Source organism: Pteronotus mesoamericanus, unplaced genomic scaffold (assembly GCF_021234165.1).
Source record: "Pteronotus mesoamericanus isolate MK-2021 breed Mesoamerican mustached bat unplaced genomic scaffold, CSHL_Meso_final scaffold_118, whole genome shotgun sequence".
Lineage (NCBI taxonomy): Eukaryota > Metazoa > Chordata > Mammalia > Chiroptera > Mormoopidae > Pteronotus > Pteronotus mesoamericanus.
In genome coordinates, this window is record NW_026555301.1 from 2,764,284 (window position 1) to 2,901,381 (window position 137,098).

A 137,098-nucleotide genomic window follows, 5' to 3' on the forward strand; every position below is an offset into this window, starting at 1 on the left:
ACAAAAAAAGATCCCTGGTATATACCTGAAAGATGTTTAAGGCTGACTCCTAAAGATACTGGACCCCTCAAAGGAGGGTTCTTTAGCTAAGACCAGTCTCTTCGGAATGGGAGGGCTATTCCCCTATTAGCCCCTGACGTTTCAATGGCATGTCAACTCATTGCCTAATTCAGAGCTCCCGGGCAAGCGGAAGGCGCAGCCCCTTCCTGGCTTTTTCCATGCGCAAAGGGGCGCAGGGCTGGCCTTTCTGCCGGCCGCTTCTCTCCCCTCCACTGGGTGGTGCCTTTCCGTCCCCCTCGGTGCACCCACGCCACCACCTTCCCAGGGTCAGTCCCTGACAAGACAGGCCCCAGGGCTGGCATAGGTGGCACGGGCGGCAAAAAGACCCCCCTCCCAGATGACTGGGCTTGCCCAGGCCCCAATTAGGAGTTGGGCGCGCGACCCTTCCGCAGCGTCTCAGAGCCCTCCTGGTCTTGCTGGGCCTCTGGTCTCGAGACTAGCACCCCTCTCAGAGCCTTCCTCCCAACTTCAGGGCCTGCGGATGCATCCACCAGAGTGGCGTGCCTTGCTGCGAGCGACTCAACTGACTCCTGGGGATGTGCACCCTTTTCTGGGGTCAATGGGCTGGCGCCTCCCAAGATTTGCCCGATCCTAAAAACCACCGGAGACGATTAACACGTACACTCCCAGACTCCGTTTTAAGGGAGAAGCGTGGGATTCTCTATTTTAACAAGGTGGCAGTTGGGTAGGGTTGGCAAAGCCTAGAGGGCTGGGATTCTTGGGTATTTTTAATAGTGTCCAGGACCTGCATTAGAGACTTTCCAGGAAGGTTCTCCACCTGAGGCATTGCTAATGTTTCCCTGGAGTGGGGCCTGAAGCTTTGGGGACTGCCTCCCCACCCCCTTAAATTCTGGTCAGGCCATCACAGTTCTGCAAAGCTGTCTCCTTGGGAATCTAAAATTCCATTCTGGGGTGAGAAACATGTGGTCCCTCTCGTCTCAGGCTAGGCTACATCTAAACCTGCTGGTCACCTCACAAGACTCCCTGCAGATTTTTAGATGTCCACAGTTCCAACAGAGGAGCCAATGGGTTAGAAATAGAGGCTGGCTGACCTGAAGGCATACTTCCAGGGTGATCTGGTGAAGTGAAAGTTGGTACATAGCTGACCTGCCTGGTGCAGAGCCAACTAACAGCTGGCTTCCAGAATGACCTTTTAACGGGTACCCCTGACCATTCCTGATGCTGCCTTCAAGGCCTGATCATACCACCACCAGAGGCACATTTCACAGGTAGAACTACCAGACCCCAAACCTCAGTGCTTTTCTTGTCCATGCTGCCTATACCAATCTGGAAAGCTTTCCCAATTTTGTCTGATGAAACAAAAAAGACAAAAGGATTTATTTTTATATGGCCCATAGTCCACAAACTTGTGGACTGGTGACCTAAAGAGCAGACTGGGGCAACCCATGAGGGAACGAATACCATGTTTGCTGTGGGGGTTCTCATACATGGCTTTTAATATGTTGAGGAAGTTTACTCCTATTACAATAGAACTTTTGAGTGTTTTTATCATGAATGTTGGATTTCTTTTTTATGATTGACATACAAATTGGTTTTTTTCCCCCCTTTGTTTTTTAAAACACACAAGCCAGGCAGGTAAGTTTTAAATGAGGTGGGTCTTCAATTACTGATCATTCCAGGGAATTCAGGAAAACTGTTGCATTTTCTTCCAGTTTTGTAAGAGCAGCTAGAAAACTGGATTTTTTAAACAATATTTTATGTATTTCTAGAGGGGAAGGGACGAGAGAGAAAGGCTGATTGGCTGCTGCTCATGCACACCCTGACCCGGAACTGAACCAGCAACCAAGGCATGTGCCCTTACAGGAATTGAACCAGCAACCTTTCGCCTTGTGGAATGACACCCAACCAATGGAGCCACACTGCTGCTGGGCAGAAGACTGAATTTTGTGTGGTATCTCCAAATTTAAGTATTGGTTGGATGTGTGTAGGGGAAGTGGGTCAAAAATGTGCTGGATTATAATACTGATGGTGGTGGAAAGGGTTAGAGGACATTTGAGATCTTTAATTTTTCTAAAGGCTACATCTTCTCTTACAACACAATGGGCCTTACACATAACTGTAGTTCAAAATACTTAGGGAAGTACTTTTATACCAGTTCAACCCTGGCTGCACATTAGAATCACCTGGAGCAGTTTTAAAACGCTACATGGGCCTCTACCAGTATTCAGTAAATTGAGTAGGGCCCAGACTCTCAGTTGATTCTAATACAGTCAAGGCTTGAGAGACAGGAACCTTCTCTCAATCAACTTTCAGCAATTAAGTTGTTTTCTCTTTACAGAGGGAAGTTTGTACCTTAACTTTTTGAAGAATTAAAACGAGCCAGGAAAGGAGGGGAAAAAAAGTTAAAAGTTAATGCCAGGCACGGGAGCTAATACGTAGACAGGATATGTTAAGGGCTGAACTGTGTCCCCTCCCAAATTCCTGCATTGAAGCCCTAGGCCCCCAGTACCTCAGAACTGGGACTGTTATTTGGAGATAGGCTCTTTAAAGGTATAATTTAGAATGAGGTCATATGGGTGGGCTTTAAACTGGACACCCTTCTCTGCAGGTGGCTAGTGCCACCAAGATCCTTCATAAGACTAGATTAGATACACCTGAAACTAGTATTTTACAACTGTAACTGAAAAATTAAAGTTATTTTTAAAAAGAGATTAGGGCTTATGTATGGAAGGAGGATTATGTTAAGACATGGAGAATATCCCCATCTACAAGATCAGGAAAGAGGTCCTCAGAAGGAACCAATTCTGCCAACATCTTGATCTCAGGCTTCTATCCTCCAAAACTGTGAGAAAAAAATTGTTTAAGTGACCCAGTCTGTGGTATTTGTAAGAGCAGTCCTGGCAACTAAGACAAGAGCCAATGAAAAGGAACAAGATGCGATCTAGAGGTGATAGTAGTTGGGAACGCCGGAAAATGCCTTTAGAAGGTCACATCATGGTCAGGTTCAAAGCTGGCTTCACAATCAAGTTCAAGGTGTGACAGTGGTCATCAGAATCATGATGATGGTAAAAGTGAGGGTAAATATCAGTCAGTGTTAAAGTCTATTTTAAGGATAAGATCATTATCGGAGTGGGTCAAAGTATAAATAAATGGTGGTCTGTGATCAAAGAATGGTAAAGATCAGGGTCAAGGCAAGGCTCAAAGTCAAAATGGGTCATTTTCGATACAAGAGCAGGATCAGTATGAATGTAAGGTTATATCAAGGTCAAGCTGAGAAAGGTCAGGGTAATTGTGTCAAGGTGAGGATGTAGAGCAGGGTAAAGGTCAGGTTCAAGATGAAAGTAACACATGATCATGTTCTGAATCAGTCAAATTCAAGAAAGAAATTCAAATTTACTTCAAAGTTAGGGTGGCTCAAGGTAAAGAAGATTGTTAGTATAAGAAAGAGGGTCATGGTGAGAATTAAGGCCAGGTTAAAAGTCAAGTCAAAACTTAGTAGAAGTTACACAGTCAGAGTGCTGCATAATGGTCATTCAAATGTCTGAACACAGCTAAGGATTAGAGCCAGATCGAAGTCATTTTATGTTCAGGGCAGCTCAAAGTCAGGTGTATCATCAGTGACAGAATGGCAGATTCAAGATCAAGGGTAATCTTAGGAATAGTATAGCGAGAACAATGATGAGATTGAGGTTAAAGATCATGGAAAATATCAGTGTCAATTGTTCAATATCACAGTCAAGGTCAGTTTCAAGAACAAGTTAAAAGTGAGGGCAAAATATGTGAAGCACATATTTTATGAAATGTTAGGGTAAGGATGAGGGTCAAAATTAGGGCTTAGTCCAGGGTCAGGGTGATTTTCAGTGTGCAAGGTTCAAAATCAATGAAATCATATTCAAAGTCAAGTTCAAGATAAGGTTAAAAAAAGGGTAGGCACAGAACATTAGTGGATCAAGGTCAGACTCCATGTTAATATCAAAGCTAATCCAAGATGTTATTTCAAGTGGGTAATGGTCAGGATAGCCCGTACCTGAAGGACAAGATTGGAGTCAAGAAGTTTAAGGTTAAATACTGGGAAGATGGAGTCAGAATAAAGATCAATTTTAAAGCTAACTTCAAGATAATCAAATCCAAGGGTAAGTTCAGCATTGACCTTGGTTAACATGCCAGCATTAGGTTAAAGGTGAACTTTAAGGTGAAGTCCAACTTTATTCCAAGGTTGTGATAAACATTAGTGTTACGTATATGGTCGAGTTCAGATCAAGCTCAAAATTAGGGCAATTCCCACCAGTAAATGAGTGGATAAAAAAAAAAAACACACCTGCGTTACATTTACACAATGGTACTATGCAGCCATAAAAAACAAGGAGCTCTTACCTTTTGTGACAGCATGGATGGACTTGGAAATTATTATGCTAACTGAAATAAGCCAGAGAAAGACAAATACCGTATGTTATCACTTATATGTGGAAACCAATGAACAAAATGAACTGACAAACACATTTGAAACAGGCATGGATACATGGAACAGACTGACAGCTGTCAGGGGACAGGGAGAAGGTGTGACTGGATGAAAGAAGGTGAAGGGATTAGCCAAAGAACCTATATGCACAACCCACAGACACAGACAACACTGTGGTGATGGCCAAAGGGAATGGAGACATCTGTAATAGTGTCAACAATAAAAATAAAGTTAAAAAAAGGGCAAGTCATGAGAAACATGATATTCACCACGAGAGGAGTGGATCAGAGTCAGGATCAAGGTCAATTTCATAAGATGAAGTTAAAGGTCATTTCGAAGCCATGGTAGGTCAAGACTGGGTTCATGGTAAATATTCAGTTTCAGGTAAAGTACAAGATCAACTTAAAAATAGCATGAACTCTGACCAGTATTGCTCAGTGGGTCATCCTGCAAAGTCAAGTCATCAGTTTGATTCCCAGTCACGGCACATGTCTGGGCACAGTCCTCAGTTGAGGGGCATATGGGAGGCTGCTAAGCGATGTTTCTTACATCAACGCTTCCCCTCACTCTCTTACACCCTCCCTTCCCCTCTCTAAAAATAAGATAAAATATTTAAAAATTAAAAAAAAAGCAACATGGTAATAATCAAAATGAGTGTGTTTCAAGGTCAAGTTCAAAGTCATACATGGTCAGAATGAGAATTTCAAGGTCATCTCAAGGTCAGGAAGTGTGAGTTCCAGGTTGGCCTTCATGATAATGAAAGAAAGAGGATGACCATCAAGGTCAAGTTCGATGTTCAGTGTTGGACTGGGGGCAAAAGTCATGGGTCTTCAGAGTGTATCTGGCTGAGCAACCGAGTATGGGTTTGGATTACTGGAACAATATGAACGTAAACTCAGTAATATACATTCACCTCAACAGCAAACTCTTAACTGAGGTTTAAGCCTACCTATTACCATGAGTATAATTAGTGGTAACGAAAAGAATCCATAGTAGTGTCAGCAGGCTCAATCTTAATCATTCAATTTATGTAACTTCTCAAAATGGACACAAACAGTGCTACATACATTCATCAGAATGAATTAGCATGAATTTAATTAGTGTTATTGGAAAGCATAATTACTAATGCAAAAAGGCTCAGCCTTAGACATTTACTTCTTATCCAGTGTTCGTGGATAGGAAGAATGACAATTCCTACTAAAACCAATGGCATATCTCACAGAACGAGAATATTCCAAAAATTTATAAGGGACCACAAAAAACTACAAATAGCCTCAGCGATCTTGAGAAAAAAAGAACAAATTTGGAGGTATCACACCACCTTGATTTTAAGCTATACTACGAGTATCTTCATGTAATCTTCATGATTACTGTGGCATTAAGTGATCTTTGGCATGAAGATTATATGGCATGAAGACATAGATCAATGGGAAAAAACCCCACTCCTTTATGGTCAATTACTATTTGACAAAGAAGACAAGAACATACAATAGGGTAAGACAATAAATGGCGTTGGGAAAACTGGACAAATGTGCAAAAATATGTATTTGGTTGGCCAAAAAGTCCATTTAGTTTTTTCCATAAAATAAAAGATACATTTTTCATTTTCACCAATAATTTTATTGGATATTTTGAACATGCTCTCTCCTGTGTGGTTGAATGTTGACTGTTCTCAATGTCTCGATTTGATTGCTATCAACTTCAACTGGTCTACCCAACCATGGAGCATCGTCCATCAGGAAATCTCCAGTATGAAACTTCGCAAACCACTTTTGACACATTTGATCAGTCACAGCACCTTCTCCATACACTGCACAAATCTTTTTTTTGCATTTCAGTTGCATTTTTACCTTTCTTGAAATATTAAAAGCATAATATGCCCAAAATGTTGCATATCTTCTTCCATCTTCAATATTAAAATGGCTGCACAAAAATTCACCAATTTGGTAAGTTTTTAGAAAATGCACGCTGATATGACAGCTGTCACAATACAATCTAATGAAACCGTTTCTGATGAAATTAAAGACAACTACTAGAGCCATCTTACAGAAAAAAACCAAACGAGTACTTTGGCCAACCCCAATAACTACACAACCAAATTACAACATACACAAGAAAAAACTCGAAATGGATTAAAAAATGTAAATCTTGAAACCATAAAAATCCTAGAAGAAATCAAAGGCAGTAAAATCTTGGATATTTTTCTGTTAAATTTTTAATTTTTTTAAATTTTATCTAGACAGACAGAGAACCATCAATTTGTACTTTCACTTATTTATGTTTTCATTAGTTAATTCTTGTATGTACCCTGACTGGGAACGGAACCTGCAACCTTGGAATATATGGATGATGCTCTAATGAACAGCTACCTGGCCAGGACTCAGATATTTATTGTAGCAGTATTTAATTTAATTTAATTTAATTCAATTCAATTTATTTATTTATCGATGTATCTCCTAAGGCAAAGGAAACAAAAGATTAAAAAATGGGACATCATCAAATTAAATAGTTTCTCCACAGCAAAGGAAACCATCAACAAAATGAAAACACAACCACTGAATGGGTGAACATATCTGCCAAAAGCACATAAAGGGGGTTAATATCCAAATTTACATAGAACTTACAAAACTCAACACCAAAAAAAAAAATCCAATTTAAAAAATGGGCAAAGAACCTGAATAGACTTCTCCAAAAAGGACATACAAAAGGCCAACATCTGACATAGGAAAATATGCTCCAGTCACTAATCGTCAGAGAAACTCAAAACCACAATGAGATATCACCTCACACCTACCAGAATGGCTATCATCAATATGACAACAGTTAAGTGTTGGTGAGAATGTGGAGAAAAGGAAACTCTTGTGCACTGTTGGTGACAATGAAGACTGGTATAGACACTAGAAATCGTATGGAGTTTTCTAAAAAAATTAAAAATGGAACTGCCTATGACCCAGCAATTCCTCTTGGGGGAACGTATCTGAAGAAACCCGAAACACTAATTTAAAACATTAGTACTACTATGTTCATTTCATTATTTACAATAGCCAAGTAGATGAGTGAATAAAAAAGCTGTGGTAAATTTACACAATGGAATACCCCCTCAGCCGTTAAAAAAAAAAAAAAAAAAAAAGGGAAAAGGAACTCTTACCTTTTGTGACATCATGTATGGCCCTAGAGATTATTATGCTAAGTGAAATAAGCCAGTCAGAGAAAGACAAATACCATATGATTTCCTTTATATGTGGAATCTATAAAATAAACTAACAAACAAAATAGAAACAGACTCATAGAGTATGGACTGACAACTGTTGGGGGCAAGAGGGTTAAGGGGCTGGGTGGAAAAGATGAAGGAATTAAGCAAAACAAAAAAAGAAGAAAAAAGAACTGACACAGACAACAGTATGATGATTGCCAGAGGGAAAGTGGAGGTGAGGGAAGTAGAAAACAGTAAAGGGGTGATAAATAGTGATAAGAGACTTGACTTTGGGTGGTGAATGCATGATGTAATATACAGATGATATGCTGTAGAGTGTACATTTGAAACCTGTATAATTTTATTAACCAATGTCACCCCAATAAGTTTTTTTTAAAAAGAACTTCAAAATGTTATAGTAATGCTTGTGTTAGGCAAAAATTCTAATAGCTCAAAGCCCCCTGCATAGTTTCATGTATTTGTATAATATCCACAAGGGTAGTAGCTAAATTATGAATTTCCATAACAGGGATAATGCAAAAAATATTAACTTTGGTAGTTTCTAAGCCTCTCATAATTATTTTTACGTAAAATAAATAGAAAAAAAAGAACTCTTCTTGTTAGTGTAAATGGAGATGAAGGTAAACACAGCAGTACTGTATTTCACATTCACACTGAGGCAGTGAGTTTGGATTAAACTAAGAATTACTATCGAAATGAGTTTGTATTAGTGCAACAAATTCATTTCCAGACATTCTTCTCAAAAGTAACTCATTGTCTGTCAGAGCAAATTGAGATGAATGTAAACATAGCCAACACACATTCGTCTCAATTCACACTGACTGGTTAGGCGGGGCATATTCAAATGAACCTTAAGAGCATTACTGAAAAGAAACCTTACTGCTTGGTGAAGCAAATGGACTTGTTTCTCTCTAAAGTACATGTTTATTGTGAACCTAAGTAGCAATATGGAAAAAGTTACTGTATTAGTATAGACTTTAGTCTCAGCCATTGCTTCTTATTGCAGATAAACCAAATTTTGATGAACATAGTGTGTATGTGTACCATTTAGGTATACACAATGAAATCAAGATCAGCCAGACATTGGGCTGATGGGATAGCTGACTGATGAGTCAAGAGGTTGGAGAGTAAGGTTGTCCACGTAGGATTCAATGTTAATTTCAAAGTCAAGATTATGATTAGGGTCAGTTTTAAGGTCATTTCAAGGGGGCCACATTTATAGGATGTCAGTGACAAGATGAGGTTGAAGATTAAAGTCAAGTTCAGTGTGAGATTAAAATTAGAGTTATTACTGGGATCAGGGCCACTTACAAAGTTACATTCAAGCTTACTTCAAGATAAAGCAGGTTGTTAGGATGATCATCAGCTCTAGGATGATGGTCAAGATCAGAAGTCAGGGTGCATTTCCATGTCACGTTCAAGGTTAGGACTGGAAGGACAGATCAGAGAGGTACAGTAGCCTTGTTGTGGAGGTGAGCATCAGGGAGGGTTCATAAACCATGGCCCAGTCACTAGACCCCAAGTTGGAGATGACTCTGCTTCTCTAGAACCCAAACATAACACCAATTAGGCCCAACTCACGGAGTGGGAAGATTTAAGATACACATTCCTAGGTGGGATTATAGTCATGAGCTTCTAAGAATGACATTTTGAATGCATGATGTATGAACCAAGAGCAGATACAGAGTAAGAAACCAACTGAGGAGCCTGAGAGGTGGAAATGTAGAAAGTAGAATCCAAGAGCTATGTCAGTTGAACACTTCTGCAAAACCTGTACCTACCCACTAACTGAAACTAGTATTTTAAAAATTGGTTCTCAGTGGCATCTATTGCAGTTGGTGCCTTATATATGTTGGAATACATGTCACCTGCTGCCAAATCTTCCTCTCCTGTGAGAAATCAGAAATCCAGAACTGTAATATCTAAGTACCAGCAACTATACCAATTAAAAAACAAAACACAAAGGCCACTCACAGGCTGTGCATGGTCGATAGGTCACCCGCAATTTGTGTTTGCTCCTCTAAAAGGACAATGTGCTCTCTATCAGGGTCCCCCCCCCCGCCCAATACTAAAATTAATTAAAAAGACATAAAACAAAAACAAACTAGGTCAGATACTGCAGGGCTGAATATGAGAAAGACTCTCTGCCTAAAAGTACCAGAAGTGCCCAGTTATGGAGGGCTCTTGGCTTAATAAAGCCCTGGTTATGATTAGCTAGGAACATTGTGTCTACTGAGCCAATGGCCTGGATAAAGGAAAAAAGACAAGGCAAAGGCAGATGATCTTTGCTCTTGTTACATTTTATTGGCATCACGGTTCATCTCTTTACAGAAGAACTTGGCCCACACCCTAGAATGTAGACCTTTGGAAAAGAGGAAAGTGCTTTGTTAAGCAAGCTACAATGCAGGGGCAGATCCTAGGGAGGGTGCAGAACTGCCAGGGTTTCATACCAAAGAAACCGGTTAATTAATAATGAGCAATACTGGGGAGTCAATAGGGAAAGGAGAAAAAGGTTTGCAAACCTAAGGATACCACAACCCTGAAAGGAGTGCCTTCTAGAACAAAGGTAAAAATCACTAGGACAGATCTGTTTCAGGAATTTCCTTTTCCTCTTATGTAAGTAGGATGCTGATCTAACGGGTAGTTTCTAAGTGTGAAACAGGGAAAAAAAAGGGGGGGGGGGTTTGATGAGAATTTTAAGAACAGTCATCTATCCACTGCACACACCACTATATTATGCAAATCAACCTTTTGGAAAATTTAGATGCAGAAGGGAACGTTCTCCCTCTGGAGAGATGAAAAGCTTTTTGGCTCTTAAGTCTTTGATAAAAGGCATACATAATTCTTGTGCCTACTGTACAGAATACTGCCTCTAGCTGGACTTCTGAATTCTGAGTTCCTAACACTGCAATCCAGACAGGGTTCAACCCTCCATCTTACACACCTGAATTACAGGACTTAAACACATAATCCAAGAATTTCTTACACTAATTTATACATTTTTAATTGGTTGCATATATTAACATGTACTATAAGATTCTTTTCTAAGAAGCATTACATAATAAATGGATACTGTAAAAAGATCTGATTAGTTAAAAGTAACAAGCATTAACAGATACATACAAAACTCAGCCTGATCAGACTGGGTATGAGCCTGTAACGAAGCATGGGGCACCAGCCTTCCCAAGTGATAGCCTTCACAAGAGGAGGGTAGGGATGGGGTAAAAAGATCACAAGACCCTTAAAAAATTCAGGTAACTAATTAGACACACATTATCTGTAAACAGTTGTGTCTCCCTGGTGGGCAAAGAAAATAAGCTTCTGATGCCGACTCTACACCAGAACAATTTCTACAGCTGGCCCATCCTACTGCCACACGAGGGCTCATATAGTAGGTAGGGAAACCCTGATGGAGCCATCACATTCCGGGGCTGCTGGAGTCTGTCTGCTTGTGTCAGATCTGTGTGTGGAGGGGTGAGTGTGTTTGGTGGGGTTTCTTTTGGCAGCTGGATTATGAAAGATCACTTTATGTTTTGTCTGAAAGAGGAGAGGGGGGTTGTGTTGGAAGGCGTAAGTGTGTTCTTGGTTTGTGAAGGGCTCTGTGCCCTGCTCTCGCTCTCATTGCCCATTCAGCAACTGCAGCTTTCTGCCGAGGCTTTGGCCCGGTCGTTCTTGTCCAGTTTGATGGGTTCAGGAAATTCATTGTACAGCTCCACCTCTGTTTCCTGGCAAGGAGAGAGACAAAAAGGTTTGTTACACAAGGCATGGGGAAATTCCCATGGCACACTTCCACTCAGGCTTAGTGGGTAGGGAGTGGGGACAGACCTAGCAGTAAAGGGAGGGCTCTGGCAGAATCAACTGTCAAGGGCTGAGCAAAAGGAAGAAAGGTGTTAACGATAGTTCCAGGACAATGTGAAGAGAAAATTCAGCAGGAAAAGCAGCAACTGACACTGAGCAGTAAGGACAGAAGCTGACTCATGCTCTTCATCAGATGGCAATCTGGTCGCTTGGAGACAACAGCCAACTCACAGATGCTTTCAGTATGGTCCACATAGTTGCCAACCCTTAAAAAAAGGAGCCAGATTTTACATGGCCTGGATTTTTGGCAACTCTTAGTCAGCATTTTCACAAGGCAACAGTGAGTTGAAGATGAGTGCTACTTGCCTCTCAGTCCCAAAATATTCTTCTGGTCCCCTATTTGCCACTCATTTTTCTGGACTTAGGGTCCATTTTTTTCTCTCCAAAGGTTTAGGAGAATTTTATTTCCAAATGCTGAATGCTTAAAAACCAGCTGTGGATCAATTTTATCACCATCTGTAGTAAGCAATTACAGGAGATGGGCTGTGGCAGTTTAGTGTGACTTTTGCTTAATTAACATTTTCCCAGTGAGGAGCAGATTTCTACTTCCTGGTGTAGGAAAATAATTTATCACTTAAATACTGAACACCTGTTGACAGGAACTGTTCTAGGATTTGCAGACTGAAGCACATATTTCTATTCATTAGAAGTTCTCTAGGAAGAATTATTCCATTCACAATAGCTATAAAAGTAAAATCCTCTAGGAATAAATATTTTTAAAAAGTAGCTACCCATCTTCGTATGACACGCCCAACCCATGCTAACCATTTATCTATTTTCTGTCTTAATAGAGTTGCCCTTTTTGGACATTTCATTGGATCAATTTTTATTTGGGCTATTTCCACTTTTTGGCTATTACAAATAGTACTATTATGAACATTTGTCTACAAGTGTTTGTGTAAACCTGTTTTCATGGGTATATACTTAGGAGTGGAATTGTTGGGTCATATGATTACTCTCCATTTAACTTTTTGTGGAATTGCTTGTTTTCCAAAGTGGCTGTACCATTTTACATTCCCACGAGCACCTAGCAATACATTTGATATGAAAGGCAAAGGATCTTAAAAATTATAAAATGTTACTGAAGAATGTAACACAAGACCTAAAGTAATAGCTATTATTGACTGAATGTTTGTTTCCTTCCAAAATTGATCTGTTGAAGTTCTAACCCCGCATTGTGCCTGTATTTGAATTAAGAAAGTAATTAAGGTTAAAATGAAATCATAAGGGTGGGGCACTGATCTGACAGGATTAATGTATCCTTAAAAGACACCAGAGAGTTAGCAGTGTTCTGTCTCGCCCTACTCTCCTCACCCTCTGCATGTCCACACAGAGGAAAGGCCATGTGGGGACACAGGGAGAAGGCAGCAGTCTGCAAGAGGTGAGGAGAAACAGAATTTGCTGGCACCTTGATTATGGAATTCTAGCCTCTAGAACTGAGAGAATATAAAATATAGTTGTTTAAGTCACCCAGTCTGTACTCTGTTACGGCTCCCAAAGGATGCTAATACAATAGCTATAATGCAATCCCAATCCCAATCTCAATTAGGTTTTACTTTGGAGGAGGGTAAGGAAAGAAAAAGGTAGAACTAAAAAAATTCTTCACTTTAAAATTCTTAAAAATACAGACAATAATCAACCAATCAGTAAATGGAAGAACAAACCAATATTTCTCTCTCACACAAAAAATTAATTAAAAAATTTTAAAATAAGACAGCAGAGTTAGAAATGCACTTGCAATACAGGTGAAGTTAATTTTAGTTCACAAAGTGTTCATGAGAACTGATAGGTGCCCAGGCAAATGCTATGTACCAGCTTTTTGCAACAGAGAAAAATGAAAGATTCGCAGCATCAGCAGAGTTACAGATGATGCCTACCACTTGCTTACAAGGAGGTAAGAGAAGGAAAACTTGCATTGCTGGTATGATATAAACTATTACTGCCCTTGGGGAAAGTAATCTCGTATCATCTCTTAAAAATACACATACTTTCCAATCTAACAATCTCACCCCTGAAAGCTAGCTTGTAGAAATAAAAGCACTATAATAAGGCTATTGGGACAGCAATATTTGAAGAGAGAAACTCTAAGGATGATGGCAGTCAACTCCCCACAGATACTTAGTTTTGCATCAATTAGGAAAAACACACTAGGTGTGAGGGTGAGTTAAAGGCAGAGGGAAAGAGGAAGGCAAAAAGGACTAAGTATGCATTCTGGTCAGTTCCTTCCCATTATATCAATATTTCTCACTGGCAGTCCTGGAATTTTGGGTGGACTAATTCTTTGAGTAGGGCTGTCCCTTTTCATTATGAAACACCTGGTGCAACCTTTTAGTTTACAGCACAATACTCCAGCCAACTGAGCCTAGTCCTTGAACAACCCATTCCATATACGTCCAGGCTACAGGTCCAGATGTCCTATCCTGCTGAGAACCACCAGCTTCTATACATTGTTTCCTGAAGCTAGCAGAACCCGCTTGGCCCTTTACAACCATTATGTGCTCCCTGAAATGTCCTTTGCATATCTGATGAGCACCTCGCTTCTGACACCCACCAACCCATACCTGACTACCACAGACAACTGACAATGCCTCACAACTTGCCTTAACTCACTGGCTCTAATAGAGCCGCTAAACCCAAAAAGCCTTCAAACTCACGCATGCCAACAAGTACCTTTTCGTCTGTGAACAGCTGAGTGAACAACACAAGAAAGAAAATACAGGAAAATTTTATTCAAGGAGTAACAATCCCTAGAGCTTCTCTGGTTAACTTTCTGATGACAAAAATAAGTCTATCTCACTTAATATGTACAACCACTGTGCAAAGCTGGTATTCTCATTTTACGGATGAGCAGATGAAAGCTCATATATGATTTAAAAAACAAAAACAAAAAACCAAAAACCCTAAAGCCAATGATGGGTAGCAGAGCTGAGATTAGAATTCAAGTTCATCCCCTCAATAAACAGAAGGAGTCATCCAACCAGGGACCTCCTAATGGCTTGATCTCTTTAGCATGCATATAAAATAAGAGCACGGCCAAACAAAGGCAGCCTCAGTTGAAGTCTTTACTGCCTTGCATCATTCAGTTCATTCACCAAGTGGAATTTCTAGAAGCTTTAGCAGAATGTGCCATTACCTTCCCAGATAAACATACATGTTTTTTGGTTACATGGAAAAGAAAGTCAACTAGGAAAGAAAATTAAGAAGAAGGAAGCCAAGCAGGGGCTGGGTTGATGGTCAATCACCACCGGAAGCCAGACAGCTGCCAGAGACCCACCTGTTTAAGTGCATTCCGTGCAATTGTCTGGAACGCCTGCTCCACGTTGATGGCCTCCTTGGCACTGGTCTCGAAGTAGGGAATGTTGTTTTTGCTGTAGCACCAGGCCTGTGCTCGTTTCGTGGCCACCTGGAAGAGGAAGCAGGATGCATATGTACTCATATTCGAAGCAGCTAGCCAGGCATGTAAACCAGCCAGACTGGTGTCAGCTCAGGACTGCCAAGGCACCAGAAGCAGCTACCAGGAGGGAGCACGATGTGCAGGGTAATGCTGGCTATGGGGATCCAGTGACAGTGTAAGAGGTACTAGCTTTTGACAAGTTTGCACCATGTGTGAATATAAGCTAGTCATTCCTAGCTCAGGAGAGGTTTGGAAAATGCACTGACAGCACAATTTGTTAAAGGAATTTTTGTTGAAAAATATAATTCTACGATAGCAGATTCTTGCAGAAAGCAAGTTGAAATAGTTGCCCAACAGTGCATATTCTTGAACTCTTGGATACTGCAGGAGGGGAACAATCTACAGCAATAAGGGATTTTTACATGAAAAATGGACAAGGCTTTATATTAGTTTATTTCATCACAGCACAGTCCACATGTAACGATTTACAAGATCTCAGAGAACAGATTCTTCAAGCTAAAGACACTGATGATGTTCCAATGATTCTGGCTGGTAATAAGTGTAACTTGGAAGATGGAAGAGTTGTAGGAAAGGAACAAGGTCAAAATCTAGCAAGACAACAGAACAACTGTGCATTCTTAGAATCCTCTGCGAAATAAAAAATAAATGTTAATGAGATCTTTTATGACCTAGTGCAGCAAATTACCAGAAAAACTCCAGTGCCTGGGAAGGCCCACAAAAAGTCATCATGTCAGCTGCTTTAATATACTAAATGCATTGTAGCTCTGAGCCAGGTTTGAAAAACTGTTGTCTAATTCAATAGTGCCAGTATTACAACTTCGTTAAACCTACCAACATCTTAAATGAATTTTCTGCGATAGTACCCTTTAAGAAGCAAGTGAAAGCTACTATATCAGTTTGCACATCCTAATCACTTTCCAGTATCACAAAAGAGATTTTTACTTACATAATAGTCCTAGAGTATGCAGCTGGTAAAACCAGAGGCAACAACCCAGTATTACTGCTAAGAGGCATTTTCACCCACCACTGTTGTACATGTTTGAAAATGGGATACTGTATACTTTAACATGCGCACCCCATACTTTGTATTGGAGAGCACAATAATGTAGATCCTAAAAGCATCATTATTTTAGCATAATAAAAAGGAAGTCCAAACAGCTCCTATAGAGACTACTCAGATAACTTTGTTTCTTTGATACTTGTAGCTTACTGTAACTTCTTAAAAATAAAAGCAAGGTCATTATCATTGGACTGCACAAATAAGTGCTTTGATTAACACAGCTGTATACTTTAAAAAAAAAAAAACCTGTGGAGCCATTGATGTTGTCTTTAAAATATTATAGTGCTTTCAGTATAATGTCTTAAAGACACTGCCTTTAATACCTGTTGGGAAGGAAATGTCCAGATTTTTCAAATCTCTTATCATGTTTCCTTTTTTGTTTACATAAGGAACAGTGTTTATAGTTATATGTACAGTGGGGGGGGTCTACCACAAGAAGTATTTTCAAACAATTTTTTAATGATTTAACGATTTTTGTAAATCATTTTCAGGCTTCTGCAGCTGTAGATTCTCACTGTGCATCCCTTGTTTGCTCATGCATAACTATTTGTAATACCAAATACACAGATTAAGTATTTTAGCCTATTGTTTCAAAGTGTAACATTTTGGTTGAGATGTTAAATGGTGGATGAGTACTGTGGATGTGAATGGGGGAAGTAATTTTAATCATGTGTAATTGGTCACAAGGTCTAAGTTGCAGTAACTATGGATGTTTTATTTAACAATCCAACAGGGAGCACAGTATTTAAATTGACCAACCTAAAGTTACAACTTACTTAGACGTGGCCAAATGTAAACTAAAAGCCCTAAAAAAGTGGTGCAATTTTATATAACTTACCATCAGTAATTCAGTAAATTTGGATTGTCATGCAAGGGCTTGCATTTATTAAAAAAAAAAAAAAAAAAAAAGGGCAGCAGCTAGCACTAACTCAATCCTCAATCCTTCTCAGGAAGAACTGTTGTCCCTGGGTAGCACAGGTGAGAAAAGAGACTTCAGGGATAAGGGTATGCAGCAGGAAAGGGGATAGAGAGAGAGACCTGTAGACCTGCCTGAGGTCACCCTGCTGGCTATGGAGAGTACAGCCAGGATTCAAACCCAAAGCTCATTCACTGCCTAGAACCCATAGCTTTTGACCCTCGGCTACATATAAAAGCAGCTAGTGAAGAGACTAAGAAGCCAATCCAGGAAGAAATGAATTGCCTCTCCTGGGACCTCAGAAGTCGCAGCACAGGAAATGCCCAATAGCTTGGTCTTAGGGTTTGCAGTCTCTTCCCCATTACTGCTGATGTTAGATTAACTGCACCACACATCAAAGTGCCAAAGAATCCTGCAGCTCTCAACATCCTCACATATCCTAATTCTTTCCCCTACCCCAGACCGTTTTCAGGTACAAGAGCAGGAATAAATCACTTAGGAAAGGTAGAAAAAGCTATAATTAAGGAGTAGTCTATGTTACCAAGAAAAATGCATATGAAAATAAAACAGTAATTTTACTCAAAGCAATCTCCTGCACCACCTAGGCAGCTCCTTTGAGGCATTGGGAGAACACTTGAAAATGACAAAATCTAACTCATTCTGCAGCAGAAAGGGGACTGAGGCTCAGAAAGCAAAGGCAAAAGCCCAATATCTGGGCCAGATGGGGACAGCTTAGGGATTTAAACCAGGTCTCCTGGACCCTGGTCCTTAACAGCTGCTGGCCTGAAGGTAATTCACATTCCCATGTGCACTTTCTAGAGCCATTCTGGGTTTAATACAGAACCCTTCAAATTCATGTGGTAACTTAGAAGTAGGTGTCTCTCATAGGAGAGGAAAATAACAATGGGACAACCAGAAAGCCACCATTTCCCAAGTTCCACCTGGATGCCACGGTTTTCATATGCACTGTTATCTGATCCCAGAGTGTTCTCATTATATGAGTGAAGATTCAGATTCTAAGAAATATTCCCAAATTAAGGGTGCATGACTTCCAGCCAAGATGAAGGCATAGGTAGATACACTTTGCCTCCTCATACAACCAAAACAAGGACAACAACAAATTAAAAACACATAAAAAAGAACTGCCAGAAAATCGAACTGTATGGAAGTTTGACAGCCAAGGAGTTAAAGAAGAAACATTCATCCAGACCAGTAGGAAGGGCAGAGAAGGGGAGCTGGGGGGAGAGGCACAGAAAGACAGCAACTAGATGACCAGGCAAGGCAGCGGCTAGTCCCACATTTGCATGCAGATAAACCAGGAGGTAACTCGGGAGCAAGACAGACTGCAAACCAGGATTCTAGCACAGAAAAAGAAAAGCCTCAAAACCTCTGGCTGTAAAATTCTGTGGGGGATGTGGCAGTGGGAGAAACTCCCAGCCTCACAGGAGAGTTCACTGGAGACCCACAGAGTCTTAGAATGTACACAAACCCACCCACCCAGGAATCAGCACCAGAAGGTCCCAATTTGCTTGTGGAAAATGAAGGAAGTAACAAAAAGCCAGCTGAGAGCTGAACAAGCTGCACTGTTCCCTCTCTGACCCCTCCCCCACAAACAGTGCCACAATACAGCATCATGGGTTGCCCCGCCCTGGCAAATACCTAAGGCTCCACCCCTTACAACCTAACAGGTGTGCAGAGACAAAAACAATATGGCCCAAATGAAAGAACAGATCAAAGTTCCAAAAACAGAACTAAGCTATGAACAAATACCCAACCTATCAGATGCACTGGTAATCAGGATGTTCACAGAAATGGTGGAGCATGGTCACAAAATAGAGGAAAAGGGAAGGCTCTGCAAAGTGAAATAAAGAAAAATATAAAGGGAGCCAACAGTGAAGGGAAGGAAAGTGGGACTCAAGTCAATGATTTGGAGCAGAAGGAAGAGACAAACATTCAACCAGAACAGAATGAAGAAACAAGAATTCAAAAAAATGAGGAGAGGCTTAGGAACCTCTGGGACAACTTTAAACAGTCCAACATCAGAATTATAGGGATGCCAGAAGGAGAGGAAGAGCAAGAAATTGAAAGCTTATTTGAAAAAATAATAAAGGAGAACTTCCCCTATCTGCCCAAGGAAATAGACTTCCAGGAGATCCAGGAAGCTCAGTGAGTATCCAAGAAATTGGACCCAAGGAAGCACACACCAAGGCATATCATAATCACATTACTCAAGATTAAAGCTAAGGGGGGAATAAAGATGGCGGAGGAGTGAGTGAAAGTCACGCTGACCTCCTCCCAGGACCAACCTGGAATTACAACTAAATTGGGGAGAAATCACCTGGAACAAACAACTGAACGAGAGCGAGAGAGGAGCCTTGTAACCTTGGAGACAGAAGAATTGGCTTTAGCGCAATCTAACTGGTAAGGAATGCGGTAGAGATCTGAGAAGGTGGGTGGGGCGCCCATAGGTGGCAGCACCAGAAGGATATTGAAACAGCCAGTTGGATCCCCTGAGGAGAGTGGGGTCTAAACCAAAAGCAGGGCTCTCTAGCCCACAGCATCAGAGCCCAAAAAGTGCACTGAAAAGAGCCAGCTGCGAAAAGCGGCAGGGTTGCTTTCTGCCAGAGACAGGCAGCTGGAGATGCAAAGAACTGTTTTAGAGGGCCAACGCATAAATTTTTTCCGCAGCCACTTACCCTGGTCTCCGGCAAGGTTGAGGGCAGAGTGGGCTAGAGACGCCTGAGGAGAGACTGGGGAAGGAGGCTTTGGGGAGAGAACTGAGAGAGTAGCCGGCGGGATCTCGGTGCTGACTCATCCCCCATGCGGCAGCAGCCATCTTGCTCAGGAAAAGACCACTCCCCCGGAGCGGTACCAGTGTCAAGGGACCCAATAGCCCCACCCGAGGTGTGATTCCACCCTGCCCTGTGCTGTCTAAGCTGCCTACTGAGTGCAGAGTGGCAGCCACAGACAGTAGATCCCTGGATAAAGGGGGCACAGAGAAGTCTGGCGACACTTGAGGAGAGACTGGGGATGGAGGCTTTGGGGAGAGAATGGAGAGAGTAGCCAGAGGGATCCCAGGGCGGACTCCTCCCCTATACTCACCAGCATGAGAGGACCCAATAACCTCTCCCCAGGAGAGACTCGGCCCTGCCCTGAGCTGTCTAAGACAGCCTGCTGAGTGCAGAGTGAATAGATTAACAGCTGAAGGAGATAGCCACAGACAGATTACCAGAAGTCTAGAACAGACTGCCTAACGTCACACAGGGTCAACATCTGACATTATCAGAGACAGATCCAGAAAGTAAAAAAAAAAGCAGTCTCCAACCATGAAGTTCACACGACAAAGTCAGGAAATCAAGACAGATCAACTTAAGAAGCAGAAACAAAACGGAAGAGTCTCACAAATAATGGGAAGACAAAGAAATACACCCCCACTCGAAGGGAAAGGAGGAATCCCCACAAAGAGAACTAAATGAAATAGAGGCAAGTAAACTATCACATATGGAGTTCCAAACAACAGTTCTAAGGAAGCTCAATGAGCTCAGTCAGCTCAGAGAGAATTACCAAAAACTACAGGGAAACTATGAGGAACTTACTGCAAACTATATCACCATGAAAGAGGACATAGAAACTATTAATAGAGACAAGAGGAAATGAAGAATACCATTTCTGATTTGAAGAACACAGTAGAAGGAATCAAAAGCAGGCTAAATGAAGCTGAGGACTGAATCAGTGAGCTGGAGGACAGGTAGAAAAAAGCTCCCAGAAAGAGCAAGAAAATGAAAAAAGACTCAAAAAGAATGAAGAGGCATTTAGGAAAATGCAGGACAACCTGAAACACAATAATATCCATACAATAGAGATACCAGAAGGAGAAGAGGATGAGGAAGGCATAGAAAACCTGTTTGAAAAAGTAATGATGGAAAACTTCCCTAATTGGAGGAGAGAAAAAAATCACACAAGTCCAGGAAGCACAGAGGGTCCCATTCAAGAGGAACCCAATGAGGCCCACTCCAAGACACATCATTAAAATGGCAAATATCAAAGACAGAGAATCCTAAAGCAAGCAAGAGAGAAAGAGGTAACAACATATAAGGGAGCCCCACTACGGCTAGCATCTGACTTCTCAACATAAACACTGCAAGCCAGAAGGGAATGCCAAGAAATACTCCAAGTATTGAAAAGCAAAGGTGTGCAACCAAGACTGCTTTACCCAGCAAGGCTCTCAAGTAAAATGGAAGGCGAAATAAGGAGTTTCCCAAACAAAAGAAGGCTGAAAGAATACACCTCCACCAAACCAGCACTGCAAAAATATGCTCAAGGGACTGCTTTAAGATGAAGAAAAAGAGTCTATGAATACCCAGTTCCTTTCAGAGTTGCCAATACTTGATATTACCAACATTTTTAAAACTCATTAATCTGTGACAATGATGTTATTTTAATTGTCCCTTTACTATTTGTTGAAACTAAATCTGTTTTAGTATATTTCTAGCCTATTTCTATTATTAAAAAAAAACAACAAACTTTAAATGACTTTTTGGTAGTCTTATCCATTTATTGATTAAAGGTTTGTAGAACTTTTTTCCAAAAAATAAAAAAAAACAAAAAACCTATTAACCATGTTTTAGATGTGTTGGAAATAATTTTCTATTATATCCCTTGTCATTTAATTTTTTTATACATATATTACTATATAGTTAAATGTTTAATATAGTCATATTGTTAATATTTACTTTATAGCTTCTGGGGTTGAATATTTTACTTCAGGTCATGAAAAATAGTAGTTCTATTTTCTTCTAAAACTCCTTAGATTCTACATATTGATTTTTAACTCATCTGAATATTTCTTGTATAATGTGTGTAATATGGCTCTATATTTGTTTTATTTCAAGTAAGAGTGGTCCATGCACATTATTTGTTGAAGAAGCCTTATTTACCCATTGATTTGAAATATCAACTTAATCATATATTGTTAGAGATACACGTTAATCTCTAGGATACTCATTTTATTTCATTGATGTACTTGATTATTTCCGTGCTGGTGTCATGTTGGTTTAATTGCTGAGACTTTATAATGGTTTTAAATTTTTAAAATAATTTATAATTAACTTTGACATTTAAAAAAATAAATAAAATCAATCTACATTTAAGAAAGAAAGAAAGAGAGAGAGAGATGGAACTCCTACCTTTTGTGACATGGATAGAACTGGATATTATGCTACATGAACTCTATTCAACAAAAGAAACTAATGAACAAAATAAACCACAGGCAAGGAAACATGGAGCAGACTGAAAGGGACCAGAGGGGATGGGGAAAGAGGACAATGGTGGAAAGAAGGGGAAGGAACTAGACAAAGAACATGTATGAATGACCCACATACATGGACAACACAGTGGGAATTGATTGCGGGGGTGGGGTGGGTAAAGGGGTAAAAACTGAGACAACTGTAATATTATAAACTTTAAAATTTATAAACAAAAATAAATAAGTTTTAAAAAAAATATTAAAGATAAGGAGAGAATCTTAAAAGCAGCAAGAGATAAGGAGACAGTTACCTACCAAGGAGTTCTCATAAGACTAATCAGCTGATTTCTCAAAAGAAATCTTGCAGGCAAGAAGGGGCTGGAAGAAGTATTCAAAGTCATGAAAGGCAAGGACCTATATCCAAGATTACTCTATCCAGCAAAGCAATCATTTAAATGGAAGGGCAGATAAAGTGCTTCTCAGATAAGGTCAAGTTAGAAGAGTTCATCATCACCAAGCCCTTCTTACACTGTTGAAGGGACTTATCTAAAAAAAAGATCAGAGGAAAAAGATGGCGGAGGAGTGAAAGGGAGTCACGCTGACCTCCTCCCAAAACCAAACTGGAATTGCAACTAAATAATGGAGTAATCACCTGGAAAGCAGTGGAGCGATAGTGGGAGAGGAGCCTTGGTGCCGCGGACAGCGGATTCGACTCTCACACATCCCAACGGGTGAGAATTGCGGTGGAGGCTCGAGAGGGTGGGCCGGGTGCGCACGGTCACTGGCACCAGAGGGACATTGAAACGGCCAGTTAGCGTCCCCCCGAGAAGAACGGGGTCTGAATCATAAACAGGAACCCCTAAACTACAGCCACTAAAGCCGAGAAAATACAGACAAAACACAACCCCAAAAAAGCTTAGGGGCACTCTCTGCCAGAGACAAGTGGCTGGGGATGCAAAAAGACATTTAAAGGGCAAACGCAAAAGTTGCAGCGGCAGCCACCCTCCTTGATCGCTGGGTACAGGCGGCAGCAGGGTGGGCTGGTGCCTGGGAAAAGACTGGTAAGGAAAACTTTGTGAAGAGAACTGACTCTGCGGCTGGTGGAGCCCGGGTGATAACGCACTTCCCACTCTGCAGCTACCATCTCGCTCAGGCATAAGGGAATCAATTAACCTGCCTTTTGTGCGTTCCGCACACAGCTTGTGCGCGTGTGAGCTGCGGGGCTGAGTGCAGACTGGCTGGGAGAGCCTTGAGGAGAGACTGGAGACAGTGGCGTTGGGGAAAGAACGGGAGGAGGAACCGGGGAGTCCCGACTCCCTCCCCGTTCGGTAGTCTCCATTGCGGGCTGGAAAGGCGCGACCCCAAAGAGGCAGAAGCGGGGCGCGCATGAACCAGACTGCCTGCGATTGAAACGCAGTCCGCACAGGGGTTGGATCCTCAGCCGAAGGGGTCACAGAACTGCCCAGAGGCCCCTGAGGGGAGACTAGAAACGGAGGCATTGGGGAAAGAACGGGAGGAGGAACCGGGGAGTCCTGACTCCTTCTCCTTGCCGAAGTCTCCATTGCGCGGGAAGAGGCCACACCCCCAAAGAGCCAAAAGCCGAAAAGCAAACATAGACACCCCCAAAACACCCAGAGCAGGCGCGCACACTTGCGCCGAGTGACTAGCGAGGGTTGGCGAGCGTGTGTGTGACCCACGCGGGCTGGCGAAGGCTTGCACCTGCCGGCAAGGCCTCACACAGACTGGCACCCATACGGCCTGCGAGGGATTGCACAGAGGGGCAAGGGCAGGCATAAATTGACCTACCCGCCGCGATTGCGGAGCAGCCCACAAAATAAGTAGAGCTGCCCAGAGTCTCTGGAGGAGAGACCAGAAACAGGATTAACCGGAGAGCTGATTTCCTCCCATTTCCGTAGTCCCCATTTCGCGAGGGCAAGCAACGCACCCAAAGAGCCAAAAGCGGGGAAAACACACAATAGAAGACCCTAAACTGACCAGTGCCGCGAAGCTCACGTGCCAGGGAGGTCAGATGAGCACGGGAGGTCGCGAATAAGCCCCCTGGTCTGGGGCAAACACATGCGAGCCCAGGCAGGTGGGAGACCCTGCCGCGCTGGGAACGCGCTCAAGGAGCTCTCGTGAGAGCGCAGAGAGATCCCAAAAAATAGCCCAGCCCTGACCGAAGGGGTCACAGAGCTGCTCCAAGCAGGAGTCACACACAGGCATTAGACTCCTGAAAGGCTCAAACAAACAACCCAAGGCCCTATAGGGTCAACAACTGACATCATCAGAGGCAAGCCCAGAAAGAAAAGTACAGGACGAAAATACTTAACAGACTCTCACAAAAATGGGAAGAAAAAGAAGTTCTCCCCAAATGAGTGGAAAAGGGGACTCCCCACAGAGAGAGCTCAATGAAATAGAGGCAAGGGAACTATCAGATATGGAATTTAGAACAATGGTTCTAAGGAAGCTCAATGAGCTCAGCCAGCTCAAAGATAACTATGAGAAACTGCAGAGAAACTATCAGGATCTTACAGCAAACTATATCAGCCTGGAAAAGGACATAGAAACTATCAAGAAGACACAAGAGGCTATGAAGAATACCATTTCTGAATTGAAGAACACAGTAGAAGGAATCGAAAGCAGGCTGGATGAAGCTGAGGATCGAATCAGTGAGATGGAGGACAAGGTAGAAAAAAGCTCCCAGAAAGAGCAAGAAATGGAAAAACGGCTCAAAAAGAATGAAGAAGCATTTAGGGAAATGCAGGACAACCTGAAACGCAATAATATCCGTATAATAGGGATACCAGAAGGAGAAGAAGAGGAGCAAGGAATAGAGAACCTCCTCGAAAAAGTAATGATGGAAAATTTCCCTAATTTGAGGAGAGAAAGGCTCTCCTGGATCCAGGAGGCACAGAGGACCCCACTCAAGAAGGACCCAAGGAGGTCCACTCCAAGACACATCATCATTAAAATGGCAAATGTCAAAGACAAAGAGAGAATCCTGAAGGCAGCAAGGGAGAAGGAGAAAGTAACATACAAGGGGGCCCCGATACGCCTAGGAGCTGACTTCTCAACAGAAACACTCCAAGCCAGAAGGGAATGGCAGCAAATATTCCAAGCCATGAAAAGCAAGGGCCTACAGCCAAGGCTGCTCTACCCAGCTAGGCTCTCCATTAAAATAGAAGGAGAAATACGGAGTTTCCCAGACAAAAGAAAGCTAAAAGAATACATCTCTACGAAACCAGCACTCCAAGATATGCTAAGGGGACTGGTTCAAGCAGATGAAGGAAAAGAATGAGACAGAGAGGAACACAAGTACAAAGAGAAAAGATGAGTAAGTTTCTATCAGTAATATCTCTCAATGTGAATGGACTAAATGCCCCAATCAAAAGACACAGGGGAGCTGAATGGATAAGAAAACATGACCCACACATAGGCTGCCTACAAGAGACCCACCTCAGAGCAAAAGACCTACACAGATTGAAAGTAAAGGGATGGAAAATAATATTCCAAGCAAATGGACATGAGAAAAAGGCTGGCGTTGCCATACTTGTATCAGACAAAGTCGATTTCAAAGCAAAGGCCATAAAGAGAGACCCAGAGGGGCACTTTATCATACTTAAAGGAAGAATCTATCAAGAAGACATCCACATTGTAAACTTATATGCTCCCAATATAGGAGCCCCCAAGTGTATAAGGAAATTGTTGGATGACTTCAAAAAAGATATAGATAGCAACACACTGATAGTAGGGGATTTCAACACCCCACTGTCCAAAATGGACAGATCTTCCAAACAAAACATTAATAAACATATTGTGGCGCTGAATGAAACACTGAATCAAAGAGACTTAACTGACATATATAGAATCTTACATCCCAAAGAAGAAAAATACACATTCTTTTCAAATGCTCATGGCAGTTTTTCAAAGATAGACCACATGATAGGACACAAAGCAAGCCTCAGTAAATTCAGGAAAATTGAAATAATACCAAACTTTTTCTCAGACCACAAGGCCTTGAAACTCGAAATCAAACTCAAAGAGAAACTTCAAAAACGTGGAAACTCATGGAGACTGAACAGTACACTATTAAACAATGAATGGGTCAATAATGAGATAAGAGAAGAAATAAAAAAATTTCTGGAAACAAATGAAAATGAACAGACAACTGTCCAAAACCTATGGGACACAGCAAAGGCGGTCCTGAGAGGGAAGTTCATAGCAATACAGGCTTACCTTAAAAAGAAACATTTCAAATAAAAGACCTAACACTACAACTTGAAGAACTGGAGAAACAACAACAAATAAATCCCAGAGCAAGTAGAAGGAAGGAAATAGTCAAGATTAGAGCAGAACTGAATGACATAGAGACAAAAAGAACAATTCAGAGGATCAACCAATCCAGAAGCTGGTTCTTTGAAAAGATTCATAAAGTGGACAAACCTTTAAGCAGACTCATCAAGAAAAAAAGGGAGAGGACCCAAATTAATAATATCAGAAATGAAAGAGGAGAAATAACAACTGATACCACAGAAATACAAATGATCATCAGAAACTATTATGAACAATTATATGCCAAGAAATTTGAAAATCTTGATGAAATGGACAAATTTTTAGAAAAGTATAATCTTCCAACACTGAAGGAGGAAGAAACAGAAAGCTTGAACAGACCGATAACATTTGGGGAAATTGAAGCAGTAATCAAGAAACTCCCAGCACACAAAAGTCCAGGGCCAGACGGTTTCCCAGGAGAATTTTACAAAACATTTAAGGAAGAGCTAACCCCTGTCCTTCTCAGACTATTCCAAAAAATCCAAGAGGAGGGAAGACTGCCAGACTCCTTCTATGAGGCCAGCATCACCCTGATCCCAAAACCAGATAAAGACCCTACAAAGAAAGAAAACTACAGGCCAATTTCGCTGATGAACATAGATGCTAAAATCCTCAACAAAATATTGGCAAACCGCATCCAGCAATACATTCAAAAGATTATCCATCACGATCAAGTGGGATTCATCCCAGGGATGCAGGGATGGTTCAATATACGCAAATCAGTAAACGTGATACACCACATAAATCAAAGAAAAGACAAAAACCACATGATCATCTCGATAGATGCAGAAAAAGCATTTGACAAGGTACAGCACCCATTTATGATCAAAACACTCAGCAAAATGGGAATCAATGGGGCATTCCTCAACGTAATAAAGGCCATATATGAAAAACCTACAGCCAATATCATACTCAATGGGCAAAAACTGAAAGCTTTCCCACTAAGATCGGGAACACGACAAGGATGTCCGCTCTCACCGCTTCTTTTCAACATCGTATTGGAAGTCCTAGCCACAGCGGTCAGACAAGAGAAAGAGATAAAAGGCATCCAAATAGGAAAGGAGGAAGTCAAACTATCATTGTTTGCAGATGACATGATAGTGTACATAGAGAACCCTGTAGACTCTACCAAAAAACTCCTCAACCTAATAAGTGAATTTGGCAAAACAGCAGGATACAAAGTCAACATTCAGAAATCAAAGGCGTTTTTGTACACCAGCAATGCAATAGAAGAAGAAGAAATCAGGAAAAATATACCATTCGATATAGCACGAAAAAAGATAAAGTACCTAGGGATAAATTTAACCAAAGACACAAAAGACCTGTATGCAGAAAACTATACAACATTGAAAAAAGAAATTAAGGAAGACACAAATAAATGGAAGCATATACCGTGCTCATGGATTGGAAGAATTAATATCCTTAAAATGTCCATACTACCAAAAGCAATTTATAGATTCAACGCAATCCCTATTAAGATACCAATGACGTATTTCACAGAAATAGAACAGACATTTCAAAAATTTATATGGAACCATAAACGACCTCGAATAGCTGCAGCAATTTTGAGAAAGAAACACAAAGTAGGAGGGATCACAATACCGGACATCAAACTCTACTACAAAGCCACTATACTCAAAACAATCTGGTACTGGCACAAGAACAGACCCATAGACCAGTGGAACAGAATAGAAAGCCCAGAAATAAGCCCAGGTCTCTATGGACATCTAATATTTGACAAAGGGGGCAGAAGCATAAAATGGAGCAATAACAGCCTCTTCAACAAATGGTGTTGGGAGAGCTGGATGGCTACATGCAAAAAATTGAAATTGGATCATCAGCTGACACCATACACAAAAATAAACTCAAGATGGATAAAAGACTTAAATAGAAGTCGCAACACCATCAAAGTCCTAGAGGAGAACATTGGCAGGAAACTCTCAGATATCCCACGCAGCAATTTTTTCACTGATATGTCTCCTAAAGCAAGGGACATAAAGGAAAGAATAAACAAGTGGGACCTCATCAAAATAAGAAGCTTCTGCACGGCAAAAGAAAACATCAGCAAAATGAAAAGGGAGCCAACCGTATGGGAAAATATATTTGCTAATGATACATCAGATAGAGGTTTGATCTCCAAGGTATACAAAGAACTCACTCGACTTGACTCCAAGAAGACAAACGATCCAATCAAAAAATGGGCAAAGGACCTGGGCAGATGCTTTTCTAAGGAGGAGATACAGAGGGCCCAGAGGCATTTGAAAGGATGCTCTGCATCACTAGCCATCAGAGAAATGCAGATCAAAACCACCATGAGGTACCACCTCACACCGGTCAGAATGGCCATCATAAACAGATCCACAAACAACAGGTGCTGGCGAGGCTGTGGAGAAAAGGGAACTCTAGTCCACTGTTGGTGGGAATGCAGACTGGTGCAGCCACTATGGAAAGCAGTGTGGAATTTCCTCAGAAAGCTGAAAATGGAACTGCCTTTTGATCCAGCGATTCCCCTGCTGGGACTATACCCTGAGAACACCAAAACGCCAATACAAAGGAACCTATGCACCCCAATGTTCATAGCAGCACAATTTACAATAGCCAAGTGTTGGAAGCAACCTAAATGCCCATCAGTAGATGATTGGATCAAAAAATTATGGTACATATACACAATGGAATACTACGCAGCAGAAAGAAAAAAAGAAGTACTAAACTTCGCAACAGCATGGATGGAACTGGAGAGCATCATGCTAAGCGAAATAAGCCAGGGGGCGAAAGACAAATACCATATGATCTCACCTATAAGCGGAACCTAACCAACAATGCAAAGAAGCAAGGCAAATATGACCAGCAACACTGAAAGGAAAAGAAATCAACAGAGACAAGAGGGAAGGGCGGGGCAGGGAAAGGGAAGGGAAGGGGAAAGTCAAGGAACATATAGCAAGGACTCATGGACAAAACCAAAGGGGAAGAGCTGAGGGAGGGAAGGTGGGAGGGGGCAAGGGAAAGAGGGGGGGGAAGGCAGAGACAAATGTATTTAAAAAGTAAATAAATTAATTAAAAAAAAAAAAAGACATGAAAAAAAAAAGAAGATCAAAACTATGAAGAGTAAAATGAAAACAAACTCACAACTATCAACAACTAAACCTAAAAATAAAAACAAACTAAGCAAACAACTAGAACAGGGGTAGAACTAGACTGGGGTAAAAGGTACAGGGAATAAGAAGCATAAATGAAAGGTACAAAATAGACAGGGGGAGGTTAAGAATAGTATAGAAAATGGAGAAGCCAAAGAGCTTATATATACGATCCATGGACATGAACTAAGGTGTGGAGGGAACACTGGTGGGAAGGGGGTGCAGGGCGAAGGGGAATAAAGGGGACAGAAAAATGGTACAACTCTTAATAGCATAATCAATACAATATCCTTAAAAAAAGAGTGCATGAGCCAGGCCTTACATTCAGTTCTGCCTTTAAACCTAAAAGACCAAAGTGCAAAATACCACAAGGCCTCAAGTCAAATTGTTTCCCTGGGACAGATCAAGAAGGGTGGCCAGTATAGGTAGCACCACAAGATAGACTTGCTGCTTTATTGGTATGACTTCAAAGGGAATACCACTGCAGGCATCACTGTCACTATTTTGCCATAAGGGAAGCCAAGATGGTATGCCTTTAACAAATTAGAGAGCAAGACCCCATTTCCAAAGGCTGAGCAGGTAACTCATTAGCTATTTATTCCCCTACCCTCAATATGGGGGCACACACAGACATACTGTATGGGTATTGGTCCTTGAGGCATGTGGTTTTATACCAATCAAAGCTAAAAACAGCACCTGTCATCCCAAACTTACCTGCCACTTTTAAAAGAAGGCCTTTTCCATGATTCAATAACAATAACCTGCATGAGGGTAGGTTTATAAACATCCACATTTATGATCCCCACCATCTTCAGCACTTACTTGTCTGTTTTCAAGATCAATCTTGTTTCCTAACACCACGAAAGGAAAGTTTTCAGGATCCCGAGGACTGGCCTGGATGAGAAACTCATCTCTCCAACTATCAAGGGTTTTAAATGTGTTGGGGGCAGTCACGTCAAACACCAGAACGCAGCAGTCTGCACCTCTGTAGAAGGCCACACCAAGAGACTGGAACCGTTCCTGTCCTGCTGTGTCCCAGATCTGTGAGAGACAAAACGTTTATTCCTTGGGGTCAGGGCATGCCAGAGGAAATGAGATGGATTATGGGGCCATCCAAAGATAAGTGACTCCAGAAATCAGGAAACAGAAGTCACCACAACAGTATCCAAAACAACCCTGGCAAATAGCACATGTGTGAGTGCATGTGTCTATGAGGGATGACAGTGAGTATGAACGCCACAGTGTTAAAAAAAATTTTTAATCTTGATCCATGTGGTGATCATGTGGTAGATAGTTATGTAAAATTCAGACTATAAACTTAACATGTATGTCCTCTGAGAACTTTCTGGGAAGGGGTGATGGAAATATGGGGAGGTGATTTCTCACTGGTGATTTCTAGACTGTATATATTTATCTATGTATTTTACTGTATATAGTTCACCCCCCAAAGTTAGTATGTTTTATTTATACCTCAATTAAAAAACAAAGCAAAGAAAAAACCCTGACATAGGGATAAAATAAAAGACAACAAGAACACATTCTAGGGTATACATGAAAGTCACCTTTTAATCAAAAGAACAGGTACTAGTGACCAGCTCAAAAGACTTGCCATCCAAGGTTCAACGGCAAGGCTGGGATTCCTCACTGCCCTAGATCGCTAACAGGGCCACACTGGTCAGTCTGGAAGGTTGGAAATGGCAGCATTAAAACCCCAGTTGGTTGGTTGGAGTGTCATCCCATAAACCAAAGGGCCGCAGGTTCGATTCCCAGTCAGGGCACATGCCCATGTTGCGGGTTTGGTCCCAGATGAGGCACGTGTGAAAGGCAAACGACTGACATTTCTCTCCTTCTCTTCCTCTCTCTAAAATCAATAAACATGTCCTCAGGTGAGGATTAAAAAACAAACAAACACCCTCAAAGATGATTCAATAAAGCAACATGACCCGGTAGGCTGAGCTTTCCTTCACAGAGGGCCAACAATAGCCCAGGCTAACTGTAGGTACCAGTGTTAGTGAAAGACAGAGAGCACATCTTAGCTTTATTATTTTAAAGATTTTATTTATTGTTAGAAGGGGGAAGGGAAGGAGAAAGAGAGGGAGAGAAACTTCAATGTGTGGTTGCATTTCGCGCATTCTCTACTGGGGACCTGGCCCGCAGCCCAGGCATGTGCACTACACTGGGAATCAAACTGGCGACCCTTTGTTTGCAGGCTGGCACTCAATCCACTGAGCCACACCAGCTAGGTGATCTGAATAATAATTCCCAGGAACCCAAAGGTTATACTCCTCTGAGGGAAGCTCTGATAAGCCCATCTCAGCCTTTTCCTCTGATGTACATGGCCCTCCATAATCAGTACATGACAATGTGGTCGATCATACTCTTGGCCACACCTCTGGTGGCAGGAGAAAGCCTGACTTTGGCAACCCATTCCATTCCCAAGCAACTCCAACCAATACACACACTACTCACTCTGGGAATAACCTTTCTAAAATAGGACATGTCCTAGCAGCCACAGGGATAGGCCCTGATTGCAGGAATGGAGTTAGGAGACTATCATATAAATGTTGGCAATGTGGCAAAGAGTTCAAACCACTGGGTAAAGAAGTAGCCACTCAAACAGAACCAGAAGGATGTGATGATGGCATACATATAAGGTTACAGGGCAATAAAGACAAATTCAAATCTAATTAGTCTGCAGGGGACCAAATGCTGCTTGTGCCCAATACCATAAGCAAAGTACATACAGAGGAGGCAAAAAAGGATCTCTACTGATAGTAGATAACCAGGAGAGGGACTGCTGGTTGTATGTGCCCTTGTGGTTTTCTGGTTTTTCAGCATTCTACATTGAACATCTATCTCTTAGAGTGGCAAAGTGAGCCTTTTCTCATAAAAGGGGACTGAGGTGGAAGGGAATACGGAAAGAAGAAAGAGACAACTACTGCTATAAAGAGCAAATATAGAAGAAAAATTTAAATGTAGGCTTGGACAAACAATAAAATATTTTTCATTAGAGATATAACATTGTTATTATGTAATTTGGATGAGCAAAGGAAAAAAAACTCAAACACTTGGCATCTACCTAGAGACCATCTTCACTAGCGAATGTCTTATTCTACGTACGCTGTAGGGTTTTATGTAGCTGAAACCATATACTACACATCACTCTATATGCTCTCTCATATTACTCTTTTGCCCTGCAAAACACAACAACTTTGGCCCCAGCAATAACTCACATCTTTACTGTTGCTCAACAAACTAGAAAAACAAACTCAGTGAACAACTTCATTCCTGTTTTGTTACAACAACATTGCTGCCAATTTTCCATAATTGTAAGTAACTCAATAAACATTAACATACAGAGCCTTTCTGTATTTCAGATTGCTTCTTCAGGATAGAGTACCAAGAGAACTATGTAAGAACTCTTGGGGGGTAGCAAAGGGTATTTGGAACTGAAATACACAGAGAAAGTAAAGTAAGGAATTTATTTAAAAAGCTGGAAAGTTGGGTGAGGGAAGGGGAGTGGTGGTTATTAGCACGTTTCCAAAATTAATCTGCCTCAAATTTAGAAAAGAAAAGTTCTATGGCTGACTCTGATCTTTTTAAATTTTTAATATTTTAATTGAACCACTTTATATTTTATATTCAAAATACACCTACTACTCTTAATGTAACAAACATTAACAATACCATTTTAATGTAAGTTTAAAAAAAATAAAGAAGTTAATTCTTCCTCATGCATTTCCTTTCCTTCCTCCACAGAAGCAAGCAGCTCTTGAAGGTTTGCCTTACATAAATACTATGATCCTGTACATCTTTTTGCAACTTCCTTTTTTTCTTTTCCAGCAGTTAACAACTATGTAGTATTCCACTGCCTTAATACACCACAGTTTATTCCCTAGTCATCCAAGTTATTCCCAAGGCTGCAAATTCTTACTACACTTCTCTTCTTCTGCCCACAGGTAAGTTTCTCTAGAATTGCTAGATTGTACACGCTTGACAATACAGAGCAAAATAGTAGTCTCTATATTAAAAATCTGCACTGATATACTACATTCACATCACCAGCTTGAGATAAAACCCTATAACCTAGCAAAAACTGATTTTGTCAGCCTTTCCCCCCCATAATTGTACATTTACACTTACATGCTTCAATAACTTTAGAGTAAAATGTAACAAGTTACTGTTGAAATACAATAAAGAGTACCTGTGTTGTACATTTCAGTAACTTTAGTGAGAGTCTGAATATTTTTGAACTCTGCTTCTAAAATGTCATGTGATATCCTTATAGTTCTGTTGATGATTATATAACATTTATTGACTAGGATCAACAATTTCAAATGATACTTTATACTGAAATGAGATACTTACAGAATTTTATTTTACTTTAAGTCTAATTTTAGTCCCAGAGAAAGTAATGCTGTCTTAAAGGTTTCGACCAGGTTTTCTTTTTCTCTTAGTCTAGAAGTTCACGTAACAAATAATGCAAAAACAATAATGCCTTTGTCTGTGATATTCCATATGAAATCATTTTCAACAATCATTTTTGTCAATTTTCAAGTTGCCTAAGTCTCTCCAAACAGTCATCCTTGATATATAATGATAACTTGCATAGCTTTATTTTTTCCAACTGGCTGTAGGCCTTCCAGGTGATTAAATCTAATGCTCATGATACAAGAACCAGTGGGATCAATCCCCCTGAATCTTGTATTTGTCCAGAGGGCTGATTATCGGTTGTTGTAGTCCTTCTGTCACCTGTCTGGGCCAGTGCAGTGCATCATGGTCCCACAGCACAGCAGGCACTTGGAACCTGTCCTGTTGGGGCTGACATCCCTGATGTATTCATAATCCATTTTATTAAACACTGTTCAATCAGACCCTCAGAGTATCTGGAGTCACAAGACCTAGGGAATTTCTTTAAGCCACACAACAGCAGGGAAATTTTTCCAACTGCAACCATTTGAAAGGGAGGGAGGGAGGGAGGGAGGGACCAAGGGAGGGACCGAGCAAGGGAGAAATGGAGGAAGCTTCCCCTGTGCCTAAGGCAGCACTAAGCTGCTCCATCAGCCTTTAAAATCTGCAACTGCCTGAGATCAAGCCACTGGACATTAAGGTTTCTTCTGAGAGTTGCCTGTTGACATCTGTCCATTGGATACTATTATGCATTATCAACATTTTCTCTTGGTCTATGGTTTATTTTTTTAATTTTGGGAATCTTGTTAATCGGATGTTTTATTTAATGAGGTCTCCTACCAATCTTTACGACTTGAGCTTTCTCTATTTTAAAAGCCTAGAGTAAAAAACCCCTGTATATTCATTTTTAAAGTTTTCATTTTGTATTTCTGCTATCCAGGTCTTGAAACCTCTGGCTACTCTCCACCTAAATGAAAAGCCACTGACCCAACATTGTTGACTGTCTAACTCCTCCTCCCTTCCCTAGCCACCTTCGAAGTCCACTCTATTCAGTGTCCAGCTAGGTGTGCCCTGTTTTTCTGCCCTCTGCTCCCTTGATCTGTATATCTATGACAATATCATACCATGTTAATTACTATGGGTTCATAGTAGGTTACCTTTAAATTTTTCATGATATTTGACTCTAGCTAATGTTTAATAGTGACTGATTTCTAGCTTCTTCCAGAACATAAGAAATATAAAAACCCACAACAGTCACTAATCTTCCCCTACACATTTAAATTACAGTTCCAATCCTAGTCCCTTTATACTAGTTTGGGAGTTACATGCTCTTAATATTAGGGTCACAATTCTAAAAATAGACACATGCATACTATTAAAGTTTATCTTAGTTTTATCTTATCTCAGACCTTCTCTACTGCCTAAAGTACGTCCTTTAGAATTTTCACTACTAGAAATTCATGGTGCATGCTTTCATTCTTGGAAGATACTTTCAGTAGGGACAGAATATTATGCCGACAGTTTCTTAGAGAATATATTCCATTAACTGTTGATTTCCATCATTACCGATGACAGTCAAAAGAAATGCTATGACATTCAAGGTCATTTTTTAACTCTGGCTGCTTTCAAGTGTGTTGTTTCTTTTTTTTTTTTGGTGCAATTTCATGATGATTTATGTAGACTTCTTTTTTATTTATCCTTTTTGGAACTTGGGCTTCCAAAATCTGTGGATTGGTGCCACTTATGTTCTGGGAAATTCTCAGCAAATACTATCTTTGATCTATTCTCTTTCTTTTGAGACTGATTAAAAGTAAGTTTGGCCCAGACCAGTGTGGCTAAGTTGGTTGGAGCACTGTCCAGTAAACTGAAAGGTGGCGGGTTCGATTCCCTGTCAGGGTACATGCCTAAGTTATAGATTCAGTCCCTGGTCGGGTGCGTACAAGAGGCAACCGATCGATGTTTCTCTCTCACATGGTATTTCTCTCCTTCTCTCTCTTCCTCCATTCCCTTTCTCTAAAATCAATAAATATACCCTCAGGTGAGGATTAAAAAAAAAAACTTTAAATTATTTTTTCTTTCAACAGGTCTGATCTACACACTGAATCCTTTTTTCACCTCTCATTCTTATTTCCCACCATTTTTCCTTTCAGCCTTCTTCTCATGTATTTTATCTGCTGCTAAAAATATTCTCTGAATTTCCAATTTTTTGGTTATTGTATTTCATTTTTAAAAGTTCTGTTAACCTATGTGACTTGATTAGTTTTTTTTCTCTGCAGATATATTAGATTGCCCTATTTCTTTAAATATTAAAAAAATTCTGAAATTACCATTTCCACTGGTTCTTGCCTGTTTTCTTATTTGGATTATCTTTTATTGTAAACTGCTAAAAGTCCTTGAAAAATGTGAGGATTCCCCAAGATCTAGAATGATGATGCCTTTGTCCAGAGATGATAGTTTTCATTTAGTTCTAGTCTTTTAAGTTGGCTGCAAAAGCACAAAGGCCAACCTTTTGTTTCAGCCTCTCAGGAACACACTCACTTTCCCACTCTTTCCAGACTCCACTCAGTGCCCTGTGGTTCTCCAGATGGCATTTACTCTGTACTCCAGTATTCTAGATTAGCAGTGTGTGGGGTGCTCTAGTATAAGACCCCCAACCTTACGGGGGCCAGGCTCTGACTTCTGAGTCAGCCCATATGACTATCAAAACCAAAACTTGGTTCTCCAGGTCTGTTTCTCCTGGTACAGGAAGCAGCAAGCACATGTAAAATCTTCAGGTGGTACTTTATCCCTAGCACCTCTAAGGTATTCCATTCCTTTCCGCCTTCTGTTGCTGCTGAGAACTCACCCATTTTACTGATGTTCTTTTATAAGTAATCTGCCTTTACTCTCTAGTTGCTCTCATGATTTTGCTTTTTGGTGTTCTGTAGCTTGGGGTTTTCTTCAAGGTAATCTGCTTATCTGTTACAGTTTACTCTTTTCACTTCTTTAAGTTCTAAGTTTTCCAGATCCTCATTTTTTAATAGTATCTCTTTTCATTATGGTTTCTATTCCTTTTTCAAAAGTCTCTAGTCATTGTGAACATATCTTGTGGTACATTACTTCCTCAGGTGGCTATGAGCTCATCTTCTGCCCATGGGTTATAAATGTCTCTGTAAGGTAGTTTTATTTTTGTTTTTTCCAGGAGTGACAAGAGTTTATTTTAAATTCTTCCAGAAAAAGACTTTTGTACAGAGTATAAATTCAGAATACACATATGAACAGAGTGGAACTGAGGTTCAAAGAAGGATGTAACGCCCCAAGCCTACACTTCACACACAAACTTTGCCACCTTCTTTGGCTGAGGTACTTGGTCCTGCTTTTGTCACACCTTTCCAAGATCCTAGACAAGTATGTGTATATATATCCATGTGTGTCCAAGGGTATTCTCAGTTCTAGCTCCCCCACCTTGTACAGTCCCATCTCCTGTCTCTGCATATTGATAAAACTCAAGTCCTTGTTATAAACTTGCAAATCACCATGGCAGGAGCCCCTGAGCTTATCACCAACTTTCAGTTCCCTTTTCTTTCCTATAATCTGGAAATGTCATTTTCTCAGGCTTGGCTTCTTTAAATGTTAGTTATATTTTGAACATTTCTATGTGCATGTGTCGGGGAGGTCAGGAAGGGAGATCCAAAGTAACTGTGTCCCGAGTGTGTGAGTCAGAAGTGTCAGATCATTCCCCTTTGGGAACATGTCACAGCTTGAGATCAATGCGTGTAAAAACTTCTACCTGTAATCTGTATCATTCAAACATTTCAGTGAATCTGCTAATTGCTAGGACTACAGTGGAATAAGAATTGTATTTGTAGCTAGAGACTTAGTCACCCAGGGACATCATTTTAATATGGAAGGTGCATATGTGGCAAAGGGGCCTTGCTGGAAGCAGAATCATGTGCACATTATTTGGAAGAACTGGCAGGAGTGAAGAATATTTTGTAGCCAGACTGTGAAGGCTTTCAAATGGCCATATAAAGAATCTATTTTTTATCCTAACTGTTGAAAGGGAAGACCCTAAAAAATTAAGCTTATACATGGAGGAAAAAAAGATTGGTTTACTAGAAACACAACTTTGGCAGCGACAGATAGGCTAGATTAAAAGAAGACAGAAAAATAGTGGAACTATTGAATGGCTTTAAGAATGTAGGAGAGACACAAAGATTTTTTTTTTTGGCCTAAAGCACTAGCAAAGGATATTAAGAAAAGTAAAAGTGAGACATTCTGGAGACACAAGAAGGGACCTGTACGTTGCTAAATTTAGCAAATACAACAAAACAAACAGAAAATCCAGTTTAATTTTTAGTCTGTCCCATGCTATATTTGGAACATCCTTGATTTGATGTCTTATATTTCATCTGGCAATTCTACCTGTAGCCAACTAGCTATGAAAATTAATAGTGGGATTTGAGAAGAGGGAGGGAAAAGGCGTAAACATGAAGAAAAGGGTTAGGACTCAATTAACTAACAAAGCTTGGTTGACCAAGTTGAGACGTGTGCTTACCTGCATTGTAACTAGTCTGTCATCCACCATCACTTCCTTTGTCAGAAAGTCTGCTCCTATTGTGGCTTTGTACTGATTACTGAATTTCTTGTTCACATACTGGTTCATGAGTGATGTCTTACCGACTCTGAAATTGGAGAAAAACCACAAGTATAAAGCATCTAAGAAAGGAGTGAAATGATTGATATTTGCAACTCTGAAGGGACCTGCCTGATGTGAGGAAGGAGGAACTAAGCTCACAACAGAGGGCAGACAGCAAAATTCCCAGCATTATTCATTTGAGGTTGTACTTTTCAATTGGGATAGAAAGAGAGTACATATGTGGACCAGATGTTAAGAGCTGCTTCGAAGTTTTGGTACGGGAAAATCAGTAGGTAGAACTTTTTTATACTTTCCAGAATAATGCCAGCAAATACTCTCCAAAAATATCTGTGCTGTCTTGGGTGTCTCTCTATTTAGTGGTTGCTATTCAGTCCAAGAAAGGAATAGCAAAAGAAAAGCCATTGGCTTTGAGAGATATATACAAAATTCAGCCAACCTGCTGCTTCAAAGTTTCAAATTTAAAACAGAAAAAGCACCAATATTCCACCATACCAGAATCTACCCCAAAGTATGTTCCTCCAGAGATGTTTTTCAGTAAGAAAATTAAGCAAGAGACAATGTGTGATTTTTCTGGTGATGAGATTAGTTCTAGGTAGGCTCAATGTAATGCAAAAACCTTCCTATGAGCCAATAACATCACCTTTCTTTCCTATGAAGGAGGATACTCATTTTCATATGCAGATGACCTAAAAATACAGACTATAGCCAAAAGCAGTGTTCTCCAACACAGGCCACCTGAATCAGAATTTCCAGGGAAGCAGTTGGGAAAATCTATAATTGAACAAAGGCCTGGTGATTCTTTTCCGGCAGGTCTGGGTAACACAGGCCTAAAAGAGTACCTTCCAATCCTGACAGCACAACAGAATCACCAGAAAGTGAGTGTATGTGAGTCAGTTGGAGAGGGAGGGAGGAAGTGAGAGAAAATGAGAGCAAGCACTGCCAACCAGGTTTAGCCCACTGGTCTGGGCAAAAGCTAACTTTTAAAAGGCTCCTCAGGTGATTTTTAAAAAAGCCAGGTAGAAAAACTGCTGCCTTTTTAAAGGAAGGGCAGGTATCTTTGGAATGAGGAGGCATTTATTATTATTAATTTATTTTTTAAAATATGTAGCCTCCGGTAGGTCTAAATGTTCATATGTCACTTCAGAAGCCAAATCTAAAAAGACTCCCACAGAATCTTAGCAGCTACTACAGAGTCAGTGGCAGATCTTGATTCAGAACCCAGTTCTCTAGTCCCAAAATATAGGCCAAATATAGGCCAAAAACAGGCACAGCAGTAGGAGAATACTGCACAACATAACCCAATCCCCCATCTGGTAGGCACAATGCCAAAAGCAACAAGTCTACATAAACAGGAGTCCCTAGTCTAATCACCTTGGAAAAAAGGGATTCCACGAAATTATTATTAGCTGAATTCAAATAACCACCCTTTACACCAAATCATGCCAAAACTCAGGGAACATAGGTTATACAGTATAACAAGGAATAATTCAAATTTCTGCTGTGCCCCGAAATATGGTGGAATAGCAGGGAGAGCTAGGACCCTAATGCCTCCACAATTAGAGAAGCAGCAAATGTCAGCATGGAGGGCCTGGGTTCCAAGGAGATGAAGTGAAGCTTTTAATCCAAGCCAATTTGTTAGCTCAAATTTATGAGAAACACTTACCCAGAATCTCCCAGGATGATAACCTTCAGCAACACTTTCTTCCTAGAGGTCATCCTTCAAACTAAAAGAAAGAAGAAAGCACTGTAAGGAGGATGGAAACACCAAGGTGAACCACCTTCTGTGGCACAAACATCTGACTGCTCCAAGAGAACTATTCTACTTCCTCCCTACTGGCTATTTCCCTACCATCTACAGACTATTATAGAAAGCAGTCAGTCATTAGAATTCCGGATCCCAAAGTTAGGTAAAAGAGTTGGGCAGGGCCATCCTCCCCCTGGGAGTAGTCTGAGAGAATTCATTGTCCTGCTTGGACGTGGGATTTTTGGGTTACTGCAGAGATTTTCAATCTTTTTCATATCATGGCACACATGAACTAATTACTAAAGTTCTGCAGCAAACCAAAAAATATATTACACTTTTTACCAGTCTGACCAAGGGGGGGGGGGCGCGGAGAGGCATAATTTTGATTAATTCACACCAGATAGTTATTACTGTGTTGGTTGTTGTCATTTTTTATTTGACAATCTAAGGGAAAAGGGGTCAGTCCTACTGACAAAACAGTCAGGTATTGCATGTTGTAAAAATTCTTGCAGTATATCGGTTGAAAATCGCTGGGTTAATGCTCCAACTTGCTCAGCTCTGCCCTAGTTCCTTCAGGTCTCTGCTCGAATACCACATCCTCAGAGAGGTGATCACTTTAAACTAGCATCCCTCTCATTTGCTCCATTGGCCCTTTATCCTGCTTTATTTTTCTTTACAGCACTTACCACTACTTGACATTTTTATGTATTATTTTGTCTGTCTGCTCCCTCTTCTAATAATCTCCGTGAAGATAGTTTTATTCCCCACTGTATCTCCAGTGTCAAGTAGATAATTATTATCAAATATTGGGGTAGTGAATGAATAATACTTGACTTTGAAGCTCCTGGAACCAGCTTTTTCCATAAAATCTTTTGGGCAGCTCTCCATACCCTTTGCCCTTTGCTTAAAATGCTCTTCCACAACTGGCCACACCATGGTCTATTTTACTTATCAAGACAGGGCTCCTGTCTTAATTACCTCTCAATCCCCAGAACCTGATTCGGTGACTTCAGAAAATGAGCGTTTTCAGAAAAGTAGAGTCCTTAATAATGGACCCCAACATGAGTGACTTATCTAAAGACTGTTAGAGGAGCACTCCTCCTCAAAGACTTGGAATCCTCAATAGGAGTCTTGTTTTCTCTAGAATCCAGAATTAACATTGAATGGGTGCCCTCAAAGATGGCTTCTGCTCCTAGTCCATTATCATCAGCAGACACCAGACACTGAAATAGCCAGGGCAGGAGGCTCCAAGTAGCAAAGAAACATCCAAATCCTGCCTTCAGCAGAGCTGGGGAAAGTAAATGTTTCTACATAACCAAATAGGTAAAGAAGTAGGTTCAAAACAGCCTGGTGTTATTCTTCTATAGTTTGAAAGAACAAAACAGTTAAGAATGAGTCTCATAAAAGCTACTTTTTAGTTTCATCTTTAACAACCTAGCTTCCTAAAGGATGAGGTTGACAGTTCTGCCTACAGTGGGAGTGACTTAATAATGAAATTCTGATCCCAGACTACCTAAATTTTTATTCTGGTTTTGCTTTCTGCTATTAGCTGTGTGACCTTAGGCAAGTCATGTAATTTCTGTTGGGATAGGAATATAGGGATAATAGTTCTTATGTCCTGAATGAGTAAAAAGCTCGGGACAGTGACTAAAATACAGTGGTTAGTAAATGTTGGCTGCTATCATTTTATTGTGTGCCAAATACAGAGATGAATAAATATAATGGAACAGAGCACAGAGGTAATGAGGTCAGAGAGTAGGCAAAGTAATTAAGCTACACTCTGCTGTTTCCAGATGCCTGGCTGTCAACTGTTCTCTTTCAACAAGTGGTATTACACCAAAGACCACAAACTGAGAGGAAATATTAAACCTGACTACTGTTCCATAGAGCAGGATTAGATAAGGAACCCTATTACTGAAAGTGGCATTTTCTGTCGTTTCAGAAACAGTGTGGGGAATGGGCCCAGACTAGAGGCAGTTTACTAGGCACTTAAACTAGGCCCCATCACTACCTCAAGGTTCAAGCTCTCTCAGTGCCAAAGCCTTATGCCCATGGCTGGTCTATGACAACATTGTACCTTAGTCCCCCAGCATTTGTCTAAAAAACTCCCACTCAGGCTACTTAGAAGGCAGTACTTCATGCTTGAAGGGGAGTTATGCAAAGCCTGTTTCCTTTAGGCTTCCATCAAATCTAGGGTTTTTGGGTTGTTTTTTTTTCTATCAGCATACCTCAGAGATCATGCATGTCCAGTTCCAGACCATCACAACACAACAAATATCACGATAAAGGGAGTCACACCAATTTTCTGGTTTCCCAGTGAATATAAAAGTTATGTTTTTACTATACTGTAGTCTAGAAGTCTGTGATAGCATTATGTATAAAAAAAAAAAACAGTGTAAATAGAACAGCTTAATTAAAACTACTTTACTGCTAAAAGAAAATCATCATCTGAGCCGTCAGTGAGTTATATCTTTTTGCTGATGGAAGGTCTTTCCTCAATGTTGATGGCTGATGACTGATAAGGGTAGTAGTTGCTGAAGGCTGAGGTGGCTGTGACAATTTCTTAAAACAGAACAAGAGTGAAATTTGCTGCAGTGATTGTTCCTTTCACAAAGATTTCTTTGCAGTGTACAATACTGTTTGGTAGCATTTTACCCACAGATGGAGTATACTCCATCTCAAGAAACAACTTTTCTTGCTGATCCTTATGGATCAATTCTTCATTTTAAGTTTTATCATGAGATTGAAGAATTCAGTCACATCTTCGGGCTCCACTTGTAAATCTAGTTCTCTTGAGGTTTCCACCACATTTACAGCTACTTTCTCGACTGAAGCCTTGAACCTCTCAAAGTGATCTATGAGGGTTGGAATCAACTTCTTCCAAACTCCTTTTAATGCTGGTATTTTGCCCTCTTCCCACAAACCATGAATGTTCTTAATGGAATCTATAATTTTAACTCCTTTCCAGAAAATTTTCAGTTTAGTTTTCCCAGATCCATCAGAGTCGTCACTATCTATGGCAGGTAGAGCCTTACAAAATATTTCTTAAATAATAAGACTTGAAAGTTAAAATTACTCCTTCTTCCATGCACTACAGAATGCATAGCAAGCATGAAAACAACATTAATCCTGTTGTATATCTCTTGGGTGACCAGGTGTACTTTCAGTGAGCAGTAATATTTAGAAAGGAATCTTTCCCCCACCCCCAGCAGTAAGTAGGTCTCAACAGTGAACTTAAAGTATAGCATGTTGTAAAGAGGTGTACTGTCATCCAGGCTTTCCTACCCTCCCACCCCCATTTATGGAGCACAGGTAGAGTAGGTTAACATAACTCGCAAGGGCCCTAGGATTTTTACAATGGTTAGTGAACACTGGCTGCAACTTTACATCATCAGCTGCCTATACCCCTAAGAACAGTCAGGCAGTCTTTGGAAGCTTTAAAGTCAGGCAGCTGAAAATCTGTTTAGCGTAGCCACCTTCATTATCTTAGCTAAATCTTCTGCATAACTTGAATAAGCACTTGCTGCTTCACCCTGCACTTCTAGGTTATGGAGATGGCTTCTTTCCTTGAATTTCACTGACTAACCTCTGCTAGCTTCCAACGGTTGTTCTGCAGCTTCCTCACTTCTCTTAGCCTTCACAGAATTGTTCTGGATTAGGCTCTCTCTGGCTTGAGGGAATGCTGCAGCTGGTTTGATCTTCTATCCAGACCACTAAAACTTTCTCCCCATCAACAATAAGGCTGTTTCATCATCTTATCATTCATGTGTTCCCTGGAGTAGCACCTTTAACCTTCTTCAATACCTTTTTCTTTGTGTTTAGAACTTGGCTAACTAGTGCAAGAGGCTGACCGTTCCACCCTACCTCGGCTTTCAGACATGCGTTCCTCACTGAGCTTAATCATTTGTAGCTTTTGACTGAAAGAGACATGTGACACTTCCTTTCACTTGAACACTTAGAGGCCATTGTATGGTTCCTAATTGGCCTAATTTCAATAGGAGTGGGGGGCGGGGTGACAGCTGGTCCTTAGAGCAGTAAGAACACACACACATTTATTGATTACATTCACCCTCTTATATGGGGTGGTGTCCCACCCCAATCAATTACCATATTAACAAAAATCACTGATCACAGATCACCATAACAAACATCATAATAATTTAAAATTTTGAAATACTGGGAGAATTACTAAAATGTAACAGACATGATGTGGGCAAATGATGTTGGAAAAATGGCGTTGACAGACTTTGTTCAAAACAGGGTTACCACAAACCAAAAATTTGTAAAAGTAACAAAAACAGAAACAAAAAGCCCCACCATATCTGCAAAAAAGCCAGATATGAGTTTATATTCCAAACCACCCCTTATATGATCACACTGGGGAGTCTCACAGCCCCATCTTCCTCCCCAGGGACTGCCTTGACAAAAGTTTAAGAGTCTCAGCCCAAAGCCTGGTACCATATTTTGGACTTGAGATCAGAATTTCAAATCCAAAGAAGGAAACGAGCAAATTAAGAAAGAGACAAAAAGGTCTGAGAAGCTTTGCAAAGAAATTCTTCAAGAGTATTTAAGAAAGTCACTAATTTTGGTAAGGGGAAAGGGGATTTCCTTAACTTGGTTTAGTACAGTTCACTGGCATACCGAGTATTTAATAGTATCAGAAAGAAAGCAAAAAAGAAACATAAGCTCCCTAGTCCTGCAGGACAGATTTCATGTTTATTTCCTTTGGCCTTTCTGCTCACACAGGCTGCAGGCTTGTCTGTATGACCATCTTGTCAGGCTGACCCTCTTGGGCAGCAGAGGAGCCTCTTCCTTATCTGCAAACCCCAGTCACAGTAATCCCAGACACTATCTGAGGATGCAGAGAGGAAGTCCCATAAGTCCCCACTACAGCAATCACACAGCATCAGCACACAATCTGGTATTCTGTTCCCTCCACATTTTCATTTAGGGCTTGCTAAACATTTGGGGGTTGTTGCCAATGGTAGTCAATAGCTGATTTGAAGAAATTCCACATCTGGTTTCACCAGTATATTGATGGCTTTAAACTGGTAACAGTTAAGAGCTGTTTTTTCTACCTAATGGTCTCCAGGATAAATGGGACACAGTTCTAGAAAAGGACTAAGAAAAAAACAAAACTTGTTCAGACCCTTTGCCATAAGCATCAGAGCCATTAAAATCTCTACTGGCAGTTTTTCCTTTCCGTTACCCATTTCCATCATCATCATCTTAATGGATTTCTTTTTTTAAATCCTACAAAGTTAGAAATTTCTAACTAGAAAACAGTTCCCTAATGCACAGACTAGTTCTTTTTACAGGAGAAAATGAAGCAGGCAGACCGGAAAGAAAAAGTTGTTGATCCCTGTTCCTTAGAAATGAACGTTTCAGGTAACACCTATTACCCGATTATATATAAGTATCTTCTAAAACCTTTCTACAATAAGGTATATTCCGAACACATTTTCTTCGTTCTGCGATCAAACCAAACTTCATCAGGGTACCTTAGAATGAGTTCCTTGGAAGAACAGACATTTGAGGGGACAAACCCCCACAGTATTCAATATTCTGCATTGCTTCGTTCCCTTAAGTATATTTCTTGTGTAATAAATCAAAACATCCAATTTCCCTCCATTAGCCTGTTTCTCTGAGGCAGAGAAGTCAACTGGCTATATGGGCAGCTACAATACAAAACACCACGGAGGTAAAAGGTCAGGGAAAGTACTATTCAAGGGTATGAGCTGGGCAGGGTTAGTGAGGGCAGAAAAGGCCTGACAGAGAACGCCAAAGGGTATGTAGGAGGAGAGCAATGAGAACAAAGGACTGGTTTGAGTAAAATGAGAAGAGCAGAGAAGGGGTACTAAGTGCGGGGTCAGTGGGCCATTTAAAAGTCTGGATTTTTGGAGGTAAAACAATTTTGCATAAGGCTCTATAGGGAGTTGCAGTATCAAAGAATGGAAAGCAAAGTTTTGGGGAAGCCATAAAGATAACAGTGTAAAATGCAGGGAATTAAACCGAACCAGGTGTTAATTATATCCAAGGTCACAAATCAATTAAGTGGCAGATCTGGAATTACCAGGTGTCAGTGCATGTTCAATAGTTAACCATACGGTCCTGCAATACCAACTCTCACTGCAGAGGAGACTGATTCACCAGGGCTGGAACAGGCCTTCATTGGGCATTTTTAAAAGTTCCCTCTGGCAACAGAGGCAAACACACCAGGTTTGGAAACCACTGACTGAGGCCATAACTGCTGTTCTGATTTACATATGTGTCTGATAAAAAAACTGTAATGATTGTACTAAATATTTGAATAAATACTAAAGGTCTGATAAAGCTAGAACAGTTAAACCAACTGATTTTCATTAACACTTTTACTTGGTTCATGTTTAAGTTGCCTACCTGTGAACAGCTAGATCTTCCTTTTTAAAATAACTTTAAAAAGTGCCCCGCCCCTGGGATTTCCAGTACCCACCTGACACCATACATAGTTATTACAGTATATTCTCTATGCTGTACTTTAAGTCCCCGAGAACAGCTAAATCTTAATGAAAGGTGACTTTTGTACTGCCCTGTCCCCCATTCACCACCTCCAATTAAAGTGCAGTTCAAACTTCGGTTCTCAAATGTCTCCTCGAAAAAGTTGTTCATGGAAAAAATGTCTCGGTTGTTGGACAAAACTTTGGTTCTTGCTGATTCCTGTATGATCAATTACATACCTCTCAGGAGACACACAAAGGAGAGAATGCAAGAGTATGAATCAGTTTACCGCTAATCTTCATGTTGTTAACATCTCAGGAAACTGTGCTGTGAAAATTTTCGTGTTTTTTTGCTTTTGCTGCTGCTTATTATTATTAAAAACATATAATAAGTCATTGTGGGTCCTAAGGAGGTTAGTAATAGCAGCAAAGTAAAAAAGAAAGTTGTGAGAACAAGAGAGCATAAAAAAGAAATAACTGCAAAGTATGATAGAGGTGTTCATGTATCTGATCTGGCTACTGAATATGGCATATTGAAATCGACAATTAGCACAATTTGAAAACATAAAGAGGCCATCAAGAGTGCTGATGTTACTAAAGGTGTGAAAATGCTCACAAACAATGATCACAGACAACTGAAGAGGCAGAAAAATGGTTGTTGATTTGGATAAATGAAAAGCAGGTAGCCATGGCTGGTGTGGCTCAGTGGATTGAGTACTGGCCTAGGAACCAAAGGGTCGCTGGTTCTACTCCCAGTCAGGGCACATGCCTGGATTGTGGGCCAGGTCCCCAGTAGAGGGCGTGAGAGGCAACCACACACTGATGTTTACCTTTCTCCCTCCCTTCTCCTCTGTCAAAAAATAAATAAATCTTAAAAAAAAGGGGAGGGGGCAGGTAGCCACCAGTGATAGCACTTTAGAATCAATGATACGTGAAAAAGCAAAGATGCGGCATGCTGACCTCTTGAATGACACCCCTGGAATAAGTACTGAAAGTGATTTATTTAAGGCTAGTAGAGGGTGGTTCGATAAATTTAAGAAAAAAGTGGCATTCATAGTGTAGTGAGGTATGGGGAGGCTTCTAGTTCTAACAAAGTAGCTGCTGATAATTTCATGACAGAATTTCAAGAATACATAGAGGCTGAGGAATTTGTTCCCCAACAAATGTCCAACTGTGATGAAACAGACCTCTTCTGGAAAAAAATGCCAAAGAGGACCTATATCACACAGGAGAGGTGAATGCCAGAACACAAGCCAATGAAGAACAGGCTGGTATTACTGTTGTGTGGGAATCTGAGTGAGGACTTTAAATTGAAGCCCCTATTTGCCTACCATTCTGAAAACCCAAGCGTTCTCAAGAAAAAGGATGTCATGAAAAAAAAAGTTAAATGTGATTTGGAGGGCTAATAGCAAAGCTTGAGTAACCAAATTTTTTTTTTTTAATCCTCACCCGAGGACTTTTTTTTTCATTGTTTTGGAGAGAGAGAAACATCCATGGGAAACAGAAACATCAATTGGCTGCTTCCCATACATGCCTGGACCAAGGACTGAACCTGCAACCTTGGTATGTGCCCTGACCAGGACTCAAGCCAGTAACTTTTGGGTTATGGGACAACACTCCAACCTGCCAGGGCCAGACATCTTTTTACTGAGGTGATTCATTAAATGTTTGCCCCAGGTGTGAAGAAATACCTCTTTGAAAAACAACTGCTACTCAGGACACTTCTTATAATGGACAATGCTCTTGCCCACCCTCCTCTAGGTTTGGAGGTTGAGTTAGTGGAGGTGTACAGCTTTATCACTGTTAAGTTCTTGTCACCTAACACAACTCCTCTCAACCAGCCCATGGACCATCAGGTCATTTCTAATTTTAACAAACTAGACAACAGCACTCTTTCAGAGGTGTTTTGAAGTGACCTCTGAAACTAATTTAACCCTCAGGGAGGTTTGCAAGGAACATTTTAATATCCTCACTGGCTTGAGGCTTACTAACAGTGTAGTGGGGGAGTGCCTTCCAGGACCGTGCAATCAGCCTGGAAGAAAATGTGGCCTGAATCTGTTGCTGAGAGAGACTTTGAGGAATTTGAGGATGAGCCTATGTCTGTTGTGGAGCATACTGGGTTTGGAGGTAGATGATGATGATGATGATGTGGAGGAACTGGTGGAGAACCACAACACTGAGCTGACCAGGAAGAAACTTTCAAGACCTTCAGAGAGATCAGCAACAGACTGAAGCTGAAGAGGAGGAGGAAGAAGGAAGAGAGGATATTCCTACTTCACTAGTCAAGGAAATGCTTGGGAAATGGGGAAAAATGCAAAGTTTTATTGAGAAATATCACCCTGACAAAAAGTAGCAAACATGCAGTAAACTTATTCAATGACAATGCAGTGTTTCACTTCAGTGTTAAAATGCAGGCAAAACCAAACATCACTGGATAGGTTTTTAGTGAGCTAGAGGCCTAGTGAGCCTGAAATAAGTTATAGTGGAACAGAGAGAGACACGTGCATGTGAACCCCAGAACAGCTACCTAATGTTTCTATGGAAGGAGACCCCCTTCTAAACAGTAACATCCCTCCATCCCTCATCTTCACATTCTGAGATCAATATACCTCAGCATTAAAGGTAAGCAGTACTACTATGTATGTAAATTTTCATTTTTTGCTATACATTTCATTTCCTTTGTCAAATTTTCATTTATATTTCATGTCTTTTTAATTTTTTTAAAAGATTTGTATTTATTTTTAGAGAGAGGGAAAAGGAGGGAGAAAAAGGGAGATAAACATCAGTTGGCTGACTCTCACACATCCCCAACTGGGGATCCGGCCTGCTACTCAGGCATATGCCCTAACTGGGAATTGAACTAGTGACCTTTCAGTTTGCAGAACCTCACTCAATCCACTGAGCCACACCAGCCAGGGCCTTTCTTGTTTTTAGTGTTTATAGATTAAACAGTACATTAGGCATGGAATGTATATAAGAAAGGTTAAAACAGGGAATCATTTGGGGGTCTGGAATGGATTAATTCAATTTACATTACATACTGAATTGTAGAAAATTCAGACTAAGTACAAAAGAATGAAGCAAAGACAAAAAAGCCACTCACAATAAGCATCAAGGTATAGGTCTTCCCAGTGTTCCTGCAAATGGTTGAGATAATACTGTTTATAATTTTGCAGTCTGTTTTACTACATTAAATGTCTTCCCATGTGATTAACGGTGTGACTGTATGACATTTTAGCATGTGGATAACCACTCCCTTTCTTATTAAGCATGCAGTTGTTTTAATTATGATGAGATAAACTATGTATATAATTTCACAAATGTGTTATTACAGTATAAAAATTGTGAAGGCTCTTGAAATATATTGACAAATTATTTCCTAGAATAAATAATTTTCACCTCCCACCAGCAATGAACTAGAATTTTCATTTCACCATACCCCAGTTATCATTAGCACAGATCACTGTTAATCATATACAGACATACCTCAAAGACATTACAAATTCAGTTCCAGACCACCACAACAAAGCAAGTGTCTCATTAAAATGAATCAATCATTTTGCCAGTATAGGATCTTGCCTTCAATTTGTATTTAAAAGAAAGCACATCAGTGAGGTACATAAAACGAGGTATGCCTGTAGCTAGAAATGAGGGTCAACCATTTCTATCTGCTTTTCTTACATTAGTAGAGTTAAACATTTTAACCACACATCTCTCAGTTGCCTGATGGTCCCTGCCTTTTTTATCTACTAGAATGTGATTTAAGTCTAAACATAGCACTGGGAAGGAAGCATCATGGAGATACAGGTTTCACAAGTAGTAGGCTTCTGAGCAGATTCAAAAGTACCATTCTATACTTTAACTAGCATGAAACATCTCCTTCCCATTTTCTTCCAAAAATTCTATGCTCTGTCCCTGAATATTAAAGAAGACCCATCTTGCCTTTAACACCAATGAACTTCCGAGCTCAGACTGAGGTCGGCAAGCAACAATGGCTACAAAGGTTTTGGAGAAGGTTACAGGGGAGAGACTGGGAAGGCATCTTGAATCATACAATACTACAGTGCTGGATGTCAATGTAAACAGTAGTGTCTGTTGTAGGGTAGATCTTTTTTTAACCTTAAACTGAGGAATCAGATTAATGTCTTAGGGCCCAAACAGTGGAAGAGCACAGACTATGAAATAGCAAGAAAAAGTACTATTTACCACATATGCTCTTAACTAGGTATTGCACCACACACTTTACTAATGTCGTTCATTTAATCCTCACATCAAACCCAGAAGGTTGAATTCTCATTTAACAGATGAGAAAACAGAAGCTCATAGGTGGTCACTGGGTTTCTAAAAATACTCAGATGTAAGACTGGAGCCCAGGACCGACTACAAACACCCTCATTTCAGCCACTACACTAAGCTGATCACCAAGATTAAAAAAGGCATTTAGTGCTTCAAAATAAAACAGAGGGTGAGATGGAATGCAAAAATGAGCAACAAGAATGGCACAACAGGTTGGTAACTGAGGCTGAATTATGACTGCACATGGTTCACAACACTGTTCTCACTACTTTTGTAAATATTTGAGACTTTTACATAATAATTGTAAATGCAATTTATATTTACAATTAATTTTGACAAACTAGGAATGTTTGTAAGAAAAATAAAGTGTATGTTTATTTTCATTAATAAAAACATTTTTGACAAATTTGTATGGCAAATGTAGTCCAGCTTAAGGCCTAATAATCATCTCTGGTTACCTGTGATAATCAGCCTCTGGATGGAGGACTAGCAAGACTGTTTAGTCTTGCTACCACTGAAATTTGAGGTTAGAAACACCTAATACTAAGAAGGGGAGGAGGGGCTAAATAAAAAACTGTTATAATTTTGATAAAAACAGGTAACTTCTTTTAACATTGGTTTGATAGAGAAAGGGAGAAATAAATATGAGTATGAATTTGGAGTCCTGTCTCAGAGGAGCTTAACATAAAAACAGAAAAGTCAGAATAAGAGCAGAATTTTCAACAAATATCATCCAGCCAATACCAACTGGCAAAAAGGCACTGTACGATGATTCTAGAATAGCAGGAGATAGCCATAAAATGTCATAAGAGGAATAAAAACAACTCTGAATATCACCTCGAAACCAGGAGGTGGAAGGATGGGGAAGTTACACCTGTTACAGAAGATAGGTTTGCTTGATGGGCACAAGAAACAGATAACATAAGCAAAGAAAGACTAGCAACACAGAGGCCTAAGCTCAAACAGACCTATTTTGATGTATGTAAGCTCTCATCACCAACTGCTTCCCTTCAACGCTCATTATGTGCGTCTTTAAGCTAGGCATTAAAAAAAAATTTTTATTGATTGATTTTAGAGAGAAAGGGGGGAGGGAGGGAGGGAGGGAGGGAGAGAGAAAGAGAGAGAGAGAGAGAGAGAGAGAGAAGCACTGATGTGAGAGACAAACATCAACTGGTTGCCTCCTGTACGTGTCCCAAACAGGGTTTGAACCCACAGCGTAGGCAAGTACCATGACTGGGAATTGAACAAGCAATCTTTCGGTTTATGAAACGATGCTCCAACCAACCGAGCAACACAGCCAGGGCAAGGCTAAGCATTTTACCTGTATCATCTAATCTGGGGACGCATAAAGGTTAAGGTAACTTAGTGTTACATATGGGATAGTTTAAGGATGTTCAGTGTGTCCTTTGGGATGGGAGCTAAAGTGTGGCCAAGGGTTAGCAAATGTAAATGCTATAAGAAAGAGGAAAAAGAGTGGGGTGTCACAGACTGGCTTGAGTTAAAAATAAAAATGGCTTCAAAGTTCTAAGCCCAGGGAAGAGGCAAGAGAAATATCACTGAGTGTTTTGAAAACTAGAGACTTAAAACCAAAGTCATAATTTCAAACCAGAGCAAAAATGTCCCGCCAATGAGAGAACAAGAAGATGAAACTGGAGATGTTTGGAAACTCTACGATCAGATGGTACAGAAACGAAATGCAGGTAACAAGGAAGTGAAGGAGTCAAAAGTGTAGGAAGCCACAGCCATACAATTCTGGGAGTACCTAGAGTAGGGGACCCGAGTCTCGAAGAAGGCAAGCAGCTCATGCTGGGTAGGGCGGCAGGAGTGAAAAGACCACCAGTATAGCAAAGAACAGGATGAGTTCATGGCTTTGACAAAAACCATTTCTATGGTATCATAAAGTAATGTGGGGGGGGTGGGGGGAGCTCAGGATAGTGTTGGTGTTCTAGAAATTGATACAGGATTAGACTAGAAAGCAGAATTTAGCAATTGGTCAGGATGATCACTACTGTTGAACACACAACAGGCATTTAGCAAAGGAATCCAGAGTCTTTTAATTTTTAAGCAGACTTTGCCTTTTTATTATTCAGTTCTCCGTTTAAGTTACCTAGAACACCTTCAATTGACCTTCAACTGGCTATTTAATGCAACTATGTTTCAGACTAATCCTAAAGCCTTAAATCTAGGTTCTATACTGCCAGAGCACCAGTTTTACTCTGTAGCTAGATTTTTTCACTCCCGTCAGGTCAAATGCTCCCTTCACTTACAGGTACATTCTTCACCTCCCCAGAACTCAAGACACTCAAGCCACCCTTCTGCCAGCTTCCATTACATTCTCCTTCACTGCCCAGGGCAGCTGAAGCTCTATAGTCCTAGGCTCAGTAGGAGAGGTGGGGCAGTAGTCAAGAGGGCCATACCCCATTTTGTTGTCTTTTTGACAGCACAGAAGCCTGTGGGCAATGTGGAGAAGGAAGACAGCCACCTGCAAGACTATCTCCATTCCTGCCATCCCAAAAGGAACTTCACTACTGAATCAAGGTGGGCAACCCACTTTGCTGCATTGTGGCACTGTATGTGGGGGAGAGGTAAGAGAGCAAACAATGCTGTGCTCAAGAGCCAAGAATTTTTTGAAAGGGAATTATATTTCAATTAGACATGTTAAGTTTGAAATGAACTTGACAAAGACATGGTCTTTACTCAAGAATGTGTTTTATTTGGTTAATGCTCAAAATGTCTTAAAACAGTAAATGTAAATTGAGTGGAGGACAATGACCAAAATATAGGAGGCATAAAGGATCTGAGTAAGGACCTTTCATGGTAGTAAAAAAGCCCAGTAAAAGCAGAGATAGTGTGGGCGGGGCAAAGCTATGACCAACGCAGAGAGGAATCTGCCAAAAGAGGGAGCCCACATCTGAGACACAGAGAACAGGGCTTGTGGAAATTCTTGTCTTGCTGAAGCAATTTGTATTCTGGAAAGTTCAAAAGCCACTGCTTTAACAGACTTGAAGATCTCTGGTAGGGAACATGTACTTTGAAATTCACATTCAACTACTTCCATGTAATAGTTTACAGGTCTTTCTAAGACTAGGAAAAATACAAGCTCAGTTGAATTTTATCATATTTCCCTTTCCTCCAATACCAGAGGGCCAGGAGCAATCTTGCAATCCAATCTACTTTTAAAAGCTATATTTGGAACTTCCCACCAAGATGGAGGTGTAGGTAGATACATTTTGCCTCCTTGTACAACCAAAAGAAGGACAACCAATTTAAAAACAAAAAATAAACAGAACTGCCAGAAAATTGAAGTGTATATAAGTCCAACAACCAAGGAGTTAAAGAAGAAACATTCATCTAGACCGGTAGGATGGGTGGAGATGGACAGCCGAGGTGGAGAGGACATGTGGCAAGGCGGCAGCTGGAGGACGAGGCTGGTGAGGCAGTGGCTGGCAGACAGGGTGGTCCCACATTTGCATGTGGATAAACCAGGAGGAACAGCTAGGCAGTGAAATAGACCGCTTAATCCAGGATTCCAGGGCAGGAAAAGAAAGCCTCAAAACCTCTGCTTGTAAAATTCTGTGGGGGATGTGGCAGTGGGAGAAACTCCTAACCTCTCAGGAGAGTTTGTTGGAGACACCAACAGGGTCCTAGAATGCACAGAGTCCTATGACTCCCCCGGGAATCAGCACTGGAAGGGTCCAATTTGCTTGTGGGTAGTGGGGGAAGTGACTGAAAGCTGGCTGAGAGCTGAGCAAGTGGCATTGTTCCCTCTAGGACTCTTCCTCACAGAGTCACAACGCAGTGACCTAGGTTGCCCCGTCCTGCCAAATACCCAAGGCTCCCCTCCTGATGACCTAACAGGTGCGCAGAGACAAAGAAATATGACCAAAATGAAAGAAAAGATCAAAGCTCCAAAAATAGAACTAAGCGATGAACAGATAGCCAACGTATCAGATGCACAGTTCAAAACACTGCTGATCAGGATGCTCACAGAAATGGTTGAGTATGGTTGTAAAATGGAGGAAAAAGTTAAGGCTATGCAAAGTGAAATAAAGAAAAATATACAAGGAGCCAACAGTGAAGGGAAGGAAACTGGGACTCAAATCAATGATTTGGAGCAGAAGGAAGAGATAAACATTCAACCAGAACAGAATGGAGAAATAAGAATTCACAAAAATGAGGAGAGGCTTAGGAACCTTTGGAACAACTTTAAACGTTCCAACATCCAATTCACAGGGGTGCCAGAAGGAAAAGAGGAAGAGCAAGAAATTGAAAACTTACTTGAACAAATAATGAAGGAGAACTTCCCCAGTCTGTTGAAGGAAATAAGACTTCCAGGAGATCCAGGAAGTTCAGAGTGTCCCAAAGAAGTTGGACCCAAGGAAGAACACACCAAGGCACATCATAATTATATTACCCAAGATTAGAGAGAATCTTAAAAGCAGCAAAAGAAAAGGAGACAGTTCCCAACAAAGGAGTTCCCATAAGACTATCAGCTGATTTCTCAAAAGAAAACTTGCAGGCAAGAAAGGGCTGGAAAGAAGTATTCAAAGTCATGAAAGGCAGAGGACCTATATCCAAGATTACTCTATCCAGCAAAGCAATCATTTAGAATGGAAGGGCAGATAAAGTGCTTTCCAGATAAGGTCAAGTTTAAAGGAGTTCATCATCACCAAGCCCTTATTATATAAAATCTTAAAGGGACTTATCTAAGAAAAAGAAGATCGAAAACTATGAATAGCAAAATGACAGCAAACTCACAACTACCAACAACTGAACCTAAAAAAACCCCAAACAAAACACTAAGCAAACAATTAGAACAGGAACAGAATCACAGAAATGGAGATCAGACAGGTGGGGGAAGGACAGAGAATGGGGGGGAAGGTACAAGGAATAAGAAGCATAAATAGTAGGTACAAAATAGACAGGGGAAGGTTAAGAATAGTATAGAAAATGGAGAAGCCAAAGAACTTGTATATATGACCCATGGACATGAACTAAGGTCGGCGGGGGGGGGGTGATATTTGTGGGGGGGGGCAGAGCAGAGGAGAATAAAGGGGAGAAGAAAAATGGTACAACTGTAATAGCATAATCAATAATATATATAAAAAAATAAAATAAAAATAAAAATAAAAGATACATCTGTATTTAGTGGTATCTTGTTTCATTGTTAACTGAAGAAATGATGTTTGTGCCAGGATTTTATAACTTAAGCCTAGATGCCTGTGCTAAAATGCAAATGCCAGCATTCACAGGATATGAAGTTCAGTACAAAAAATAACAGATGATGGCTGGCCTTGCCTTCTAGAGGTTTGTTGTCTGTAGGCAAGAAGACACAATCATTGTATAGGGCAGTATAAATACTTTTTAAGAGTAGCACAGCAAGGAAGAGAACACTATGAGCAGAAATATTAAATGTTTTCAAAAGCAAGACTAAACAGCTGTACATGGAATGCCTGAGGAGGATTCAATGTGTCAAAACTAATTGGAGATGATGTTTTACTTGTTTTCATTCCCTTGCAAACTTTAGAGAAGTTCCCAGGAGCTTAAATGAAAAAAGGGCAAGACTGTGAAGATTCAGGTTTGGGGAACAGCTGGACATCACAGAAACCAGAGAGTTTTTTCTAAGGCCAGTTGGGATGTGGGGGCAGGGCCTGTGAGCATGAATTCGCCAATTCATGCTCAGGAGGCCTGGAGGTCTGGAGGCCTGAGTGGGTACACAAAAACTAAAGCCCAGGCTGCCACAGGTGCTCCCGATAACCATGCAATGGAGTTATCCAGTCTAACCTTGCAACATTTCTCCAGAATATGCCTAATTTCCACCCCGCAAATGCCTTGTCTCAGCTGAGCTTCCCATTCCTCCTCCTTTGTACTCAGGAGCCTGATCATCTAGGAGGGGGACTGTCTAAGAAGTTTTAAGAGCTTGTTTTCCAGGATACCACTCCCCAAGCCCCCAGAGCTTCTGGGTCCCAGGGCCTCCTTTTAACATACTAAATCATAACCACCTGTTTATCTGCCTATCACCCAACTGGGAGCAGAGGAAGAGGCAAGTTCTCCTTGAAGGCAGTCTTCTCCATCCCTGAATCCCCAATTCCAGCAGTGCCTGTCACATGCTTCAGGGCCTAGTAAACAACTACTACTCAGATAGCACACATACCCAGAGGCCCAGGAAGGGGCCTGGAGAACGTCAGTCCTTCTTAGTTTAAATACACAGTTCCAGAGTGCTGCTCCTGAGTGTTGTCTTATAGGCTTAACCCAGGACTAATGATTCTAAGTTTCTTAGCACAAGGAGAGACTTTAAGCCTCTTGCCCATCATTACACCTCATATGTATTACTTAGCGGAAAAGGCTGGCTGACACTTCCGGCCCGGGCAAAGTCTCTGAGGCAGACATAGCACTAAGTGTTGCCTGTGCTCTCACTTTAGAGGATAGAGCCATTACTTCCTTTATTCTGTGATCCTTTAGCAGTAAAGGTTGAGGGGAGTAAGCAAAAATCTAGAAGGATTATGCAGTACATAAATAAATGCCTCAGCACTCCCCTTTTCCTTACCAAGTTTCAGTAATTTTTGTGGAACGTTCCACATCTTAACTGGAGTCTACCATGGCAAAAAGAAGCAAATTGGTATATGTTCACACCAAGGTGTATATAGCTAGATACCAGAATGCCCAGTTACTCTTAATCTTTTACCATAAGCAGAACTTAGTGCCATTAAAGCAGTACTGTCCCTTAGGTCTAGTCCAGGTAGATTAAACGACACTATCAGGTACTTTTTGCATACTGACTGCAATGCAGAGGAAAGGAAGGAGACATCAAACTTCCCCATCCATTTGGGCATCAGCTTCTGTCACAAGGGAGAACTGTTCTGATGTATGCAATGTTGTCCATTTAGCTAGGGCTCAAATGGCAGTCTTCTTTAGAACTCAGGGCTTGTTGACATCGAAAAGTGAGGTAATTTGTTTAAGGCCATATATGTTAGTCATCTGTGGAGCGAGGATTTGAATCAAGAAGTCCAGCTCCCAAGTTCTGGCTCTTAAATTAAATCAACAAGAATCACAATGGCTGCTTCTCCAACACTCAAATGTTCAACAGGGTGTCTAAGTGAAAGGTACCAGGCCATGTCCTGTTTTATAGTTCTGCTTTGATTGTCCCATTCAAATTTGCTTAAGGAAATTGAGATCACAGCCCCTACTAAATGATAAGCAGAAGTATATACTCCCAAACTCTCAGGGAGATAGCTAAATGGTTAAGCTGAATATGAGGGAGAGAAAGCTGGCTAGAAACTGTCCCCAAAGGCAATTTAAAGCCAATCCCCATGGGGAAGTGCTGGAGAAGAGGAGAAAGATCACGGGCTTTGGGATCATCACCATGGGCTCAAATACCAGCTCAAACACATCCACCTATGTGAACTTAAACATGTCTCTGCTTTCATGTGAAAAATGAGGATCCTCTACAAATGAGATACTCCTGAGAAAGCTCCTAGCATTCCAAGCGGCACATGAACTATATTCAATAATTATTACATGAGAGCTTCCCTGTGATGAAAAACTTGTACCTAGTCAACAAGTATTATTTCACCTTTCAAATGTCATTAGTGTATTCCCTCACACTAACCTTATAATATACGCTATATCCATATGTCAACTCAATGAAATGTGCCTTTGATCCTAGTTTTATTTCTAATCCACACCACACATTGATTTATCATCTTCTATCTGAACTCACGAAGTGTATCAGCATGATGCATATGTTGGCAAGCACTGAAGTGGAGTCACATTTATTTACTGTAGGACTCTCGTCATTTGAGGAAGATATAGACAATGACAACTGCAGAAAAGGCAGAAATGAGAAGTCGGCACTGGATCACTAAGTGATTTACTCCCATATACCCATCTGATTTGTCACCTCTGCTTCTACTGTTTTGCACTGACAATATAGGCACATGAGCCCTAAGACTATGGGTTATTGTTCACATGATCCTAAGTCATGTTGGTTGTACTACCTCAGTCTAAAATATCCTATGTTCTGATATCTTCTATGCCTCATTTAATCATAACTTAAGCATATCCAATCACATGTCCCCATTTTATTCAGGAACAGTGGTCACTAACCATGAACTGAAAGGGCGGGGGCAGGATGCACACTTAGTTCAGTTCAAATACTTGCTGAGTGTCCATTAAGTATCAATAACTAGGCTGGATGTTGGGGTTAACCTACAAAAGGAAACAGCAAATACTCTTTTTACTTCAAAAGGAGGCCATCATAAGTCTGTATAAACTAAACAAAGCTTTATGTTTTGTAGCCTTCAAAATGTTAAACTGTAAACCTCAGGGGCCAAATTCAGACATCTACTTCAACTCCTTACAGGTGTAATACTGTAACAGTGGGGCCAGTTGTAGAACAAAACCAAAGCACCTAAAATTCAACCATAGACTTCCAGTCAAGATGGTGGGACAGGTAAATGTGTTCATCTCCTCGCACAACCACATCAAAACTACAACTTAACTACAGAAGAACCATCATTTGTAACTTCCTGAAATCTGGCTGAATGAAGTCCTACAACTGGGGCATTAAAGGAGGAGCCATATTAAGAATCGTAGGAGGGGTAGAAACAAGCAATGCGCTGGTCCCACACCCATGTGTGGTGGATAAAAATCAACTGAAGAGGTCCCCGCTAAGGAGCAAGGGGTCCCAGCCCCACAACTAGGCAACCCCTGCCCAGGGTTCCAGTGCTAGGAAGAGAAGTCCCCCATAACTTCTGGTTGTAAAAACCAGGGGGATTAAGGCTGGAGGAAACAGCTCTGGAGTCCCAGTCAGTTTCTCTTAACAGGCCCATGCTTAGGCTTACTCGAAATCACTTATTCTGAGTTCCAATGCTGGGTCAGGAGCTCAAAAAGCACCAGACATACAGGGAGGAACTGGATTGCCCTGCATGAGGGTGAGAGCTGAGGTGGGTGGGGGGCAGCTTTCTCCCAGACGAAAGTGATGGCAGAGGCCATCATTCCTTTCACAAGTCCTCCTCTCCCCACAGGGCTGGCAAGCCCTTGCCATATCTGAGACTCCATCAACCGGGTTCACACTGTTCACTCCGCTCTGGAGATCCCCCGAAGCCCCTTCGCACCCTACCTTCAAGGCCCACCCAAGCTGTTTCCAGTAGCTTATCATTATGAATAACCACTCTTGGCTTATACTTCATATTTCCCTAAAATCTCTCAAACAAGCAGCATTTGGCCTCAGTATGCCCTATACCTCTCACTAAGGGGACCCAGGGCCAGGACTAGCAGCAGCCACCCTTGGGTCATACCTTAGCCCTGTCTGGGCACCTCCAAGCCCAGCACAAGTTGCAGCCATCTGCAGATTACTTTGTAGCTAATGCTGGGTGGCCCCAGGTGGAACACAAGCAGCAGCTCACGTTGTCTTACATCTTCCAGAAGGCCCCAGAACCAGTGCACCCAGTGGAAAGCTTCAGACCATATCAAAGTACCACCACGCAACAAACCTCTACAAGCAAGACACTCAAGGGGTGAACACAGTGACACCAGAGTCCTACTGAAATAACTCCTGTTCTGTGGGGTGGGACCTGCACAGCCAATCCTCTACAGTGGCTGGTGGTCGCTGCCAGTCCTTGCAGCTTAGCAGCCTGTCGTAAATCCCTCCCCTTGATGTGTAAACAGCAATCAAGGCTCAACTAAAAGAGAAAGGTGTACACAGCACACAAGTGGGGGCCTACCTCAAGTACCCAGTTTGGAGGAATGGGAAGCCTATGCCACTGGACCCTACAGAACACCCACTATATTAGGGCACACTACCAAGACACAAGTCAAAGCAGCTCTACTTAACACATAGAAACAAATGCCAGGAGGCTGCCAAAACAAGGAGATAAAGAAACACAGTCTAAGTGAAAGAACAGAACAAAATGGCAAAAAAACCCCAAAAACGAACCAACAAAATGGAGACAAGCAATCTACAAGATGCAGAGTTCAAAACACTGGTTATAAGGATATTCAAGGAACTCAGTGAGAACCTCAACATCATAGAAAAGGACCAGTCAGAAATGAAGGATACACTAAATGAAATGAATAATTTACAGTTAATCAACAGTACAATAGATGAAGCCAAGAACCAAATCAGTGATTTATACTATAAGGAAGCAAAAAACACTCAATCACAACAGCCAAAGAAAGAGAATTAAAAAAAAAAAAAAAAAGAGGAGAGTGTTAGGAGCCTCTGGGAAAACCTCAAGCATACCAACATTTGCATCACTGGGGTGCCAGAAAGAGAGGAGAGAGTGCATGAAATTGAAAACCTATCTGAGAAAAAAATACAATATTGATTAAAAAAATTAAAATCAAAATCAAACATATCAGGTAAGGATTAAAAAAAGAAAAAGAAAACCTATTTGAAAAAAATAATGACAGAAAACTTCTCTAACCTGCTAAAAGAAACACAAGTCCAGGAAGTGCAGAGAATCTCAAGATGAAGCCAAAGAGGTTGACACCAAAATATATCATAATTAATACACCAAGACATATCATAATTAAAATACAAAGAGAGAATCTTAAAAGCAAGAGAAAAGCAGTTAGTTATGTACAAGGGAGCTCCCATGAGACTGTTAGCTGATTTTGCAACAGAAACTTTGCACGCCAGAAGGGATTATCAAGAATATTTGACGTGATGAAAAAGCAAGGATCTACAACCAAGATTACACTACCCAACGAAGATATTATTTAGAACTGAAGTACAGATAAAGAGCTTCAGACCAAGAAAAAGCTAAGGGAGTTTATCACCACCACACCAGTATTATATAAAATGTCAAGAGTCTTCTAGAAGGTGGAGGAGGAGATCAAAAACATGAAATATGAATAAAAAAACATGAATTAAAATAATTCAACCATAATACGTCCTTAAAAGTCGTTTAATATCAACTCTATCAGAAGAGCTACTTTTTTTCACAACAGTGATACATTACCTATTTTCTGTGTGAATACTTAAAGAATTATGACTACCTTCTGTGCAGTGTTCCACTTTCAGAAGCTGCAAAGTGACTTAAGAGACAGCCAGTCTCTCCATCACCAATCAAAACTTCTTTGATTTTTTCCAACTCCTCTCCATGCAACATGGCTTGTAGATCCCTTAACTTTCTGGTTGTCCACCTAACTGGATTAGATTTAGTATACCCCTTAAAATGTCTGCATCTTTGTACAAGTATCATCCATTACTAAAAACACATCAATGACATAAGAATGCTGCCTAAGTACAAAAAAAAGGATGACTGAGGATTTTACAAGCCTATAAAAACTTACCCAGCTTTTAAGTTCTGAATTATACACATAGGTACTATTAGCTTTAATAGTCATCACACTTGCCCAGCAACTGTACTGATACTAGCTTAAGCTTCCCTGTAATGCCAACCCTTGATTAGTCTAGACCATGGATTCCCATGAGGAATTAACAATGGTTGGTGGCCCTCTAGAAGCCATGGTATATACATTGATATATAGGGTATATTTGTGGTATTAAAATTTCATTGTGGCAGCGCTGACTGGGTGGCTCAGCTGGTTGGAGTGTCAGCCCATACACCAAAAGTTTGCAAGTTCGATCCCCTGTAAGGGTATATACCTAGGTTGTGGGTTCAATCCCCAGCTGGGGAGCATATGGGAGGCAACCAATCAATGTTCCTTTCTCTCTCCCCTCTCCTTTCTCTCTAAAATCGATAAACATATCCTTGGGTGAGGATTTTTTTTAAATTTCATTGAGGCAGGAAAAACAATTGGGGGGGAAAGTCTACAGAGTCCCAGGGGTCAGAAGGCAAATGCTATAATGAAAGAAGTTTCCATGAAAAATGTTGGTCTGGACCTATGCGGACCTAAACAATAGTTACTAGCCACAACTGGTTATTTAAATGAAATTAAGTAAAATCAAATAAGAGTCCCTCAGCCATACTAGTCACATTTAATGTGTTCAGGAGTCACACGTGGCTAGCCCCTACCTCCCAGAAAACTTTATTGTATAGTACTGGTCTAAACATTTAAGAAGCATTTTTACTAGGATTAATATGTAGTCCTCAAGCATATCACATTTCAATTTATGGCCAGTATTTATTTCATTACTGATTACCTAGTTCTTTCTTCACTCTTTTAAAAAGGTAAGTTTTTAAAAAATTTATTGGTTTGAGGGGGAGGAAGAAAGAGAAAGTGATTTGCTGTTCTACCTATTCATGCATTCACTGGCTGATTCTTCCTTTTTGAGATTTTATTTATTTATTTTTAGAAAGAGGGGGAGGGAGGATGAAAGAGAGGGAGACAAACATCGATGTGAGCAAGAAACATCCATCGGTTGCTTCTCAGAGGTGCCTCGGCCGGGGAGAGAACCCACAACCTAGGTAGGTACCCTGACAGGGAATTAAACCGGCAACCTTTCACTTTGCAGACAGTGCCCAGCCCAAACCCACAACCTTGGTATATTAGGACAAAGCTCTGACTGAGTTACCCGAACAGGGCCTCTCTTCTTTCATTCTGGAAAACACAGTACCTTGGCTGGTGTGGCCCAGTGGATTGAGTGCCAGCCTGCAAACCAAAGGGCTGCCAGTTCGATTCCCAGTGTAGGGCACATGCCCGGGTTGCAGGATGGGTCCCCAGCAGGGGGCATGCGAAATGCAACCACACATTGATGTTTCTCTCCCTCTCTTTCTCCCTCCCTTCCCCTCTCTAAAAATAAATAAATAAAATCTTAAAAAATATATTTAAAGAAATAAAGAAAACACAGTAAAGATACTGGTTCTTCAAGGGAAAACTTCAGGTATTATTTAACATAAAACATATTATTTAACATTTTTCATTAGGATACTACAGAAGCATAATGGCTGCATCATAACCACTTCAAACTAAATAGTATACTAGGTTCTTTGTAGCCACTGAAACTGAGGTTCAGTTAATTGTTTAAAAAAAATCACTGGCTTACAGTAACGAGGTGAACAGAGGAGCAAAGAAATGTTCAAATCAAAACATGCACTTTTGTCAACAATTTTAAGATGGAACATTAAGGACCAGAAATTGATTGCACTGATCAACAGACACAAGATTTATAGATTACTTGCTAAGTGAGGTAAAGTTATGAAAACTTAATCAAATCTTAAAATCCTTCTCTGATTAGGTGCCAGGGACAGTCTAGATAATTTCATCAGATCAGAGAAAGTCCTCTTTACAAACTGCATAGCAATTTTGTTAAGACAGTCCCATATTTTATTCTCAAACATTCTAATTAGAACCATAGTGCACTGAGGTATTTCATGTTAGATTTATATTCCAAAGCAATTTCTTCCTGACCATTTCCTGAAACAAAATGCCAAAGTAAAAGAAATCAAGTCAGGCAAATGATAATCTGTCTCCACTTAGAATTTTAAGCTCCAAAACAAGTACTGCAAATAATGCAAAATGCATTATCATGCTTGTTCACGTTAGATACCAAAAAGTTAACCACCACCATTCACGGGATGCATGACCCAGTGCTCTGAAATAGGGAAGCCTAGGTAATATTGTAGAGTACTGCCACTAAGAAAGAAGGAAAGTAGTTGAAGAGGCAAAAGGGAGTTCTGTTAGATGAAAAGCAAAGGTGTCCTTTTCTCTTCTAGTGGAGAAAGGGTGAGGACTAATGACGACAGATTCAACCAGCGCTGACCAAGACAAAAAGGTTCAAGTGAGGGTGGGGTGGAGCACCAAAGCCAGGCAGCCTAGTAGTCCCCATCTTAACACAAGCTGTGGCCAAAGACCAGGCTGTAAGTGTCAGGGCTGCATTAATGCCACCTCTCCTCCCCGGCACTCCTGCTATTCCCAATCAACAGGCCCCTACCAGGCTTTCCCTGCATGGCAGCCCACCCCTCACTTTTAAATGAAGAGCATAAGAAGGATTCACTCAATGGTTCCTGAGGCTCCAGGGTATCCAGGAACCTTTTAGTCCCTAAGATGTTCTACCTGGGAGACTGGTTTGCTTCTTCAAAAACATAAACTTCAGTTTCAACTCTTCACCATCAGATCACCCCAATCTCCCTAACTCTTCAAAGAATAAGATCAAAGGAAACAAAAACTGTGGCTATACAGCAATTCTCTCTCTCTGACCTTAGAAGGGGGGAAAGGGTGTTACCCCTAGGAGAAATACAAGTTCGAGCAGCAAACTCTGACAACATTTAAGGGTCTACAAGGTAGACCCTTAACCTCTGAGTACTTCTTCCAAGTCAAATACTAGAGATACAAGAATACTAAAAGTCTGTCAACTTGTCAAAAGAGCAAAGGCTCAGTGGCTATCATCCTCAGAACAGATATTTGAAGCAAAAAACGCTTCCAAGTACATCAGCTTTAAAATAAACATCTTGCCCTGACGGGTGTTGGACAGCATTCCACAAAGCAAAAAGTCGCTGGTTCGATTCCCAGTCAAGACATACACCTGCGTTGCAGCCGGGTCCGTGGTATGGGCGTGTGCAAGAAGCAAACTCTCTCCTTTCCCCTCTCTCTGAGAATAAATAAGTAAAATCTTAAAAAAAAAAAAAAAAAGTCATATCATGCCACCAAAATACATTAGCAAATTAAGTGTAATATGTAACAACTGGGGCTTTAACTCATAAAGTGACCCCATCAAAAACATTTTAAACAAATATTTAAAATATTTTAAAAATTTAATATGAAAGAAAAAAAGTACAGAGAGCAGTATTATAAACTCTCATTGCGCAAGGAAACTTCAAATTAAAAATAGCATAGAATGTCTTCCAATGTAAGGAAACTATGTATTATGCAGAATCTAAATTCTAGAGCACTTCCTTTTGTGACTATAAACTTTCATTGCCCTTAACTAACTGTAAGTTGCAGAGAACTAATTGTACACTTGTCTATGGATAGGCAAATGAATTCTATCCAGTAACCTTCCCCTGTGGAAAATAAGTTTTGTGTCCATTTGCATGTTCCTTTCAACATTAATGACCTACATGTATATCTGATCTTTACTGGTAGTAACAGTTTCCCCCCACTTTCCTCAATTAGTGAGTTAAACAAGACCTTTGACATGTGTTCATTTCATATTTAAGTGACAATCGTGATCTCACCTTTTCTTGAAAATTATTTTTTAACAATACCCATCACCCAGATTAGTCAACTAATTTCTAACAAAGTTTTTTAAGTATAGATGATATACAATATTATATTACTTATATTAGTTTTAGGTGTACAATATAATTATTTGACATTTGTATACCTTACAATGTGATCATCGCAATAATTCTAGTAATCATCTGTCACCATGCAAACTTATCACAATGTAATTGACTATATTCCCCTTTACCTTAATAATGCAACCCCCTACTAACCTCTCCCCTCTAACAACAATCCCTTTGGTCTCTAAATCTGTTTGTTTGTTTTTTTAAAGATTCCACTGTAAGTGAAAACCAGACAGTATCTGTCCTCTGATTTATTTCACTTTGCATGGATGAGCCAAGTCCACCCATGCTGTCACAAATGGCAAGATTTCATTCACTGCACAACATTCCATTGTACATATGTATATACACAAACACATACACATACCCCACATCTTAATCCATTTGTCTATCGATGGACAACTAGGTTGTTTTCATATGTGGGCTACTGTAAATAATACTGCAATGAACATAGAGCTGCCTAGCTTTCCAAATTAGTGTCTGTTATCTTTAAAGAATCCTTGCGCACTGTTGGTGGGACTGAAAATTGGAGCAGTTTTAGCATGTTTGGTCCATCTTCAGAAGGTTCAGTCTGACAAGATTCCAAATAGTCTAGAGCTGGTCACACAGAGGCTGGTCAGAATGCTATGGCCTTCAGGGGTGTTCCCAATACCCATTCCCAAAAGGGGCTCATATCTATTTCTTACTCAGATTTGAGAGGAACTTTAGGATAACAGACCAACCAAAGGGCTTGGGATCAGAGTACTTTGAAGGTGACTGAAGTTTAAGCATGTAAGAAATAAATTCTGAGTTTTTTTGGGTCCCCTCTCATACATACACACACTCCATTTATATAAAATACCAGAAAATGTAAACTAGAAAGCAGGTCAGTGGTTGCCTGGGGATGGGTAAGGAAGGAGCAGTAAGCAGGAGGATGGAATTACAAAGGGGTATTAGGAGACTTGGAGGGTAATGAATTTGTGTATTATCTTGATTGTGGCAATGATTTCACAGATACATACATACGAGGTCTGTCCAGAAGGTATCCAGCCATGTAATATGAAAAATAGAGACATTTATTGAATAAAATACAAGAGGCATTGTACACAGGAAAATGACACCTCAGTCCCCCTCAAAGTTGGCAGCTTAGGACCTTACACAGTTCTCCCAATTGCCATCAGCTGCCCTGTTGTATTTCCTGAATCTCACTGATGGTCTGAAGTATCTTCCCTTTCAAAGGTGATTTTGGTTTTAGGAAAAGCCAGAAGGTGCAGGGTGCCAAATCTGGGCTGAAGGTAGGCTGAGTCACCTGGATGATTTTCCAAAAAAAAACTGCAAGAGACATGATGCATGGGCAAGTGCGTTGTCATAATGAAGCTGCCAATCACCAGTTGCCCATAGCTGCAGCATTCTGAATAGTTTCTGGGGAGGAATGGTCAAGCTGAATGAAATATCTGATGCAGATTCATTGCTCTACTCACTCAGTCATTTTGAATGTGATGGCCACATAGTACACATGTTCACTCAATGGCATCTACCGCCCCCCACTGACTAGTACAGTGAAATTACTGTTCACACATGCATATTCCAGTCCACTTTCGACTCCCAGGTTACATGGATGTCACGCAAACCGTTCTTGCCATATTAACAATAGGTGGACTTTTTCCAGCCAGACCTCATGTATCAAAACTCAAAACGTATAGTATAAACATGTATGGTTTATTGTACAGCAATTATATCTCATTTAAGCTGTTCTTTTTTTTTTTTTAAAGGTAGTCAGAGGGTTTGCAGATATATAAGAAGATAACATTAAAGAAACAGAGCTTGCGTTGCTTTAGTTCAGCATACCAAATGTGGATTCCACTTGAGGCTTTTCTTTTCTTCTCTCTCCTTCTCCTTCTTTTTCTTTTTAGGGTTAAGATAGCACATTTATTTTGGCTTATAAGCAAAAGAAACATTAAAGGCTTTTTTTTCATTATCTGCTACACACATATCTGTCATGTTTTCATATTACATAGAGAAACCTGAATCTGTCCTTCTTAAGAGACACATTCCCTACTGTTCTCAGACTCAAAACTATTTCCTACGTTCTTTTAACTCCAACCATCACATCTGATTTAGACCCATCCATACTATCGTCCTCAGATCTTTCTTTACCATTTGCACTACCCTATTTTGAACCCTCATTATTTCCTGACTCTGTATTCCTTATCCCCCGGCTCCTGCCACTCTACTCTGGCTTGCTTTGCTATACATAGTATTAGCTACCAAAGTCTGAGCTCCGTGGGTTAACTCTTCCAGCCAGTTCAAGAGTGTGACCCCAGCTCTCCTTTTAAAGCTACCACAGCAGAGGTCTATCTATTTGCTCACCATATTCACCTTCCCCTTCTACCTTAACCAGCCTCTCCACACTCTCTCTGCCCCCAGCTCCTCGAAGGAGCACCCCGTCCCTTTTGTGCTCTGTGACTCAAACCTAGCAACTCCTGATGAGACTAAAGAAAAACACCTGACTGAAGGGAAAAAAATCAATCCATAGTAGGGGCTAGAACCACTCAGTTTCTCAATGAAATTCTTTGAATGCCAACATGCAGCGTGGTTAAGTGGTGCCAGGCACTGGGCATTAGGAGGCAACAAGAGGTGGATGGTCTCAGGCAAGTCAGACCCAGGTGTAAATCAACAGAAAAGAAGAACCCACTCTTCTGGTTATAATGGCTATAACCAATGCGAAAGATGAGTAGTGCACTGACAGCTTTGACCACATACCATGTTTCATTGCACATCTGTAATGAACAGCTCCTCCAGCCACAACTTTCTCATTTTGCCAAATTCAGTCCCTTTCCAGTCATTTTTCTACCTCTGACTGCCAGTGACACTATTTTTAACTGGAATAACCTTCCTTTCCCTCCTCACCATCCCTGCTTCTCACTCTTAGCCACCTATCCTCCCTAACCCTATCTCAAATAACACCCCCTGAAATGAAATGTCTTCAGCTGGCCTCTCTACCTATACGCATACACAAGTGCAAAAAATTAACATTAACTCTAATGTGCTCCACTGAATACAGAACCTCAAGCACGGCAGCCTCAGTATGTAATAAATTAATGTTTGCCAAATTGCATTAGAGGACAGAATCTGAACCACTTGTTTAATAAACAAGTTTTGAATCAATAAAACAGTATAACTATCAGTTGCTCAACAAAATAGGATTCACAAGAAGCACTGGGTAAATACTCTCATGGGAAGCAGATGATATAGGTCATCCATCAGGACTGCAAGTATAAGACTGAACTAAGTATACTACATAATTGCTTTCTGGCTCCATGATTTTATAAACAGCTACTAAAAATGTTACAATGTATAAATCCTAACAAGTAAGATTATTTTAATAAAGATGAGTATCTCATACAATTCCTCACTCAGAAAAATCTGTAATTAGAGAAAATAATGTAGGATGCCTTTTTAATAGGAATTGTACTACAAGGAAGAACTTTTTAACAGATGAATGCCAGAGGCATGTAAAAGGAATGGACATATGAAAAAAAGTCATTTTGCAACCCTTAATAAAAACAAAACGTTCAGGTAAAGATCATCAATGATGCTCATACAATAGGTGAAAGGTGAAAGGTAGGGAACTAAAGATATAGATCCACATGGCATCAAAATATCACCCCACAGGTGACTTGCTAATCACAGCACTTAGGAAGAGCAATAATACAGCAGTGACTATCTTAATATACAAGTCATGCACTGCTTAACAAGGGAGATACTTTCTGAGAAATGCATTGTTAGGTGACTCCATCATTGTGTGAACATCATAGACTGTACTTACACAAACAAACATAGATGGGTAAGATTCTGTTAATGCCAGGGGTATCGGTCAGGGTTCTCCAGAGAAAGAGAAGCAACAAAACCATTCCAACAGAGGGACAACCTAATGGATCTGTTGACACCATATAAAAGCCCATGTTTTGCCAGTTACCTTCAAGTGAGATTTAAAATCTGTTGTTAAAAATAAACTTCATATATGTGAGATTATATATACATATATAAAACAATGTATAAGTATATAAAACATATACATGAGATTTATAATAAGGAACTTGCTCACATGATTACAGAGGCTGAAGTCCCAAGATCTGTAGTCTAAAGACCTGAGAAGCAGGAGAGCTGATGAAGTAAGATCCAGTTTGAGTCTGAAAAGCAGAAAACCTTCAGATAAGAGTGAATTCTTTCTTGCCTTTTGTTGTATTCAGGTTTCCAATGATTTGGATGAGGGCACTCTGCTTTGCTCAATCTAGATTCAAATCATTATCTTGCCTACAAACACCCTCACAAATATCCCCAGAATAAGACTTTAGGCAAATATCTGACATCCCAGGCTAGTTAAGGTGTCACATACAATTAACCATCACACCAGGGTAGATATGAACACCCAACAATCTTCACCCACTTGAAGTTTCAGGTAATATGGGGAAGTGTAATGCTCAAGCCTATGTCTAGCTCTTTAGGCTGAGGAAACAGTGACAGAACAGAATGTCAAAAGTTTGAAATCACTTTTCAGTATCAAAATGAAATAGGTTGCATTATTAAAGAGTAGGTTTAAAGGGACTCAAACTCTGCTTGCAAGATTTTGGCTAAATAAGCATCCACCTGTGTCACAAAATCACCAAGCACAGCCTGCTTCAGATAATAAGATTTAAGGGTATCACTGCTACATAGTAACTGACAATGGACTTGCACTACCACCAGAAAAAGGAAAAGGGACAAACATTCCATAAATGCTAGCTTAGGTTCCTGTGCTTTCCCACCATACCACACTGCATAGTTGAACACACTAACAGGTGGTGTTGCATAGTTGACAGTTTTATTCCTCTTTGGTTTAGACAGTTGCTTTAGAATAGAGGTTCTCAGTTCCCCATTTGCTGTTTATCAACCTCAACATAACTATGAAATCACATTCAAGGTCAGAGATCTGTCAGAAAGCAGTGTGGCTTTTATTTGAGAGGAAGGGTTTGTCTGAAGAAAAAAAAAAAGCTACTGATCTTACCACCCTCATTTGTAAGAACATCACACAGTGGTGCAACCTTCACCATTATCTATTTCCAGAGCTTTTACATCATGGCAAACAAACTCTATACAGATTAAAACAGTAATTCCCTATTTCCTGTTCCCCAAACCCGTGGTAATATCTATCCTAGTTGCTGTCCACATGAACTTACCGCTTCGAAATAGCTCATGTAAGTGGGATCATACAATATTTGTGTTCATCCACATTGCAGCACACAGAACTTCATTCTTTCATGTGATGAATATTATTATTGTATGTATACACTATTTTGCTAATCCATTTACCTGTTAGACATGTGGGTTGTCTCTACTTTTTGACTGTTGTGAATAACTCTGCTCTGAACAATAGTGCAGGACTATCAGTTTGATATCGTGTTTTCAAAGCTTTGGGTACATGAAAATGAACTTGCCAGGACATATGATAATTATGTAACTTTTCAAGGAACAACCAAATGGCTTTCTATAGCACCAGCACCATTTTACATGTCCACCAGCTATACAAAACAGTTCCAGTTTTTTCACATCCTTGCCAACATTTGTTTTTCTGCATTTTCTTACTAGTCATCACAATCAGTGTGAAGTGGTATCTCATTTGTTGACTTGTATTTTCCTGATAACTAGTAGTGTTGTGCATTTTTCATGTGTGGATTAGCCACTGTACATCTTCTTTGGAGAAATATCTCTTCAGCCCTGACCAGTGTGGCTCAGTTGGTTGGGTGCTGAACCTACAGAGCAATGGATCACTGGTTTGATTCCCAGTTGGGGCACATGCCTAAGGTTGTGGGTTCAGTCTGGGTTTGGTCCCTGGTCAAGGTGCATATGAGAGGCAGCCAATAGATGTTTCTCACATCGATGTTTCCCTTCCTCTTTCTTCCTCACTTCCCCTCTCTCTAAAAAATAAAAATAATAAAGAAATGCCTATTCCAGTCCTGTGCCCATTTTTAATAGGGTTCCTTGTTAATTGTTGTTGAGCTGGAGTTCTTTAAAAATTCTAAATATTATTCTTATCAAGTATTTTCTTCCATTATGTGGGTCTCTTTTTACTCTCCTTGATAGTGTCCTTTGAATCACTAAGGCTTTGATTTTGATGTACTACAATTTACCTATTTTTTCTGTCACTGTCTGTGCCTTTGGTGTCCTACCCACAAAAATCACCGTCAAATCCACTGTCAAGAATTTCCCCTGCGTTTTCTTCTAAGAGTTTTCTAGAGTATCAAAATTTTAGGTCTTTGATTAAATTATTTTTTAATATATGGTGATAGGTAAGGGTCCAACTCATTCTTTTGCAGGTGATGTTTTCCCAGCACCATTAGCATTTGCTGAAGACACTACATCCTTTCACCACTGAATAGACTTGGCACTTTTAGCAAAATTCTATTTACCATGTATATGAAGATTAGTTTTGGGGTTCTATATTCTATTCCACTGGTCTACACATCCACTCTTTATGCAAATACCACATTATTTTGATTACTGTAGCTATCGTACCAAGTTTTAAATTCAGGAAGTGGAAGACTGCCAACTGTTTTGAGATTTCAAGATTGTTCTGACTACACAGGGTCCCATGATTTTAGGACAAGTTTTTCTCTTTATGCAAAAAAAAAAGTAATTGGGATTTTGATTACGGATTGCACTGCATCTGTGGGTGGCTTTGGGTACTAATGCCATCCTAAAAATAATATATGAACACCTGATGTCTTTCCACTTAAGTTCTTTCAGCAATGTTTTAGTCTTTCACTTACCAAGTTAAATTTATTCCTAAGTATTTTATTCTTTTTAGTACTACTGTAAAAGGAACTGTTTTCTTAATTTCCTATTTGGATTGTTCGTTACTATATATAAATATAACTGGTTTTTTGTGTGTTCATTTTCTATCTTGCAATTTTGTCAAAATACAGTATGACAAAAATGCCCCTTTTTATTACAAAATCTTTTATTACAAAATCATGAGCATGTAATTCTGTAACATAACAGCATCACACTCAAGCACACCACGACAATGTATGTGAAATGTTCAAATTAAAACTATAAATTATTACACCCATATTACCCTACCAACCACACTCAAGCAGGCCTTACTTCTGCTGGACCCTGTATTAGCACTAGTAAGTTTTCACTGTTTTTATGGTACGAAATCTTTCACATTCTCTACAATACATATAAGATCATATAATCTGCAAGAGAAACAATTTTACTCCTTCCTTTCCAAACTGGATGTCCTTTACTTCTTTTTCTTGCAGAAGTGGTCTGGCTAGAACTTCCAGTATTATGTTGAATAGAAGTGGTGAATGTGGGCATCCTTGCCTTGTTCCTGATTTTAAGGGGAAAAGTCATCAGTCTTTCATCATTAAGTATAATGTTTACTGCAAGTTATGGCTTTTATTATGTTGAGGTCATTTCCTTCCATTCCTAATGTTGAAAGTTTTTACCATGAAAGGGTGTTGAGTTTTGTCAAAGGCTTTTGCTGCACCAAAGGAAACAGTCATGTGGTCTTTTCCCTTCATTCTGTTAATGTGGTGTATTATACTGATCACTTTTTGAATGTGGAACCGTCCTAGCATTCTTGAAATAAAGTCCTCTTGGTAGTGGTAAAAATCCTTTTAATATGCTACTGAATCTGATTTGCTGGTATTTTTTTCAAGATTATGGTGTTGTTCTGAAGGGATACTTCTTTGTAGTTTTCTTTTTTGGAGTGTTTGTCTGGTTTTGGTATCAGAACAGTGCTGGCCTCATAGAATGAGTTACATGTCTCCCCTCTTCTATTTTTGGAAAGAATTTAAGGAATGGTGTTAGTTCTTTAAATATTTTGTCAGAATTTACCACTAAAGCCATCAGGTCCAAGGCTTTTCTTTGGCAGGAGGGTTTTCATAACTGATTCAATCTCCTTATAAGTATGGTTTTCTATTTCATACCAAATCACTTTTTTTCCATGCTGAATTATCTTTCAGTAAAAAGGCTTTTCCAATCATGTTATCTAGAGCTCATCTTGCCCACTGCTCTCTTTGGCCACCAGTTTCTTGTCTCTCTCTTTAGCAATGATGAAGCAGATACCCTTTCCACAGGGAAGGTAAATCCATGGTTTGTTACCTTTGCCAATAACAAATGTTGGAGAGCTGGGTGGCAAAGCTGTTGCCATTGGCATGTTTTTTTTCTTTTTTTAAATCCTCACTTGAGGACACAGTTAGAGAAGGGAAAGGAGGGAGAGAGGGAAAGAAACTTCAATGTGAGAGAGAAACAACAATCACATGCCTCTCACACATCCCCCAACTGGAGACTGAACTTGCAACCTAAGCATGATCCCTGACTGGGAATTGAACCTGCAATCCTTGGGTCCTCAGGACAACACTCCAACCAACTGAGCCACAGCAGCCAGGGCACCACTGACTTCTTTTACACAAACTACATCAAGAAAAACAGGGTGTATCTCTCTCTCTGTTGGTTATTATGCCAATTCTTTCCAGCTTAACACCTCCAGTCACCATACACAGGTTACCAGTGCCAAACTTGATGAAATCAGTTTAGACAGTTTCTGTGTCTAGAAATTTGTCAGTTTCATCCAGGCAATCCAATCTGTTGGTGTACAAGTGTTCACAGAACTACTTTCCTTTTTTTTCCCTTTTTTTCCCGTATAATCAGTAGCAACATCCCACTTTCATTTCTGATTTTAGTACTATAAGCCTTCCTTTTTTTCCATTGTCAATCTAGCTTATGCTCTGTCTGTTCTAGTATTTAGTCTTTCCTTCTACTACATTTGGGTTTAGTGTGTTAGGTTGTTGATTTAAGATCTTCTCTAATATTTGCTATAAATCTCTCCCACCCTTTAGCACTGCTTTGCTCGTGTCCCATAAATTTTATTATGTTGTGTTTTCATTTTATTTGCCTGTAAGTAGTTTTAAATTTCCCTTGTGGTTTCTTCTTTGGCCGATTGGTTCTTTAAGAGTGTGTTAATATCCACAAATCATGTCTTTCCAATTTTCCTCTTGATTTCTAACTTCATCTTGATGTCACTAGAGAAAATACTTTGTACAGTATCTATCTTTTAAATTTATTTAGACTTAAATTGTGGCCTAACATGGTCTATTCTGGACAATGTCCACACCCACTTGAAAACATACTGGGTTAGCCAAAAAGTCTATATGGTTTTTCTATAAAATTAAAGACACCTTTTCATTTTCACTAATAACTTTATTGATTTGGATATTGTGAGTTATGTCAACTATCTCCCAATATTGGCTTCTAGTGGGAACAAGCCAGGAATGCTGCTAAACAACTTCCAATGCATAAGAGAACCCCACAGCAAAGCATTATTTGGCCAAAATGTCTACGGTACTAAGAAACTGCACAAATCACTTCTGACACATTCAACCAGTCACAGCACCCTCTCTATACACTGTACTAATCTTTTTTGGCATTTCAGTTGCATTTACCTTTCTTAAAGTGATAAAGCACAAATACACCAAAAATGTTGTATATCTCCTTCCATCTTCAATATTAAAATGGCTGCACAGCCCTGGCTGGTGTGGCTCAGTGGACTGAATGCCAGCCTGGGAAGCAAGGGGTCCCTGGCTCCATTACCAGTCAGGGCACATGAGTGGGTTGCAGGCCAGGTTCCCTGTAGGGGGCGTGAGAGAGGCAACCACACATTGTTATTTCTCTCCCTCTCTTCTCCCTCCCTTCCCCTCTAAAAATAAATGAACATCTTAAAAATAATAATAAAAATAAAAATAAATAAAATGGCTGCACAAAAATCCACCAGTTTGGGTAAAATTTTTTTAAACGCATGATGATAAGACATCTATCACAGTACAATCAAACAAAATTGTTTCGCATGAAGTTAAACACTATGCTGTAGTGCTGTACTAGAACCATCATATAGAAAAAAACTAAACGACCTTTTTGGCCAACCCAATATATTCTATTGTTACATAGGGTCCTATGTATATCTGTTAGATATAATTGGTTTATTGTGTTATTCAAGTCCTCTATTTCCTCATTTATCTTCTGTTTGGTTCTATCCATATGTACTGTAAAACAGTCTATTTCTCCCTTCAGTTCTGTTAATTTTTGCTTCTTATATTTGATGGCCTGTCAATTAGGCATGCAAATATCACTGCTTTATCTTCTTGCTGCAATGAACCTTTAATTAATATACAATGTTTTTGTCTCCTGTAAGCTTTTCTGTTTTAAAGTCAATTTTGTCTGAAATTAGTACCACTGCCTCTGTTCTCTTTTAATGACTATCAGTCTGCACTACTTTTTCCATCCTTTTATGTTCAACCTTTTTTGTCTATGGATTTAAAGTTATTCCCTTATAAATAGCAAATAGATCATTTTTCTATCCAATCTGTTCTTTGAGTGTTTAATCCATTTACTTTTAAAGTAATTACTTATAAGGAAGAGTTTCTGTCTTTTTGCCATTTGCTTTCCTTATGCCTTATAATTTTTTTGTCCCACACCGCATACATGGCTGTCTTCTTTTGCATTTAGTTGACTTTATAGTTAAACACTTTAGTTCCCTTCTCATTTTCTTTTATGTATATTCTACTGCTATTTTCTTTCTGGTTACTGTGGGATTACATTTGACATCCTAAAGGTATTAATACTCATGTGAATTTATATCAGCTTAACTTCAATAACAAAAAACCTCTACTATTGCAGTTCTGACCCTACCCCCTGATTATAAAAGCACATCTTTATGCATGTGTTTCCAAAAACAAATACTAATTTTTAATAAAACACATTAGTCTCTCAAAAGAAGTATAAAACAAAAAGTAGAGTCAAAAATCAGTATTACAATAGCTTTAATAGTCATCATGTATTGACACTTGGTAGTGATCTTTATTTCTTCATAAGGCAGTCATTTATGTCCAATGTTCTTTCATCACAACCTAAAGGACACCCTTCATGTAGAGCAGGCCCATTGGTAAAGAACTCTCTCACTTACAGTTCATTTGGGAATGTCTTAATGTCGCCCTCATTTCTGAAGGACAGTTTTGCCAGATATAGGATTCTTGGCTGACAGCTTTTTTCCTTCAACACTTTGAATACATCAACCCACAGCCCTCAGGCCTCCAAGGTTTCTGATGTGACCCTATTCATGAATTTATTAGCAAAAATATGATGAAGGCTATCTTCCTCTTTGTTGTATGGATTTTAATAGTGTGCCTTATCCTGTCTTAGCTTTATTGATTTTAATAGAGTGCCTTAACCTGTCTTATGCAACAGAACATTTTTCTATAGTATTGTGATAACAGTTAAGTTGTAGCATAACTGAGACCAATCAGAGTTTAAGGAAAAGAAATAAAATATTTTAAGTGTAGAGACTATAAGGTTTTTAAAAGCCAAACACTGTTACAGATTTTCAAATTATAAATGAAAAAAAGAAAAATGCTGACAAATCCTAAAGATTTTCATTTCTAATATAAGTACTTAATATCCCACATAAACAAAAAGCTCTTTGGAGTTTTGTTTTCTGTTTGTTTGTTTTGTTTGTTTGTTTTGTTAAAGGAGCCTGAAGACCAAAATGTGAGAAAACCACTGTGGTTTATCTCCCACCACAACTGGTGCTTTTCTTGCTCTGACCTCCTAAGGTGCCACTTTTTAAAAAAAAGATTTTATTTATTTATTTTACAGAGAGGGGAAAGGAAGGAAAAAGGGAGAGGAACACATGTGAGAAAAACATGGATCGGTTGCCTTTTGCAAGCCCCCAGCTGGGGACCTGACCCGCAATCCAGACATGTGTCCTGACTAGGAATCGAACCAGCACCTTTCAGTGTGCAGGCCAGCATTCAATCCAGTGAGCCACACTAACCAGGGCTATGAGGCGCCATTTGTGATGGAGTTACAAAAAAACTCCTATATAAGACCATAGTTTGACTAAGTGAGGTCTCTAATCTTTACAGTCCAGGAAGCTAATTTATGGCGACCTACTGGACTTGAACGAGTCAGTTTTTTTCAATTTTCTTTTTTCTCTCCTTTCCTTTAAATATTTTTTCTTTATTATTATTCCTTTTACTTATTTTTCTTTGTTTCTATTTTTCTTAATTTTTGTCATTTTTCCTCAACTTTTCTGTTTTCTCATTTTCTCTAAGAAAAGTTAGTACTCTCAGAATTGTTAGTAAAGTTAGCAGTTAGCATTGTTTGTACAGTTAGTATAGTTATTTAGAATACTATAATTGATTAGCATGGTTAGTAAGCTCAGTAGGCACTGTTAGTAACATCAGTTAGTAACATTAGCAGGTCACCATGTTGCAGGGTCTTGCAGCCATCCCTGCTGACAAGGTGTTTGATATTGGTAATTACAAGCTTCTGAGTACTATTAGCCAGGGAAAACAATGTCAAGGTGAAGTTGGCCCAGCACCTCCTGACTGGAAAGGTGGCTAGCTTATCAAGGTCATTAAGAGTCAGTAGATATCATCCAGCCTCCAGGGACTTTTGCATGAAGTCCACTCATACAGGCCTTGAATCGCCCTACTGAATTAAGTTCTTTGAGGTCACTGACACTGAGAAAACATTCCTAATTACGAAGTACGATGGTAAAAGAGACATGTTTGATTACTTACAGCAGCGGTCACCAACTTTATTGGCACCAGGGACGAGTTTTGTGGAAGATGGAGAGGGGGAGGGATGGAGCGGAGCTCAGGTGACTCACTCACCCGCTGTGGAATGGAGGGGAGGAGACAGGAGGTGGAGTTTAGGGGTTGGGGACCCCTGATTTACAGAACCACAGCCATATGACCAATGAGGCCCGGAGCAAATTCTGGCAACTGGCATCTACTGTGTGCAGTACTGCCACCAAAAGGGCATCGTCCACAGTGACCTGAAGCAAGAGAAAGTGATTTCTGATGCTGAGATGAATATAAAAATTTCAGACTTTGGCCTCAACAATGAGTTTATCAGCCATGAGCTAAACACATTCTGTGGCAGCCCCCCTGCCCCCACCCCGTGCTGCCCCCAAACCCTTTCAGAGCCAAAACTATGATGGCTCTACGGTAGATGTGTGGGGCCTGGGAGCTGTCCTACATTTGATGGTCACCGGGAACCTGCCTTTTTAGGAGAGAAGTTTGGGAGCTGCAGCAGCAGACACTGAGTGGACACTATCACATCTTCACGTGTTTAGAGTGTGAAAGCCTCTTAAATAAACTGATGACTCTTGACCCCAGTGATAGAGGAACTTTAGAAGAAATAATGAGACCTGTGGCTAAAACATGGACCAAGAGGAGGCCTTAGGCCTTATAGTGAGCTTCTCTGTAATGACATGAACATCCAGGTGAGAAAGGTGAAGGTGACCGTGGGCTCTGAGTGGGACCAGATCCAGAACATTAACAAGCAGGAGGTAAAACAGAGTGACGGCCACGTACCTGACCCTGAGCTCCAAGAAACCCAAGGTGAAGAACCACACCATCATGGGAAGGCCCTCCCCTTCCCCTGACCCAAATAGTTGTAGCCTTTCCACAACCACAATGTTCAGCCAGAGGTCTCTGCCATACCCAGTGAAACACAGCTACAGTGAGCATGCTCTTCCTACCTGGTTCAGCAAGGCAGAAAATAAGCAACCTGAGGAGGACCAAGATTCAGAGAAGAAGGCAAAGAGTCTGCCAATCCCCTACACAACATGGAGTTGAGGACTGCCACCTGAAGCTAGTCCCCTAGCTTAGTCCTGGGGCCTCTGCTCCGCCCAGAGCATCAGTCACAGCAGCAGCAACAGTGGAGCCCCAAGAGGAGCCAAATGTCCCCAGGTGTGTCTACAACAGAAACTCGCTCCGTGACGGACAGTCTAATGGCGTGATTCCCACCACCCCCTTCGCAGCCTCTTCCTCTGCCACAGTCAGGGCAGGGAGGGGTTGCCTAAAGTACCTGAATGTAATATTTAAAATTGTGGATGGCCAAGGTAGGGTCATAATCAAAGACTCTGGGTGGTCAAAGCACACTTTCTACATTTTAAACGGAGAGCAAGAAGATGCTGAGCTCCAGAGAGCTGCTACATGGTGTGGAAGATCAGCCAGAGGTTCGACAAGAACACCTGCAGGAGGGAGCAGTGTAAGAAGTACACGCTGTGTGTGAAGGACCCCCGAGTAAGAGGACCAGGGTCCAGAGGATGATTGATCCTCTGCACAGGATTCAACCTGGATAGGTACCCAGCATCTCCGTGGCCTTCACAGGCATAGTATCTAAAATACCTGGTGAACTTAGAAGATGGCCTTGAGCTCCATGGGGGACAAGGAGAGGTTGTCCTAGATGCAGGTTTATCCCTCAACCCTCACCTGGGTGAAACTTCAGAGACTGGGCTGTTTTTCCTAGGGCCTTTCTCAATCTCTTCCTCCATGTTTGTGTTCGAGGGGACAATTCTTATAAAGTACTTGGTTCTTCCAGATCTTTTGATAAACCTGATGCTCCAGAAAGACGAATCAGATACTGTTTTGCATCCTCCCTGCACAGAACTGGGGCTGTGCCTCCTCCAGTTTGAGAAAAGTGTAGTGATACAGTATTTGGACTTAACCAGAACAACTAAATGGAAAAATCGCACAAGAGAATTATCATGGGCATTCCCAGCAACAATGAATGTGGTTCTGAAAGGAAAAAGACTTGTGAGCCATACCACAAGGCAGAAAGGCAAAACTCTGTGTTACCTTCCTATACTGTCATTACATAACATTTTCAGAAGGACCAAGGGAGACTTTTGGTCCTGTGGCCTGTGTTAATTACAGCCAAGAGATCTACAAAGTTCTGTGAACCAGCCTGTGTGTGGAGTCACAGAACTGGCATGGGTGTGTGAACCAAAGCAGCTTGGGGTGTCACTTACCTGTACAGCTATATTTCCTGACTATAAAACAGGAGTTGGGCCTTTCCACTGTGATTTCTACTTTTTTTAGAGCAGTGATATGGAGCAGTCCCTCTAAAAGGTCTGAGTAAGGCATGGGCCACTCAGCTTCCTTGAAGTTCCAGGGGAGCTCCACAGCAAGCCAGACTTCCCAGAGGGCCAACAGAGAGGATTCATGGTAAGAGTTACCAATCTGGTAAAATGGACGGGATGGCAGAATGATGGCATTTAAAAGGAAAGTTCCAAAAAAGAAAAAGAAAAAGAAAGTTCCAGAGTCGCCAGAAGCCAGTATTTTCATTTTATGTGAAATGAAAATCACTTTAGGTGGTGATTTTTTGCCTCAGATGCTCATCAATGAGCTTCCATGTGGGCTCCTAAGAAGCCTCAGAATGTCCAGAAGGCCTTGTTAGTACAAGCTATAATAGGAGAGTTTAATCTGTGCGTATACTCAATATAATTCATGATAAAAGAAGGATTTACCTCTGTGATGTATGTATTTTTTCTGTTCGTTTCCTTGTTCAATTCCTCCTTTACTAATACTTACTTGTATTTAATTGAATTATGTACCATTTTGATTCCCTCTTCTGTACATTTATTAGTTTCTTAGTGGTTAGCTAGGGAATTACAATACCTAAAACTTTTAATAACTTACCTTAAATAATATCAATTTAGTTTCAACAGTATACAGTTTGGCCCTAGCCAGTGTAGCTCACTTGGCTGAAGTGTCATCCCATTAACCAAATACGTTGTGAGTTCAATTCCTGTTCAGGGCATATGCCTATGTTGCAGGTTCAGTCCCCAGTCAGGGCACATACAAGAGGCAACTGGTTGATGTTTCTCTCTCACATAAATGTTTCTCTTTCTCCCTTCCCCTTCCTCTAAAATCAATAAGCATGTCCTTGGGTGAGGATAAAAATAAAAAACAGTACACTCTGCTCTCTTCCTTCCCCCCTTTTTTTTAAATTCCTCACCGAAAGATAAATTCATTGATTTTTGGGGGGACGGAATGAGAAAAATAGAGAGATAGACATCGAGGTGAGAAACCTAGGTATGTGCCCTGACTGGAAATCAAACCTGCCACCTTCTGGTGTACAGGATGACGTTCCAACCAACTGAGCCACTGGCCAGCACTACACTCTGCCCTTATACATCTCTGTTCTTCCTCCTTTACATTGTCACAGATTACATCTGCATACAATGTGTGCTTAAGATAAATTCATACCTTTTATGTTGTATCATATAAGAAAAAACAAGACAAAAGGACAATATTGGCTTTTATATTTACCAATATAGTTAACTTTACCAGTATTATTTCTTCTTACAGCTTTGAGTTAGTGTCTTTCCATTTCAGACTCAAGACTCCTTTTAGGTTTTCTTATAGCATGGGTACACTGGTAGTGAATTTCTCAGCTTTTGTTCATCTGAAAATATTTTAATTTCTCCTTCATTCTTGAAGGACAACTCTTGCCAGATAAAGAATTTCAGGTTAATTTTTCTTCTTTCCAGACTTAATGTCATGTTTAATGCCTTCTGGCCACCATGATTTCTGATAGAAAATCAGCTGTTAAAATCTTACTTAGTTTCCCTTTATATGGTATTGCTTCTCTTGCTACTTTCAAGTTATCTGGGTTTTGACAATATGACTATAAGGTGTATTGGTATGAATCTGAGATTAATCTTCTTGGAGTTCACTCAGCTTCTTAGATGTGTAGATTCAGCAGATTCAGTAAGTTTTCAGCCATTAAATTTTCAAAAATGTCTTTGTCCACCCACCTCCCTCCCCCACCATACTCTTTCTGGGATTCCTATGATGTATATTTTGGCATGTATTCTTTTTTAAATTTAATTTTAAAATACAGTTGACATACAATATTATATTAGTTTCAACTGCACAGTATATGGTGTGGTTAGACATTTACATATTTTACGAAGTGATCACTGGATTAAGTCTAGTAACCTCTTTTACCATACAGAGTTATTACAGTATTATAGATCATATTCACTATGACTAATTTTGTAACTGGCAGTTTATACTTCTCAGTCCCCTTTACCTTTTTCACCCACTGTGTTAATTTTTCTTCATTCTTTTCTCTTTCTGTGCCTCAGACTGAGTAATTTCAATTGTCTTAACTTCAGCTTGCTGATCTTTCTTCTGTCTGTTCACACCTGTTGTTAAAGCCTTCTAATGAATTCTTCATTTCAGTTACGGTAATTTTCTGCTCCAGAATTTGGTTTTTTCCTTTTTATAAGTTCTCTTCTTTGAAATTCTCATTTTGTTCAGATACTATATTCTCAATTTTCTTTAGTTCTTTTTCCATATTTCCTTTAGCTCATTGAGCATATTTAAAACAATTGATTTAAGCCCTGCCAGGATGGCTCAGTTGTTTGGAGCATCACCCTATACACCAAAAGGTTGGGGGCTGGAACTCCAGTGGGGAGTGTACAGGAGGCAACCAATCAATGTGTGTCTGCCTGTCTCTCTCTCTCGCAAATCAATGAATGTATCCTCAGGTGAGGATTAAAAAAAGAAGTTCATTTAATATCTGACTAATAATTCCAATATCTGAGCTTCCTCTGGGATGGTTTCTGTCAGATTCTTTTTCCCTGCGAATGGGCCATATTTTCCTTTTTGTCTTTTTTTTTGGGGGGGGACCATGCTTTCTTCTTGTTTCTTTGTATGTATAGTAATTTTTTCATTGAGAAGTGGACATTCTGAGTATAACAACACAGTATTTTAAAAATCTGATTCTCCCACTCAAAAATCTGATTCTCCCACACCACTTCACACAGTAGTGTGAAGTAAGCACACTACTTACTTCATCACTTTTCCACTGAATAAAGTTTTAGGGTTCCAAAAGAGTTGATTCCAACCACTCCTTCAGTTCAGTGATTGACTTGATAGAGGGATCTCAACTGCTAAAGCTTCCTGCTTCATCATTTTGCATGGCATCAGTGTGGTCTATTGTCTTTTAATTTAAATATCAGTGACTCAGTCCAATTTTTGAACCTTGACCAAACTCATTCAAGCCCCTTAACTGCTGCTAATTCTCGCAACAGAAAATGCCAAGTACATGCATATTCTAAGGATATAAGGTGTGATTTGTTTTCCTTCACATAGGTTGGGGATGGATGCTCTACAACTCCAGACAATTTTATGGACTCAAGGAACGGCAAATCACAGAAGACTGCTATTTGGCAGTGGCAGCTACTCAGTCACATGTAGACAGGATTACATACGACAACATATAATAATGATTAGCTACACCTTTGTTAAATAACAGGGGGGAAAAAAAGGAAGAACTGGTTGACCCAGTGTACTTTTATCCTGTCTAAATTGCAATCATTTCTCCCATGAAAGGTTGCTAACCTTCCTTTAAGAGCCCTGAAAATAAAGATGGGCCTAACAGGCCTCTCTTTATCTGTGGAAATTAATTTACCCCCGCAGTATCTGTTACAAGTGATTGATAAGAAGAAACATTTTTAATGTATGCCTAGCCTGGGACATTCCTACGTTTTCCTAATAGAGGGATCTGCTATTAACAATCCTCCAGCAGGAGTAACAAATCTAACTTGTCAAAATTAACAGTTAACAGTAAAAACCCAAACTAAATGTGTATGGTTAGGTACTTCAAGAAAAGACTACAAAACACAAAACATGAAATTCTTTACAAAGCTTCATGAACATAAAACACTTTCACCACCATGGCATCCTGGGTGGTCACTGGTATTTTTCTCCTCTCTGTATTCCCCCTCCCTTATACCTGAAGCTCCAACATGGGATGCTGGATCAGTGTTAGCTTTTTCCTCTTGGTGTTCACATTCAGGTAACTTTCCCATGAATGTGGCATAGAAGTAATGGCACTGACTACAACTCTCAAGCTGCATCGTCCTGTGTCCCTCTACTAGCATCAGATCCCTCCAGGTGCTGAGTCTCAGGTTGCCAAAGCGAGCTCTACTTTGTGGAAAAATGTCCCTGCAGATGTGGTGAAGTTTTGTGTGTAAGGGGACAGATTCAGGAAATACAGGACAAACACAGACACTACTTTCAATTTGTGCTGAATGCTCAAAAGGAAATAAGGTAACGTGACATAGGCCTTCTGAGGAATCTAAACAGATTTGAATGATAAGGAGCCACCCCTTGGAGAAGTCTGGGCAAAAACATTCCAGACAAAAGGATGCTGAAGGAAAAGAATGAGGACCACTGTGGCTGGTAGATTTAAGGAGGAGAGTGGCTGAGGATAACATTCATTGAACACCTATTATAAGCCTAACACTAAATGCTGTTTATTCAGTATCTATTCTGCATTACAACCATAGGGTAGTGGATACTGTTATAGTTCCCATTTACAGCTGAAGAAACTGAGATGTAGGGAGGTTAAGTGACTAAAGCTTTTAAAAAGGTCACTGGATTCAGTGTGGAGAATGATTGGGACAGAAGATACAATGGAAGCAGTAGGGCAGGCTAGGTTTTTAAAATAGGTAAGTAGTAATGATGGCCTGGACAAGGATAACAGAGATGAAATGTGCACAGATTTGGAATATTTACAAAGTACAATGAACAGGATTTGTTGATGGATTTTTTTGGGGTGAGGGAAAGAAGGAATTCAAGAATGACTGCCATGTGTGGGGTAGAACAATGAGAAGTAGTTAGGTGGTAAAGCCAAAAGAAAAAAAAATAAACTAAACTAAACAAAACCTAATACTTGCTTTCCAAAATAGTTTTCAACCCATTACCACAAAATAGCATTAAAAAATATGTGCCACCCCTGGCTGGTGGCTCAGTTGGTTGGAGTGTCGTCCTATACACCAAAAGGCTGCAGGTTTGATCCCCAGTCAGGACACATACAGGGGGCACCCAATCAATATTTCTCTTTCACATCAATGTTTCTTTCTTTCTCTCCCCCTTCATCTCTAAAATCAGTACACACATCCTCAGGTGAGGATTAAAAAAATAATAAAGTATGTACCACTGCCCCACCAACTCAGGGATCGTGGGTGTCAAGAACCAGGTTTTCTACTGTTTCTACCACTACTGCTTTCCATGAGGCTCAGGGTATGGTAAATGTTCAGTAAAACCTACTGACTGAATGAGCAATTGTATTTGTCCCAGATACAGGAGTAAAGGGAAGAGATTTAGCTCTTGCCCCTGCCAGGGCCCCTTAGAAGAGGCTTCATCTAAATTTCTTGATGCCAGACAAACTGATTAAGAACAAGGGGTAGAAGGAGCACCAATTAATTTCTTCTATTTTTTTCTTAATTTTATTTTTCAATTACAGTTTACATTAAAAATTATTTTATATTAGTTTTGGATGTACAGCATAATAAGAAATAGTAAGAAATAGCACCAATTTAATCAGAAGCAACTTCAATAGAGTTCAATGCAATATGGAAAACTGCCCAACTTATCAAAATAGATTATGAAGCAGAAACAAGTAAGAGAGTGGTAGTGTCCCAGAAATAAAGAATGGAATGAGAGTTTTTAAAAAGACACATGTAAGTGGGAAATTAGTGTGTGGTAAATTTCTCATCAATGGGGAATGACAATACAATGAAATAGTGGGACAACTATACATTTGGAAAAAGATTCAGGCATCACATCATGCAGAGGAATTTCAAACATGCTCAGTACTAGGAAAAAATGTTTCTATTGTCCTGGGTATGGGAAAGGCCTAAGTATAATGTGAAACCATGAAAACAAAACAAATTCACAGCTGGGGCTATAGGAAAATTTTTATACTACAAAAACCATCAAACAAACCATGTCGAGAGAAATAAGCCAGGAACATTGACAACATGAAGAAAAAGTCAATATTCTCACTATATAAAATGTTCAGCCCTAGCTGGTGTGGCTCAGTGGACTGAGTGCCAAACTGCACACCAAATGGTCACTGGATCAATTCCCAGTAGGGGCAAATGCCTGGTTTTTAGCCTTGGTCCCCAGTAGGGGGAACACAACAGACAACCACACATTTATGTTTCTCTTCTCTTTCTCCCTCTCGTCCCTCTTTCTAAAAATAAATAAAATCTTTAAAAAAGAATGAATGAATGAATGAAAAGTTCAGTTAAAAAAAAACCTTACTTGCAGTCTTTAGAGAAAAGCCAATTCGCAAAAGAAAAATAAATGTCTAATATTGTTTTAAAAGCTTAATTTATCAAAGAAATGGAAATGTTAAATAATAAGGAATCATTTAAATTTTTCCCACTAAACTCAGAATCATTAAAATTAACAGTTGGCAATTATATAAAGTTCTCCAACTACAAATGTCAATATTTGAGATGGCAGTATGACAATGAAAACCAAATTTTAAGTACACATAACTACTACATCTTAAGGAAATAACGAGATGAGAGGACAATGATAAACATTAAATAATTTGTTAAAATATGGAATAAGTAATTTGTTCATTTAGAGGATAGCTACACTGGTAAATAAATACTACAAAACCATTAAAAACAGTATGTACTGACAAGGAAAGATATTTAGTATATATAGTAAAATTTTTAAAAAGCAAGTTACAAAACAGTGTGTGCGGACACCATTTAAATATAAAAATATAAGTTCAAAAGTATAGTTAATAAACTACCCATGGCATGTGTTGTAATCTTGAAAGAATAAATAGATTACCCAAAGGATCAAAGAGAACTATTTACTTTAAGACTTCTATATTGCTTCTGTAAAGAATCAAGACCATTTTAGGAAACTAACCACCTAACAATAAGGTCACCCTTGATCCTCATAAAACAAAATGAATGAGCAAGACTTACTGTAGGTAAGACGTTTTAAAACTACCAAAAAGGACCTTTAAGTTTCTAATGGTGTCATCCTGCTAGTTAGGATACTGCAGGAGCGAGGGCAGTATGACTGAGAGCCAAAGACAATCAAAATATAAAAGGACCTTTATGATAGTTAATCCATTACTTCCATTTTTCAGAAGTGGAAACTGAAGTTTAGTAATTCACATGAGAGGTATACTGTATCCCTGCTTTAAAAAGGCTCTGCAATCCTGTATCTTCTGGTACACTAACTTCCATTTTTCCTCCTTTTAAAATTCATTCTTTTTTAAAGATTTTACTTACTTATTTTTAGAGAGAGGGAAAAGGAGGGGGTAGGAGGAGGAAAAAAACACATCAGTTGCCTCTTCCATGCAACCCAATCAGGACCAGGTCCGCAACCCAGGCACGTGCCCTGACCAGGAACTGAACTGGCGACTTTTCACTTTGCAGAATGATGCTCAAGCAACTGGGCCACACCAATCAGGGCAAAAATTTTTTCTTTTTCTTTTTTAAAAACTGATTATGTCATTACAGTTGTCCTAACTTTTCTCCCTTTGCCTCCCTCCATCCAGCAACCCCCCATATCCTCCAGCCATCCTTCCTCCTTTGTTCATGTCCACAGGTCACATATAAAAATTCTTTGGCAACTCCATTTACTATACTTTCTTTTAACATCCCCCTGCTGACTCTCGAACTACCAATTTGTACTTCTGTTATTTATTTATTTATTTATTTATTTATTTATTTATTTATTTTTTAAGAGATTTTATTTATTTTCAGAGAGAGAGAAAGGAAGGGAGACATCAATATGTGAGAGAAACATCACTCAATTGCCTCTCACATACCCCCAATTGGGGACCTGGTCCACAACCCAGGCATGTGCCTTGACCAGGAATCAAACCAGAAACCTTTACTTTGTAGGCCTACACTCAATCCATGGAGCCACATGTGCCAGGGCCCAATTTGTATTTCTTAATCCCTTCATCTTTCCCTCCATCCCCCCAGAAACCCCTCTCCATTGGCCACCACCCCAATGTTCTCCATATCTATGGTTCTGTTTCCATTCTGCTGGTTTGCTTAGTTTGTTTTTTAGATTCAATTGTTGATAGTTATGTATTTATTGCCATTTTAATGTTCATCATTGTGGCTTTCTTTTTCCTAAGTCTCTTTAGTATTTCATATAATAATGATTTGGTAATGATGAACTCCTTTAGCTTTACCTTGTCCAAGGAGCACTTTATCTTCCCTTCTAAATAATAGCTTGCTAGATAGAATAATCTAGGTTGTAGGTCCTTGCTTTTCATCACTTTGAATACTCTTGCCAATCCCTTCTAGCCTGCAAAGTTTCTTTTGAGAAATCAGCTGACAGTCTTATGGGAACTCCTTTGTAGGTAATTACCTGCTTTTCTCTTTATACTTTTAAGGTTCTCTATCTTTAACCATTGGCATTTTAATTATGATGTGTCTTGGTGTGGTCCTCTTTACATCCATCTTGTTTGGGATTTTTTGTGCTTCCTGGACTTGTATGTTTATTTCCTTCACCAGATTGGACTATTACATCTTTTGAGCCAATTTTAAATGGGATTGCCTTTTTTTTTTTTTTTTTTTGGTCAAGATTTTATTTACTTTTAGAGAGGGGGAAGGGAAGGAGAGAGAGAGAAAGAGAAACATCTATGTGCAAGAGAAACATCAACTGATTGCCTCTCACACACCTCCAAATGGAGACCTGGCCTGCAGTTATGTGCCCTGACTGGGAATCGAACTTGCAACCTTTCGGTTCACAGGCCAGCACTCAATCCACTGAACCACACCAGCCAGGGTGGGACTGCTTTTTCAATTTCTCTTTCTCATGGTTTGTTTTTGGTATATTAAAATGTAACTGTTTTCAAAATATTAATTTTGTATTCTGCTACTTTACTCAATTCATTATAGCTCTCATTTATTTTTTTGTGGAATACTTAGGGTTCTCTATAGTATCATGTCATTTGCAAACATTGTCACTCTTAGTTCTTTTTTTTTTTCCCAATCTGGGTGCCTTTTCTTTTTCTTGTCCAAGTACTGTGGCTAGGACTCCCAATATTACATTGAATGAAAAGTGGACATCCCTGTCTTATTCCTTACCCTAAGGAAAACACTTTCAGCTTTTCACCACTGAGTACGATGTTAGCTGTGGGTTTTGTCATATATGGCCTTTATTTATTTTTAGAAAGAGGGAAGGGAGGGAGAAAGAGAGTGAAAGAAACATCAGTGTGTGGTTGCCTCTCGTGTGCCCCCAAGGGGGACCCGGCCCGCAACCCAGGCATAAGCCCTGAGTGGGAGTCGAACCCGCGACCCTTTGGTTCGCAGGCCAGCACTCAATCCACTGAGCCACACGAGCTGGGACAATATCTGGCCTTTATTATGTTTATGTATGTTTCCTATTCTCCTACTTTACTGAGTTTTATCATAAGTGGATGTTGGATTTTGTCAAATGCTTTTTCTACATCTATTGATATATGATTTTTATCCTTCATTTAGTGTATGTGGTGTATCACATAGCTGATTTCCAAATCCTGGAGAAACCCCTGCATCCCAAGAATAAATCCCACCTGACCAAGGTGTGTGTGTTTTTAAAAAATGTAGTCCTGATTTTGGTTTGCTAATATTTTCTTGAGAATTTTTGCATCTGTGTTCACCAAGAATTTTGACTCTTATTATTTTATGTAATGTCTTTGCTTTTGGTATCAGGGTAGTGTTGGCATCATAAATGAGTTTGAAGCCTTCCCTCGGAATAATTTGAGAAGGACTGTCATTAGTTCTTCTTTGAATGTTCGGTAAAATTCACCTGTGAAGCATCCTGGCCCAGGACTTTTGTTTGTTGGGGAGTTTTTTGATTATTGATTCAATTTCATACTAATGCCTACTAAGGTGTCTTTTTGTTCAGATTTTGTTTCTTCTTGATTCAGTGTTGAAAGATTGTATGTTTCTAGAAATGTATCCATTTCTTCTATCTGCCCAATTTGTAGGCATATAATTGTTCATAATACTGTTATTTCTTAAATATTTCTGTAACGTCACTTGTCATTTCTTTCTTCAAATAGATTGAATCAAAGGTACCACTTTGCTTCAAATGTTTTTACGCAGTCCCAGAGGCCCCTTAAACTATCTCATTTTTTTAAGTTCTTTTTTCTTTTTGCCATTCTGATTGGGTATTTCCTGCTACCTTGACTTCCAAACCAATTCAATCTTCTGGTTCATCTAATCTGCTGTTAATTCCACCTAACATATTCTTCACTACAGGCACTGTATTCTGACTGGTTCTTTTTTATGGTTTCTATTTTTTGCATAACCAGTAAGACTGCTGGCCTCCGTTCCATTTAGTTCTTCTGGAGTTTAGTTCTTGTTCTTTCAACTGGGAAATATCTGTCTCATTTTGGCTGCTTCCATGTGTTTGTTTCTATGAACTATGTAGGTCTGCTACATTACCCAGTCTTGGCAGGGTGAACTTATGTAGTAGGTGTTCTGTACAGCCCAGTGCCCCAGTTTCCCTAGTCAGTTGGGCCAGCTGCTCCAGGGGTGCCCTTCATATGGGTTGTGTGTGCTTTCCTATCATAACCTTGATTGTTGTTGGCCCATCAGTGTGTGGAACTGACCCTCAGGCTGATGGGTTATAACGAGTGGCTCAGAGTACAGCTGATGAGCTGTTTTGTTGGGGCTGACCCCACAGAGCAAGATTCATTTTAGCAGGATTCTGATGCCTGCTGAGTCCACCCTTGGGGTGTGTCATTTCTGGAGCTAATTGGGTGGTGCTCTGCTGTGGTATGAAGCTTGCCCCCAGGTGTGCTGGTTCTGCCTCTTCTTGAGAGGGGCTCCACTGCAGGCCCAGATCAGCTGTTGCCTGTTCCTGATCCAGGTATAAAGCAATCTGCTCTTTGCAGCTACTGGCACCACCAGCTGTCACAAGTGCCAGGCTTGGGGGCGCTTAATAAGAGATACAGGGCATACTAAGGCCAGTTGCTGCTTGACTGAGGTTAGTGGACATTTGAGATTTAAGCAAGTCCACAGCAGGGTACCAGGTCAGCCACTTGTAAGGAACCACTACTGAAATAGGTTGGGGCCACTAGGTGAGTTGGGTGGGGTCTCAGTGAATCATCAGGGTGGGGCAAGCAGAGCCATGTATTAGGCAAGTTGATAGAGACTCAGATTTGGTGCCCACCTGAGCATGCAGGCTGGGTAGTGGGAGAGCTCAACAAAGGAACAAGGATGCCTGTCAAGAGTTCAGTCCAGGAGACGGCTTCCCCTCCAGCCCTTGACCTGAGGCTAGAAAATTCACTTCTTTACCATATGTCCCCAGCACTTTTCAAACGGCTGTCCCTTTGCTGGAGCTTTGGATCATTGTTTGTGAGTCTGTGTGCAGGCACTTTAAGAGGACATTTCAGTGTGCAACAGCCTTCCATCACACTTCAATGTAATCCCCATTGATTTTAACAGCCAGGTGTTCTAGGGACTCCTCTTTCTGGGCTAGGGAGTGTGGTGTCAGGCTGGAAACCCTTGTTCCTCAGAGGGAATCTCTACTGCCAAGATATAACTGCCACTCAAGGGTGTGGAAGCCCCTTCGACCTGTCTTGAGCTGACTTCTTTATATCCTTAGTTACAGTAGTTCTGTTGTTAACCTAGTCTTCAGGTGGTTCTGTAGGGTGGTTCTTTCTGTAACTGAGTTGCAATTTTGATGCAGCCATGAAAAAAAGCAAGCACAGCATTTACTTACTCCGCTGTCTTGACCAGTAGTCCACTGACTTCAAATAAGTTCCCTGGTTGGTCTAGTGGTTAGGATTCAGCGCTCTCAAATAATGTGAGGAATTTACCACAGATATTTCTGTTTCTCAGCCAGGGAACAACAGATGCATGTGTATATGCATCTATCAAAAGGGACTTGGAGTATTTTTTAGTTCTTGCAAGTGGTTAACTTTTGGGGAAAAACAGATAAATCACTCTAGGATCTACCCTAAGGACCCTTTCCCAGGGTAGGTAAGACACATACATAAAATGAACTCACAGGTATTCAGTGAAAGGTGAGAACAGACTGAGCTTAAGTGACCAGGAAAAGCTTTAAAATGGAGCTGGTGATACATGACTTAGCTAAGAAATGAAGGGAACTGGCAGAAACCAAGCTAAAGGGAACAAGAAGTAAAGTGTGGTATGAAAAAGGTTAAGTAAAGCAACTCGGGGCAATATAGGATATGCATCAAAAGAAGGGCAAATCCAGAAAGACAAGTTAGACAGTTTGTGGAGGCTACAATCAAAGGGGTAGGAAAAAACATCGAGTTCTGTGGACAGGTGTTTGAAAAAAGAGGCAACCAGCCCAAAATGGAGTCACTTGTACTAAGCCCCACATCACCAAACTGAGACTTAATGACAGCTTTAGCTTCCCCCAGCAATGGAATCTTAAAATTAGTCAATATGGAATTACCTGTTCAGCACTGGTGAGGCAATCTGTTCGACACACCCCTCCCATCCCCTAAATGATGGTGATCTTACCACAAACAATCTACTCTTTGCTAGTTTACTTTCTTGCCCCATCCCCTCCTCCTTATAAAAGTAATTTTGTACAACTCTTCGGAGCTTCTTTCTGTTTGCTAGATGGGACACTGCCTGATTCATGAAACTTTGAATACAGCCAATAAGATCTTTAAAATTTACTCAGTTGATTTTTGTTCTTTTAACATAGAGAAGGAATAGGACTAAGGAATACTTTAACACTTTGTGATAATACTTTACAAAAAGAATAGTGGAGCAGAAGGATTGAGGAAGTAGTAAAAATACAGCAATTTTTTTTTTAACCCTCTCCTAAGGATACATTCATTGATTTTTAGAGAAAGGAGAAAGAGAAACATCAATCAGCCACCTCCTATACAAGTCCCAACTGGGGATCAAACCCACAACCCAGGCATGTACCCAGACCAGCCCCCAACCTTTTGGTATATGGAACAATGCTCCAACAGAGCCACTTGACCAGGGCAAAAGACAGTGAGTCTTGTAAGATTTCAACACTGAAATTGTGGAAAGCAAGGGAGGGCTCAGACTCGATCATTTCATTCACTCTCATTCATGCAAAGGTTATTTCAAGTGACATGAACTTAAGTTATCACACATCATTTAAAAGAAATCAATTTCCTAGGACAGAACAGTGATTTGAGTGATAATGAGCAACCTGGTAGCTTTCTTAGCATTTAAATTACCAGCCAAACCCTGGCTGGGTAGCACAGTTGGTTAGAGCGTTGTCCTGATATGCCACGGTTGTGGGTTCAACCCGCAGTCTGGGAACATAAAAGAATCAACAAATGAATGCATAAATAAGTGGAACAAGATAATCAATATTTCTCTTTCTCCCTGCTCTCTCTAAAATCAATAAATAAAAAAGAAAAATAAATAAATTGCCCACTAACCAGTACCATTTCCCCAAATATTTCCAACTCTGCTTTCCAAGTCCATGACAGAATCACACTTCCTGTTCTCTTATGCAATGTGACTCATTCTGTCCAGTGAATTGTAAGCAGAAGTGAGTGACAAGTCATTTCTGGGCTTGGACATTTAACTGCAGGAGCAAGACTTTCCAATAGTTTTTTTTTTTCCACTTTGACAAGAAAGCAAGCAATATTCCATATTATGGCTGCTCCTTCATCTGGGGTGAATGATGTACAGCGCCTAGAAACCCACGCTAAACATACTGCAGAAGCAGAAAATAAACCTGTGTTTCCCACCACTTTAAGATTATTTGTTGCCACAGAGTAACCTAGCCCATTCAGTCTGACAATGCTTGAAAATTCACTGCCTGGAAATTTACATTTCCAAAGAAACAGAATAGTCAAAGCATCCTTCTTTAAAAAATTAAATAAATAAAACACTCAAGAAAACCGAACAATAAATTTTACCTAGAGGATACTATTCTTCCTATTTTTCTCACCACTATTCGGGTTAAAGAAACCTGCCAACTGAGAATACTGATTGTGAGTCCCAGTCCTGCTACTCCAGGACTCCATAGTACTGAGCATGTCCTTTCAGGCCATTCTCTCATCTGAAAAAAAGATGGCAAAAACTCCTATTCTGCTTGGTTTGAACTCTGAATTGAAACTTGAGGTAAAGAAATTGTTTACATATATATACTTTGTTTCAGGTATCACATTCATATGGGGAGGGAAAAAACTAAGGCCACTTTCATAAAAAAAGTTCCTTGGAAAGCAATTTTTGTTCAGGGGACTTCACAGTCCAGATCAACAGATTGAATAAGACGCTCCCACTGTATTCATGCTTTCGAAATGGAGGTAACCAAACCAAGAGCTAAGAATCTTTTAATAACAGGCCAGGATGATGGTACCTTCCCCCCTTCTTTTTGGTATGACAGACTGGAAAGCAGATACCTAGTAAAACAGTTACACAGAACTAATTTCAATAGCTTAAAGCTTTTGATATCAACCCTAGATCATCTCAGGTATTTACTCAGTAAAACACACATTGCCCAAAAATTACTAAGAGGAGCCTAAAATGGGCTTGGCTGGCGAAAGGAAAATCCAACTAATTGCTCTCTTCTTCCATCCAATTCCCCAAACAAGCCCCTACACTTTTAAGCTGTGCTAAAGGCACTGCTGAGGAAGCACATCTTTGAATGTTTAAGCATAACATTTATATTCCAGGCCTAGCCCCACCAATCTCTAAATGTGTTTCTTTAGATAAATTTTAAGAAACATCCAAGTCATTACTCATCCACATTGGGATACCAAAACCTACCTATCCTGGCGTTATCCAGTGAAATATCACTTTGGCTGATACTTTTTAAACATAGCATTCAAGTGCCTATCTTCATCTCCCTTCTCCAATTTGATCTCCATACCTACAGTCATTCCCAAAGTCCCTTCATCTGCCTTACCACTTCCCTACCTCCATTCATTTGTTTATGCCTTCCCTCCAACTGTAATGGTGTTCCCAAGTCTTCCTTCCAAATCAGCTTATCCAAAAATCCACTCAGCATCCATTTAATCCAACCACCTCTAACTAGATTACCTCTAGCATTTTCTTTAAGCTATATTTATGACTCTCATCTGCTTTGTCTTCACAATTATTCCTAAACCTTCAGTGTTTTTCATTTTATACTCCCCATAGCTGCCAGCACTGTTTTCTTACAGCACACAACAAAAATCTGTCAAATGAACACAAAACACAGTTTATCATTCAGGAAAGCTATATATATTAATCAGGAGCTTAGAAGCATAACTGATATGCTACAAATAGTAACTTATTGTACAAAGTTAGAACTGGAAAATATCTTTTAAGTTGACTGAGTAATACTTCAAGTTCCACCCTAGAATAATGATTTATCCCTGCCCTCAAGGAGGTTAAAATAGGGAGCGACAAAGTCATGTAATACTAGTCCAACCAAAAAACACCAATAACTAAATTATCAGTCAGAACATGCAAAAAGATAACTATTTCTACCATGTACGTTAGGGAATACATACTCAAGTGTCAGACTAAAAGAATTTGAATGAAAGTACTGTCTACTATGACTAGGTTTACATCCCACAGATGATATTTTGTTGCCAATTATACCACTAGAAATGGATCTAGATTACAAAGGCAAAAACTAATCCACAAAAACAACTACGATGGGCTAAAATCTCACTAGGCTGAAGCCATTCTGTCCATCCTTCCTTCCTTCCTTCTGAGAGAGGGAAAGGGAGGGACAAAGAGAGGGAGAAAAACATTAATCAGTTGCTTCTCATATGTGGCCTGACCAGGAACTGAACCCGCAACCCAGGCATGTGCCCTGACTAGGAATTGAACCAGTGATCTTTTTGGTTTGCAGGACACCCAAACCACTGAGCCACACCAGTCAAAGAGTCATTCTGTTTTTCTAACCCAAATGGGTATCGGAAGCATTTACTCTCAAAATGACAAATTTTTTTGCTCTGACAACCTCCCCACATTCACAAGGACTGTCTACACTGGTACTGAACGGGGCCATAAGAAACAGGCTCCCACTAGAGCGGCAAAAACAAGAGAAAATAACAAATGTTAGCAAAATGTAGAATATGTGGAACTCTAATATACTGCTGGTGGGAGTGTTAACTAGTACAACTTTAGAAAATTGGCAAAAACTATCAAAATGTAATAGATACTGTTATAAGCCGAATTGTGTCCCCCAAATTCCATATGTTGAAGTCCTAACTCCCAATATCTCAGATTGTGACTGTAGTATTTGGAGAGACAGGGACTTTAGAAGGGATTAAGATTAAATGAGGCCATAAAGGTGGACCCTAACAATATGATTAATGTCCTTGTAAGAAAAAGAGATTAGAACACAGACATGTACAGAGGAAAAGCCATATGAAAACACGGGTAGAAAATGGTAATCTGCAAGCCAAGAAGAAAGGCTTCTACAGAAACCTACCCTACCAACACCTTGATTTTGGACTTCTAGCCTCCAGAATTATGAAACAATAAATTTTCATTGTTTAAGCCACCCAGGTTGTGGTATTTGTTCCTGCAGCCCTGGCAAAAGAATACAGATACACAGCCTTCCACATCTCTGTATTAACCTAATGGAAACATGTACTCATACAGCTTTACCTGCAACAGCATAAATTAACACACTACCCAAATGCCCATCAGTAAGTTAATAAATACATTATAGTATATCACATAACGGAATACAACTGAGCAACAAACATGGAGTTAAAACTACACTCAACACAAAACCTCAAACAATACTGAAACACAGAAAACAGATGCAATAGAGTACATAGCGTATGATTCCATTTATACGAAGTCCCAATCAGGCAAAATTAATATTGTTAAAAATCAGCAGACTCATTACCCTGGGAGGAAAGGATGATAATGACTTGAAGGAGGCATAAGGGAGCATCTGAGTTTATGGAAACGTTTCATGTTCACTGCTTTGTGTATTTTTATGTATGTATGTTCCACTTCAAGTTCAAGGTTTACTAACATATAGAAATGACAGATTACTTAAAAATAAAGGCAACATTCTGCTTCTCCAGTGTCACCATGGCAAATAAACCTTATTTTGGAACTGGTTGTATCAGGTTCTTTACCTATTGCTATTAAACATCTGAAAGATAAAGCAAGTCTCATGATCTCAAGGAGACAATCTCCAGCTTTTCATCACTGAGTGTTTATCAGAAGGCCCACAGATTAAAGAATCTGAAAGTGTCCAGTCCCCTCCCCAGAATATCATTAAAGAAAGATATTAAAATGCAGTCATAGGAAGAAAGTTAACACTTTGGTCTTTGCCTCAGTGGTGAATCTAAGTTTTTTTTTTTTACTTCTATATTGTCCTATCTTCCCCCCACCTAAGAACTGACAGATTTAATAATCAGTAAAAGAGAAATGTCATTTAAATAAAAGTAGTGGGAGAAAGATACATTTTTTTGTAAGAAGACAAATACTAAGACCCTTATCACAATCATGTATAATCAAAAAGGCAAGACGGTGCTTCAGGAAGAACATGAGCTATGTGAAATTAGATTAGCATTCTAGCAGCTGGGCCACCTGAGTACGGAGCCTCAGCTATCTCAAGAACAAGCACAGAAATGGCTATTCTTTAAGCGTACAGTTGTTGTGAGCATTAAATAAAATCCTATGCAAAATTAAGCATGACACAAATACTAAAAAGCATTTAAAGATAAATATTGTGTTGAAAGATTTCTACAAAACATTAATGCTCTTTTACAACCATCAACTAAATGGCACAGGTCAAAGCATTTAACAGTGGCTCTTAACCTGTGGGCTGCCCAGATGACCCAGAATTATTTCAGGGATTCCCAGATCAGTAAGTGCACAGAGAACTGCTGGTATACTGATTAAATACCATATACGAGGTCTGTCCAAAAAAAGTCCATTGTTAATATAACAAGAACCATTTACGTAACATTGATGTAACCAGCCAGCCACAGGGTGGGGGGCGGGTGGACTGGAATGCGCATGCATGAACAATGATGACTTCACTGTACTAGTCAGTGGGGGTGGTAGATGCCTTTAAGCGAGCATGTGCACTGCATTCAAAATGACTGAGTGAGTGGAGCAACAAATCTCCATAAAATTTCGCAGTAAGCTTGAACATTCCTCCATGGAAACTATTTGGATGATTCAGAAGGCCGCAGCTATGGGGAACTGGTGATTGGCAGCTTCATCAGAACAAGGCACCACTCATGCATCATGTCTCAAGCAGAATTTTTTTGGCAAGACGTCAAATCACCCAGGGGACTCAGCCACCTTACAGACCAGATTTGGCACCCTGGGACTTCTGGCTTTTCCCAAAACTAAACTCACCTTTGAAAGGAAAGAGATTTCAGACCATCAGTGAGATTCAGGAACAACAACGAGGCAGCTGGTGGTGATTGGGAGAACTCTCTGAGGTCTCAATATGCCTACTTTGAATGGGACTAAGGCATCATTGTCCTATGTACAATGTTTCTTGTATCTTGTATCTTCTTCAATAAATATCTCTATTTTTCATATTACATGGATGAATACCTTCTGGACACACCTCACATAATAGGCACTACTTTTCATAAAGTCTATGTTGTTAACATTGGGTTATTTTTAAGGTTAATTTATAGCAGTCTTGCCATGTATTCTCAAGTAACTCAAAGTAAAAGGTTTGCACCTTTTAAAGAAGAGAGCACCAGAACAGTTGGGGGAGGTTTGTGAAACGGAAACAAAAATTTTTTTAAATTGCATAGAAAGACTGAAGACCAATGATAAAGCTATTTATTTGCAATGTAATTTTTAAAACTTTTTAAAAAACAGATCAGATTCCAACCAAGATGGAGGATAGGTAGATACGCTTCACCTCCTTGCATAACCAAAAGAAGGATAACCACCAATCTAAAAATGAAAAGCAACAAGAACTGCCAGAAAATGAAAATATGTAAGTCCAACAACCAAGGAGTTAAAGAAAAAACATTCATCCAGACTCATAGGAGGGGTGGAGATGGGCAGCCAGGCCAGAGAGGATACATGGCAATGCAGCAGCTAGCGGAATGGGTGGTCCCATATTTGAGTGCAGATAAAAACCAGGAGGAACACTGGCGAGTGAGCAATCCCAGCCCAAGATGGACCACACAACCCAAGGTTCCAATGCCAGAAAAATAAAACCTCATCACCTCTGGCTGTAAAAACTTGTGGGGGTTGTGGCAAAAGAAATGGCTGGCTTCTCAGGATAGTCTCTTTAAGGGGTTCCTGGGGTCCTAAAAGTTACACAAGCCCATGCACTCAGGGAATCGGCAAGAAGGCAGCAGCTGGAAAGGTGCCAGTCACTTAGGGGAAATGGGGGAAGTGACTGAAAGCAGGACAAGCACCAAGCAAGCAGCATTGTTCCCTCTCTGATCCCTCACCCACATACAGCGCCACAACACAGCAAAGTGGGTTGTCCAGCCCTGGTAAATACCCAAGACTTTGCCCCTACAACCTAACAGGTGCTCCAACAAATTAAGGAGACAAAGAAATATGGCCCAAATCAAAGAACACATCAAAACTCCAGAAGAAAAACTCAGGAACGAAGAAACAGCCAACCTATCAGGTGCAGAGTTCAAAACACTGGTGATCAGGATGTTCAGAGAAATGATTGAGTGCTGCTGCAAAATAAAGGAAGTGAAGGCTATACAAAGTGAAAAAAAGAAAAATAAGCAGGGAGCCAACAGTGAAGGGAAGGAAACAGGGCCTCAAATCAACGACTTGAAACAAAAGGAAGAAATAAACATTCAACCAGGACAGAATGAAGAAACAGGAACTCAAAAAAATGAGGAGAGGCTTAGGAACCTCTGGGACAACTTTAAACGTTCCAGCATCCAAATCATAGGAGTGCCAGAATGAGAAGAGGAAGAGCAAGAAATTGAAAACTTATTTGGAAAAATTATAAAGGAAAACTTCCCAATTCTGGTGAAGGAATTAGACGTGCAAGTCCCGGAAGCTCAGAGAGCCCCAAGAAGTTGGACTCAAGGAGGAACACAAGAAGAGAAATCATAATTAAATTAAAAGCAGCAAGAGAAAAGGAGAGCGGTAACTACAAAGGAGCTCCCATAAGACTATCAGCCGATTTCTCAAAAGAAACCTTGCAGGCAAAAAGAGGCTGGAAAGAAGTATTCAAAGTCATGAAAGGCAAGGACCTAGGTCCAAGATTACTCTATCCAGAAAAGCTCTCATTTTTTGTATTGTTGTTCAATTACAGCTGTCCCCATCCCCCCCGACTCTCCTCTACCCTGTCCCACCTCGCACATTCAATACCCCCCGCCGTTGTTGTCCATGGGTCCTTTATACATGTTCCTTGACTTGATCCTTCCCCTTCTTTAACCTGCTATCCTTCTACTCCCTCCCCTCTGGTCACTGTCAGTTTGTTCTTTATTTCCATGTCTCTGGTTCTATTTTGCTCACTTATTCTATCATTTAGAACGGAAAAGCAGATAAAGTGCTTCCCAGATAAGGTCAAGTTAAAGGAGTTCATCATCACCAAGCCCTTATTACATGAAATATTAAAGGGACCTATTTAAGGAAAAAAGATCAAAACTATGAACAATAAAATGACAACAAAGAACTACCAACAACTGAACCTAAAAAAACAGAAACAAACTAAGCAAACAACTAGAACAGGAACAGAATCACAGAAATGGAGATCATGTGGAGGGTTATCAGTGGGGAGGTGGAAGGTGGAGAATGGAAGAAAAGGTACAGGGAATAAGGAGCATAAGTGGTAGGTACACAATAGACGGGGAAGTTAAGAATAGTACAGGAAATGGAGTAGCCAAAGAACTTATATGTACAACCCATGGACATGAACTAAGCAGGGAGACTGCTGGAGGGAATGGGGGTACCACCTGGCGGGGGGCAAAGGGGAGAAAAAAAAGGGACAACTGTAACAGCATAATAAATAAAGTACACTTAAAAAAAAAAAAGAAAGAAAAAAAGATCAGCCCTGGCTGGTGTGGCTCAGTGGACTGAGCGCTGGACAGCGAAGCAAAGGATTGCTGGTTCGATTCCCAGTCAGGGCACATGCCTGGGTTGCAGGCCAGGTCCCCAGTGGGAGGTGTGTGAAAGGCAACCAAACGTTAATGTTTCTCTCCCTTTCGTCCTCCCTTCCCCTCTCTCTAAAAATAAATAAAATCTTAAAAAAAAAAAAAGACAGAGAGATCAATGGAACAGAATACAGAGCCCAGAAATAAACCCATGTCTTTGTGGCTAGTTAATATTTGACAGAGGGGGCATTAGCATACAATGGAGTAAATATAGTCTCTTCAATAAATCATGTTGGGAGATCTGGACTGGCACATGCAAAAAAAAATGACACTAGACCACCAACTTACACCATACACCAGAATAAACTCAAAATGATCAAAAGACTTAAATGTAACTCAATACACCATAAAAATCCTAGAGGAAAACATAGGCAGTAAAGTTTCATATATCCCACACAGCAATATTTTCATCGTTGTATCATTACATCGAATTAAAAAGCTTCTACACAGCTAAAGAGACCATCATCAAAATGAAAAGGGTACAGACCATACAGGAGAACATATCTGCCAATGATACATCAGACAAGGGTTTGATCTCCAAAATATATAAAGAGCTCATCTGACTCCACATTAGGAAGACAAACAACCCAATTAAATAATGGGCAAAGGACTGAATAGACACTTCTCCAAGGAGGACATACAGATGGCCCGTAGACTTATGAAATGAATGTTCAACATCACTGGCCATCAGAGAGATGCAAATTAAAACCACAATGCATTATCACCTCACACCAGTCAGAATGGCAGTCATTAATAAATCAACAAACAAGTGCTAGGGAGGATGAGGAGAAAAGGGAACCTTAGTGTACTGTTGGTGGGAATGCAGACTGGTACAGCCACTGTGTAAAACAGTATGGAATTTCCTCAAAAAACTAAAAATGTAACTGCCTCATGACCTGGTGACCCACTACTGGGCATATACCCTAAGAATCTCGAGTCACCTATTCAAAAGAACTTATGCACCCCTATGTTTATAGCAGCACTATTTACAACAGCCAAGTGCTGGAAATAGCCCAAGTGTCCATCAGTAAATGACTGGATCAAAAAACTAGTACATTTTATATGACAGAATACTACGCAGCAGAAATAAATAAGGAAGTCCTACCTTGTGCAACACTGTGGAAGGAACTGGAGAACATTATGCTAAGTGAAATAAGCCAGTTGGGGAAAGACAAACACCATATGATCTCACCTATAAGAAGAATCTAACGAACAAAATAAACTAATGAACAAAATAGAACCGCAGGCATGGAAACATGGAACTGACAGTGACCAGAGGGCAGGGGAGAGGGGGATAATGGTAGAAAGAAAGGGAAGGGACTAGTCAAAGAACATGTATAAATAACCCATGGATATGGACAGTGTGTGGGAACTGACTATGGGAGCAGGGAGCCTGGGGGGTGGGGGGGTAGGGCAGAAGTGGGCAAAGGGGGGAAAATTGGGACAACTGTAATAGAACAATAAAAAAAGTTCAATTACAGTTTACATTCAATATTATTCTGCATTAGTTTCAGATATATCACAATGTAATTTTTAAGGTTCCTCAACTGAGCTGGATAACTCCAGGAAAGCCAATAGTAAGAAGCAAGCCATCTTTATTTGAAAGAGTAAGGGAAAAGAGAAGCTCCTTCACTGTATCTGGCAGCAGTCACATTTGAGAGCCAAACAAGGTTACAGATTTCCTAAAACTGCCCAGGTGTCAGGGCCTTCCTTACCATGCTTCCTCAGATTTGCTCTGTACTGATATAAAGCAGTCCTAGGCAAAGGTGACCAGAAAACAGACAGAAGAATCCGTCAGACTGATCTCCACAGCAGTGATGACATCACCAAACAGAGAGCTGTAGGGGAGGCTTCAGGTCCCCTGCATTAAGTACTGCATCTTCAGGCAAATGAACAAGGTCAATTCTGTGTATCACCACTGTAATCAACACCCAAGCTCTCTTCATTCTCCAAAGAGATATTTTGCAAGTAGCTATCCCTAAATTTGATTTTGAAATCACAGCCTGGAGTACTAAAATTGAAACTAATGAGGAAAAACTGCTAAAAAGCCTGTTCTGATTTCACCCACCACATCACTTTTACAACAATCACCATTAAGAAGTTTTAAAACATAAATGCAAACTGTTTTTCTGTATTTAACACATATGTGGGAAGAAAAAAAGCAGAAAACAGAGGGAAGACATGATGATAAATAACTACAAAATAAAGACACATGGCAGAATGCTGCTGCAGCAAACTGCAGACAGCATAGAGATCTATTAGATTGCATTAATAGGTACATGTTTGGTAACACACAAGAATGAATGCCCGATAATACAATGGCAATGTTACAGGGGAGATAAGAGTCAGTAGAAAGTCAGTAGCTGCAAAATGGAAGGCAGCAGTTAATTTCTAGAGCTTCAGTCTCCTTCAGAGAATGACATCAGTACCAAGGGGAACCACTCTTTAGTCTTACTAGGAGGACTCCTCTCCTTTCTTACCTGGAAGGCCTTGCCTATAACTCCCAGCCCAGTATCTGGTTGACGCTGAATTACACAGATGGAGCATTAGACGATTTATCACAGGAGTAACGGTAAATATATCAAAGTTCAGAGAGGAACAGTACGTAAGATGACTGTCACACATGTGTGGTCTGGGGTCTGGGTTTGCTACATCTTTTCACAAAAATGCTAATGTCAATGTAAGGGCAAAAATGTTACTAGTACACAGCTCTTTGAAGATGTATTCAAAGCTAATCAAATAACCACAATCTTTTTGCTTCACTTGGCTGTGAGGTCAGGAATTGAATTCCAAGACACACTTTACTATAAAGCAATATTCTTTGATTATAAGATGTGGGGGCAAAAATAAAAACACTGTCCCAAGTGACTGCTAACAATAACCTAAAGGGATATACTAAAAAAGCTATTTTTTTAGTGCCTTCTCCTACATTCCACCCTTCTGTTCATTTACTCGAGCAGTTTACCACAACTGAAAATTCAGATCCCCTTTTAAAGAAGATGAAGCCAGAACAGTAGTGGGAAATGGGTGACATAGGTTTTATCTAGGATGACAGAGGTACTATGATTGGTACGCACTACTTTAAAACTTTCTCCTTCAGCTGAAGAAAAAAATCCAGCATGCCAAATGTGCCTTTGTTCAAGGAACACTGCAAAAGCTAGCATCTGCAGTGTTTAATGGTAGGGCATGAACTAAAATAATACCTCCTGTGTCAACAAGAAAATGCCATCAGAGCAGGAGAAACAAGTTTATTGTTGAAGGTTATCCTTCCAAAGACATGAGCAATTAGAAACTCTAATAATCTCTTCCATGATCTCTTCAAGAGCAAACCATGTAAATGTTGTTAAAATTAAAAAAGCCTTTGAAGTTAGCCAAAGCACCAGACTGGATTACTAGGGATGCACTTGCAGAGACAAGAAACAGTTCTTCTTTCCAAAAGACTCAAATTCTTCCACCAAGCCATTCCACAACAGAATGCTTGGCCATGATCACTCACCATTTTTAAATTTCTTGTGGACAGGAAAAATGCCTGTCTCTATCTAGCAATGCCTGACACATGGTGGATACTGGAAACGTTTGATGAATAAATGAAAAGGTACTTGTATTACTCTCTCCTACACTTACATATTACTTAAGGTTACCATATGTACCACTCACATATAGGGGGAGCCGGTGGCAAAAAAAAAAACCCCAAACAGAATTATCTTCTGGAGGGCAGGTCCCTTGTAGTACAGGCATCCCCTGCTAGGTTAATGTCCTCGGAACCCATCTGTATCAGTGTTCCAGCTGGTGGTGCTATGAGAGGCTACATTCGGCTTCAGTGAATTTATTTTTTAAAGGCTCAACATGTTTGCCCATTTCATGATGGGTGATTTACAAGTACACCTGCCCACACCACACTGAGTGCTCAGCAGCTTTTGAACAAAAAGCAGCAAGACTCTCATGCCATACCCTCCTTATTCACCCAATCTCACCCAGAGCTGGTTTTTTGTTTGTTTTCTTTCTCCAATGAGAAAAGAGTCCTCAAAGGGAAATGTTTTGCCAATGTGGAAGAAGTGAAAAAAAAAGGAAAGAAAAAAACCAGCAGAAGCACTAAAAGGCATCAAAATTGACGAGTTCAAAAATTGTTTTGAGCAGCAGAAAAAATGTTTCGATAGGTGTACTGATTCAAGTGGAGAGTACTTTGAAAGTGACTGAAGTTCAAACTTGTAAGAATACATAATTTTTTATAAATTCTGGTTTTTTGGGGTCCCCCCCTCATAAATACATTAGGCTGGTTAGCAAAGTTAAAAAAAAATTAGAATACAATAGGGTTGTGAATACTAAGCTCGAGCTTGGACAGAATCTTCAAAAGTACTTACAACTTACTTTCCAGTTCTTAGACTCAAATCTGAACAAACTCTCCCAAGTCTGAAAAGAGAAACACACTAATAGGAGGCTATTATTCCACAGATGAGAAGTCATAAGGCCAATAAGCTGCTTAAGTCACAAGGAAAAGACAAGAGCCTATTCTTTTGGAAACCAAAGAGAGGATATAGTATTTTCAACAGGAACAACCAATCGCTGGGCATTAGGTACTAAGATTTGAGGAAAGGATGACATGGCAGGATTGCCAGGCCTACCTCATTTGACGAAAGATTTAGGTAACATAATCTTGAAACCTCAATTAAGTAATTTGCTAGGATTCTAAAGCTCCTAATTTATTAGCATTACAATACAAAAACGTATTAAAAGTCACAACCGAAACGGAACATCTTAATTTCTTTAAGGTAGAACTAATGTTACCAATGGAGGTGTTCCAAAGACATCACTAGGGGAAAAAAGGAGGCAGAGAGGGCAAGAGGCAGATTCCAGGTGCCAAAAGATAAGTCACCATCCTCAGGGGTATCTGAAAGCATTACTGCCCACAAACTAAGTATAGTGCTCTGGAATCTGACTACCTGGGCTTGAATCTCTGCTCCGTAACTTATTAGCTGTGTGACCTTAGACAAATTACTTAACCTCTGTTTTGATTTCCCTATCTATAAATGAGCACAACAATAGTACTTCGTTACTGTTGTTCTGAGAATTAACTATAATCTGGGCAAAAGTCTTGTAACGTTGCCCAGCACACTAAGTGCTCAAGTGTTTGCCATTATTCTTCTCAATTTTCCCCCTTTTAGGAACCACTATGCGGTAAGAGGCCCCCGACACGGGTAGTATTCAAAGACTTCTACAACCAACCACAATCTTTCCCCCAGTAAGTTTGAAAACTTTCAGTATTTACCATAACATGTTTACGATACAAAGCTCCCTGCCTCCCAGAGCCAGAGGCGTGTCACACGTATACGAATGTACGAGGCCAGTCCCGTGCCTGTGACCTGACTCACCGCCTTGATTCAGTTGCTGTCAGGGAACTTCACGCACTAAAGGGTCAGGTTTTTCAAAAGAACAGACAAATGGGAACCTGAATCAGACCCGGGCGATTTTACCAAACGCCCGCGAGAATGGTGGCGCCTGGGTTCCCCCAACACAGCCGCTGAGGATCGGCTCCGACACCCTCCGCCTTAATGCTCCAAGGAAAGCAGCCGGCTAGCGCGTCCCGCCGCAAGCACAGGGATCCCAGTGCTCTGCAACCACCCAAGTCAGGAAACCTGCCCGGGCCTCCAGTCTTGACGCCACCCGCAAATAAAGCGTCGGTGACCACCGGCCCCAGGTCGGCAACGGGGCCGAGGTCACAGCCGGCGACCTCTGAACTCTCCCAGGCCGGGCCTGCTACTGGGCCCTGAGCGACAGGCCTTTCCCTGAGAGGCCCCTGCTGGACCCAGAGCCTGCCCAAGAAGGGGATGACGCGAGGCCTTGGCGACAGAGGAGCTGAAGAGGGGGATGGGACCAGGCAGCCGGCCGGGCTGGGCCCGCTGCTTACCTCGGCCGCTCCGCTGGGGGCACCGGGCCGGGCGGGTCACGAGATCTCCTGCGAAAAAGCAGACGCAAGGGAAGAGAGGGAGAGAGAAGTCCAAGCTCCGATTTCAACGATCCCTTCAGCGTTCTCTAAGACTCCAGCACCAGTGGGGCCGCCGCCTCGGGCTTTATGGCCAAGACTCCGGCTCCGCTCCCACTTCCGCCACCGCCACCGCCCCGAGCGGAAGTATCTGTCACGAGGAGCTCGACGTCAAGCGTGCGAGGGAGGTGCCCCACTTCAACCCTGCGTCACGTTCGGGTACCCTCAGGCCAGGGTTTGGATCACGTGGGGTAAACATGTCTGCCCTTTATGGTTGTCGCCATCTTTGAGGGTCCCGCAAGAAGGACGGCGCCATGTTGAACCCAGGACCCGAGGTTTCTAAGCCATCCCCCGGAATAACGAATGTGGGCGGAAGGGGGAGCCGGAGAGAAGACTAGGGTAAACTGGACCGTCCCTTGGTGTCTTTCTCCCAAAAGCGCTGATCAATCAACCGAGTAGTTATATGCCCTGAGCTATTCAAGATCAACAAAGTTTGCTCTAGCAACGGGCTTTCCCTGGGAGAAATCTCTTGAGTAGTGGGAAACAAGACAGTAGTTACATTATAAACTTACAGTCGGCAAAGAAAGGGCATCCATATTTCGTGAGCACCAACTGTCAACCGCATTACACTTGTGGATAGTTTCTATTAGTCCTTACTGTAACAACTTGAAAGATGTTCACCATTTTGCAAATGGAAAACTGAAATCCATCACAGGTCCTAACCTGTGACCTAGTTCACACAGTAAGTGGCAGTGCCGGGATTTAAATCAAATATATTTGATGCCAACGTGTGTGGTCTTTCTAATAAACTGGAAATGGCTGCACTGGTGGTAGCAGAGTAATACACAGAAGTGAATTAGACATTAGCAGAACAATTTGTCTGGCAGAAGAGTGAGGATTTATAAAAACGTTAATTCATAATTTGTGATCCAATAATCAGATTTTTACAACTTCAGCTCTGAAGCTCCATGCAGAGCCTAACTAAGCCCTTTTGGCCTCTGAAATGGCCTGCAGAGCCAGAAGCACCTCTCTATTGACTGTACTATTTGATAAACTGTACTCCTTGCATTGTTGTAAAATGATACTCCCTGTAGCATTGAGATGTAAGAACATCCAAACCTGGAGAGAATTTTCATGAATTATTTGAGCTAACCTAACAACATAGGCCAGGGAGCTAGATGTCAAAGGCTCTGGAAAACAGCAGTTTTGCAGGGGGTTTTTTATGCATTTGAAATTATGGAGAAGACAAAGGAAGATTGGAAAAAGCAAGGGGAAGATTGGATTACAGGATAGTTAAGAAGATTATGTGCTCTCTTTAGGATTAGGACCCCTTTGAGGAGTATTACTTCTGGCATTTCAAAACTGTGTTAACCTAGATGCACAAGAAAAATGGACAGGGCTGGCTTAAAACTTTGCACTCAAGAAGTTATAGGCCTGTTGCATGACCACCCACCATGATCTACCTAGTTAGGAATTTATGATCAGTCATCCTCTGAGGTACTTTCCATAGAACTCCTTGTTTTGTCCATATTACGGTTATGTGATCAAAGCAGCTTTATTTTTCCACAGGCCTGGGCTGAAACTAGTACTTCATAAATGCTTAATCATATATTGCCCATGGTTCTCACATCGCAACCCAACTTGCCACAACACTGCATCAGCCATCCACTGAAAGTCCAATTGCCCCCACCAATCAAAAAACAAATGATGGAAACTTTATGATCTTGTTTCCCCTAGCAACTGTTCGCTTTGATCAGCAGTTTCTTGCAAATTTTACCTTTATAAACCCTGCCATATCACCTCTATTTTGGAACATATTCTTTGTTCCTACTTAGGACTACAATTTGCAAGCTATTATATGAATAAACTCTTTCTAAATTTATTTATTTATTCTAAAGTATCTCCAGCCCTGGCTGGTGTGGCTCAGTGGAACTGAGCGCCGGCCTGAGAACCAAAGGGTCACTGGTTCAATTCCCAGTCAGAGCACATGCCTGGGTTGCAGGCCAGGTCTCTAGTTGGGGGCATGGGAGAGGCAACAGATTGCACATCTATATGTCTCTGCCTCTCTTTCTCCTCCCTTCCCCTCTCTCTAAAAATAAATAAATAAAATATTTTTTTTAAAAGTATCTTTGGATATTTGTTTACATTAATGGCAATGAAGATGGAGATTATGGAACTCACTGTGTCAGGCACACGCACAGCCCTTTGAGCTGAAGTTGCCATACTTTACCGTTGGAAGGCATGCATCGGTGTGTCCTCTCAAATCCTCGATCTCCCACACTTTTCGTAGAGGTCTGAGAGTTTTATTCTGACAGTTTTATTCTTAAGGGAGGGACCCCCCTCTATAAGGTTTTCAGGTAAGGAAGCCTCCACAAGAGATCATAAAAATTAGATTTACCAATAAAATCTTGGGCAAAATCTTTCTCAAGATACACAGGAAGGGACACCTTCACATGATAAATATTTTCAGTTCTAAAATGACCTCTGAAGCCACTATCCAGTCCCCCTACAAGGTATATGTTCAATAATGTGTGGTCCCAACAGTTACAATTGGCACAGCCTCGGGACAAGAATTACATGGGACAGTTTATAACTTTTTTTTGCCAAAATGGATGCCTTCAAAATTTCCAAATTTACTTATTTGAAATCTCAACTCAAATGCCAAGGTTTTCAAACCTGCCAAAAAAAAATGGGAGACAGTCTTTAATTGGTATTTTGAGCCTCAAAAAGAGACCAGGGAAAACCATTAGCTCCCTCCAAGAAAATAATTCTAAGCTTAATAAATGCCTCCAGAAGTTAAAAGATAAGACTGGTGCTAGTGACCCTCTTCCTTTAGTTTATTTTTAAAGTTTCTTTTTAAAATTTATCTATTGATTTATGAGAAAGAGAAACATCAATTTGTTTTTCCATTTATTTATGCATTCATTGGTTGCTTCTTGTATGTGCCCTGATCAGAGATCAAACCTGCAACCTTAGTGTATCAAGATGATACTCTAACCAATGGAGAGTCCCAGACAGTGCCACTGCTCCCTTAGTTTCAAATTCCCTGGAACCCTCTTATTTTCAAAGCCCTTCAGACCTTCCTCCAGGTTCCTGCATTCCCTTTTCTATCCCTCCTTATGAACAGCTCTGCAGGGGTTTCCCTGGTGGATGAATACTCATTCAATGGTGTGGGTTTTTGTTTCCTTTTCTTGCCTTTGTCTGTTATGTTGTCATTAAAGAGAGAGAGAGAGGACTTCCGGTCAAGAGGGAGGCATAGGTAGAAATTCTTTGTCTCCTCATTCAACCATAGGAAGAATTACAACTAGATATCAAAACAAATAACACCCAGAATCATTGGAAAATTGACCTGTATGGAAGTCCAACAACCAAGGATTTAAAGAAGCCACATTATCCAGACAGGTAGAAGGGACGGAGTCACAAAGACAGGCAGAGAAACACACAGATGTGTTGGGGCGCTGAGAGGTAGCAGTGGTGGAACAGATGATCCCACATTCATGAACAGTGGATAAAAATTGGGAGGGGTACCTTAAGTGTGGGCAATCCCAGCCCCAGGCCAAACCGCACATCCCAGGGTTCCAGTGCTGGAAAGATAAATCCCCATAACTTTTGGCTATAAAAACCAGTGGGGGTTGGGGCAGCAAAAGAAATTGCCAGATTTTAAGGAGACTCAGCTTACAGGGCCTGCATAGATTTAGAATGTACACAAACCCCACGACTCTGGGATTCACCACCAGGATAACAGCTGTTGGCACCAGTCACATATAGGAAGTGGGTGAAGTGACTGGAAATGGGATGAGGACAGGACTAACATCCAGAAGCCAGGCAGCAGCATTGTCCCCTCTCCAAGCCCTGCCCCCCCCCCATATAGAGCCACAATGGGGCGAAGTGCATTGCCCTGCCCTGGCAATTACCTGAGACTCTACTCCACACAATTTACAGGTACTTTTTCTACATTAGTTCACGCTACTAAGACAGGGAGTCAAAGAAGCTCTAGCTAATACACAGAAACAAACATAGGGAGGCTGCTAAATTAAGGTGACAAAGTAATATGGCCCAAATGAAAGAACAGAACAAAACCCCAGAAGAAGAACTAAGCGAAATGGAGATAGCCAGCCTATCAGATGCAGAGTTCAAAACACTGGTGATAAGGATGCTCAGAGAACACATTGAGTATGGCAACAACATAAAGGAAGAAATGAAGGTTACACTAAGTGAAATAAAGAAAAATTTACAGGGAAACATCAGTGGAGGGGAGGAAGCTGAGAATCAAATCAATGATTTGGAACATAAGGAAGAAATAAACATTCAACCAGAACAGCATGAAGAAAAAAGAATTTGAAAAAACAAGGATATTATAAGGACCCTCTGGGATATCTTCAAATGTACCAACAAAGAGCAAGAAATTATATACCTATTTGAAAAAATAATGAAAGAAAACTTCCCTAATTTGGTGAAGGAAATAGACCTTTGAGTCCAGAAAGCACAGAGTCCCAAAAAAGTTGTGCCTAAAGAGGACCACACCAAGACACATCATAATTAAAATGCCAGAGGTTTGCCCTGGCTGGTGTGGTTCAGTGAACTGAGTGCTGGCCCATGAACCAAAAGGTTGTAGGTTCAGTTCCCAGTCAGGGCACATGCCTGGGTTGCGGGCCAGCTCCCCAGTATGGGGCTTGCAAGGGACAACCATACATTAACGTTTCTCTCCTTCTCTTTCTCTCTCTGTTGCATAAGACTATCAGCTGATTTCTCAGAAGAAACTTTACAGACAAGAAGTATTCAAAATGATGAAAAGCAAGGACCTACAACTTATATTACTCCATCCAGAAAAACTATAATTTAGAATGGAAGTAAAGATAAACTGCTTCCCAGACAAGGTAAAGTTAAAGGAGTTCATCATCACCAAGCCATTATTACATGAAATGTTAAAGGGACTTATTTAAGAAAAAGAAGAAAATCAAAATTATGAATATTAAAATGACACCAAATTCACAACTATCAACAAGTGAATTTTAAAAAACCAAACTACTCAAACAACCACAACAGGAAGAGAATCATAGGTATGGAGATCATTTGGAGGGTTATCAGCTGAGAGGGAGAAGGGGAAGAATGGGGGAAAAGGTGCAGAGATTAAGAAGCATAATTAGTAGGTACAAAATAGACAGGGGTATGTTAAGACTAGCATAGAAAATGGAGAAGTCAGGATACTTATATGCACAACCCCTGAACACGAACTAAGAGGGGTAGGGGAGACCAGGTGGAGGAGGGCAAGGGGGGAAAATTGGGACAACTGCAATAGCATAATCAATAAAATATATTTAAAAAAAGAGAGAGAGAGAGATTTCATAAGGAGAGGAAGCCAAACCTTTTGGAGACAATAAAACGTATTCTTTATTTGATAAACAGAAGTTTCTAGAAGACAAATTAATTTTGAAGTGAATCCTAAAAGAAACTTTGGCCACTTAGGCTTTAAACTTTCTTACTGTTTATCCTGCCTGAAACCTGACAAGATATTTTAAAATCTAACAACTCTATGTTCAAAAATTCGACAAATCTAACAGGATTTTCTAAGCCTCCATAACTTCTAAAGTCTTACAGATTAAACTGTAAACACAGCCCTCATCTGCTTGAAGAAACCAAAGGAAAGAATAAAAGATGGAAAAAGAAAGCGGTTTTAGAAATATAAATCACTGAAAGGCTCCCTTTTCAAGCAGCCCCTGGCCCTGCCCACAGTCTCCTTAAAAGTTGTTTACCAAGGACAAAATAAAAATCTTAGAGGCTTAGCCACCTAAATGAATAAACTTATTTCAACTGTTATAAATTAATGAATTTTTCCGTTTTGCCTTATATACTTGCCTCATGGTTAAACTTTTTAGATTGAAACTATCAGGTCTCTGTCTATATAAGTGTATATATATCTACCTCGGAGGAAAGTATTAAAATTGGTTTATATAAAGAGCTCTGTTTCATCGCCTTAAAGAAATTAAGCGCTTATGTAGATTAGGAAATATAACAAAAACAAACCAAAAAACATTTCAGGTTCACATGATCTGGAAAAATATTTAATATGGAAACTAATTTAAGTTTAGTTTAATTAAAACAGACAGACATGTCTTTAAATTTATTAACATCTAATACTTACTTTACATTTTTTTGTTTATGCTCTTACAGTTGTTCCTGCTTTTTCTCCCTTTCTCCACTTCCTCCCAGCCACAGCACTCCACTCTCCCCAAGCCAGTCCCCCTATTGTTGTCCCTCTCCATGACTTATGCAAAGATGTTCTTTTGTTAAGGCCTTCACTATCTTTCATCCTTCCCCACCTCCCCACACCCCTGCCTCCTTTACAATAGTTGTCATTCTGTTTAATGTATCTAAGCTTCAGTTACTATTTTGTTTGTTAGTTTATAGTGTTCATTAGATTCCACATATAAGTGAGATCATGTGGTATTTTTCAAAAGAAAAATACTGCTTGGCTTAATTCACTTAGCATACTTTTCTCCAGGTCCATTCATGCTGTTGCAACATGTAAGAGTTTCTCCTTTTTCGATGCTGCATAATTTTCATTTGCGTAAATGTACTACTGCTTTTTTATCCACTCATGTACTGATGGGCACTTAGGCTGTTCCCAATTCTTGGCTGTTGTAAATAATGCTGCGATAAACATGGGATGAATATACATATATGTTATTGGTGTTTCAGGATCTATGGGGTATATTCCCAGAGGTGGAATCACCAAGTCAAAGGGAGTTCCAATTTGTAATTTTTTAAAATTAAATCCATATATATTTTTTAATTTATTTATTTTTTCGAATACATTTGTCTCTGCCTTCCCCCCACCACTTTCCTCTACCCCCTCCCCCCTCTCCATCCCTCAATCTTTCCGCACTTTGGCTTTGTCCATGAGTCCTTGTTATATGTCCCTTGACTTGCCCCTTCCTTCCTTTTCCCCCACCCACCCCACACTCCTTCCCTCTTGTCTCTGTTGGTTGCTTTTTTCTTTCAGTGTTGCTGGTCTTATTTTCCTTACATCTTTGTTTTGTTGGTTAGGTTCCGCTTACAGGTGAGATCATATGGTATTTGCCTTTTGCCCCCTGGTTTATTTCGCTTAGCAAAATGCTCTCTAGTTCCACCCATTTTGTTGCATAGCACTTTTTTTTCTTTCTGCTGTATAGTATTCCATTGTGTAAATGTACCATTGTTTTTTTATCCAATCATCTACTGATGGGCATTTAGGTTGTTTGCAACACTTGGCTATTGTAAATTGTGCTGCTATGAACATTGGGGTGCATAGGTTCTTTCCAATTTTGAGATTCTTAGGGTATCGTCCCAGCAGGGGAATCACTGGATCAAAAGGCAGTTCCAGTTTCAGCTTTCTGAGGAAATTCCACGCTGCTTTCCACAATAGCTGCACCAGTCTGCATTCCTATCAACAGTGTACTAGGGTTCCCTTTTCTCCACAGCCTCGCCAGCACCTCTTGTTTGTTGATCTGTTTATGATGTCCATTCTGACCGGTGTGAGGTGGTACCTCATGGTGGTTTTGATCTGCATTTCTCTGATGGCTAGTGATACTCAGCATCCTTTCAAATGTCTCTGGGCCCTCTGTATCTCTTCCTTGGAAAGGCGTCTGCCCAGGTCCTTTGCCCATTTTTTGATTGGATCATTTGTCTTCTTGGAGTGGAGTCGAGTTAGTTCTTTATATATTTTGGAGATCAAACTTCTATCTGATGTATCATTAGCAAACATATTTTCCCATATGGTTGGCTCCCTTTTCATTTTGCTGATGTTTTCTTTTGCCGTGCAGAAGCTTCTTATTTTGAGGAGGTCCCACTTGCTCATTCTTTCCTTTCTGTCCCTTGCTTTAGGAGACATATCGGTGAAAATATTGCTGCGTGGGATATCTGAGAGTTTCCTGCCAATGTTCTCCTCTAGGACTTCGATGGTGTTGCGACTTATATTTAAGTCTTTTATCCATCTTGAGTTTATTTTTGTGTATAGTGTCAGCTGATGATCTAATTTCAATGTTTTGCATGTAGCCGTCCAGCTGTCCCAACATCATTTTTGAAGAGGCTATTATGGTTCCATTTTATGCTTCTGCCCCCTTTGTCAAATATTAGTTGCCCATAGAGACCTGGGCTTATTTCTGGGCTTTCTATTCTGTTCCACTGGTCTATGGGTCTGTTCTTGTGCCAGTACAAGATTGTTTTTAGTATAGTGGCTTTGTAATATAGTTTGATGTCCGGTATTGTGATCCCTCCTACTTTGTTTTTCTTTCTCAAAATTACTGCGGCTATTCAGGATCATTTATGGTTCTATATACATTTTTGAAACTCTGTTCTATTTCTGTGAAATATGTCATTGATATTTTAATAGGGATTGCGTTGAACCCATAAATTGCTTTGGGTAGTATAGACATTTTGAAGATATTAATTCTTCCAATCCATGAGCACAGTATATGCTTCCATGTATTTGTGTCTTCCTTAATTTCTTTCCTCAATGTTGTATAGTTTTCGGCATACAGGTCTATTACCTCCTTGGTTAAATTTACTCCTAGGTACATTATTTTTCTTGTTGCGATAGCAAATGTGTTTTTTTCCCCAGATTTCTTCTTCTTCTATTTCATTGCTGGTGTACAAAAGTGCCTTTGATTTCTGAATATTGACTTTGTATCCTGCTGTTTTGCCAAATTCACTTATTAGGCTGAGGAGTTTTTTGGTGGAGTCTACAGGGTTTTCTATGTACACTATCATGTCATCTGCAAACAATGATAGTTTTACTTCCTCCTTTCCTATTTGGATGCCTTTTATTTCTTTTTCTTGTCTGACCACTGTAGCTGGGCCTTCCAATACTATGTTGAAGAGCAGTGGTGAAAGCGGATATCCTTGTCGTGTTCCCGATCTTAGTGGGAAAGCTTTCAGTTTTTGCCCATTGAGTATGATGTTGGCTGTAGGTTTTTCATATATGGCCTTAATTACATTGAGGAATGTGCCATTTATCCCTATTTTGCTGAGTGTTTTGGTCATAAATGGGTGCTGTACCTTATGGAATGCTATTTCTGCATCTATCGAGATGATCATGCAGTTTTTTCTTTCCTTTTGTGTAAGTGATGTATTACGTTTATTGATTTGCATAGATTGAACCATCCTTGCATCCCTAGGATGAATCCCACTTGATCATGGTGGATAATCTTTTTAATGTATTGCTGGATGTGGTTTGCCAATATTTTGTTCAGGATTTTAGTGTCTCTGTTCATCAGTGAAATTGGCCTGTAGTTTTCTTTCTTTGTAGGGTCTTTATCTGGTTTTGGGATTAGGGTGATGCTGGCCTCATAAAAAGAGTCTGGGAGTCTTCCCTCTTCTTGGATAGTTTGGAATAGTCTGAGAAGGAAAGGGGTTAGCTCTTCCTTAAATGTTTTGTAAAATTCTCCTGTGAAACTCTCCGGCTCAGGGCTTTTGTGTGCCGGGAGTTTCTTGATTACTGCTTCAATTTCCCCAGCTGTTATCAGTCTGTTCAAGCTTTCTGTTTCTTCCTTCTTCAGTGTTGGAAAATTATACTTTTCTCGAAATTTGTCCATTTCATCGAGGTTTTCAAATTTCTCAGCATATAATTGTTCATAGTAGTTCCTTACAATCCTTTGTATGTCTGTAGTATCAGTTGTTATTTCTCCTCTTTCATTTCTGATATTATTTGGGTACTCTCCCTCTTTTTCTTGATGAGTCTGCTTAAAGGCTTGTCAATTTTATTTATCTTTTCAAAGAACCAGCTCCTTGGATTGGTTGATCCCTTGAATTGTTCTTTTCATCTCTATGTCATTCAGTTCTGCTCTAATCTTGATTATTTCCTTCCTTCCACTTGCTCTGGAATTTATTTGTTGTTGTTTCTCCAGTTCTGAAGTTGTAAAGTTAGGTCATTTATTTGAAATGTTTCTATCTGTTTTAGGTAGGCCTGTATTGCTATGAACTTCCTTCTCAGGACTGCTTTCGCTGTGTCCCATAGGTTTTGGACTGTTGTCTGTTCATTTTCATTTGTTTCCAGAAACTTTTTGATTTCTTCTCCTATTTCATTCTTGACCCATTCATTGTTTAAAAGTCTACTGTTCAGTTTTCATGAATTTGCAGGGTTTTGAACTTTCTCTTTGAGGTTGATTTCCAATGTCAAGCCCTTGTGGTCCGAGAAAATGCTTGGTATTATTTAAATTTTCCTGAATTTGCTAAGGCTTGCTTTGAGTCCTATCATGTGGTCTATCTTTGATAAAGTTCCATGTGCATTTGAAAAGAATGTGTATTCTGCTTCTTTGGGATGTAAGGTCCTATATATGTCAGTTAAGTCTATTTGATTCAGTGCTTTGTTTAGCTCCACAATATCCTTGTTGATGTTTTGTTTGGAAGATCTGTCCATTTTTGACAGCGGGGTGTTGAAATCCCCTACTATCAGTATGTTGCTGTCTATATCTTTTTTGAAGTCGTCCAAGATTTTCCTTATATACTTGGCTGCTGCTATGTTGGGAGCATATAAGTTTACAATGTTTATGTCTTCGTGATTGATTCTTCCTTTAAGTATTATAAAGCGTCCCTCTGGGTCTTTTTTTATGACTTTTGTTTTGAAATCTATTTTGTCTGATATAAGTATTCATACCCCTGCTTTCTTCTCCTGCCCATTTGCTTGGAATATTTTTCTCTATCCTTTTACGTTCAATCTGTGTACGTCCTTTGCTCTGAAGTGGGTCTCTTATAGACAGCGTATGTGTAGGTCATTCTTTCTTATCCCTTCAGCTATCCTGTATCTTTTGATGGGGCATTTAGTACATTTACATTGAGAGTTATTATTGATAGAAACTTATTCATTTTTTCTCTTTGTACCTTTGTTTTTCTCTTTCTTACTGTTTTCCTTCATCTTCTTAAACCAGTCCCTTTTGCATGTCTTGTAGTGCTGGATTGGTGGAGACATATTCTTTTAGCCTTCTTTTGTCTGGGAAACGCCTTATTTCCCTTTCTATTTTAACTGAGATCCTTGTTGGGTAGAGCAGCCTAGGTTTTAGGCCCTTGCTTTTCATTCCTTGGAATATTTCTTGCCATTCCCTTCTGGCTTGTAGTGTTTCTGTTGAGAAGTCAGCTGCTAGCTGTATCGGGGTTCCCTTGTATGTTACTCCCTGTTTCTCCCTTGCTATCTTTAGGATTCTTTCTTTGTCTTTGATATTTGCGATTTTAATGATGATTTGTCTTGGAGTGGGCCTCATTGATTTCCTGTTAAATGGGGCCCTCTGTGCTTCCTGGACCTGTGAGACCTTTTCTCTCCTCAGGTTGGGGAAGTTTTACATCATTATTTTTTCAAAGAGCTTCTCTGTTCCTTGCTCCTCTTCTTCTCCTTCTGGTATCCCTATTATGTGGATAGTATTGTGTTTCAGGTTGTCCTGCATTTCCCTAAATGCCTCTTCATTCTTTTGAGTCATTTTTCCATTCTTGCTCTTTTGGGAGATTTTTTCTACCTTGTCTTCCAGCTCACTGGTTTGATCCTCTGCTTCATCTTGTCTTCTTTTGATTCCTTCTACTGTGTTCTTCAATTCAGAATTGGTATTCTTCATTTCCTCTTGTGTCTTCCTGATAGTTTCTATGTCCTTTTGAGGTTGATATAGTTTGCCATAAGACCCTGATAGTTTCCCTGCAGTTTCTCGTAGTTCTCGTTGAGCAGGCTGAGCTCATTGAGCTTCCTTAGAGCCATTGTTTCGAATTCAATATCTGATAGTTCACTTGCCTCTATTTCATTTAGCTCTCTCTGTGGGGATTCCTCCTTTCCCCTCATTTGGGGGGAACTTCTTTTCTTTCCCATTATTTGTGAGAGTGTTTTATTCATTTATTTATTTATTTTTGCTTCTGCTTCATTTGATCCATCTAGATTTCCTGACTTTGTGGATTAAACTTCTAGGGTTGTAGGTGGGTCTTTTTATTTATTTATTTTTTCTTTTCTTTTCTTTCTGGGTCTGCCTCTGATTATGTCAGTTGTTGACCCTGTCTGACTTTGGGCTGTTTGTCTGAGCCTTCTAGGAATCTACTGTCTGTGTCTGTCTCCCACCATTGTCAATCTGGTTACTCTGTCCTCATCTGTCAGGCTTAGGCACCACAGGGCAGAGCAATGCCTTCTGATGGCGGGACTATCTTGTTCTTATAGGCTGCTGTCACTCAGGGTAGTCACTCACCTGAGAAAGGTGGAGAACATGGCCTGGGGAAGTAGTCAGCACTGTGATCCCCCATAGCTACTCCCTTAATTCTCTCCCCAATGTCTCCGCCTCCAGTCTTTCCTCAAGAATCCATAAGCCTCTCTGTGTCCCCTTTAGGTGGGGTTCTACTATCTCTGCAGGTCACTCTGCACTCAGCACCAAGGCCAGCATGCAAGTCTATCCGGGCCGGACTGTCCTGATAGCGGGGCTATTATTTCCTTTCCCGCTGCTGCCTTTTTGGGGCGTGGTCTGCCAGTGCAAAATGGAGACTACTGAAAGGGGAAGGAGTCATCTCTGGGACTCCCCGGTTACTCCTCAAGTTCTTTCCCCAATGCCTCTGTCTCCAGTCTCTCCTGGTGGCTCTCTTGGCAGCTCTTTGTCCCCTTTGGCCAGGGATCATCTATTTCTTCCGGCCACTCTGCACACAGCACCCCATCCAATGCATGTGCAAGCTCTGGGTGGAGTGCACAGAAGGCAGGTTTATTGATTCACTTATGCCTTAGCAAGATGGTAGCTGCAGAGTGGGAGGTGAGTCATCACCAGGGCTCTGCTGGCCACCGTCTCAGTTCTGTTCACAAAGTTTTCCTCACCAATCTTTCCTCAGGCACCAGCCCACTCAGCTGCCGCCTCTATCCAGAGATCAAGGAAGGTGGCTGCCACCGCAAATTTTTGCGTTGGCCCTTTAAATGTCTCTTTGCATCTCCAGCCACCTGTCTCTGGCAGAGAGCGCCCCTAAGCTTTTCGGGGTTGCGCTTTGTCTGTGTGTTTTCCTGGTTTCAGCTTCTGTAGTCTAAGGGTCCCTGTTTTTGATTCATACCCTGTTCTTAGGGGGATCCAACTGGCCATTTCAATGTCCTTCTGGTGCTGGTGCCCGTGGGCGCCCAGCCCACCCTCTCGAGCCTCCAGTGCACTTTTCAGCTGTTCGGATGTGTGAAAGTTGATTCCACTGTCTGTCCCCAACTCCAAGGCTCCTCTCCCTCTATCGTTCCACCGTTTTCTAGGTGATTTCTCCACTATTTAGTCACAATTCCAGTTTGGTCTTGGGAGGAGTTCAGCACGACTCCCACTCACCCCTCCGCCATGTTTTTCCTCCAATTTTTAATTTTTAAAGGATACTCCATATTGTTTTCCACAGTGGCTGCACCAGACTGCATTCCCATCAGCAGTGCACTAGGGTTCCCTTTTCTCCACATCCTTGTCCACACTTGCTATTGGTTGATTTATTGACGGTAGCCATTATGCCAGATGTAAGGTATTATCTCATTGAGTTAACATCTAATATTTTATCTTTATCTGTGTTTACAAAAAAAGTTCATTATCTTCATTATAGGATTTGTCAAAAGGAAAATAGTTATAATGATTGGCTCAGTCTAATGTCTCATAAAATTTTCATGAGTAGCCCTGGCTTGTGTGGCTGAGTGAATTGAGTGCCAGCCTGTGAACCAAAGTGTCACTGGTTCAATTCCTGGTCAGGGCACATGACTGGTTTACAGGCCAGGTCTCAAGTCAGGGGGCATGTAAGAGGCAACCAAGCAATGTATCTCTCACACACTGATGTTTCTTCTCCCTCTCTTCTCTCCTCCCCTTCCCCTCTCTCTATAAGTAAATAAATAAAAACTTTAAAAAAATTTCATGAGTAATTGAAACATAATTATTGGGAAATAATAAACTGAAAGATAAAAATCATTGAGTATCTGGATTTATTTCCAGATAAGATGAAATATGGAAACACTAATTGTTAAGTGAATCTAAGTTTACCTATATATTTTTTTAAAGTTTGACTACTTTTGGCTTAATACAGAAAAACTAAAGATGATTGGGTCTCTTAATAAAACTGTCTCATGCTATATTAAGAAAATACATGTTTCTAAAAAATTATAAAATAGCCCTGGCTGGAGTGGCTCCATGGATTGAGTGCCAGCCTGCAAACCACAGAGTCACCAGTTAAAATCCCAGTTAGGGCACATGCTTGGGTTTCAGGTCAGGTCCCCAGTGAGGGGCACACGAAAGGCAATCACACATTGATGTTTCTTTCCCTCTCTATCTCCCTCCCTTCCCCTCTCTCTAAAAAAAAATAAAATCTTAAAAATATTGTAAAATATGTTTACCAAAGAGGCTATGTTCCTACATGTTATAAGATGCATTCATAAATTCGACATCCTAAAGAATGATGATTGCTTACTTTTGGTTGTCACAAAGATTAAGGTTTCTATGGGTTAAGAATTATAATTAACATGATAGAAATTGATATATATTTTCTGTAAAAAATGTTATGTGTAAGATATGGAGATATGTTTTAATTAAGGGAAGTGGAAATAGTCTTGTTCTGGTTATTTCAGAATGAAAAGAGAATTTTACTTCTTATAATTAAGCCAACTAAATTTAAATTATTATTATTATTATAAGGGGTAAAAATGTATTAAGCTTTAGTATCGATAATGGGCTTATGCAAAGCTAAAATATAGTGCAATTTCCCTGCAATTAGTATTTTTTACTAAGAGATTACAAAGGAAAACCAAAAATAGTATGTTTTTTTGAAGATTTATTTTATTTATTTACTTTTTAGAGAAGTAAATGCAGGTTGCCAATTCAATTCCTGGTCAGGGCACATGCTTGGGTTTCAGGTTCAGTCCCTGGTCGGGGCTTGTATGAGAGGCAACTGACCGATGTCTCTCTCCCTCTTTTTCTCCCTCCCTTTCCTTCACTCTAAAAAAAATAAATAAAATCTTTTTAAAAATGCAAACTGCTGTGTAAGTTCCCTTGCCATCAGGCTACAGCCATGGCCACAGCTAAAGTCTTACTAGAATAATTACACCAACTTGAGGGGTACACAGTGATTGAGGAACTCATTTCACAGCCCAGATTGTCCAACCATTTGCAAAATCTGACCTATTTACCACACTTCCATCTCTTCCATTGTGCATACCATTCCCAATCTTCTGGTTTGGTGGATTACGAACAGCATAATTAAAACCCAACTGGCCAAGATCTGGACAGCATTTGAACTCTCATGGATCATAGTTCTCTTTGATCCTTTTTAACCTTTGCTCCCCTCCACTTGGTAGGCATAAATTTTATCCTTTTGAAATAATAACAGGAATACCTATATATTTGACTGAAGAACTTTATCCACAAACTCTTATAAAAGAAGATTTTTTAATAGTATTGTCAAGAATTAATTGATACCTTGAGGAATAACTCTAACTTAATTAAAAATTCCTTCCATAGTGTACTCCTGGGAGATGAAGATCAGCTCCCCCATTTATAACCAGGAGATTTTGCCTATTGGAAAAAACATCACCTCAAAGACTCCTCCCAACCTTGTGGGAAAGGACTTTATTAGATATTTTTAACCATCTTTGTGCTACCAAATTACAAGCTATTGACTTTTAGATTCGTCTTTCTCATTTAAAGAGGGCTCAGACTCCAGGCAGACACTTAAACTTAGAACCCGTCTCTGAAATCAGACTATACCTGACAAGGTTTTTTCCAGAACGAGAAGCAGATGATCCTGAGAGTAAAGGCACTGACACCTAATACCTAATGCTTTATCAGAAATGCCCAGCTTTAACATTTCTTCTTTTACCCTATTTCTTACTGTTTTACCCTTTTATAGCTATCTGACAACCCCTAAATCCTTACTCAAGATCTAATGAAAGTAGCCTGGGATCTCTGCTTTTCTCCCTGGTACGAATTCCTAAACTCTTAATGTTCCCCATTTACACTATACCCCCGATCTCCCCTTCATTTCTACATTAATTGTTAAGTTTACTTTGCCTACCCTGGCCCAGTTGCTTAGTTGGTGGGAACGTCATCCCATACACCAAAAATTCACGGGTTCTATCCTTGGTCAGGACACATACATGGTTGCGGGTTGAATCCTTGGTCAGGATGTGTGCAAGAGGCAACCAATTGATGTTTCTCTCTCTCTCTCGCCCCTTCTCTCTCTAAGATCAATAAACATATCCTTGGGTAAGGATTAAAAAAATTTTACTCTGCTTTTCCCACTTTCTTTACTGTTTAAGGTTTCACCTTTTACAGTGACAGCTAAATCAAGCATTCTTTTCTTCTTATCCCTTTTTATAAACATTTATGCTTAGAAAAATAATGTCTTGATAAAGCTCTCCCAAAGTGCACCAAAAGGGAGGCAACTCTGATTGTTAGATATGTCACTAAATCCCTTTATCAATAGAGGACCAATATTTACTGTTAGTGGTTCCTGTCACTAATTTTGATACTGTTCCTGAACTTACTGACCTTACTGTTTACCCAGACTGACCCCTTTCAAACTTTTCCTTTCAAGTAAATGTCCCTACCTCCCCCCACCCCCGCCTCCATTATCACTAATGTGTTCTGTTCTTGTCAACACTGCCAAAACTAAATTTAAATCTAAGTTTGACTTCAAACCCAGCTTTATATACTCCATTGGTCCCCTCTTTATATACTTCACAAATGTATATGGATGAGAAGAGGGAAAATGACCAACTACATGGCTTATTTAGCTGGTTACTTTTTGGAATAGGAAATTGGTTCTCATCCATATTACAAATTATTGTCATATTTTAATAGATTTATTGATCTTATATATAATATTTAACCTTATGGTCTACTGCTTTTCTCATTGTTTGAAATCAACTGCAGAGACTAAAATCATGGTAACACAGAATACAAATGATTAATCAGGATCCTACATTTGCTTAACTTTTGTAATCCTGAATAAGTATATATTCCTTTATGTTTTAACTTAAACTATATTGCTTAAAACCATATTCTGCCACTCTAACTTCTTATGTCTTAGTCACCCAATCTTAACAGACTTTGGCCACCAGGATGAAACCCCTATTAAACTTTGGTCTCATTTTTCTCCTCCATGAACAAAAAGGACCCAGAGGAAGGAATATCACCACTCTGGCAAACAGTGAAACTCAAGAAAAGAGAAACTGGATTCATCACTGAATTCATCAGCACCCTGGCATTCTGTGAGGTCTGATGAAAAGTGGAAAATGAGGATCTATGAGAACTTTAATTTCATAACTTTTGGCCCAATATTTGGATTTTTACAGCTTGAGCTCTGAAGCTGCTTACAGAGCATAACTTTGCCTTTTTGGGCTCTGAAATGGCCTGCAGATCCTGCAGCTTCACTACCCTCAACCCCCATGGTATTGTACTGTTTGATAAATAGTACTCCTTGCATCATTATTAAATAATAATCTTTGTACTATAATTGTATGATCGAAGACAGCCTTTCTGTTTTACAGGCCTGGTTGAAACTAGGACTTTATAAGTGCTTAGTCACATATTACTGATAGTTCTCACCTCATAATGCTTCTTGCTTCATCAGAGTCAGCCATCCATTGAAAGTCCAGTTGACCCCACCAATCAGAAAACAAATGATGTAAGTTTATGGATTTTTTTCCTCTATAAACTCATCTCTTTAGCCAGTAGCTCCTGGCAACTTTTTCCTTTATATACCTTGCCCTATCACTTCCATTTTGGAATATACTCTCAGTTCATATCAAGGGTTACATTTCATGATTTGAAAACCATTATACGAATAAACTCTCTCTAAATTTTTTTAAAAAGGTATCTCTGGACTTTTTAAAAATACATTGTATTGGTTATACTATTATAGTTGTCCCAATTTTTCCCCTTTGCCCCCCTACACCCAGCAACTCCCTCTCCCTCCCCTAATCCCCACCTCAGTTCATGGCCATGGATCATGCATATAAGTTTTTTGGCTACTCCATTTCCTATACTGTTCTTAACATCCTCTATCTATTCTGTAACTACCAATTTGTACTTCTTAATCCCTGCACCTTTTCCCCCAGTTTCCCACTCCCTTCCTCAGCTTGTAACCATCCAAATTATCTCCATACCTATGATTCCTTTTCTGTTCTGCTTGTTTGCTTAGTTTGTTTTTTAGATTCAATTGTTGATAGTTGTGAATTTATTGCCATTTTAATATTCATAATTCTGATCTTCTTTTTCTTAAATAAGTACCTTTAACTTTTAATATAATAATGGCTTGATGATGATGAACTTCTTTAGCTTTACCTTGTAGGGGAAGCACTTTACCTGCCCTTGCGTTCTAAATGATAGCTTTGCTGGATAGACTAATTCAGGTTGTAGGAACTTGCTTTTCATCACTTTGAATACTTCTTGCCAGTCCTGTCTTGCCTGCAAAGTTTCTTTTGAGAAATCAGCTGGAAGTCTTACAAAAACTCCTTTGTATGTAGTTACCTGCTTTTCTCTTTATACTTTTAAGATTCTCTCTTTATCTTTACCTCTAGTATTTTAATTATGATGGTCTTGGTGTGGTCTTCTTTGCATCCATCTTGTTTGGGACTCTGTGTTTCCTGGACTTGTATGTCTATTTCCTTTGCTAAATTAAGGCAGTTTTCTTTCATTGTTTATTCAAAAAAGTTTTTAATTTCTTGCTATTTCTCTTCTTCTTCCACACCCCTAGGACATGAATATTGGGACGTTAGAAGATGTCCCAAAGGCTCCTTAGCCTATCTTTGTTTTTTTGGATTCTTTTTTTGTTTTTGCTATTTTGGTTGAATGCTTATTTCTTCCTAATGTTCCAAATCATTGATTTGATTCTTGGCTTCATCCCCTCCACTGTTGGTTCCCTGTAAATTTTTCTTTATTTCACTTAGTGTAACCTTAATTTCTGACTGGATCATTTTTATGTTGTTGAAGTACTCACTGAGTTCCTGGAGCTTCCGAATAACCAGTGTTTTGAACTCTGCATCTGAGATTGTTTACCTTCATTTTGTTTAGTTCTTTTTCAAGAGTTTTGTTCTGTGTTTTCATTTGGGCTGTATTTCTTTGTCTCCTCATTTTGGCAGCCTCCCTGTGCTTGTTTCTGTGTATTAGGTAGAACTGCTTTGACTTCCTGTCTTAGCAGCACGGGTTAATGTAGAAAAGCCACTGTTAACCACTTGGGTGGGCCTGTAAGTTGGATGGGGAAGAGCCTTAAGTAATTGCTAGGGCAGAGTAACCTGTTGGAACCAGGTTTATGGAGTCTCAGATATGCTGCCATACTCTTTGGCTCTGTGTGGGGAAGGGCCCAAAAAAGGAACAATGGCCACTCTCTGGCCTCTGGAGTTTTATCCAGGAGGAAGCTGTCCCAGGCTCTCATCCTGTTGCCAGACACCTCAATTCCTTACCATATACCACTGGTGCCCTTCAAGCTGATGCCCCAGTGCTGGAGTCCAGAGGAAGTGAGTCTAAATAAGTCCCTTGTGGGCCCTTTAATAGGAGATAACTGAGAAGCCCACAGTTTCTTCTGCCACCCGAAATCCCACTGGTTTTTACAGTCAAAAGTTATGTGGACTTATCTTCCTGGCACTGGAACTGAGGGCTGTGTGGTCTTGTTTGAGGATGGGATCCCTTGCTCCTGAGGTATCCTCCCCAATTTTACCCACACATATGGGGGTGGGACCAGCCTGTTCTGTGTCTTCGTGTCTCTGCATCACCATACATCCTGTCCATCTGAATGAATGTGACTTCTTTAATTCTTTGGTTCCATACAGCTCAATTTTCTGATGTTTTTTAGTGATAGTTGTTTTGTACTCTAGTTGTAAGTTTTGCTGTGGTTGTGCGAGGAGGTGAGCCATGTTTACCTATGCCTCCATCTTGACTGGAAGTCTGGACCTTTTTTTTTTTTTAAGATGTATTTATTTATTTATTTTTAGAGAGAGGGGAAGGGAAAGAGAAAGAGAAGGAGTGAAACATTGATGCAAAAGAGAAACATCAATCATTTTCTTCCCACACACCGCCAATTGGGGACCTCTCCCACAAGCCAGGCAGGTACCCTGACTGGGAATCAAACTGGGGATCTTTCAGTTTGCAGGATGTTGCAAATTTAACTGAGCCACACCAGTTATGGCTGGGCTTTTGTTTACAAGAACTCATAGGAGGATGGAGCAACCTTTCCTAACTAAACATGTTAAGATCGACGTAGAATTTCACCTTCAGCAATATGCTCTTTTCATAGTCTTTTCTTATCTTGGTTCATGCAAACTTTATTATTTTAGTTGCTCAGTCCAAGCACTTTATAATTATTATTGACTCATGTAGTGGGTTGAATAGTGACCACCTAAAAGATATACCCACATCCTGGAACCTGTGGATGAACCTCAATGTCCAGATGTGTCCTAAATCCAATACAAGTATCTTTATGTTACTGTCAGTGTTTAGCTAGATATTGAGAAGAGGAGCAAAAGGGAATTAGACACTGAGCGTAATAAAATGGGGAACATAAGCCTGTTTGCTTCACCAGGAAGCTATAGCTTCACACTCCAGGGGTCTACAGGATTGTGCTCAGCCAAGAGGTTAACACTCCTCCCTCCCACCCTCTAGTGCCAAATTGCCAGGTGGGAGCAGGGTAAGGTAGGTACATGCACAATAGAAGTCAAAATGGCACAGGGGGACGTGCTTGACGAAAGAGGCCTGTCAGTCTAGGCTGAGGAAAGAAGGGTTGGTTGGGAGGTGGGCCCTTCCAAAGCCCATGGAAAACTGGGAAGCTGATTGATTCTTTTGAAAGAGCACCTGGTCTGTCCCAAGCTCAAGCTAATAGAATCCCAGAGGAACAAAGAAGTTCTATTGCCCAACTGGTAACAGACTCACTTATGCATTTGTGCGCTCTCTCACCCGGGAGCATGCAACCATATGGCCCTACCAGGCATGTGGGGACTCCACACGCAGGCTCCAGAAAGGAACCTGAATACCACAGCACAGCAATGGACTACAGCTGGAAACACACATTAAGTTAGCCAGATGCTAGACTGAACCGTGCTTTGATATGGCACAGAATCTCTGGAAATTGACTCTATTTCTGTCCTTGACTTCCATGGCAGGACAGACAGAGATGAGACATTTGAAATCCAGGGGACAGCTTCTATTTCTTCACAAAAAACCCATCTTGCTACCTCACAATCTGCCATGCATGGATCCTTGAAAAGTTTTCCTTGTGATCATGTGGAGCACCTAATTTCCACCAACAGCACTTACAAGAGACAGAATACAAACACAAGGAGAAGTCCATGTGATGATGTAGTAATTGACTGGAGTGAGTATCCACAAGCCAAAAAATCCTAGCAACCACCAGAAGCTGAAAGAGGTAATGAAAAAGAGAGGGGGAACTTTGATTTTAGACTTGTATTTGAGGTGTATATGAAAGGATACATTTTTGTTGTTTGAAGCCACCAAGTTTGTGATGATATGTTTCAGCAGCTCTAGGAAACTAATTCAACTCCCCTCTCTGTCTCTTGTACCCATCATCCATAGCCTTCAAATGATATCCAGAATGTAACTTCTTACTATCTCTGCCACTATTTTGTCTGAACCACCACCATTTCTCACCTGGATTATTGCAATAACCTCGGTTTCCTGCTTCCACCTCATCTGCCAATCCTCAATAGAGCAGCCAGAGTAATTCTATAAAAATGTCAAAGAATATCATTCTCCTGCTCAAAATCTTCCCATAAATCAAAGTAAAAACTGAAGGCTTTACAAACAAATGTCTGACCACCAAATACCTCTTTGACCTCATCTCCTTTTAATGTCTCCACTGACCAGTCTATTCAAACTATACTGATAGTTTAAGAAAAGAGAAGGCACGCAATAACTTAGACCTTTGCAATTGTATTTCTTTCTATCTGAAAGCTCTTCCCTCAGATATCTGTATGGCTACTCCTTCACTTTCCTCAGGTCTTAAATATCATCTTCTCAGTGAAAGTGGCCTTTCTTATATAAAACTGAAGTTCTCTTTTCTATCACCACTAGATACAAAACACTCACTTGCTATCTCCATTCCTGCTTTTTTGTTAATTTATATTTACTTGTTTACTTATTGTCATCTCCCCCACTAGAATGGCAGTACCACAAGGGTGGGGATTTTTGTCTGTTTCATTCATTGCTGTATCCCTGATTCCTAGAAGATTACTGGGACACAGTAGGTACTCAATGAATACCATTTACAGAGTATTTAAGGGAATTTGGAAATGGTCTCACAGGCAAAGAATTATGATAATTCTATCCCATTCTGCAGCCATTCAAAATGCTGGGTTTGAAATAAATTAGCAACTAGAAAACTCAAGAAGAGGCACAGCACAGAAACAAAAAGAGGCTTTTGAACCCCCAGTCTTTTAAGAAGCAGAGTGAGAAGCCGATTCAGATGCAAATGTGGGCTATTTCTCATGGAAAAGAAAGAAGAGCTCGGAAGAAACCCATGAGCCAAAAGCATGGAGTCAAGAGCTGCAGAGAATCATTCCCAGGGATCAGGATTAGACCTTAATCAAAGAATTGACAATATGGGCCTAACTGGATTTCAGAATTGCTATGACCCAATAGTAGCTAAATAACTCCTGCTTTTCCCCTTTTTGAACAGAAGTGTATGCTCTGGTTAGCCTATGTTTGTCAGCTCTGTTTGTTGGGTCAGTAGAGAGCAGGTAACATGTCTGTAGCTCAAAGGTCTTCGGATCAAGAGGAACAGTACTCAGGAAACTGTTCTTGAGGAATCAGAGCTGAAGAGACTCATTGCACCAGGGCCTGATTTATATGACAATATCCAATGAGCCAGTAATATGCTGGAATCAGACTTTTGGGGATCCTTGAGAGGAGGTGAGCATATTTTTTACATGAAATATAAATAATTTGTGCCCAGAAGGTGGTCTATGGCCGATTAAAGAGGGTAGTAAATTCTTTGCTCCTTTGAGATGTGAAATCTACTTGCTTTCCTTTTGAATTTGGGTTGGCCTTAATTACTTGTTTGACCAATAGAATGTGGCAGAATTGATAACCTGTGATTTCTACTGTTAGATTGTAAAATGAGAGGGGTTACTCCATCCCGCAGAGTCCCCCTGGTCGCCATGGATGAAAAAATAAACTGTACCAGACATGATTTGCCTGTCAGGACGGGGGTGGCTATTCCTTCTAGTGGAGAATGCCCCAAGCCCTTCCCTTGAAGTAGCTTTTATTGAGAACATATGTGATATGCGCAGGGGTGTATAGCATGTATGCAAAGCTTATCAATCAATGTCAAAAGGCTATGTTTACAGAAAACAGATAGAGATCACAGATAACAATTGAAGGAACACATAGATTTTCCTCAGGTCAGGGTCTGGTAGACAGGGTGGCGCCCATTCGGCCCTGAAACCTAGGAAACTAATCTCATCCTATGCTTGGACTCCAAACATCAGTACTCATTAACTCAAAGGCATTCTTAGCAAAGTAGATTTCATAGGACTTAATGCATTCCTTTTACAGGCCTAATTGCCCTGAGGAACCACCTGATCCAGTTTAGAGCTGTACCTGCCTTTAGTATTGTTTCACTGACCCGGTCAGGTGGGTGGAACAGAGCAGCCAAGAGATAAGAAGACTTCTTTTAGATAGAATGAGCACTCTGGCCATGACAAAGCCAAGGGGCGAGGATCTTTTGCCCTTTCTCCATGTCCCCAAAGTCCTTCCCTGATGGCTCCTATGCAACTGTGCCTATCCTAGATTACCCTTGCCATCAAGGGGTCTTACCCATCATTGACCAACCAGCCATCCTCCGGGGCCAAGCAGGGTGATGTGAGGGAGGTAGAGGGACAGACAGGTTTTGTCTCCTCAGTGGCCTATTTTCCCAAGACCTCCTTGCTCAGCTCTTGCCTGTTGGCGAAGCTACAGCCCCTGAAATCAGGTGGGATGGTTCCCAACAGTAAAATGTCTTACACTTATTGGTCAGAACTCTTGAAATGTCCAGACTATAGAGGCTCTTCCTCAGAAACCACCTACCATGCTGTGAGAAGTCCAAACCACATATAGATATTTTTATCAACAGGCCCAGTTGAGCCCCCAGTAGGCAGCCAGCATCAATTGATAGCCATGTATATGAGCCATTGGTATGTCCAGCCATGTTAAACTTCAAAGAACTCCAGATGTAACTAGAAACCGCCTGTAATCATATAAGGGGCCCCAGTGATAACTACCCAACTGAACCCAGCCAACATACAGAACCAAGAATTGCTAACAAATTTTGATTTAAGTCACTACATATGAGCTGCTTTGTTACACAGCAATAGATAACTAGAATAGGGCATATACAAAATGAAAGGGAAGGGAACAGCTATACAAAAGACCTTCACTAGAACAAGTTTAGGGGTTGAGGGTGGGGATGTATCTCACAGTTTTTAGCTAGGGGAATGACACAATCACAGTTGTTTTAAGAGTCCTCCATTAGCCATGACCCATGTGACTCAGCCCGTTGGGCACCATCCCACAAACTGAAAGAGTGACCATTCAATTACTGGTCAGGGCACATGCCTTGGTTGCGGGTTTAGTCCTTGGTCACAGGGTGTACAACAGACAATGGATCGATGTTTCTGTCTCACATGGATGTTTCTCTCCTTTTCTCCCCACTTCCCCTTTCTCTAAAAATAAATTAAAAAAATTTTTTTAAAGAAGAGTCCTCTAGTAACTTGGTATCCCACCAGAAATGAGAGGTGGAGGAAGCCTAAACTGGGGTTGTACGTGAAGCTTGGTGGGGAGGGGATGGTTGAAATTGTGACTTATTGATACCTGCATACTATTCACTTAATAAAGCTTGTCGCATCAATGGAACATGGATGGGACCTGGTGCTGTTTGGATGAGCAAGGTCAGAGGGAGATAGAGAGAGGATTAGAGCCTAGAAGGAAGGACAGGTTGAAGGAGCTTAGGAGCTAGGAGTTCAGGTCTGGAAATGCTGACTTAGAGAACCTCCATGGGACATTCGAGTGGAGATGTTCAGGAAGGAGGCTGTTAGATATACGGTGCTGAGGCAGAAATGAGATAATTAGGTACCTGGGTCCCTCAGAGTAGCCTGTGCCAAAAAAAAAAAAAAAAAAAAAAGATTTGAGAGCAGTAATGGGTATATACATGAATAATATAACCCAGGGAAAAAGTGTAGAAGTGCTCCATCTTTTTAATATACTATTTACTAAGAATAAATGTGCTAGGCATTGTTAGGTGCTGATGATACAAGAAAAACAAGGCCTTTGATCTCAGGGTCCTTACTATTTTGTGTGGTAAATAACATATCAGTAAACAGACACACACACAAAAATGAGATTTTAATTCAGATTTCCATCAAATAAAATATGATATATCCTATCAATAGAATAATATACAACTATAGAAAATAATGAGAAAATTCTCCATATATTGATATAGAAATATCTCTAAGATATATTATTAAGTGATAAAGCAAGATAAGGGAAAGTGTATACCTTATGTCCCCTTATTTGAAAATAAAAAGAGTGAGGGTGAAATAAAAATTACTTCAAGAAATAAAAAAATGTGATTATCTGGTATATTAATTAAGACTTACTCAGAGAAGTCAGAATAAGAAATTAATGGCAGTAACTAGACCTCACACAATTTTCAGAGTTGGTAGAAATTCTATGCAGGCTGTTGCTTCTGTGCTCAGTGCTGAGCCCAACACCAGAAACTACAGGTCAGCTCGACCAGAAGTCAGGAAGAAAAGCTAGATGTGGATAAGAACAATTATACTCTGGACCCCATTAGGATAACTAGAACTCACTTGGACCAGCTGGAGTCCAAGTCTCTCTCTCATCACCTCCAACTTCAGTCCTATGCATGGGTGATCTGCATCAAAATCTGGTGCTCTTCACCACAGAGCTGTACATATGCTTGGCCAGGATTCAGAGAAGCTGAAGAAGGAGGTCTGATGAGGATTGGAGGAGATAGTGAGTATGGATGCTGCCCCAAGCCAACAAGACCAGCAAACCAGTGATACCATGCACCAGCTGACCCAATACTTGGCACCCTGAATGGTTTTCTGAGTGTAAACCGTATGACTGCTGTTTCACTTTTGCCCTCCAAATCTCATGCAAAGATAACTTGCAACTAACATGAATACAAATCCATAAAGAGAAGAGAATTCTGGGAAATGTAGCCACAGCTTAATTGATGCATGACAAAGCCACTATATGATATATGGGATACGGGTGAGAGCTAAATTTTTGGTGCATATCTTTTATACTCTCTTTAAGTTTTACCCATGAATTTGTGTTAACTATCGATATTTAAATTATAAAATCCATTAAGTGATAACTGGCATGCAGATAATAAGATGGTATTATGGAACCAGTGATGGAAGTTGGAGGAGAGGTGATATTAGACACAGCTGGTAAGAGAGGCTTCCTGAGGAGATAATGGTTGAGCAAAGACCTGTTGGGGCCTGTTGAGATGGGGCCGTGATGTTGAGAATACCTGAGCAAAAATGTTACAGGTAGAGGGAAAAGCAAGGGTGGAACCTTGTGTAGAAACATAGTGTCCTGCCCTGGCTGGTATGGCTTGGTTGGTTTGAACATCGTCCCGTGCACCAAAAAGTAGCAGGTTCTATTTCCAGTCAGGTCACATACCTAGGTTGTGAGTTTGATCCCCGGTCAGGGTGCAGACAGGAGGCAAGCAATCGATGTTTCTCACAACACTGTTCTCTCTCCTTCCCCCTGTCTCTAAAAGCAATGGAAAACTGTCCGCGGGTGAGGCTTTAAAAAAAAGAAAACAAAAGAAACAAATTGTCCTGTTCAAGGAGTGGAAAGAGGTGGTGAGGTGGAAAAATGGAAAGAACCAAATCATATGTGGTCTCATAGTGTTACTGAATGAGGGCCTTGAGCAGGTCTGCCTAGTGTCAGCCAGTAGTGTGCGGGTTCTTGACTTGTGCAGGAAATATTTTGCAACTTAAGTCTAGGTGACTATGAAGATACATTCATTAAAGCTAAGGACAGTAAAACAAGGAAGGGCTTAGCATAGAAGAACAGGAGAGCCTAAGCTGGTCTGCCTTAGCTCACTGGGGAGTCAGAGAAGAGAGGGCCTTGGGGACAGGTTCAAAGGGATTAGCCTGGGACAAGCTGCCAGCTGACCATTACCTTAGAGTTTAGGAGATGCATGAATGCGAGGAAAGAAGTGGAGGAAGAAGAAGGGAAAGGGAATGGCACAGACTGATTCCCCAGGGGGAGGGCATGAATGCTGGGTCCTTTTAAGGCTTTTATCTCTCTCTTGAATGCAGGAATCTTAGGGGAGTTCTCAAGGGAGGTTTTCAGTGGAATACTCATCAGTTCTCCAGGTGTGCCCCTTCAGGGTCATGGTCTCCACTGATTGGTCAGTGACGGGGCTGGGGGTCTTTAGTCACTGCAGTTGGTTCTCGTGCCACCCACATGGTTTTGCTGCTTTTCTATATCTGGTGCTTAAATACAACCGAGGCCTAGGTATTATCTCCCAGGAGGAAAGGCCAGGGGAAGAAAGTTTACCCTGGAGTCAATGTCCTTATTTTCCCAGTTTTGCTCCCTGTCAGGCACTCAGGGCCTTGGCGACCATCTGCACCTGGCTGTAAATTGCCTGGTCATTGTGTTCAGCTATCTATCTCAGTTTCCCTATTCTACTTGCCAATGAATTTTCCTAGGTTCTTACTATCCTGTCTCAATAGGTCGTGGTAAAGCCTCTGAAATATATACCACATGTGATAAGAAACCCTGGATGGTTTTAAGTAGACAGGCAATGTCTATGTGTCTATGCAAGACGTGTCTCCCTTCACAGGCCACTTGCATTGCAATACCTTTCCTGGCTATCACCCCCTCTTCTTCTGTGCACACAGTAGGCCCTACCACTGCCCATGACACAGTTTGCTTGATGTTTGTTTATTTATTTGTTTTTCATCTAGACTGGGGGGCTCCTCAAGGACCAGCACCTACTCTGATCTGCCTCAATGTCCTCAGCACCATATTTGACATTGACAAACCTCACCACCATGACTGAACAATTCAAAGCAGAGGAAAATGTTGAATTATTCTCTCTGACATGGCTTTGCATGATTTATGAAGTTCTCTGGGGTCTGTTAATTCAACATGGTTGGTTTTGCTCAAGGGTTCTTGTCTTGGTAGTTTTAATTAATTCACTGGCTGGTTGTCCCTCCGTGCTTCCTCTAGTCTTCTCTTCTTAGAACTTCCTGTGACCCCCAGCACCCAGCCTGAGCTCCTTTGTCTTTGAGAAACTCACTTGAGCTCTGTAGGTCTCACTTTCCTCATTCTAAAACAGTGTTAATAAACCCAACTCTCTGAGTTATTGAAAGAATCAGGTGTGAAAGTGATTTGAGAGTATTCCACCATATGTAAGGAAATGATTCAAGTTACACGTCAGTTGCTGGGGGACATAAATCTCAGGTGGTGGCGCAAGGCAGTGTTTTGCTGAATTTGGTAAAGAAAACAAAGGTTCATTCATTTATTCAAGAATAATCAGCCCTCAGCTTCCAGGACCTTAGGGACAGAGAGATGAACAACCCACAGTCCCAGTGCTAAAGGAGGTCCCACATATGTGCATATGGCTCGGGGAGCACCCACAAAAAGAGAACCATATATCACTGTAGATCCTCTTTTTCTTTCCGCAACTCTAGCCATGGGCTGTTTTTCAGAGCCTTTCTGCACACAAGGCTGCATTGTATCCCTCTGCTCACAGTGACCCTTTTAGGAACTGTCACTTGACCTGCTTCAGGGCAATCAGGGAAAATAACTATCAAATCTAGAGGTTTTTTTGAATGGTGGAAGGAGACAGATCTGTTAAAAAAAAAAAAAAGATTTTCCTCTATGAAGAAAGAATAACACATGTCTAGAATTTCTTGGGGACTTGTCACTTTGAGAGAAGAGAGTGAAGCTAAAATCGAAATAGAGGAAAACAAACAGAGGATGAAAAACACGTCTTACTGATAAAATTTGGGGAACTTGAATCCAGCGATGCTTGA

The 137,098-nt window shown here is 40.4% G+C and overlaps 1 protein-coding gene and 1 pseudogene across 2 annotated transcripts; one reads left to right on the forward strand and one right to left on the reverse strand.

Annotated features, from left to right (window-relative positions):
* Positions 1–9,978: 9,978 nt before the first annotated feature.
* On the reverse strand, positions 9,979–108,249 carry RAB7A (RAB7A, member RAS oncogene family). Of its 2 annotated transcripts, XM_054587479.1 has the most exons (7): positions 108,028–108,249; positions 70,504–70,588; positions 40,367–40,427; positions 38,602–38,728; positions 30,477–30,695; positions 14,827–14,955; positions 9,979–11,419 (listed from the first exon to the last, which is right to left on the reverse strand). In XM_054587479.1, exons 3-7 carry the CDS (start codon positions 40,417–40,419, stop codon positions 11,324–11,326), a joined length of 624 nt encoding a protein of 207 aa, XP_054443454.1. In that variant the 5' UTR covers positions 40,420–40,427; positions 70,504–70,588; positions 108,028–108,249; the 3' UTR covers positions 9,979–11,323. The 2 variants fall into 2 exon arrangements, with proteins under 2 accessions (XP_054443454.1, XP_054443453.1); XM_054587478.1 differs by lacking the exon at positions 70,504–70,588.
* On the forward strand, positions 15,117–15,731 carry LOC129081804 (ras-related protein Rap-1b-like; annotated as a pseudogene).
* Positions 108,250–137,098: the final 28,849 nt, after the last annotated feature.

What these genes read in the sequence shown, in the direction of transcription:
- RAB7A (XM_054587478.1), bottom strand. Translation starts at nt 40,419, where the DNA reads ATGACCTCTAGGAAGAAAGTGTTGCTGAAGGTTATCATCCTGGGAGAT. An exon ending in TTGATCTTGAAAACAGACAA is followed by an intron (nt 14,956 to 30,476) that starts GTAAGTGCTGAA and finishes TTCCTCTTCCAG; the next exon opens with GTGGCCACGAAACGAGCACA. An exon ending in CACGGAATGCACTTAAACAG is followed by an intron (nt 11,420 to 14,826) that starts GTGGGTCTCTGG and finishes TCTCCTTGCCAG; the next exon opens with GAAACAGAGGTGGAGCTGTA.